The following is a 144,179-nucleotide window of genomic DNA, read 5'->3' as shown; positions in this document are numbered from 1 at the left end:
TCTCTCTTAGAGGGAAGCAATGTTTCCTACTCACCTTTGTCCTCCTTTGGGCTCAGCATAGGGCCTGGTGCATAGTAGGTGCTCAGGAAAAACAGCATATGACACTGGGAAGAGAATGGCCTTTGGAGTCAAACAGACCTGGGTCCAAGTCCTGTGACCTGTGTTAAAGAAAAAAATTATTCACCACCCTTGTTAAAAAACGGGAAAGCAGACTCAGTTCAGGGGGGAAAATTGAGATAAGTGTAGGGACTACTGCAATGGGGTTTTGTGGTAGGGAGAGAGATTTAGCTCAACTCCGAATACAATAAGGAAAACAAGTAATTTATAGCCAAAGAGCATGGTGTGTCGGGTTGACAGATGGAAAATTATCAAGAGGAAACATCAGGAGTAAGGGGCGATTCTGGTTAAACCAACCTAACAGGATTCTTGCTGAAGGCAGGCCAGGGTGATATGTCATCACCTGGGGGATGGTAGAAGATGAGGAACCTGATCAGATATTGACTGTGATCAGATATCAAGGGTGGGGAACTCTAGTGAAACCAACTTAGCAGGATTCCTGCAAAAATTGTACATATTAGCAGAGATGAACACAGAAGCTTCGAAATCAGGCCCTAGCTGGGAAGAGAGTTCAGAGGTTAAAGTTTGGTCAAGGAGAGATTCTTTGTCACCTAAGCTAACATACTTCCCTTCTCTGAGCCTCTTCATCTGTAAAATGGGCGTGATAATCTACCTACTGCATAAGGTTGTTGCAAGTGTGAATGGAGATCATGGGAAAAAGCGTGGATGCTCAAAAAATTTTTCCTAAAAAAGAAGCATAAAGTCTCCACCTTCCATGATTTTTGACTCAATCCCTTAGTCCCCCTGGATTGCGGGTCATTTCTTGTCTTTAGTCTTCACCAATAGCCCTGTCTGGCTGCTCTTGGGCTCTGTGGGTGGGTGGGAGAGGGAACCATGGGAGAGGAGAGGTTGTCTGTAAAGAGGGTGACGGGGAGAGTCATGCTTCCTGTTATGAATTCAGGGCCAGGCTGGCAGTAACAGCAGACAATCAGTTTTTGCCCCAAGGGCTCAGTGTTGGCTATGAAAAATTAATGGCCAGGAAAGGTGTCTGCCAATTATTTTTCCACTCAAGGTGCAGAGATTACAGAAACACAGTGGAGCCCATTTCAGATCCAGGCCTCCCAGCGCTGGCTGGCAAATACCCCCCTACTGACTTCCCTCTCGGGAGAGTGTGGAAGTCAGGGGTCTCTCTTCGGGGGCAGGCTCAGACTTCCAAGTATATGCAGAACATTCCATGATTCCACAGAGAAGAGGGTAAGGGAAGAAAGGACACACGTGGATCTTGAAACAGGCTCTGAGACGAGGATGTGAGTCCATGGAGTTTATTTGGGAGGCGATCCTGGGAAACACCAGGAGGGAAGGGAAGTGAGGTGGGGAAGGGAAGTGAGATGGGGAAGGGGCAGAGCTTAGAGGTGTATTATAAAGCCAGTTACATTGTGGACAATGGAGCTTAATCTCACCTGGGGACTCTGGAAATGGTGTAGCATATACACTTCAAAATTACCCCATTGGAGGGTGAAGGAGTGGGGGTATTTACACTCTTGTGGATCATTATTGGTTGAGGGCTGCTGCAGGGGTGTTAATTACCCAGTGCTTCTGGCCTATTTCACTTGGTGGCCAAGACAGTCCTCAGGCAGGAAATGCAGGTGTTGGCAGCTGGCGTGCCTTGAAATGGTAAGGCCTGGTGAATTCGAGCCAGGCACCCATAGAGACCTACTGTGGTCTGGGTACTTAACATCTGCCATCTCATTTAACCTCTGCATATATCCAAGACTGAATCTTAGTTTACCTCCTCAGTCCTACTCCTTAGGGCTGGGACTAGGGTGTGGAGAGTGAGGCCTTCGTGCCAGGCTCAACATTTAAGGGGGCACCGAAAAACATGGTCATCAAATAATATTTTAACGCAATATTTAAAAAAAAAAAAGGAAAGGGGGGGGTGGGATGAATTGGGAGATTGAGGTTGACATATATACGGTAATATGTATAAAATAGATAGCTAATAAGAGCCTGCCGTATAGCACAGGGAACTCTACCTCACTTCACCATACAGTAGAAACTAACACAACATTGTAAAACAACTATGCCCCAATTAAAAAAGAAAAAGGAATAAATGCAAAAAAAATCCACAATGAAAAAGATATCAGAATTTTAAATCTAGACAGGATCAGTAACAGTGCCAAGCCATATTGAAGCCTGAGGCAAAGGAAAAATCAGTAGTACTGATCTTGTTCATCATGGATTTTTTTTTTGGCATTCATTTTGATTAAAAAAATATTGCACTAGAACATTATTTGTCTTGATTACTGAGTTTTTGGCATGCCCTTGTATCTGGTGCCCGAGGCAGTAGCTCATTCGTCTCACCTTTGTCCTGGTCCTGTTGCAGCCTCTTTGTCATCCCCATGTTGGTAGGTTGCACTCAGTCCACTCAGGGGCTCAAGTCAGAAAGCTGGGCTCCTCTGTGGCCCCTCTCCTTCCCATTACTCATCTTTCAGTCCTACCTTCAAGCATCTCTCAAGTCTATCCTCCTTTCTCCATCTCCTTTGCCACCACTCCTCCACAATGAGGCCCCCCTTTGTGGGCTCCCTTTGGCAGACAGGAACAGCTTCTTGGATTTCCCTGTAGGCTCTGCTGTGCACTACAACTCTCACGTCAGTGTTTCCAGCAGACACAATAGCACCTCTTTCTCTGCCCCTCTCATTTCCTTCCCTTCCCCAAGTCCTCCCACATCTGTGTAAGTCCTTACAATATGAAACATCTTATTCCCATAGCACTTGCAGAGGCTCTAATTTCTGTGACAAAATCCTGATGGCTACCCCACCTTTCTCCACCATCTTAGCTGCTCCAGGTGGGCATGGGGGTATCCTGAGGCACAGTCTCCTCTTAGAGCCTCAACAAAGCAAAAGTCCTTCTGATCTGTCCTTATCCCCTTACCTACTGGGATTGCTAGTTTCTTACCTTCCCATTTTGGGGTGAGAGAGGTAGGGGCACTGGGTCCCTGAGGCCCAGTCAATGTCTTTCTCCTATTTGCATTGTTTCCAAGTCTCCCTCCTTCCTTGGGTCCACCTCCAGCTCTAGAAGAGATCACCTTCTTCTCGTGGGGTGGGCACTTTCCTGACCTCTTTTCCTGAATCCCATCTCCTGATTGCTCATAATAAACTCCAGATTTAGGCTTTGCCCTTGATATGTAAAAGGAAGATTCTGGAATTAAGAAACTCTATTTTTTTTTCCTCCCATGGCCAGATTTTAAGACTACTGTCTCTAGACAGACTCAAAGCCAAACTATGACCTCTTTATTTCAGGTGGTGTCTGCACTCCTTTTAAGGTAATAAATGTCCTTGATTGAATGGGGCGGGGGTGGGGTGGGGTGAAGGGACACACAACATCATGATTCATGGGGATGCAAAATAGGTGGGTCCATTTGATAGTTTCAAAAACATTATCCCCTTTACGCAGTGAAATGAGTCCCCAAGTTCCCAGTATCTTTGCCCCCCCTCTGGGCATTCACTGTTTCAGAAGAGTTCCAGCAAGTTCTCCTGTTTAGCATTACTTCCCCACATCAGAGCCATATTTGTCTTGGGCACATGGATGGCTTCTTTGCTCACTTATTTATGTCCTGAGTGGACAAATAGGCTTCTTGAACCGTTGGTGGTATAATCCAAACTTTGGGTGGGCATTTGCATAAGGAAAAGAGAGACCTGGATTCCAATCCTGGCCCTGTCTGGGTCTAAAGTCCTTGAGTGGAAAATTGGGAAAATAGTACCCCCCCCCCCATATGGGTTGTTCGAAGGACCAAACAAGATAATGGGTGTACAGTGAAGCTTTACATAGCAGCTGGCACAGACTGAGTGTTCTCTTGGTATCTGTTTCCTTTCCTCCTCTACCTCCCTGTCTCCCCAACTTCCTGCCATCCCCTGCCCTCTGAGCTGAGCCTCCCTGTACCAGAACTCTGGGCTTCTGTACACAGAGCTTGGTACTGTATCTGTTAACCTGCTCAGCAAAGCTCATCCAGCTCTCAAGCACCAGCCCATCCCCTGCTGTTCAGTAATGGGGTGATTAGGCATAAGTGGGCTGCAGCTCCCCAAATGACTAATTATTATTATTATGATTTTAATTAATTTATTTTATTTATTTATTTTTGGCTGCATTGGGTCTTTGTTGCTGTGTGTGGGCTTTCTCTAGTTGCGGCGAGTGGGGGCTACTCTTCATTGCGGTGCACGGGCTTCTCATTGCAGTGGCTTCTCTTGTTGCGGAACACGGGCTCTAGGCATGCAGGCTCAGTAGTTGTGGCTCGCAGGCTCTAGAGCGCAGGCTCAGTAGTTGTGGCGCACGGGCTTAGTTGCTCTGTGGCATGTGGGATCTTCCCAGACCAAGGCTCGAACCCGTATCCCCTTCATTGGCAGGTGGATTCTTAACCACTGTGCAACCAGGGAAGCCCCCCAAATGACTAGTTATTAATGCAACTTTCTCAGAAAAGAGGTGTGTTGGTTCCCCAGGTGTGAATGACCTTGGAGCTGAAGATTCCCCCAATGCCATTTGATTATTTGACCATTGTCATTATTGTACACACACACACACACTCACTCATGTGTTTAGGGTCCTGCGTCTTGGCATCTGGGAATCTTGGTTCAGCAGAAGTGTTGGGTTAAGGGACATGGGTGGGGGGAGCAGAAGAGGGACCAGATGTCCATCTAGGTACCTACAGGTCCCCCACAGCCCCAGGTCTACTCACTAGTCCAGCCCTCCTAGCCTGGGGCTTACTTTGTGTTACACCTATTCTGACTGTTGTGCACACAAGGGTGGATGGGACAGAGTCCTGCAAAGCCCAGAGTGGAATGGCCCAGGCTGACCTCTTAGGTCCTGAATTTCTCCTCCCCTCTCTCCTCTGTGCTCCAGTCACAGTGACCTCCTTTTGATGACTAGAATGTATCCACCACTTTTCCTCCTCGGACCCCCATCACCTGCCCTGCTAGTCTCTCCTGTTCTTCCTCCTTCTCCCCTCTCTTCCCGTGGCTGGCTTCTCATCCTCCAGGTCTTAGCTCACATGTCACGTCTTTGGGGGAACTCCCCCTGGACCACCATGTCTAAAGAAAGTCCCCCTAAATTTATTTTTCACAGCACCTCACTTGCTTCCTTCACAGCATCTCTTTAAGTTATTTTAACCCTTTTATTTTTTTTGAACGTGCTGTGCAGCGTGTGGGATCTTAGTTCCTCAGCCAGGGATTGAACCTGCGCCCTCGGCAGTGAAAACGCGGAGTCCTAACCACTGGACTGCTAGGGAATTCCCTATTTTAACCCATTTTTAATTTGCTTTCCTGTCCCCTCCACCAGATTGTACACTCCATGAGAGCCATTTTTGTTTTGTTTCCTACACGATCCCCAGCACCTAGATAGTGCTGGTACTAGTAGGTGCTTAATAAATATTTGTGGAAGAGCAATCCTCACTTCCCCTTTCCATTTTATTGTCTTAAACACATTTTGCAGTCAGCCCAGTGGGCCGCCTGGTTGACACACCTTGGAAATCATTTCTGGGGCCAAGTCTCCTTCTCATTCTTTAGAAGCGGCTGGGTTTGGATCCTCCAGCATGTAATGCCTGAGCCTCCATGAGACACACATTGCCAAGACTAACCCCAGCAGGCTGCTTTCTTTCCAGGAAGCTCCTCTTCCTACATCTGGTGAGGGAAAGTCAGGGAGTAGGAACTAGTCTTTACTGAGAACTTACAATGTGATAGCTCTGTGAGCTTGGGCAAATTCATCTCTATGCAGTTTTCCCATCTCTAAAATGGGATTAACAGTAATACAGGATTTCTCAACCTCAGCACTGTTGACACCTGGGGCTAGATGATTCTACGTTGAGTTTTGTGTGTGTGTCCTGTGCATTGTAGGATGTGTAGCAGCATCTACCCACTAGATGCCAGTAGCAAACCCAGTTATGACAATCAAGAATGTCTCCAGATATGGCCAACTGTATCTAGGGGGTGAAAATCCCCCCTCCCCCCACCCCATTGAGAACCACTCCAATCATATCTGCCTTACAGGATCGTTGGTAGATTAAATGATATAAGTCATGTTATGTGCTAATGAATATACCAGGCACAGAGTAAGGATTTAATGTATATATATATATTTTTAATTTATTTATTTTATTATTTATTTATTTAGGTTGCGTTGGGTCTTTTGTTGCTGCGCACGGGCTTTCTCTAGTTGCGGTGAGTGGGGGCTACTCTTCGTTGCAGTGCACAGGCTTCTCATTGCGATGGCTTCTCCTGTTGCGGAGCACGGGCTCTAGGCACACGGGCTTCAGTAGTTGTGGCACACGGGCTTAGTTGCTCCGCAGCATGTGGGATCTTCCCGGACCAGGGCTCGAACCCATGTTCCCTGTATTGGCAGGTGGATTTTTAACCACTGCGCCACCAGGGAAGCCCTAATGTATATTTTTAAAATCTATTATTGTTATTATTAACATCATCATACCGGAGGCCACAGAGGGTTTTAGGAAAGAGAGGTACATACAGGGAGGGAGGCAGGCAGGCCCAGGAGAATCCACTTCTGTGCCAAGGGTGTGCTGGAACCATCTTGTCCCTGCTTCTAATTGTTAAATTTTCAGGAAATTTGCAAACCAGTCTTTAAACACAGCCATCCTCGAAATTGGCAATGGTAGGAGTATTTACACCGTGGGAATCAGCAAATGCTGCGTAGAGCTTTATTTTCCAGGAGCCACTTGGCTGCCACAGTGCTTCTTTATTAGCATATTAAATGACAAGATCTTGTCATGGGCCTGATAACTTACTGACATTTTGAAATGGTGGTGAACATAAATGACATTTTGAGATACCAGCAACAACTGTAATAGGATATGAAAATATCGATGATTTCTGTTGGTGACAAAGTCACAGGTACTGATTTGTTGCCCACATTTATATTAGAAGGAAGTAGTACAAAAAATTAGCCCCTGATGAAAGGCAAAGCTGTTATTAGAAGAAAATAATATAACAGAAGATCCATTTATTTTTGGATTTCAGGAGGATTTCTTAAGAAAGATGCGACAACCACAAAGTATGATGGGAAAAGTTACATTTGACCACATCAAAAATCAAGGCTCAGTTCACTGGAAGACACCATAGACAGAGAACAATGAGGGACGTGTTAGGGGAAGATCATTTGCAATGTGAACAACACAGATTAATACCTGTAACAGCACATCTCAATCCCATCATATCTGATGTTCCCTTTTTAAAATTTTTCGTAACCACCTTATATTACCCTGAAATAAAAATTTATAGATTATATTACCTACTATACACATAATTATAAATAATTATTGTAATGTCCTAATTGTTATATCAAAAGAAATAAAAGGGAAATAGTTTATAATAATGATAATAAAAAGAAGGAAGTACTAAATTGCAGTTAGAAGTGGGAGAAAATAAAGAGGTAGTTTTTTTTCAGCCACAGACCCCCCACCCCCCCACCCCCAAATTCTATCTGCCCCATTTAAGAACCTCTGCTCTAGTGGACACATTCAGTGGTGCAGTATAAATGAACCTGGGCCATAGAATCAGACAGACCTGAGCTTGAATCCTGAGACGGCCAGGTATTTAGCTGGACTTGTCTTAGTGTCCTGAATCTCTAAATGGGAATTGGAACCTCAGGGGTTGTGGAAATTAAAGGATGTATTAAAGTGCTTTAAGAAGGGCCTGGCACCCAGTGGAGGGTGTGTGTGTGTGTGTGTGTGTGTGTGTGTGTGTGTGTGTGTGGGAGGGGGGCTTTATAACATGCCTCACACACCCCCAGGTGTCCGCGGAGACCTCCTAGTTAGAGCGGCAGAGGTAGTGACACCTCTCATCCCAGATGGCGCTCCTGGTTCATCTTTGTTTTTAGTTTCTGTCTGGATAAAAAAATCTGCGATGTGTACACCGGGCAGAACAAATAGAACTATTACTCGCTTTTAACAAATTGTGTAGTGGATTTCACATACTTTCATGCTTGATTTTCCACCGTGTTTCAAACTGTTACAAAATTTTTTTTCCTTCCTTTGGGACAGTGGGGGCGCGTGTCCCAGTGGGGAGGGGGCGTCGTGCTTCCCCCCCCACCCTCCCTCCTTGCCTTCCCGCGGCACAGGGAGGGAAGAACTACACTGTCTTCCTTCCTCAGCCTGGGAGCTTCATTATTCCTCGGCACAGGACCGTTTTTCCAGCTCATTAGAACCTGGAGCTAAGATAAAGGAGGGCAGAGCCACTAGGTAGCAATTTATATGTAAATGTGGAAGCTTCCAAAAAAAGAATGGGCTAGTGTTCTTTAGGAGCATTCAAGTTGGGACTTTTCTGGAAAGCGGACACGCACAAGCCCTGTAATCTCACCCACCCCTCTGCCAGGCTCAGGGTATGAGGCCAAGATTACACAGTAAGTGACAGATGAGGCCAGCTCTAAAAGCACAGGTGGACCCCAAAGGCAGTGTGTGGCCACTTTATGGGGTACCTCTAAGGGCAGGAGGACCCTCTGACCAGCCTGCAGCCTCATAGTTTCCTCACTTCAGTTTTTTCCAGCCTGTTCAGGCTCATCTTTTGGCTTGGGAGTTTGGAGCTGTCCGCTGAAAAAAAAATGCACAACCTAAAAGTTGAGAATTATGTTTTATTTGGCAGGCAAAACTGAGGACTTAAGCCTGGAAAACAGCCTCTCAGATAGCTCTGAGGGACTGAAGAGGCAAGGGAGGAGCCAGGATATATAGGAGTTTTGCAACAAAAAACAGGTAGTTGGAACATCTAAAGATGACTGTTCATTAAAGAAAACCAGACATCTCAAGTTAATGAATTTAGTGCTTTTTCTGTGTATGGGAAGATGCAAGAGTCTTCGCTCATTGAAATCATTCCTTTGATATGCACCTTAACTATCTAGGGCCAGAATCCTGCTTTTCTCCATCCTGAATCCCCTCAGGGTGCACCATCAGGGGCCACTGCAGTGGCTGCTGGCTTGGTGATCGCAACATCCTTTGTTTAATGATGTGGCAGGTGATATTTTTCATCCACAGAGCTGAGGGGAAAGGTGTATCATACACTCCACGAATGAGATTTAATTAAACAATTATTGTACCCAGCACTGTGCTGTGTATGTGTGGAGGACGGTCACTAGCAAAGGAGCCCTCTGGGCTTGGTCCCAAGCTCCACTATTCAGGTGTCAGGAATTAAAATGGAGCCAACTCAGGAGAAAGCCAGAGCGGAACCTTTTCCTTAAAGCCAGAGAAAAGTGGCTTCATCCCCACTCCAGCGGTTCTTCCCTGTGATCAGTAGCCTCCAACCTGCTCATTGCTCAACCTCTTGACAGTGTCAGAGGGACAAGGGAGAGAGGGCAGGCTGTCGCTCTAGGAGAAGCAGGCTCCGCCCTCTTACATCTTCAGCCACCTGGCAGGTATTTTTCTCAGGCAGGAAACACATGCTCGCCTCTGCGAAGTGTCCAGTTCTTCAGTCTGTGCCATAGACTAGCTGAGCGCCCTAGACCTTCACCCTGGCCCGCAGCAACATTCTCCCTCCTTAGGTGTGGGATGAAGACAGAAGCAAGGGGCTGGAGGCGAGGTGTGCTGGGGGAGGCTGAGCATATCCTTAAACCAACAGGTCATGATTAAGAGTTTGATTCTGGTTTTAAGAGCATTGGGAGAGCCTCAAGGAAGTGATGTGGTCAGATTTGTGGTTTAGAAAGATCTCCCTGGTTTCCGTGGGGAATGAGTGAGAGGCAGTGGACAGAAAGACGAGTTTCAGGCTGCTTCGTTCATTTAATTAATTAATTTATTTTTAAAATTATTATTATTTTTTAAAAATAACATTCTTTTTTAAAAATTTTATTTATTTATTTATTTATTTTTGGCTGCGTTGGGTCTTCGTTGCTGCATGCGGGCTTCCTCTAGTTGTGGTGAGCAGGGGCTACTCTTCATTGTGGTGCGCGGGCTTCTCATTGTGGTGGCTTCTCTTGTTGCGGAGCACGGGCTCCAGTAGTTGCAGCATGCAGGCTCAGTAGTTGTGGCTCGTGGGCTCTAGAGCTCAGGCTCAGTAGTTGTGGTGCACGGGCTTAGTTATTCCACGGCATGTGGGATCTTCCCGGACCAGGGCTGGAACCCTTGTCCCCTGCATTGACAGTTGGATTCTTAACCACTGCACCACCAGGGCAGTCCCTGCTTCAGTCATTTTAGAAGAGAGGTACGGTGCCTGAACCGTAGTGGTAGTGGAGGGGCTGGGCCGACAAGAGGCTGGATTTGATAGAGACCCAGGAGGTAGAATTGATAGCACTGGGTGATTGATTGGCTGCGGGGGTGAGAGCGAGTGAGTGATGATACTCAAGCTGATGGCTTGAGCAACTGGGTGGGCGGTGATGTCTGCAGTTTCCTTAGGCTGGACTTTCAGGAGGAGAAGCAATAGGTTTGGAGGGGAAGATGATGAGGTTTGTTTTGGCCAGGCCGAGTCTGATGAACCGGTGGGACTTCCAGATAGAGATGTCTGGTTGGAGCACAAGAGAGAAGCTTGGGAGATATTAGCAGCTAGATGGTAATTAAACTGAGAAAAGGAAGGGTCTGAGGACAAAATCCAGAGGGAAATAATGGGAAGGATGGGGAGAGGAAGATGATTTCACAAAGCTGACAGGAGAAATGATGGCAGAGAGGCAGGGGTGGGGACCAAGGTGTTGTGGAAGTTGATGGAAAAGAGTATTTCAGGGAGACAGAATCGACAAAGTGAAATACTGGAGAGAGGTCAAATAAGATAAGGACTGAGCCAGAATGGGGTTGGAGCGGGGTTGAGGGGTGAATCGGAGGTGAGGATGTGGAAACACTGTGGACAAAGAGAACTCTTCTGACAAAGAGAAGGAAATAAGAGTCACCTAGGGATCCTACCACCCTGGCGTGACTGACCATTTTCAACATTTTAGTTCTATGCACCTCGTCAGGTACCATTCACGGCATATGTGTAGACACTTTAACTTAATACGTGTAGACACTTTAACTTAAATGGGATGATACACATGCTGTTTTTATCATAGATTTCCCCGCTTAACCCTGCATCAGCACTCAACCCCTTATCTTAGCCTCTCCCTATAAGCTGTGTTAACAATTTAAAATATGTTCTTCCATATTTTTCTCTTTACGTATATAATCACATACAGGGTATGTGTGTGTGTAGGATTTTTTTTTTAAACATCTTTATTGAAGTATAATTGCTTTACAATGGTGTGTTAGTTTCTGCTTTATAACAAAGTGAATCAGGTATACATAAACATATATCCCCATATCTCCTCAATAGGATCATATTCACACTCGCTTTTCTCCCTTAATAATACCTCAGTGAAATTCCTTTAAACTATCTGGAGGAGCTCTGATTCTTCTTTTTTTTTTTTTTAATTTTTATTTATTTATTTATTTATTTATGGCTGTGTTGGGTCTTCGTTTCTGTGCGAGGGCTTTCTTTAGTTGTGGCAAGCGGGGGCCACTCTTCATCGCGGTGCGCGGGCCTCTCACTATCGCGGCCTCTCTTGTTGCGGAGCACAGGCTCCAGATGCGCAGGCTCAGTAATTGTGGCTCACGGGCCTAGTTGCTCCGCGGCATGTGGGATCTTCCCAGACCAGGGCTCGAACCCGTGTCCCCTGCATTGGCAGGCAGATTCTCAACCACTGCGCCACCAGGGAAGCCCTGATTCTTCTTTTTAATGGCCATGTAGTAGACCATGGCATGGTCATGCCACAGTTTATTCAAATGAACTCCTTACTGATGGATATTCATTTTACTTCCAGTTCTTGTTCACTAAGAGCAACATGTCAATAAACATCTTATACATCCCTTCTTATAGACTAGTACTTTTATTGCTATGGGATAGATTCCCAGGAGTGAAATTATTGGGTTGAAGAGGCTATGTTTTTTTTTCACTAAAATTTTATTCTAGAAAATTTTAAATATATAGATAAATTGAAAGAATTATGCAATTAACATCGATACACCCATCAGTGGTATTTACAATGAACCTTTTGCTATATTTGCCCATGTACCAGATACTCCTTCGCCTTTTCCTTTATCAACCCATCTTATTTTTGGTGCATTTAAAGGTTGTAGACTTCAGTACTCTTCACTTCTAGACACTTTAGCATCATATTATTAATTTTAGTTCAATATTTGTTTACACATTTTTTCAGATATAATTTATATGCAATGAATTGTTCGAATCTCAAGTGTACCTTTCAACAAGCCCTGACAAATGCATGCTGTTCTATATCCCAAATGCCAACTAAGTTATAGAACATTACCATCAACCCCAGAAACTACTCTCATGTCCCTTCCCAATCACTCCCACCGCACGCTCCCAGAAACAACCACTGCTCTGATTTTTTCATGACGTATTAATTTTTTCTGTTCTAGAACTTCATGTAAATGAAATATAGTATAAGTACTTTTTAGTAAGCCTTCTTTCACTCTTTTTTTTTTTCAAACATCTTTATTGAAGTATAATTGCCTTACAATAGTGTGTTAGCATCTGCTTTATAACAAAGTGAATCTGTTATACATATACAATATGTTCCCATTTCTCTTCCCTCTTGCATCTCCCTCCCTCCCACCCTCCCCATCCCACCCCTCTAGGTGGTCACAAAGCACCGAGCTGATCTCCCTGTGCTATGCGGCTGCTTCCCACTAGCTATCTATTTTACATTTGGTAGTGTATATATGTCCATGACACTCTCTTACCCTGTCACATCTCACCCCACCCCCTCCCCATATCCTCAAGTCCATTCTCTAGTAGGTCTGTGTCTTTATTCCCGTCTTGCCACTAGGTTCTTCATGGCCTTTTTTTTTTTTTCCCTTAGATTCCATATATATGTGTTAGCATACTGTATTTGTTTTTCTCTTTCTGACTTACTTCACTCTGTATGACAGACTCTAACTCCATCCACCTCATTACAAATACCTCCATTTCATTTCTTTTTATGGCTGAGTAATATTCCATTGTATATATGTGCCACATCTGCTTTATCCATTCATCTGTCGATGGACATTTAGGTTGCTTCCATGTCCTGGCTATTGTAAATAGAGCTGCAATGAACATTTTGGTACATGACTCTTTTTGACCTATGGTTTTCTCAGGGTATATGCCCAGTAGTGGGATTGCTGGGTCGTATGGTAGTTCTATTTGTAGTTTTTTAAGGAACCTCCATACTGTTCTCCATAGTGGCTGTATCAATTTACATTCCCACCAACAGTGCAAGAGTGTTCCCTTTCCTCCACACCCTCTCCAGCATTTATTGTTTCTAGATTTTTTGATGATGGCCATTCTGACCGGTGTGAGATGATATCTCATTGTAGTTTTGATTTGCATTTCTCTAATGATTAATGATGTTGAGCATTCTTTCATGTGTCTGTAGGCCATCTGTATATCTTCTTTGGAGAAATGTCTATTTAGATCTTCTGCCCATTTTTGGATTGGGTTGTTCGTTTTTTTGTTATTGAGCTGCATGAGCTGCTTGTAAATCTTGGAGATTAATCCTTTGTCAGTTGCTTCATTTGCAAATATTTTCTCCCATTCTGAGGGTTGTCTTTTGGTCTTGTTTATGGTTTCCTTTGCTGTGCAAAAGCTTTTCAGTTTCATTAGGTCCCATTTGTTTATTTGTGTTCTTATTTCCATTTCTCTGGGAGCTGGGTCAAAAAGAATCTTGCTGTGATGTATGTCATAGAGTGTTCTGCCTATGTTTTCCTCTAAGAGTTTGATAGTGTCTGCCCTTACACTTAGGTCTTTAATCCATTTTGAGTTTATTTTTGTGCATGGTGTCAGGGAGTGTTCTAATTTCATACTTTTACATGTTCCTGTCCAATTTTCCCAGCACCACTTATTGAAGAGGCTGTCTTTTCTCCACTGTATATGCTTGCCTCCTTTATCAAAGATAAGTTGACCATATGTGTGTGGGTTTATCTCTGGGCTTTCTATCCTGTTCCATTGATCTATATTTCTGTTTTTGTGCCAATACCAAACTGTCTTGATTACTGAAGCTTTGTAATATAGTCTGAAGTCAGGGAGCCTGATTCCCCCAGCTCCATTTTTCGTTCTCAAGATTGCTTTGGCTATTCGGGGTCTTTTGTGTTTCCATACAAATTGTGAAATTTTTTGTTCTAGTTCTGTGAAAAATGCCAGTGGTAGTTTGATAGGGATTGCATTGAATCTGTAGATTGCTTTGGGTAGTAGAGACATTTTCACAATGTTGATTCTTCCAATCCAGGAACATGGTATATCTCTCCATCTATTTGTATCATCTTTAATTTCTTTCATCAGTGTCTTATAATTTTCTGCATACAGGTCTTTTGTCTCCTTAGGTAGGTTTATTCCTAGATATTTTATTCTTTTTGTTGCAATGGTAAATGGGAGTGTTTTCTTAATTTCACTTTCAGATTTTTCGTCATTAGTGTATAGAAATGCAAGAGATTTCTGTGCATTAATTTTGTATCCTGCTACTTTACCAAATTCATTGATTAGCTCTAGGAGTTTTCTGGTAGCATCTTTAGGATTCTCTATGTATAGTATCATGTCATCTGCAAATAGTGACAGCTTTACTTCTTCTTTTCCGATTTGGATTCCTTTTATTTCTTTGTCTTCCCTGATTGCTGTGGCTAGGACTTCCAGAACTATGTTGAATAATAGTGGTGAGAGTGGGCAACCTTGTCTTGTTCCTGATCTTAGTGGAAATGGTTTCAGTTTTTCACCATTGAGGACAATGTTGGCTGTGGGTTTGTCATATATGGCCTTTATTATGTTGAGGAAAGTTCCCTCTGTGCCTACTTTCTGCAGGGCTTTTATCATAAATGGGTGTTGAATTTTGTCAAAAGCTTTCTCTGCATCTATTGAGATGATCATATGGTTTTTCTCCTTCAATTTGTTAATATGGTGTATCACATTGATTGATTTGCGTATATTGAAGAATCCTTGCATTCCTGGGATAAACCCCACTTGATCATGGTGTATGGTCCTTTTAATGTGCTGTTGGATTCTGTTTGCTAGTATTTTGTTGAGGATTTTTGCATCTATGTTCATCAGTGATATTGGCCTGTAGTTTTCTTTCTTTGTGACATCTTTGTCTGGTTTTGGTATCAGGGTGATGGTGGCCTCGTAGAATGAGTTTGGGAGTGTTCCTCCCTCTGCTATATTTTGGAAGAGTTTGAGAAGGATAGGTGTTAGCTCTTCTCTAAATGTTTGATAGAATTCGCCTGTGAAGCCATCTGGTCCTGGGCTTTTGTTTGTTGGAAGGTTTTTAATCACAGTTTCAATTTCAGTGCTTGTGATTGGTCTGTTCATATTTTCTATTTCTTCCTGGTTCAGTCTCGGCAGTTTGTGCATTTCTAAGAATCTGTCCATTTCTTCCAGGTTGTCCATTTTATTGGCATATAGTTGCTTGTAGTAATCTCTCATGATCTTTTGTATTTCTGCAGTGTCAGTGGTTACTTCTCCTTTTTCATTTCTAATTCTATTGATCTGAGTCTTCTCCCTTTTTCTCTTGATGAGTCTGGCTAATGGTTTATCAATTTTGTTTATCTTCTCAAAGAACCAGCTTTTAGTTTCATTGATTTTTGCTATTGTTTCCTTCATTTCTTTTTCATTTATTTCTGACCTGATCTTTATAATTTCTTTCCTTCTGCTGGCTTTGGGGTTTTTTTGTTCTTCTTTCTCTAATTGCTTTAGGTGCAAGGTTAGGTTGTTTATTCGAGATGTTGCCTGTTTCTTGAGGTAGGCTTGTATTGCTATAAACTTCCCTCTTAGCACTGCTTTTGCTGTGTCCCATAGGTTTTGGGTCGTCGTGTCTCCATTGTCATTTGTTTCTAGGTATTTTTTGATTTCCCCTTTGATTTCTTCAGTAATCACTTCGTTATTAAGTAATGTATTGTGTAGTCTCCATGTGTTTGTATTTTTTACAGATCTTTTCCTGTAATTGATATCTAGTCTCATAGCGTTGTGGTCGGAAAAGATACTTGATACGATTTCAATTTTCTTAAATTTACCAAGGCTTGATTTGTGACCCAAGATATGATCTATCCTGGAGAATGTTCCATGAGCACTTGAGAAAAATGTGTATTCTGTTGTTTTTGGGTGGAATGTCCTATAAATATCAATTAAGTCCATATTGTTTAATGTATCATTTAAAGCTTGTGTTTCCTTATTTATTTTCATTTTGGATGATCTGTCCATTGGTGAAAGTGGGGTGTTAAAGTCCCCTACTATGATTGTGTTGCTGTCAATTTCCCCTTTCATGGCTGTTAGTATTTGCCTTATGTATTGAGGTGCTCCTATGTTGGGTGCATAAATATTTACAATTGTTATACCTTCCTCTTGGATCGATCCCTTGATCATTATATAGTGTCCTTCTTTGTCTCTTGTAATAGTCTTTATTTTAAAGTCTATTTTGTCTGATATGAGAATTGCTACTCCAGCTTTCTTTTGATTTCCATTTGCATGGAATATCTTTTTCCATCCCCTCACTTTCAGTCTGTATGTGTCCCTAGGTCTGAAGTGGGTCTCTTGTAGACAGCATATGTATGGGTCTTGTTTTTGTATCCATTCAGCCAGCCTGTGTCTTTTGGTGGGAGCATTTAATCCATTTACATTCAAGGTAATTATCGATATGTATGTTCCTATTCCCATTTTCTTAAATGTATTGGGTTTGTTATTGTAGGTGTTTTCCTTCTCTTGTGTTTCTTGCCTAGAGAATTTCCTTTAGCATTTGTTGTAAAGCTGGTTTGGTGGTGCTGAACTCTCTCAGCTTTTGCTTGTCTGTAAAGGTTTTAATTTCTCCATCGAATCTGAATGAGATCCTTGCTGGGTAGAGTAATCTTGGTTGTAGGTTTTTCTCCTTCATGACTTTAAGTATATCCTGCCACTCCCTTCTGGCTTGCAGAGTTTCTGCTGAGAGATCAGATGTTAACCTTATGGGGATTCCCTTGTGTGTTATTTGTTTTTTTTCCCTTGCTGCCTTTAATATGTTTTCCTTATATTTAATTTTTGACAGTTTGATTAATATGTGTCTTGGCGTGTTCCTCCTTGGGTTTATCCTGTATGGGACTCTCTGTGCTTCCAGGACTTGATTAACTATTTCCTTTCCCATATTAGGGAAGTTTTCAACTATAATCTCTTCAAAAATTTTCTCAGTCCCTTTCTTTTTCTCTTCTTCTTCTGGTACCCCTATAATTCGAATGTTGGCACGTTTAATGTTGTCCCAGAGGTCCCTGAGACTGTCCTCAGTTCTTTTCATTCTTTTTTCTTTATCCTGCTCTGTAGTAGTTATTTCCACCATTTTATCTTCCAGGTCACTTATCCTTTCTTCTGCCTCAGTTATTCTACTATTGATCCCATCTAGAGTATTTTTAATTTCATTTATTGTGTTTTTCATCATTGCTTGGTTCCTCTTTAGTTCTTCTACATCCTTGTTAAATGTTTCTTGCATTTTGTCTATTCTGTTTCCAAGATTTTGGATCATCCTTACTATCATTATTCTGAATTCTTTTTCAGGTAGACTACCTATTTCCTCTTCATTTGTTAAGTCCAGTGTGTTTTGAGCCTGCTCCTTCATCTGCTGTGTGTTTTTCTGTCGTCTCATTTTGCCTATCTTACTGTGTTTGGGGTCTCCTTTTCACAGGCTGCAGGTTCGTAGTTCCCGTTGTTTTTGGTATCTGTCCCCAGCGGCTAAGGTTGGTTCAGTGTGTTGTGTAGGCTTCCTGGTGGAGGGAACTAGTGCCTGAGTTCTGGTGGATGAGGCTAGATCTTGTCTTTCTGGTGGGCACGTCCACGTCTGGTGGTGTATTTTGTGGTGTCTGTGGCCTTATTATGATTTTAGGCAGCCTCTCTGCCAATGGATGGGGTTGTGTTCCTGTCTAGCTAGTTGTTTTGCATAGGATGTCCAGCACTGTAGCTTGCTGGTCGTCGAGTGAAGCTGGGTCTTGATGTTGAGATGGAGATCTCTGGGAGATTTTTGCCGTTTGGTATTACGTGGAGCTGGGAGGTCTCTTGTGGACCAGTGTCCTGAAGTTGGCTCTCCCACCTCAGAGGCACGGCCCTGATACCTGGCCGGAGCACCAAGAGCCTTTCGTCCACACGGCTCAGAGTAAAAGGGAGAAAAAATAGAAAGAAAGAAAGAAAGAGGCTATAATATAGTGAAGTAAAATAAAGCTATTGTAAAGCAAAGCTATACAGACAAAATCTCACCCAGAAGCATATACATATACACTCACAAAAAAAAGGAAAAGGGGAAAAATTAGTATCTCCTGCTCCCAGAGTCCCCCTCCTGACTTTGGGATGATTCGTTGTCTATTCAGGTATTCAGCAGATGCAGGTACATCAAGTTGTTTGTGGAGCTTTAATCCGCTGCTCCTGAGGCTGCTGGGAGAGATTTCCCCTTCTCTTCCCTGTTCGCACAGCTCCTGGGGTTCAGCTTTGGATTTGGACCCGCCTCTGCGTGTAGGTCGCCTGAGGGCGTCTGTTCCCCGCCCAGACAGGACGGGGTTAAAGGAGCAGCTGCTTCGGGGGCTCTGGCTCACTCAGGCCCGGGGGGAGGGAGCGGTACGGAGGAGGCGGGGCGAGCCTGCGGCGGCCGAGGCCGGCGTGACGTTGCACCAGCTCGAGGCGCGCAGTGCGTTCTCCCGGGGATGTTGTCCCCGGATCCCGGGACCCTGGCAGTGGCGGGCTGCACAGGCTCCCGGGAGGGGAGGTGTGGAGAGTGACCTGTGCTCACACACAGGCTTTTTGGAGGCGGCAGCAGCAGCCCCAGCGTCTCACGCCCGTCTCTGGGGTCCGCGCTGATCGCCGTGGCTTGCGCCCTTCCCTGGAGTTCGTTTAGGTGGCGCTCTGAATCCCCTCTCCTTGCGCGCAGCGAAACAAAGAGGCAAGAAAAAGTCTCTTGCCTCTTCGGCAGCTGCAGACCTTTTCCCGGTCTCCCTCCCGGCTAGCTGTGGTGCGCCAACCCCTTCAGGCTGTGTTCACGCTGCCAGCCCCAGTCCTCTCCCTGCGATCCGACCGCAGCCCGAGCCTCAGCTCCCAGCCCTGCCCGCCCCGGCGGGGGAGCAGACAAGCCTCTCGGGCTGGTGAGCGCCGCTCGGCGCCGAGCCTCTGTGCGGGAGTCTCTCCGATTTTCCCTCTGCGCCCCTGTTGCTGTGGGATCCGCGCTGATAGCCGCGGCTCGCGCCCTTCTCTGGAGTTCGTTTAGGCGGCGCTCTGAATCCCCTCTCCTTGCCCGCCGCGAAACAAAGAGGCAAGAAAAAGTCTCTTGCCTCTTCGGCAGCTGCAGACTTTTTCCCGGACTTCTTCCGGGCTAGCTGTGGTGCGCTAACCCCTTCAGGCTGTGTTCACGCCGCCAGCCCCAGTCCTCTCCCTGCGATCCAACCGCAGCCCGAGCCTCAGCTCCCAGCCCCGCCCGCCCCGGCGGGGGAGCAGACAAGCCTCTCGGGCTGGTGAGCGCCGCTCGGCGCCGAGCCTCTGTGCGGGAGTCTCTCCGATTTTCCCTCTGCGCCCCTGTTGCTGTGGGATCCGCGCTGATAGCCGCGGCTCGCGCCCTTCTCTGGAGTTCGTTTAGGCGGCGCTCTGAATCCCCTCTCCTTGCCCGCCGCGAAACAAAGAGGCAAGAAAAAGTCTCTTGCCTCTTCGGCAGCTGCAGACTTTTTCCCCGGACTCCCTCCCGGCTAGCTGTGGCGCACTAGCCCCTTCAGGCTGTGTTCACGCTGCCAGCCCCAGTCCTCTCCCTGCGATCCGACCGAAGCCCGAGCCTCAGCTCCCAGCCCCGCCCGCCCCGGCGGCTAAGCAGACAAGCCTCTCGGGCTGGTGAGTGCTGCTCGGCGCCGAGCCTCTGTGCGGGAACCTCTCCGCTTTGCCCTCCGCACCTCTGTGGCTGCGCTCTCCTCCGAGGCTCTGAAGCTTCCCCCCTCCGCCCCCCGCAGTCTCCGCCCGCGAAGGGGCTCCTAGTGCGTGGAAACCTTTCCTCCTTCACGGCTCCCTCCCACTGGTGCAGGTGCCGTCCCTATTCTTTTGTCTCTGTTATTTCTTTTTTCTTTTGCCCTACCCAAGTACGGGGGGAGTTTCTTGCCTTTTTGGAGGTCGGACGTTTTCTGCCAGCGTTCAGTGGGTGTTCTGTAGGAGCAGTTCCACGTGTAGGAGTATTTCTACTGTATCTGTGGGAAGGAATGTGATCTCCGCGTCTTACTCTTCCGCCATCTTCTCTCAGAGCCCCTTTCACTCTTAATAATATTTTTGAGATATATTGTTTGTACCTTTTCGTTGCTCAGTAGTATCCTATTTTATGACTACATCACAGTATGTTTATCCATTCTTCTGAGCTGTTTTCAACTTTTGATTATTATGAATTAAGCTGCTATGAACATTTGTGTACATCTCTTTTTGTAGATATATGCTTTCTTTCTCTTGGGTAAATAGCTAGGAGTGAGATGACTGGTCATATGGTAGGTATACGTTTAGTTTTATGAGACACTGATGGATCTTTTCCCCAAATGTACGATTTTCCACTCCCCTCAGCAAGATGTGAGTTGTGATCACACCACAGTCTTAACAACAATCAGTGCTGTTAGTCTTTAAATGTATTCATTTTGGTAAATATGTAGAGGTATCTCATTGTGATTTTAATTTGCTTTTCCTGACCACTGAAGATGCTGAATGTGTATTCATGTGCGTATGGGCCACTCATATATTTTCTCTTGTGAAGTGCTTGCTAATGGGCTTTTAAATTTAGTATTATTGGTTGTAGGAGGCTTTTAAAAAAAATTATGCTGAATACTGACCATTTGTCAGATATATATGTTTTGTGCATTTTTTCTAGTCTGAGAATTGTGTATTCTTTTTTTTAAAATATTTAAATATTATTTAAAAAATTTTTTTATACAGCAGGTTCTTATTAGACATCCATTTTATACACATCAGTGTATACATGTCAATCCCAATCTCCCAGTTCATCACACCCCCACCCCCACCCCCCGCCGCTTTACCCCCTTGATGTCCATACGTTTGTTCTCTACATCTGTGTCTCAATTTCTGCCCTGCAAATCGGTTCATCTGTACCATTTTTCTAGGTTCCACATATATGTGTTAATATACGGTATTTGTTTTTCTCTTTCTGACTTACTTCACTCTGTATGACAGTCTCTAGATCCATCCACGTCTCAACAAATGATGCAATTTCGTTCCTTTTTATGGCTGAGTAATATTCCATTGTATATATGTACCACATCTTCTTTATCCATTCGTCTGTCGATGGGCATTTAGGTTGCTTCCATGACCTGGCTATTGTAAATAGTGCTGCAATGAACATTGGGGTGTCTATGTCTTTTTGAATTATGGTTTTCTCTGGGTATATGCCCAGTAGTGGGGTTGCAGGATCATATGGTAATTCTATTTTGAGTTTTTTAAGGAACCTCCATACTGTTCTCCTTAGTGGCTGTATCAATTTACATTCCCACCAAGAGTGCAAGAGGGTTCCCTTTTCTCCACACCCTCTCCAGCATTTGTTGTTTGTAGATTTTCTGATGATGCCCATTCTAACTGGTGTGAGGTGATACCTCATTGTAGTTTTGATTTTCATTTCTCTAATAATTAGTGATGCTGAGCAGCTTTTCATGTGCTTCTTGGCCATCTGTATGTCTTTTCTGGAGGAATGTCTATATAGGTCTTCTGCCCATTTTTGGATTGGGTTGTTTGTTTTTTTTAATATTGAGCTGCATGAGCTGTTTATATATTTTGGAGATTAATCCTTTGTCCGTTGATTCATTTGCAAATATTTTCTCCCATTCTGAGGGTTGTCTTTTCGTCTTGTTTATGGTTTCCTTTGCTGTGCAAAAGCTTTGAAGTTTCATTAGATCCCATTTGTTTATTTTTGTTTTTATTTCCATTACTCTAGGAGGTAGATCAAAAAAGATGTTGATGTGATTAATGTCAAAGAATGTTCTTCCTAGGTTTTCCTCTAAGAGTTTTATTGTGTCTGGTCTTACATTTAGGTCTCTAATCCATTTTGAGTTTATTTTTGTGTATGGTGTTAGGGAGTGTTCTAATTTCATTCTTTTACATGTAGCTGTCCAGTTTTCCCAGCACCACTTATTGAAGAGACTGTCTTTTCTCCATTGTCTATCCTTGCCTCCTTTGTCATAGATTAGTTGACCATAGGTGTGTGGGTTTATCTCTGGGCTTTCTATCTTGTTCCATTGATCTATGTTTCTGTTTGTGTGCCACTACCACATTGTCTTGATTATTGTAGCTTTATAGTATAGTCTGAAGTCAGGGAGTCTGATTCCTCCCGCTCTGTTTTTTTCCCTCAAGACTGCTTTGGCTATTCGGGGTCTTTTGTGTCTCCATACAAATTTTAAGATTTTTTGTTCTAGCTCTGTAAAAAATGCCATTGGTAATTTGATAAGGATTGCATTGAATCTGTAGATTGCTTTGGGTAGTAGAGTCATTTTCACAATATTGATTCTGCCAATCCAAGAACATGGTATATCTCTCCATCTGTTGGTATCATCTTTAATTTCTTTCATCAGTGTCTTATAGTTTTCTGCATGCAGGTCTTTTGTCTCCCTAGGTAGGTTTATTCCTAGGTATTTTATTCTTTTTGTTGCAGTGGTAAATGGGAGTGTTTCCTTAATTTCTCTTTCAGATTTTTCATCATTAGTGTGTAGGAATGCATGAGATTTCTGTGCATTAATTTTGTATCCTGCAACTTTACCAAATTCATTGATTAGCTCTAGTAGTTTTGTGATGGCATCTTTAGGATTCTCTATGTATAGTATCATGTCATCTGCAGTGACAATTTTACTTCTTCTTTTCCTATTTGTATTCCTTTTATTTCTTTTTCTTCTCTGATTGCCGTGGCTAGGACTTCCAAAACTATGTTGAATAATAGTGGTGAGAGTGGACATCCTTGTCTCGTTCCTGATCTTAGAGGAAATGCTTTCAGTGTTTCACCATTGAGAATGATGTTTGCTGTGGGTTTGTCGTATATGGCCTTTATTATGTTGAGGTAGGTTCCCTCTATGCCCACTTTCTGGAGAGTTTTTATCATAAATGGGTGTTGAATTTTGTCAAAAGCTTTTTCTGCATCTATTGAGATGATCATATGGTTTTTATCCTTCAGTTTGTTAATATGGTGTATCACTTTGATTTGCGTATATTGAAGAATCCTTGCATCCCTGGGATAAATCCCACTTGATTGTGGTGTATGATCCTTTTAATATGTTGTTGCATTCTGTTTGCCAGTATTTTGTTGAGGATTTTTGCATCTATATTCATCAGTGATATTGGTCTGTAATTTTCTTTTTTTGTAGTACCTTTGTCTGGTTTTGGTATCAGGGTACTGGTGGCCGCATAGAATGAGTTTGGGAGTGTTCCTTCCTCTGCAATTTTTTGGAAAAGTTTGAGAAGGATGGGTGTTAGCTCTTCTCTAAATGTTTGATAGAATTCACCTGTGAAGCCATCTGGTCCTGGACTTTTGTTTGTTGGAAGATTTTTAATCACAGTTTCAATTTCATTACTTGTGATTGGTCTGTTCATATATTCTATTTTTTCCTGGTTCAGTCTTGGAAGGTTATACGTTTCTAAGAATTTGTCCATTTCTTCCAGGTTGTCCATTTTATTGGCATAGAGTTGCTTGTAGTAGTCTCTTAGGATGCTTTGTATTTCTGCAGTGTCTGTTGTAACTTCTCCTTTTTCATTTCTAATTTTATTGATTTGAGTCCTCTCCCTCTTCTTGATGAGTCTGACTAATGGTTTATCAATTTTGTTTATCTTCTCAAAGAACCAGCTTTTAGTTTTATTGATCTTTGCTATTGTTTTCTTTGTTTCTATTTCATTTATTTCTGCTCTGATCTTTATGAGTTCTTTCCTTCTGCTAACTTTGGGTTTGGTTTGTTCTTCTTAAGTTCCTTTAGGTGTAAGGTTAGATTATTTATTTGAGATTTTTCTTGTTTCTTGAGGTAGGCTTTTATATCTATAAACTTCCCTCTTAGAACTGCTTTTGCTGCATCCCATAGGTTTTGGATCGTCGTGTTTTCACTGTCATTTGTCTCTAGGTATTTTTTGATTTCCTCTTTGATTTCTTCAGTGATCTCTTGGTTAGTTAGTAACGTATTGTTTAGCCTCCATGTGTTTGTATTTTTTTACGTTTTTTCCCCCTGTAATTCATTTCTAATCTCATAGTGTTGTGGTCAGAAAAGATGCTTGATATGATTTCAATTTTCTTATATTTACTGAGGCTTGATTTGTGACCCAAGATGTGATCTGTCCTGGAGAATGTTCCGTGCGCACTTGAGAAGAAAGTGTAATCTGCTGTTTTTGGATGAAATGTCCTATAAATATCAATTAAATCTATCTGGTCTATTGTGTCATTTAAAGCTTCTGTTTCCTTATTTATTTTCATTTTGGATGATCCATCCATTGGTGTAAGTGAGGTGTTAAAGTCCCCCACTGTTACTGTGTTACTGTTGATTTCCTCTTTTATAGCTGTTAGCAGTTGCCTTATGTATCGAGGTGCTCCTATGTTGGGTGCATATATAATTGTTATATCTTCTTCTTGGATTGATTCCTTGATCATTATGTAGTGTCCTTCCTTGTCTCTTGTAACATTCTTTATTTTAAAGTCTATTTTATCTGATACGAGTATTGCTACTCGAGCTTTCTTTTGATTTCCATTTGCATGGAATATCTTTTTCCATCCCCTCACTTTCAGTCTGAATGTGTCCCTAGGTCTGAAGTGGTGGGTCTCTTGTAGACAGCATATATATGGGTCTTGTTTTTGTATCCTTTCAGCAAGCCTCTGTCTTTTGGTTGGAGCATTTAATCCATTCACGTTTAAGGTAATTATGAATATGTATGTTCCTATGACCATTTTCTTAATTGTTTTGAGTTTGTTTTTGTAGGTCCTTTTCTTCTCTTGTGTTTCCCACTTAGAGAAGTTCCTTTAGCATTTGTTGTAGAGCTGATTTGGTGGTGCTGAATTCTCTTAGTTCTTGCTTGTCTGTAAAGCTTTTGATTTCTCCATCGAATCTGAATGAGATCCTTGCCAGGTAGAGTAATCTTGGTTGTAGGGTCTTCCCTTTCATCACTTTAAGTATATCATGCCACTCCCTTCTGGCTTGTAGAGTTTCTGCTGAGAAATCAGCTGTTAACCTTACGGGAGTTCCCTTGTATGTTATTTGTCATTTTTCCCTTGCTGCTTTCAATAATTTTTCTTTGTCTTTAATTTTTGCCAGTTTGATTACTATGTGTCTTGGCATGTTTCTCCTTGGGTTTATCCTGTATGGGACTCGCTGCGTTTCCTGGACTTGGGTGGCTATTTCCTTTCCCATGTTAGGGAAGTTTTCGACTATAATCTCTTCAAATATTTTCTCAGGTCCTTTCTCTCTCTCCCCTCATTCTGGGACCCCTATAATACGAATGTTGTTGCATTTAATGTTTTCTCAGAGGTCTCTTAGGCTGTCTTCATTTCTTTTCATTCTTTTATTTTTTATTCTGTTCCGCAGCAGTGAATGCCACCTTTCTGTCTTCCAGGTCACTTATCCGTTCTTCTGCCTCAGTTATTCTGCTATTGATTCCTTCTAGTGTAGTTTTCATTTCAGTTATTGTATTGTTCATCTCTGTTTGTTTGTTCTTTAATTCTTCTAGATCTTTGTTAAACATTTCTTGCATCCTCTGGATCTTTGCCTCCATTCTTTTTCCAAGGTCCTGGATCATCTTCACTATCATTATTCTGAATTCTTTTTCTGGAAGGTTGCCTATCTCCACTTCATTTAGTTGTTTTTCTGGGGATTTATCTTGTTCCTTCATCTGGTACATAGCCCTCTGCCTTTTCATCTTGTCTCTCTTTCTGTGAATGCGGTTTTTGTTCCACGGGCTGCAGGATTGCAGTTCTTCTTGCTTCTGCTCTCTGCTGTATTTATTTTCTTAAAGGTGTCTTTTGATGAGTGGACGTTTTAAATTTGAATAAGTCTAATTTATAAATGTTTGTTTCATGATTATTCTTTATGATTTTTTAACGATTATTGCTTTCTAAGTCCTCCCTAAGAAACCTGCCAAAGAAGTCTAGTCTCTAGTTGAGAAGAAGGTTTACATTTTCTTCTAGAAGTTTTATAGTTTTAGCTTTTATGTTTAGGTCTCTGAGTCACCTTGATTTAACTTTTGTACAAGGTGTGAGGAGGTGAGGGTTGAGGGTGACTCTTTCTCCATATTGGATATCCAGTTGTCCTAGAACAATATGTTAAAAACATTTCCTTTCTTTATTGGATTGTTTTGTTTTCATCAAAAATCAAATGACCCTATAAATGAGGATATATTCCTGAGCTCTCTACTCTGTTCCTTTGATCTATTTGTCTGTCCTTATGCCATTGCTCCAGTGCCTTGATTACTGTCGCTTCATAGTAAGTCTTTAAGTCAAGTTGGGTTAGTCTTCTCCCAATTTGTCCTTTTTTATGGCTGCGTGGTCCGGCTTGCGGGATTTTATTTCCCTGACCAGGGATTGAACCCAGGCCCATGGCAGTGAAAGTGCTGAGTCCTAACCACTGTACTGCCAGGGAATTCCCATTAATTTGTCCTTTTTCAGGATTGCTTTGGATATTGCTAGGTCCTTTGCATTTCTATATAAATTTTAGAATGAGTTTGTCAAATTCTGTGAAGTAGACTGATCGGATTATTTTTGGGATTGCATGAAATGTGTAGATAACTGACAACTTAAAAACACTGAGTATTCCAATTGATATATTTGGTATATCTCTACATTTGTTTAGGTCTTCTTTAATTTATCTCAGTATATGTACTTTATTTATTTTTTTTTTGGGCCCTACTGCATGGCATGTGGGATCTTAGTTCCCTGACCAGGGATCAAACTTGTGTCCCCTGCAGTGGAAGCACTGAGTCCTAACCACTGGACTGCCAGGGAAGTCCAATATTTGTAGTTTTTAATGTAATTTTAATGTAGCTTTGATGTAGAGGTTTTTACTGTACAGGCAAGGTCTTTTGTTAAATTTATTTCTGAGTATTTAATGTTTTTTGACAATAGAGTAAATGAAATTGTTTTTCTTATTTCACTTTCCTCATTGCTAGAATATAAAAATACAATTGATTTTTGTTTATTGTCCTTGTATCTGTGAGTTTGCTAGTTTATTTATTAGTTTTAGATGTTTTGTAGATTTCTTAAGTTTTTCTATGTAAACAATCACTCATCTGTGAACAAAGACAGTTTTACTTCTTTCTCCAGTTTGTACACCTTTTACTTCTTTTCCTCACCTTACTTCACTGCCTAGGACCTCTGGTACAGTGTGGAATAGAAGTGGTGAAAGTGGATATCCTTGCCTTATCCCAAATCTTAGGGGGAATATTTATTCAATATTTAACTATTAAATATAATGTTAACAGGGTTTTTAAAGATGCCATTAATTAGTTGAAATTTCCTTTTAATTGTGGTTTGCTAGAAGACTTTTTCCAAATGAATGGCTGTTGATTAATTTTTTTCAAATGGTTTTCCTGAATCTATTTAAATAAGTCTTTTGTTTTTCTTTTTAGTCTGTTAATACGGTTAATTACATTGATTGGCATTGCATATGTTGAACCAAGCTGAGATTCCCAGGATACCCCCAATATGGTTGTGATGCATTTAGTTTTTATATTTTATTGGATTCTATTTGCTAATATTTTGTTAAGAATTTTTGCATCTAGGGGCTTCCCTGGTGGCGCAGTGGTTAAGAATCCGCCTGCCAATGCAGGGGAAACGGGTTCGAGCCCTGGTCCGGGAAGATCCCACATGCTGTGGAGCAACTAAGCCCGTGCACCACAACTACTGAGCCCGTGTGCCACAACTACTGAAGCCCGTGCACCTAGAGCCCGTGCTCCGGAACAAGAGAAGCCACCACAATGAGAAGACCACGCACTGCAATGAAGAGTAGCCCCCGCTCGCCGCAAATACAGAAAGCCCGTGCGCAGCAACGAAGACCCAATGCAGCCAAAAATAAATAAAATAAATAAAAAAAACAAAAGAAGAATTTTTGCATCTATGTTCATGAAGGATATGGGTCCGACATTAAAAGGATTTCTTTGTCAGGTTTGTTATCAGCGTTACGTTGGTCTTGTAAAATGAGTTGGGAAGTGTTCTTTTCCATTTTCTGAGTTTTTGTAAGATGGAAGTTAATTCCTTCTTAATAAAATTCACTGGTGAAACCACATGAAGTTTTCTTTATGGGAAGGATTTTCTGTGTGGATGTGTAGGAAGGTTTTTAATTATTGATTCGATTTCTTATTAGATATGTGGCTATTTACATCTTCTATTTTATTTTATATCAATTTTGGTAAGTTGTATTTTTCAAGGCATTTTTCAAGGCATTTGTTTGATCTAGGTTGTCTAAATAAATTTTAGGATAAAGTCATTTGATATTTTATTATTATTCTTTAAATATCTGTAGGATTTGTAAGGCTGTCTCCTCTTTCATTCCTGATATTGGTAATTTGTGTTTTATCTCTTCTTGGTCAGTGAAGCTAGGGGTTTATTAATTTTATTGATCTTTTCAAAGACCCAGCTTCTGGCTTTGTTAATTTTCTTTATTTTCTATTTTGATAATTTCTGTTCTTAAAAAAAATCCTGATTTCTACCTCCTTTGGGTTTGCTTTGCTCTTATTTTTCTAGTTTCTTGAGGTGGAAACTTAGGTAATTTATTTTGCATCTATTTGATTTTCTAGTATAAATATTTAGATTATGAAGTTACCACCAAGCATCACTTTAGCTGCATCCCACAAATTTTGATGTATTGTATTTTTATTATGCATATAAAAATGTTTAAAATGTTCCCTTATGACCTCTTCATTGACTCAATGATTATAAATTTGTTGCTTAATATTCAAATATTTGTTTTTTTTTCTATATGTCTAAATGCTAACGATTTAAAATTTAATTCCATCATGGACAGAAAATGCACTCTGTATTACTTCAATTTAATTTTATTGAGACTTGTTTTGTGGCCCAGGATATGGTCCATCTTGGTGAATTGTACTATGAGCATTTGAAAAGAAAAATGTGTATTCTGCTATTTTGGGGTACAGTGTTCTATAAATTTAAATCAGATCCAGGTGGTTTATGGCACTGTTCAAGTCTTTTAAATTTGTAATGATTTAAAAAGTCTAGTTGTTCTGTCAATTTCTGAGAGGAGTGTTAGATTTTGTCAATTTTTGTTTCATGCATTTTGAAGCTTTATCATTAGATGTAATTATAAATTTTTGTGTCCGGATGAAAATGGACCATTTTACCATCATGAAATGTCCCTTTTAATCTCTTAAAATACTCTTTGTCTTGAAGTCTCCTTTATTTGAAATAACATAGCCCCCATTCCAGCCTTTTTATGCCCTAATTGTATGCTGTATGATACATCTTTTCTCATCCATTTCCTTTCATCTATCTGTATTATTATATTTAAAGTGTGCTTTGTAGTCAGACTATAGCCTGTTCTGTATTTGTTTTTGTTTTTTAATCCATTCTGACATTATCTGTTAATTTTTTCCCCCAATTTTTTTTTATTAATTAGGACCATAAACATTACCATTAAACAATTACTAATGTATTAATCATACATTAATTAATGTATACTAATTTCTAACATATTTCTACTTTCCACTGTTTTAAGCAATTTCAGTGGTTAATTTTTTTTTTTAACATCTTTATTGGAGTATAATTGCTTTACATTGTTGTGTTAGTTTCTGGTGTATAACAAAGTGAATCAGCTATATGTATACATATATCCCCATATCCCCATATCCCCTCCCTCGAGTCTCCCTCCCACCCTCCCTATCCCACCCCTCTAGGTGGTCACAAAGCACCAAGCTGATCTCCCTGTGCGATGCAGCTGCTTCCCACTAGCTATCTATTTTACATTTAGTAGTGTATATACGTCATTGCTACTCTCTCACTTCATCCCAGCTTACCCTTCCCCCTACCCGTGTCCTCAAGTCCATTCTCTACATCTGCCTCTTTATTCCTGTCCTGCCCCTAGGTTCATGAGAAAACTTTTTTTTTTTTAGATTCCATATATATGTGTTAGCATACGGTATTTGTTTTCTCTTTCTGACTTACTTCACTCTGTATGACAGACTCTAGGTCCATCCACCTCACTACAAATAACTCAATTTCATTTCTTTTTTTTTAAATAAATTTATTTATTTTATTTATTTATTTTTGGCTGCGTTGGGTCTTCATTGCTGTGCACGGGCTTTCTCTAGTTGTGGTGAGCAGGCGTACTCTTTGTTGCTGTGCGTCGGCTTCTCATTGCAGTGGCTTAGGCTCTAGACACTTGGGCTTCAGTTGTTGTGGCATGCAGGCTTCAGTAGTTGTGGCACACAGGCTTCAGTAGTTGTGGCTCGCGGGCTCTAGCGCGCAGGCTCAGTAGTTGTGGTGCATGGGCTTAGTTGCTCCACGGCATGTGGGATCTTCCTGGACCAGGGCTCGAACCCGTGTCCCCTGCATTGGCAGGCAGATTCTTAACCACTGCGCCACCAGGGAAATCCCTCATTTCTTTTTACGGCTGAGTAATTTTCCATTGTATATATGTGCCACATCTTCTTTATACATTCATCTGTCAATGGACTCTTAGGTTGCTTCCATGTCCTGGCTATTGAATATAGTGCTGCAATGAACATTGTGGTACATGCCTCTTTTTGAATTATGGTCTTCTCAGGGTATATGCCCAGTAATTGGAGTGTTTAGTCTTTTACAGATACTATAATTATGGATATGATTTGGTATAGGTTTACAATTTTATTATTTGTCTGTCTTATATATATACATATATGTATGTATTGTTTCTCTGTTCCACTTTTTCTGTCTTCTTTTGGGTTAAATAAATAATTTTAAGAACTCCATTTTAATTTATTAATCGACTTTTTAGCTATACATTTTTGCATTTTTTAAAGCAGTTGCTTAGTGATTACACTATTCATTCTGAACTTTGGCCACGTTTTACTTAGATTTAATATTTTTACCATTTCACACAAAATTTAATAATTTACTGCCACCCCAACCTTTATGCTATATTTATCATACATATTACATTATGAACCTACCATACAATGGTGTAATTTTTACTTTAAATGGTCAGATGCATTCTTCTTAGAAATTAAGATGAATCTAATGTTTTATATTTACCTACATATTTAATATCTCCAGGGATTGTCATTCCTTCTTGAAGTTATGAGTTTCCATCTATGTCATTTCACTTCACTTGATGAACTTCATTTAGTATTCCTTGTACTGCAGGTCTGCGGCAATTAATTATCTTAGTTGTTATTCATTTGAAAATGTTTTTTATTTCCCATTCATTGTGGTGGACAGACCCTGAGGTGACTCCCAGTGATCCCCACCTTCTGGTGTTCATGCCTTTATGGACCCCGCCCCTCCCCTTGAGTTTGGGCGGGACCTGTGACTTGCTTCTAACCGATAGAATATGGCAAAGGTGATGGGTTGCCACTCCCATGATTATGTTACACTGTAAAAGACTCTGCCTTGCTAGCAGACTCTAGAGGTTCTCATTCATTTTCTGGCTGTGAGCAAGCAAGCTGCCAGGGCAAGAAATTGTAGGCAGCATCTAGTTGAGGATGGCCTCATCTTACAGACTTTAAGAAATGAATTTTGCCACCAACCTAAGTGAGTTTGGAAAAGGATTCATTGTTGTTAGTCAAGCTTCCAGGTGAGGACTGAGCCCCAGCTGACACCCTGAGGGTAGCCTTATAGAGGACCCCGTTGAGTCATCCTCTCATTTCTGACCCAATGTGAGATAATAAACGTGTTGTTTTAAAGCCACCAAGTTTGCAGTAATTTCTTATGCAGCAATACATTCATTTTTGAAGTATATTTTAGTGGATTTAGAATTCTGGGTTGACAATTTTTCCTTCATCACTCTAGACATTATTCTATTTTCTTTTCTCCTCCATTATGTCTGATGTAAAGTCAGAAGTCATTTAGATCACTGCTCCCTGCCACGTGTAGTTTTTCTCTGGCTGCTTTCATGATATTTTGTCTTTGATTTTCAGTGGTTTGGTGTGATATATCCATATGTGGTTTTCTTTGTATTTTTTCCTGCTTGGGGTTTGTTGAGCTTGACTCTGTAAATTTGTAACTGTCACCTAAATGGGAAAATTTTGGCCATTATTTCTTAAAAAAATTTTTTTTTTGTCCCCTTCTCTCCTTGCCTTCTGGGACTCCATTTATACATACGTTAAACCTTTTAGTATTGCTCCACAGATCCCTGAGTTTCTGTTAAATTTTTTTTTTTTGTCTTTTTCTTTCTGTTCTTCAGATTGGATAACTTCTACCTACCTTCCAGCATATTTACTCTTCTGTGACCTTCAGTCTCTTGTTAAACTCATCCAGTGAACTTTTGAAAATGAATCCAGGTATTGTAATTTTTAGTTCTAGAATGTTCATTAGGTTCTTTTCTGTAGTTTCTATTCATCTGTTGAAATTCCCTATTTGTTCATTTTTTTTTTTCTACAAACTGTTTTTTTTTTTTAATTTATTTTTTTATTTATTTATTGCTGTGTTGGGTCTTCGTTTCTGTGCGAGGGCTTTCTCCAGTTGTGGCAAGTGGTGGCCACTCTTCATCGCAGTGCGCGGGCCTCTCACTATCGCGGCCTCTCTTGTTGTGGAGCACAGGCTTCAGATGCGCAGGCTCAGTAATTGTGACTCACGGGCCCAGCTGCTCCGCGGCATGTGGGATATTCCGGGACCAGGGCTCGAACCCGTGTCCCCTGCATTGGCAGGCGGATTCTTAACCACTGCGCCACCAGGGAAGCCCCCTATTTGTTCATTTTTTTGAAGCGTATTTTCCTTTGAGTCCTTGAGCATAGTTATAATAGCTGCTTTAACATTATTTTATGTGGGTTGGAATTTCTGAGATGCAGATGCTGAGACAGATTTATGGTATAGTGACACCTGTGAAAGGAAATGTCAGGATGCAGGCTTGGGCAGGGGAGCCATCACGTCATGATGTACACCTAGTACTGTCTCTGCCAGGCTGACAAGGGAGCTCTGAGGCAACAGTTGCCCATGAAAGGAGTCCCTCATCGGGCAGAAATAGCTAAGCCCTCATACCACTTGCTCGCTCATTGACCAGAAGCCACTCGGTGAGGATGGGGCTAACGGTATCTGTTAATTTCTTTCAGCCTTAGCTGGTTGTAGTGGCTTTGAAATATGTGAACTTGGCTAGGCTGAGCAACATTTTACAAATTCTCTTATGTATATATTTCTTGTTAGTGTGGGCCTCAAGAGAGATTCTTTTGGGAGATTTTGAAGGCAGAGGTGAAACAGCAGCTATTTTGTGGCTCACACACATTGTCATCTGTCTGCCGGCTCACCACGATGATGGTGAGTTCTTGCATATCCTTGAGTATCTTTCCTCTACCCTATCATGTGAATAATTACTTAGCCAGCAGTCCTTTTGTCTCCATGGACTGTACAGGCTATCCAGACCTTTTCTCAGTTCAGGGAAGTTTTCTTCTGGTCTGAGCTTAATTTTTGCCTCATTTCCTACTCTTGTTTTGTCTCCATCTGGCACTCGTGTCTTTGCATGTTAGGTTTCCTGGATCTTTCCTCTAAATCTTTTATCTTTTATTTCCTTCATGACTTTTATCTTGTTGTCTTTCTTCTCTAAGCTTTAAGATATTTCTTATACTTGATCTTCCAGGTTTCTGATTCAGGGCTCAAAAATGACATCCTTTCCTTTAGTTCATCTGTGGGTTTTTTTTTTAAGCTCAAAGTTCTTGTTTTTAAGTTTCAAATCTTTTTGTGATGGGCTTTTGTCTCTTATAGCCTGCTATCATTTTTAAAATTCAGGTGTTAATTGGTCTCTTCCAGCTGCAGTTCTGTTCAGTGGCCATGTGGTCTGATTGTTCTACCTCATCCTCCTCTGAGGTCCTTCGGTTGGGCTGTTATCTTTTGCTGTCTGCTCCTTAGGGTTTAGCTCTGGCTGAGATGTGTCTTTAAAGATGGGCAGAGGAAAAGGGTCTCTGGCCCTGAAGACCTGTAATCCATGGGAGGCTGTTGGCCCCCTGCCAGTGCATCCAAAGGAGGCTTCTCTGTTCCCTGGTCTCTCTGAACTCTTCCAGACTTGAGGGTGGGTAGCTCAGACCATGCCAGAAACTTCCTGGCACTTTAAAGTTCAGGAAGGCTCAGCAACTCATGCCGAGTCTATAGATCCTGAAAGCCCAGTTTTTCCCTGGTGCAGCTACTTTTGACTCTTACCCCTGCACTGCTCACTAGTTAACAACTGTCCAGGAGGGAAGGAGTCTCATAGCGGTGATTTCCTTAGGAACCAGCTCTTACTCAGGAAAGGCAATAGCCTGGAGTGAGGATGGGAAGAAAAAGAAGTCCTTTCAGACTCCATTATCTTCAGAATCCCCATGTCAAAATATAATTTCCAAAATGTTGAAAACCTAACTTTCCATAAAGTGAGCATGTGTCAAAGATTTAATTAACTCCTTGAAATGAGGGAACCAGCAAGATGGTAAGGAGAGTTCAAAAAAGTATGAGGCAGAAATATTTATAGTCACTTGAAAGAAAGAATGTTGGAATAAGATGATTGCTAAAGTACATGTAAAAGAAATCCGTAAGCTTTGGGTTCTCATCTTTTCATTTACTTCTCTACAGGATAAAAATTCATTGGTCACTTGGTTTTTAGGGTTAGCATCTATGCTTTCAGAGTTGTAAAGAAGCCTGATCAATAGTAACTACAGTAAACACTGCTAAAGCAACGCTGTCCAAAAGAAATATAGTGTGAGCCCCGAAGTAAACCACATATGCAATTACTCATTTTATCTACTTTAACTCAATGTGTTCACCATAGTATCATTTAAATACGTGTTGTGGGTTGAATTATGTCACCCCAGAAGATATGCTGAAGTTTTAAGGCAGCGGTCCCCAACCTTTTTGGCACCAGGGACCGGTTTCATGGAAGACAGTTTTTCCACAGACCAGGGTGGGGGCGATGGTTTCGGGATGATTCAAGCGCATTACATTTATTGTGCACTTTATTTCTATTATTATTACATTGTAATATATAATGAAATAATTATACAACTCACCATAATGCTCACAGGAGGTGGAGATCAGGTGGTAATGTGAGTGATGGGGAGCGGCTGTAAATACAGATGAAGCTTCACTCACTCACCTGCCGCTCACCTCCTGCTGTGTGGCCCGGTTCCTAACAGGCCATGGACCGCTACTGGTCCATGGCCCGGGGGTTGAGGACCCCTGTTCTGAGGTATGCTGAAGTAACCTTATTTGGAAATACATTACTTGCGGATGTAATTAGTTAAGATGAGGTCGTACTGAAGTAAGATGGACCCTTCATTCAGTAATGACTGGTGTCCTTCTAAGACAAGCAGATTCCATGTGATGATACAGGCATACAGGGAGAAGGCCATGTGATGACAGAGGCAGAGATTGAAGTGATGCAGCTCCAGACCAAGGAGCGCTGAAGATCGACAGCCACCACCATGAGCTGGGAAGAGGTGGGGGAGGGTCCACTGTAGGTTTCAGAGGGAGCATTGTTCTGCTGACACCTTGATTTTGGACTTCAAAACCCCAGAACTATGAGACAATAAATGTCTACAGTGGTAAGCCACCCCGTTTGTGGTACTTTGTTGCAGGTGTAGGGAACTAATACAATGTGTAACATAAACATTAATGAGCTATTTGACGTTTTTCTTCTTACTAAATTCTTGAAATCCGGTGTGTATTTAACACTTATAGCTCATCTCAGTTTGGACCAGCCACATTTCAAGTGCTCAATAGCCACATGTGGCTGATGGCTACCGTACTGGACAGTGTACAGTTTTCTAGAGAATCGGATAATGCGGAATGGGGCAACTGCTTGGCAACACCCAGCACTGAAAGAACACAGTAATTTTCTTGCCTCATTTCCAAGTGTTGGCCAATTTTCTTTAATGTTGTCTTCTGCCACGACAGCTGTGAACTGACAGTAGAACCTGGTAGGCAAGGAGAGGCTAATGAAGAGGTAACCGAATGAGAAAGGGCTCTGAAAAAGCAGAAGTGTCTGAAATTTTGAGCTTGGGGCCAGGTTTCCTACTTGCCTATAAGATACTTTTGTTCAAATTTGAAAAATGGTCCACTCTGGGTGGATGAGTTAGAAAGGGCACGCATGTCTGGGCATCTCTTGCCAGGGGGTAGGACTTGGAAAGCAAAGGTGGGTTGGATTTCAGTTCCTGCTGGCACCTTGGCTAAGCACCCTTGTGCAGTGCCCGCCCTGCACAACCACACTGGCAGACCCCACCAAGAATGAGAACCAGCCTCAGGCGGCAGGGTGATGGGACCTTCTCCACTCTGTCAGGAAAGCAAGGTGAGGGAGTGAGGGGATGTGCCTGGAAGCAGGACGGAGTGAGGGGTGTGGAAGGAAGTTGAGGGGCTCTGTTTTATGGCATTATTTTCACTGTGAAGGAGAGATGGGCTGAGAGTGAGTGTCAGAGGTTCGGTGGGAGAGGCAGGTCTAAAACAGTCTCCATGGAGAAGACAAGAGGACATGAGACAGGAAGGGCACAACCTTTAAAAGAAATGACGTAGCCATTGAGGACACAACATAAACTGGTTAGAACCACCTAGGTCCAAGATGGCAGAAGATTCAACTTCCAGCGGACCTTGAGCCTCATTTATATGCTCATTGTAATACTCTGGCCTATGCTAAATGACACACCCACAGGCGCCATAACGGTTCTGAGGCCGACCATAAAAGGCCAAAAAGTGGGCAGTGACCCAATTCCTAGAAATCTCCACCCCTTCCCCAAAATACTTGGAATAATCCTCCCACTCATTAGCCTATGGAATTACCCAGCCTATAAAAACTAACCACCCCGTATTTCAGGGCCTCTCACCTTCTGAGGTGGCCCGCACTCTGTCTGTGGAGTGTGTATCTCCCTGAATAAACCTTTCACTTTACTATGGCTTGCTCTTGAATTCTTCCCTGCGCGAGGCTAAGAACCCACACTTGGTGGCCATCCCAGGGACTCGCCTGCGACGTGGAATGTGACCACCCCCTCACGCCCCACTCTCTTCCCTGCAGCAGACAGACTGGGACAAATCAGAAGGCTGTGGAGCAATGTAAAGGCCTAACAGATGTTTGTCTGCAGCAGAAGGCAGGAGTGACAACGGTTAGAAAGTGAGCAGCGAGTTCACCAGGTAAATAGACCATCCTAAGGTGCAGATGTGCAGGATGGGCAGGAGGGAAGAAGGATCGGCTGTTGGCCAGACACAAGACAAAACCCCAGCAGCTTGCTTTCGTCAGATAATGTATGCCAGCGCCTCTTCCAAGAACTTTACAAATATTATGTCTCAGTTGTTGTTACTTCCACTGGGCAGATGAGAAAAGCAAAGCACAGAAAGATTAAATCATTTGCTCAAGGTTACACAGCTAGTTAAGTGGCAGAGCCAAGATTTGAACCTTGGCCATCTGGCTCTAGCAGCTTTGTAGGAAACTGTGAGAGGACTTCCCTTTTACCAGAGGTTTCTATGAGGTCATGGGGTCAGTCTCAAGGATGGGGTAGGGGATTTTTCAAAAGCCAAAAGATAATTGTTTGTTTTGTTGAGTCAAGTCTAAACATTCTGATGTCACAATGTTTAAATGCCATGTGCCCACAGGGAGGATCTGGGAACCATGGGTAGGTCTGCTTTGTGCTCCAGGCTCAGAGACAGACTTGGGTGGCCCCGGAGACTGGAGGGTGAGGTCAGGGAGTGACACTCTTCTTCTTTCGTTAGTTGGGGAGGGAAGAGGCTAGAGGAGTTTAGACCCTGGAGTCTTATTTCTACTTGTAGAGCCCTTCATCTGAGAGAAACCATTTTTCCATTTTCATTATTTTTTAATTTAGGAAAACATGCCAAAACCAGCTTTATAATAATCTCAGTACTCGTTTTATAAAACGCAACATTTCCACTGAAGCTACCAGCAGAATCATTTCTGTCAGCCACCAGCCTTGTAAAAGGAGTGAATGCATTTTCTGTGCCCATAATCACCCCTCTGTGAGAATGAGGTCGATTTCAATGATTATCTAATAAAGGAATAACTCAGCATTAAAAAAAAAAAATTCAGAGTGCCTAGGAAACCTAGAGGCAAAAAGGCAAAGGAAATTTGATCTAATGAAGACTGAAATCTTTTTTAAAGGAAAGCTTTATTATTTTTTCTCCAAAAACTTCATTTTAAAAACAGTAGGTTGGTTTATCAACAAATCTCTATTTAAGGAATTGAATAAGGAACTGATTATACAGCTGGCAAAACCTCACTATTCCAACACATTCTGAGATGGTCTAATTTAGTGAAAGGTCTGAATCAGTTTGAAGCATGTGGTTTCGTAGACTCAGATTGAGTCGAGAAACTCATTCTTTCAGATTGCGGCCTCCAGAGCCTGGGGGAATTTGCAGCAACAAGCTGATAAAGATGGTTTTAATTAGCATATCAATTGTGCAATATTAATCACCTACTTCCTAGTAGTAGGAAGGTAGTAGGAAGGTACAAATAGGTTTGTACTATTTTTTGTACAGGAGTCAGTCTCCCATCTGGGGTCTGGTCCCTGTTGGTGTTTGCACACCTGAAGAGAGTCTTAACTCCCTCCCCCCCAACTCCAGGGTCACCACTGCACGTATAACATACAGATATGGAGACTGAGGTTTAGGGAGAAGGGGGTGCCTTGCTTAAGGTTTCAGAGCTGAACTGCAGCTGGAACACATCTCCTTAAGACTCCCAGTCAGTGCTCTTTGTAAAGAATGTCAGAGCACTTGGTATATCGCAGTCACATTATTAATACAAGAAGAGAATGTTAGAAAATGGTTCTCCGCTGTGTTTTAGACATTTCCCCTATAATCTTGTCAGTTACTGATTCGGCTTCTCTATGTCGTAGTAACATGTATACAGCAGTTATTATGTACCAGGTATCATCCTGAATATTGCATATATCCTCACTTAATCAATCCTATCAACAACCTTATGTTCTATTATTGTCATCCCCCAGTTTATATTTAGGGAAACTAAGGTCCAGAGAAGTGATGTAAAATGCCTAAAACAGATTCCCATAGTTTCCCACAATCCTTAGTATCTCAGTATTTTTTTCATGGTATCCAAAGGCCAAAAGAAATACCTAGTAGTTCTGTTTATTAAGTAGTTAGGTCCAAACAACTACTTATAAATATTTATGTCCTAACAGCTTAGTACTTATTGGAAAACATAATTCACACAAATTGAAAAAAATTTTATTCCATCTTAAAGAAGCAGAATTACATAGTAATGGGATGTGTGTGCCTGTTGGGCTGTGCACATCTTCTCAAAACTTAGACTCAGGTGCAACATTGCCATCTTCATTTCTTGATCCACTTTGGTTTTCACGTGGTGTTTGTTTTTTATTACTGTAACCACTGAAAACCCAGCTTTGCAAGGATCTGGTGTCATCGGACGGAATGTAGCACAAATTAATGTTGAAACTGTGACTACCGTGAGCTGTAGTTTGTGGATGTACGACAGATATCACTGTGTTCCCCTTGAACATTTAAGATAACCAGTGGTACCCCTCTGTGTTTGCCGCAGTGCGCAGGGGTGTCTTGGCACATAGTTTGGGAACCGTGGGCCTACAAGGGCGGGGCTAGTGAAAACAAGGCCTTGAACCCAAGCAGTCTTCTTCCTGAGCCCATATGTTTGGTACTAGGCTGTTTTGCTTAGTACGTCCCATCCCATAGCCCTTACTCTTTAGGAAACAGGCTTATTCATTCAGTAGATGTTTTATGAGCTGCTGCTCTATCCCAGACCTTGGGTTGGGGTGGTGAAGGGACAAAGATTCATTTGCTCTAGGGCTCGTTTTTCAATCATTTTGTCATGTAGGAAAAGAATTGCAGTTCAGCTATAATAGAAGGATGTACAAAATACCACCTTATCGAGAGAGGGGTCCTGAAGGTGACCTGGGGCGGTACTGATGTAACTGCCATGAAAGCTTATTTAGGCTACACCAACAGACATTTGGTTTTTGGAATGAAGTAAGTGCTGCCCTTTTCATTCTGTGCAGATCACTCCAGAATTACGTTCAGTCTGGAGAAGAGACAAATCGGGGTTTCAGTAGGCCTGTTGTCACCTCTGAAGACTGCTGTGGACAAAAGCAGGAGGCATGGATCAATCATAAGTCTGTGATGAAGAACTTTGGGCAGAGGAAGTGCTGAGCACCCCGTCACTGGACCTATGTCAGAAAGGGTATGTGGTAGAGACCTACTTCAGAGGGGGCTGGGGCAGCTCTTGAGGTCCTTTCCAACTCTGAAAAAGGCTGATTTTCCAAAGCTGTCTTCTCACTGTCCACACTTGTCTCCCTTGTCACTGACTCTGAGAATCCAACATGCCTGTCACTGCCCTTGAGATAACACTGCTGTTGTCTTAGACGTGGAAACTGGGGTTGGAAATTGACTTCTCTTGGTTCATTTGAAGTGCATTTGTTTGGGGATCCCAGCAGCACCTCCTGTCTGAGGTCGAGGTGAGGGGAGGAGGGAGGAAGGGCTGCTGCCTGACATCCCTTAGAGACTGGTGGTGCTGGCCCCTTGCTGGAGGTGGACGGTGGGCACCTGATTCCCCTCACTGCTGCCGAAGTGACCTTGAAATTACACAGCTCACCTTGGCCCCCTCCTGCTCAGATTCCTCCAGTGGCTTCCCACTGCTTTCTGGATAAAGTCCAAACGTCCATATTCAGCACTGAGGTCCCCCGTGGCAAGGCCTCTGCCTAACTCACCAGCCTCATCTTTCCCAGAGGTCCTGTGATCTAGTCGTATTGGATGACTCATAATTCTCTGAAGAGTCCTCTATGCCTTTGCTTATGCTGTTCCCTCTGCCTGGTTTACCCTTCCTGGTTTGTCTACTTGGTAAATCCTACTTATCTTTGTAGGTCTAGCTGAGTCCTCTCCTTTGCTGTGGAGGGCTTAAAAATCATAGCCATTTATTTAGTTCAGAATTCTGTAGTTTGGCAGTTTGGGCTGGGCTCAGTTGGGTGGTTCTTCTGGACCAGCCTGGGCTCACTCATGAGTCTGCGGTGTGCCAGTGGGTTGACTGGGGCTGGCTGGCTTATGATGGCCTCACTGGGATGTCTGAGATGATGGACAGGTGGTCTCTCTCTGCATAGCTCTGTGTGGTCCTCATCCTCCAGGAGGGTAGCCCAGATTTCTTCACATGGTGGATTCCAAGAGCCGACAAAGGGGACAAGCCCCACTTCTCAAGAGCCTTGCAAATCTTTGCTTGCATCCTGTTTGCTAAAGTCCTGTTGGCCAAAACAAGTCACCTGACTGAGCCGAGTCAGAGTGGAAGGGAATTCAAAGTAACAGCAAGAAGGTGCATTTATGGGGTGTGGAGGGGATTGTGTTTTTGTAATCTTCCACAGCTAGACAGCCTTCATGCCAAGAGGATCTGTTTGAGCTCACTGAGCTGTGAGCTCCTGGAGGCCTTGCTTTGAGATGCCTCAGTTTCCCCAGAGCTTTGCACAGAGCAGGTGCTTTGTAATTACTGACTTCTGCTTCAGTACCCACGTGGCCAACTTGAGCCTTTGGTTCAAAGGAATGGCCAGAGAACCCAAGGTGAAGCTAGTTGCATGTCAGGGGAAGGAAGGACAGGCAATCTTTTACACATTTTTGCTCAGCAGCTCAGGGTTGTAATTTGTCCCAAAGAACAATCTCATCTGATTCAGCCACAGTCTGGTCTCCACCTTTAAATGCTGGGAACTGCATAAATCAGCACATTTCCCCCAAAGCAGAGTCTATATACAGCACTAACAGGCTGCTCGCCATAATTAGGCCCCAGCAATGATTGTTTTTGCTCCCTGTGTTTTATCACCAGCCTTCCCAGGGAAGGGGAGGGATATGATCAGTGTTATGATGTTTATGTGCAACCCCAGTGTTTGAGAGGTCTGGGGCAAGCGTACAAATGGAAGCTCTGGTCTGGAGCCCATCCTCTTCTCTTCCATCCCCAGCTTTGTCCTGCACCATGAGGGGTCTCCCTGCATGCATATGGTCACTGTACTCTGCATCTCCCATTCCTTTCCACCTCCCTTATCCCCATGCAGATAACCTCCTTTTGGCCCTTTGAGGTGGGATGCACACAGTGGGCACAGTCCACTCTTGGGAGGAAAGACCCAAAGAGGAGTTTATGCAGGTCCTGGAAGCCGGCTCAGGGCATGTAGGCAGGGAATTCTGGGGACTTGGGGAGCTGCAGCGTGGTCTAGGAATGGGGAGGGGCTACAGGTGGGCACATCCTCTTGGACCTCCAGATTCCTTGCCCTGTGGGCAGTAGCATTGGCCATTGGAAGGCCAGAGAAAGACCCTTCAAAGTAGAGACTCAAGGCAAGGAGGCCCTGGTAGCTGGAGTCAAAGGGTGATACCCTGTGTGTGTGCAAAGCTAGAGAGGCATGGGGATCTCGAAATCTGACCCTGTCCCACTGCTAGCAGGACTGGGCCTCCCAGAGTTCTAGGAATCACCTGAGTGGAGCCAGGCCTGTTTGGAGTTCTGGAAGCAGCAGCCACCACTCCTGTTTGCATAGCCCTCTATTGAAATGAAAAGCTTTCACATCTGTTTCTATGTGGCTGTCACTGCCAACCTGTGGGGTTACTAGGAAAGGGAGTCTTGTCCCCCACTGAACAGATGAGGAAGCTGAGGCTCAGGGAGGTGATGTGGTTTGCTACCTGTCACACACCTATCAGATGTGGAGCTGGGCTTGAGTCCCAGTGGTGGACTCCATGTGCAGTGTTCTCACTACCGCATCTACCATTGAGTTTTGGAATAGACCTTAAATGTCTCAGTCTATATCACTCATACCTATAATTGTATGAACACTCCCTTAATGATGGCAGTTGATGCTGTGTCCAGTTTTTTGCTGTTATGAACAATGTGGCAGTGGGCATCCTTGTACTGTCAATGCAGCACTAGATGTATGGGATAGAATCCCACCACTGTTGTGGACAAAGTTACTAAAGCTCACTTTCTCCTTTCCTATAACAGGGGTAATAATACCATCTGTGTGAGATATTGAATAAATGAATGAATGGATGATGATAATGATGATGATGGTGGCATCTGGTCTACCTGAAAATTACATGCCTTGTTCGGTGTTCTGGTTTACACACCAGGTGGGCTTTTTTGGTTAGAGGCAGCCTCTCTGTACCTAACATATACTGGGACCCCCAACAAGATTTAACCAGTTTAGGTTCAGAACGAGGGCTCTGATGAGTTCACCTAGGTCCTGTACTCTATCTGCACTTGCTCTCTTGACTATTGCTTTAAATACCACCTGTATGCTGATGACTCCCAGGTTTATATCTCTAGGTTATACCCTTTCCACTGAGTTCCAGAAGCATCCATCCATCCTATTGACTCAATCTTCAAAAAAAATTCCCAGTTTTTCTCCATCTCCCCTACTATAGTTCAAGCTGTCATCATCTCTCTTGCTCTCTTCCAACTTCTTTATTGAACATTTAGCTTGTTTGCTTTAACTCTCTCTGGTTTTATGGTAAATACTTTTGAAACTATACATTTTCCTCCACATATTGCCTTAGCCTATTGTCCCAAATTTTGATGGTAGTACTTAGTTGCTTAGTTATTATAATTATTTTATTATTCCATAGATTACTTAGAAGTATATATTTAGTTTTCCTGTTCATCTCTTCCTTCTAGAATGCACACTCCATGAGGGCAGGGGCATTGCCTATTTTGTTCACTACTATATTCTCTCAACAGTGCTTGACACATGGGTAGAGCTCAATAATGGGAGAGTTCATGAATTCACTGAGAGAACTAAATGATAGACCAGTGCTGTCCAACAGAAATAGAATATCAGCTGCAAGTGTGAGCTGCATATATAATTTTAAAATTTCAAGTAGCCACATTCCAAAAGTAAAAAGGAATAAGCATAATTAATTTTAATAATACATTTTATTTAACTCACTATATTAAAATATTATTTCACCATGCAAATGATATAAAATTATTATTGAGATATTTCACATTCCTTTTTCATGCAAAGTCTTTGAAAATGGAAGTGTATTCTACGTTTATAGCACATTTTAAATTCCAATTGGCCAATTTTCAGGTGTTAATAGCTACATCTGGGTATTATTATTAGACGACACAGTTCTGGAAAAGGAAGACTTGTTCCAGGGTCCAGAAGAGGCTTTTCTCCCATGGGCCATTTTTGTTGCGGGAAGGAATTCTGAATCAATAATGAATCTCAGATTTAAAACTAAACAGCTGTGATGGTATTAGAATATCAGCGTTTTGTGATCCCCAGTGAAATACTGGATCTAGGTCATGATGGTCAATGGTTGCTGACATCACAAGAAGGGAGGCCAGTTGGCATCTCCAGCCTCCTGACAGAATACAACGGCCCCTCCAAAGTAGACCTGACAACAGATCAAAATGGAATTTGAACAAACCTCTAGATTCAGCCCCAACTGACAGAATTTACAACTCAGAAAGTCTGAGGAACATGTTAAATGATACCACAGGGATGAAACAAACAAAATACAGACAGTGGGAAATGTCAGGACAAATGACCAATTTCTTTCAACAAATGAATTGCAAGTTAAAAAAACAAAAACAAGGGCTTCCCTGGTGGCGCAGTGGTTGAGAATCCGCCTGCTAATGCAGGGGACACGGGTTCGAGCCCTGGTCTGGGAAGATCCCACATGCCGCGGAGCAACTGGGCCCGTGAGCCACAACTACTGAGCCTGCGCGTCTGGAGCCTGTGCTCCGCAACAAGAGAGGCCGCAATAGTGAGAGGCCCGCGCACCGCGATGAAGAGTGGCCCCCGCTTGCCGCAACTAGAGAAAGCCCTCGCACAGAAACGAAGACCTGACACAGCCAAAAATAATAAATAAATAAATAAATAAATAAATAAATAAACAAAAACAAAACCCAGACAAAAACCCAAAACACAACAATAAATGAAGGGGAAACCTATAGATTTAAAAAGGCTCAAAAGACATTGAACCGGGGGCTTCCCTGGTGGCGCAGTGGTTAAGAATCCACCTGTCAATGCAGAGGACATGGGTTCCATCCCTGGTCTGCGAAGATCCCACATGCCGCGGAGCAACTAAGCCCATGTGCCACAACTACTGAGCCTGCGCTCTAGAGCCCGCGAGCCACAACTACTGACCCTGTGTGCCACAACTACTAAAGCCTGCGCTCATCAACAAGAGAAGCCAGCGCAATAAGCAGCCCACGCACCGCAAGGAAGAGTAGCCCCAGCTCGCCACAGCTAGAGAAAGCCTGCATAGCAGTGAAGAGCAAACGCAGCCAAAAAAAAAAAAAAAAAAAAGACACTGAACCAGTTGTAACGTGTGGACTTTATCAGGATCCTGATAAATAAATTATAGAAAAATATTTATGAATTCATGAAACAATTGATGATTTGACAAATATTTGATGCCATTAAGGAATTCTATTCTTATTTGCAGAGATAATGGTATTGTTACCTTGTAAAAATACTTATTTTAGAGATACAGAAACATTTAGGTTGAAATGATAAGATGCCTGGGATTTGCTTGGAAATAATTTGCAAGGGGTAGGTGAGGGTGGGTAAAGAAGAAGCAAGATCAGCCATGAACTACTAACTGGAGAAGTGGAGTGATGGGTATCTGGGAGTTCATGACTACAGTTCTTGCTACTTTTGTTTATGTATGAAGTTTTCTATGATAACATGTAGAAAAAGTGAAAGTGAACAGCTGATCTGCTCTTCTCCCACGCGCTTCCTAACCTCGCTACCACCTAAGGCTGAGACTGGCTGTACTTGAGCTGTACTCCCTGGAGCCACCAGTAGGTGGCGCCGCCGCTGCTCTGCTGGCTGCTGCTCAGAGGGCCTAGAGGCACAGGGAAGCCTCCAGCCTCCTCCATCCGGAGGCAGCCGGGCTACTACTCTTCCATACAAGGCGGGATGCGGGGAGAGGGGACATGGGTCCAGCGGGGATTTGCCCTTTCTAGTGTGTGTTGCAGGACGCTTCTGACCTCCATCCTTCAGGGCTGTGGTCACTCCTGATCCACTGGCGTAGGCTGGGGGAGGGACCTTGTCCTGGCCTTCCACCCTGACTCATTGAACCCAGTCTAGGCTCCTGAGCTCCACCTTGACCTTGGGGTCCCTGTCCCTTCTCCTCTGGCCTCCCCCCAACACCTGGAGGCTGCACTCCTGCTTCCACTCTGGTCAGGGGTACCACCCGCTGCCCCACACTCCTGCTGCTGCCCATCCCCCATCTCCTCATCCCAGACTTCCCTTTCAGGGCTGGCCAGATGTCCCCTGTTTCTGGACTTCCAGGTGCAAGGCGTCCATTTGGAGGCAGAACCACATCTGTAGGCTTGGCTGTGGTATTTAGCCATGGACGAGCAATGGACCAGGAGTCAGTAAACTTTGGTCCTAGCAGAGCTTCCCTTGAGTAGGTCATGCCCCCTCTAACAAAATGCTGTGGTTGAGACTGTAGAACAGTGGTTTTCTAACTTTTTAGGGGTGGAACTTGATTTCCAGAATCCCAGTACGTAAAATCAGCAGGAGTGGAGCATCCTGGCTCCCTATGGGGTAGGTTTAGTCCTCTGGCCCCCGCACCCACCCCAGGGCAAAAGTCACTGGGTGTCCTCACCTTGGATTCCTTACCTTTCTCACTGGCTATCAGCCCAAGGGTGCCTACAAGTTGGTCTGAGACTCTAAAGTCCCAGCATTCCATTCATTCATCCATCCATCCAACATTTACCAAGCTTGAACTCTAGGTGGAACCCCCAGTGAGGAAAGTTGACCAGGATGAGGACTCTGTCTGATTGATTGATTGATTGATTGATTGCTGTGTTGGGTCTTCATTTCTGTGCGAGGGCTTTCTCTAGTTGCAGCGAGCGGGGGCCACTCTTCATCGCGGTGCGCGGGCCTCTCACTATCGCGGCCTCTCTTGTTGCGGAGCACAGGCTCCAGACGCGCAGGCTCAGTAGTTGTGGCTCACGGGCCTAGTTGCTCCGCGGCATGTGGGATCTTCCCAGACCAGGGCTCGAACCCGTGTCCCCTGCATTGGCAGGCAGATTCTCAACCACTGTGCCACCAGGGAAGCCCAGAGGACTCTGTCTTTATGGACCCACAGCCTGGTGAGCAGACCACACAATCTGGGGAATGCCCTGCAAGCAGGTGGTGCCAAGTTCAGGCACACAGAGGAGAGGGTGACTGCCAGTTGAGGGAGCCAGGGCAGGCTTCTTGGAGGAGGTGACATTTGGGTGATCTTGAGGAAAGCCATGTAGGGAATGAGTTGGAAGGGAGGAGGAGAGTCTGGAAGACAGTGAGACACTTTCTTTATTGATGCAGTCATCTAGAGGGGAGCCCCCAAAATGACAGGGGAGAGCGATTACTGCAGACTGCGGTTTGGGTGGAGACTGTAGATACCCCGCTTGATGCTTTGGATGAGCATTTATCCATCAGACCACCCACACAGATGAAGCAGCGAGTCACCACTCCTTAAGTGCCACTACAGCATGTCTGGAAGGAAATCCACTTCCCTCACAGAGTGAAATTGCCAATAATCAGTGTTGCTGAGAGCATGAATAGCTTCACGGGCCCCTGATGCAAGACTGAATCCTGAGTGTTCCTTCCAAGTGCTGGGGGTGCATTGGCAAGAAGGTGCCAAGATTTTAAAGCCCCCCCTTCTTAGGCAGAATGCCTCTCCATCCACAAATGGAAGCTTGCTGAGATTTTAATTAAGAACAGTGTGCATAAAACTCACTGTTCCTAAGTAAACAAATATTAAGCAAGATGCTTCGCTTTTGCGTTATGGGCTCTTAAGAGATGGGAAAAATTGGGACAGGAGAGGTGGGTGGAAGATATTGAGGGGGAAGAGGAAGAAAGACTCCGACTGAGAAGAAAATAGATTCCAGGTCAGGGAGGGAGAGAAGGCAGAAAGGCAGACATATACACTTCAAAAGAAAGAGAGGAGGAGAGGCAGATGGAAGGTTCTAGCTTCTCTGCCTAGAGCTTGGTTTCTTGCTTACTTTATATTATGTTCTCATACCTGTTAGTTAGAGAAAAACGCTTTTTTTTTAACATCTTTATTGGAGTATAATTGCTTTACAATGTTGTGTTAGTTTCTGCTGTACAACAAAGTGAATCAGATACATGTATACATATATCCCCATATCCCCTCCCTCTTACATCTCCCTTCCATCCTCCCTATCCCACCCCTCTAGATGGTCACAAAGCACAGAGCTGATCTCCCTGTGTGATGCAGCTGCTTCCCACTAGCTATGTATTTTACATTTGGTAAAAAGAAACGAAATTGAGTTATTTGTAGTGAGGTGGATGGACCTAGAGTCTGTCATACAGAGTGAAGTAAGTCAGAAAGAGAAAAACAGATACCGTATGCTAACGCATATATATGGAATCTAGAGAAAACGCCTTTGTCAACTCCATCTTCCCTTGGGCTTTGTAGCAGGCTCATTGATGATTTGCTCACACCCATTGGCAGTCACCACCCCTGACTCTGTTGAGGGTCTCCTGCTGCAGGCACCGCCGGTCTCCACTCGAGGGCTATCTCTCATCCCTGGGTGTGTGGGCAGGCTGGAAATACTGGTGAGTTAATGCCCCTGCAAGCAGGCTTGGCAGATGGGAGTTGGAGAGTGACTGCCCAGCTCCCTTTCCCCATGGGTGGGTCAGTTCAGAAGTGAGTCTACACCGTCTCCCAGAGTCCCCAGCAGGATCGAGCTCTAGTCGCCCACAGTGCTAATTGGACCAATAACATGCTGTTAATTGGCTTCCATCTCTTCTCTGTCTTTCCTACCCCCTCCCCTGCTGGTGCTTCCTGAGGTCACCTCCCAAATAAATTACGTGTACTTGAACCCTTGTCTCAAGATTTGCTTTGGGGGGAACCCGACTCTAAAAAGGCTTTATATAGTAAACATTGATTTTAAGGATCTCATTATCCCTCCAGAATTAGGCCAAGCCTGTCTGAGATGTGGAGTGACTAATATCCTTTTATTGTCAAGGTTTTGAATTGAGGGCTTATTTTCTTATTGCATTTTAAAAAAATATTTATTTATTTATTTGGTTCTACCGTGTCTTAGTTGCGGCTCGAGGGCTCCTTAGTTGCGGCACATGGGCTCTTTGGTTGTGGCATGAGAACTCTTGGTTGTGGCATGCATGTGGGATCTGGTTCCCTGACCACGGATTGAACCCAGGCCCCCTGCATTGGAAGCGCAGTCTTAACCACTGCACCACCAGGGAAGTCCTTCTTATTGCATTTTGAAGGTCTTTTGTTGCAGAAGGACAGTTTATTTTATTTTATTTTTTATTTTTTGGCCACGCTGCGCGGCACATGGGAATGTTAGTTCCCCAACCAGGGATGGAACCCGTGCCCCTTGCCTTGGAAGTGCAGAGTCTTAACCACTGCCCTGCCAGGGAAGTCCCCATGGACAGTTTAAAAAGTTACTCTGAGACTGTTTAGTCAATTTGGGCTGCTATAACAAAGTACCGTAGACTGAGTGGCTTGTAAACAACAAAAATTTATTTCTCATGTTTCCAGGAGGCTGGAATTCTGAGATTAGGGTGCCAGCTCATTGGGTTCTGGTGAGGACCCTCTTCCAGGTGGCAAAGTGCCATCTTCTTGTTGTATCCTCACCTAGTAGAGAAAGAGCTAGCTAGCAATCTGGCCTCTTCTTACAAGGGCACTAATCCTACTCATGAGATCTCCACCCTTATGACCTCCTCACCTCACAAAGGCCCTCCCCTAATACCATCACATTGGGATTAGGGTTTCAACATATGAATTTGGGAGCAGGGACACAAACATTCAGTCCATAACAGCAACCTTAGAGTTAACGATCAGTTTACTAGAAAATACCTGATGTTTCCGTTTCTAATCCCCAGATTACATCTGGAAGCAACCCTCGAGGTCACCTGGGAAGAGGTTTGATAGGGATAAGTGTACAAATATTCAGCTATTTTCATCAGTCACTCATTCTTTCATCTATGAAGTAAGTTTTTGTTGAGCAAGCATGTGTCATGTGCCAGGCATCCCTGCCCCATGAACTTGCTGTTCTGGGTAGCTTGAAATTGGATTTCATTCTTTTTTAAAAAAAATTTCCTGCTCGCTCCTCCCCCCCCCCCCCCCCCCGAAATTGGATTTCTCATGGGGTTTCAGTTCACCTGACTCTTCATTCAATATTTACTGAGCACTTCCCTGTGCCTAACACTGTACTAGGTCCTGGGCAAACAGAAATGGATAAGGCAGGGACGGTATTTCCTGGAATCCTGGAAGCCAGAGGCTGAGATGGATATAAAACCATGGTGGGCATGTTTCTCTGATAGATGTACCTACAGAGTCAATGGGGGCATGAAGGACAGAGGTGTTCATTCTACCTTGGGGCCTGGGAATGGTCAGGAAGTCTTCCTGGAGGAGGAGACCCATGAGCAGAGCCTGGAGCATTTTGGGGAGAGCAAAGGGTGCAGAGCAGTGGCAGCACTGGCCAGACTGGGAACTGCAAATGGTGTAGTGAGGCTGCAGCCCAAGTGGAGAGAGTACGGGGCCAGTTTGTTGAGGGTGGAAGAGTCTTTGGTTTTAAGATCTGGGCTGTGGTGGGAAGCAGCACTGCCCGGCGGTTAGGGCACAAGCTCTGCCTGTGGATAGAGCAACATTCCCATCTCAGCTCTGCTGCTTGCTTACTCGGTGGCCTTGGGCAAGTGGACAGACTCTCTGAGCCTCAGTTTACTCCTCAGTATTGTATTAGGATAGAAGACCTCCTGCATAGAGTCAGCGTGAGGATTAAATGAGACACCTAGCACAGCACCGAGGACTTAGCAAGTGCTAACAAAAGGAAATTATTTGTTAATGATTTGCACCAAGACGTCCTGGCTGGGTTTAAGAGGAATTTGTGTCTAAAGAATTGAGAGCCCCTTACTGGTATACATTTGCATCAACCGATGACCTGGGACTGAGGAACATCTTTGTAAAAGAGACTTGACAGTGCCCCGGGCAGTGAGTAACAGGAAGTGGACTAAACTGAGACAAAGGGGCACCCCCTAAATGTGGCCCTCTATGCCCCCATAGGTGGGAAAGTTGCATCATTTCCATCATCAGCATGACCTCAGTGGTTCCAGGAATTTATCCTTTGACATCTCTGGTAGAGTCCCTGTCATCTCACTGAAGGACCCAGGCCCCCCCACCCCAGCCCCGGCACTGGGGAGTCACCAGCACTTTGCATTTGGGGGATGGTGTCTGTCTGGTGAGTGTGGGGACAGGCAGGACCGAGTGGCAGCACTCCAAACTTCTCACTCGCTGCAAGGCCCACGTCTCACCCTTTTCAGAAGCATGTGCAGAGATGTTCTTGGAGAAGTTGGAGACCTCCCAACTGCCCACCCGTCCTGGTGTCGCTCTGCAAATGGGACTGGCAGATGGTCGGGGAGACCCAGTCTGCAGAGGGCCTGGAACATGCCTCTGCTTTAACAGCCTGGGGACACCCCAACCCCGTGAAGATTCCTTGGATCTGGGAGATGGGAGGGACCGGAGAGAGGGAGAGCTAGGACAGCCATAATTTGTGTAGATGGGGAAACTGAGGCTCAGAGAGGCGAAGGGAGTAGCTCAGAGTCTCACAGCAGGGTCAGTGGAGAGGCAGGCTTTTGTCTCCTTGGTCTATTCTCTCCATGCCCCTCACAGCCACTTGTCCCCCTCACCTAAGAGATCTGCCAGCCAAAAGGTATTGCCAGGGTCAGCCAGAAGCCCTGTCACTCACCTCAGCTGCGTGCTCCTAGTTCTGCCTCCAGAGAACAACTGTGCTCTCCTTCAGCATTTGTCCATCCATCCATCCATCCATCCATCCATCCATCTAGTAAAAAAGCAATGATGCTGTCTCTGCCTCAGACACTTTTTGTTGTTGGCTATACAAAGGTGAATATTGGGGGCGGGGGTGAATCTGGGCTCCCCATTGAAGCAGGGAGGGTCTGGAGTCACAGCTGTTCCGGTAACTATTTCTCCTCTGAGTTCTCCATAACTCCTGCATTTCCTCAGTTATTGAACCACTCGCCACCCTTTAGTAACTTGCAGTCTCTTTGACTCATAATCTTGTCTCTTTATCCTTCCCATGTGAAATTTTGCTCTCTGTCTGAGGTGTTGTTGCTGGGCATGATGGGGAGATCAAGGATAACTTTTGGGGCCAAGAGGTCTGGTACAGGGAAGATCAGAGCCATCTTCAGAAGCCACAGGCCATGGAGAAGATGGGAGGGAACCCGGGATGCTAAACATCCTACAGTGAACAAAACAGTCCCCCGCAACAGAGAATTATCCAACCCCAAATGGCAGTAGTGCCGAGGTTGACAAACCCTGTTCTAAAATAAGGCTCTGGTCCTAGCTTTACTTTGCAGCCGTGCTACCCTGGCAAAGTCACTTCATTTTTCTGAGCCTCATGGTCATGCAGAATTAATTCCAAGAATCTTTGTAGCTCTAACATTCAACCACTTTGGTCAACAGATGTTTATTATGGACCAACTACGTGCAAAACATGGTGGCATTTTCCATGCAAAGCACCTCTCCTATGGGAGATGGCCCACTTGGCAAACACTTTGAAAAGATGGTTGGGTTTTATATCGTAACGGGTAACCATTGCTTTTACAACCCTACATAAATAGTACTGTGTTTCCTTCCCTGCCCTTGGTGGAATTTAGAAAAACGATGCCACAGCACCATAGCTTTTAATATTTGTTTATATGTCATAAATACATGCACTAATGAGGGCTTTTGGGGCACGAGCTTGCTAATTGGTGATGGTAACTATGGGCATATGGGCAAACCACCATAATCAAATTTTTCACACTTGGTTAATTGAAGGCAACCTTTTGTTTGAAAATTAATAAAATATTTATTGCAATTAGTACTGGTCTACAATATATTGTTAATTAACAGTAGCTCTCAGTGACTAGCTGATTTGAGGTCGAAAGTGCAGAGGAACCTGCAGGAATAGAACAGACGAGAGTCTTCCTCGGCCAAAAGTTTGGCTGTTGTCCTTGGTTTCTAAGCAGTTGTTGTATGAAAATTGACATCTCAGCTAGGGTGACCAACTCATCCCAGTTTGCTAGGGATTTTCCTGGTTTTAACGTTGAAAGTTCCATGTGCCTGGAAGCCCCTCGTTCCTGGGCAGCCCGTAACAGTTGTCTAAAGACATAAGTTCCTTGACATGAGGACCTGATTGTAGGGCACCTCTCAACATGGCAACTGGCCTCTCTCAGAGCCAGCGAGGGAGAAAGTGAGAGAGAAAGCCAGCAAGCTGGAAGTCTCAGTTGTTTTGTAACCTAATCTCAGAAGTGATATCCCAGCAGTTTTACGAGAAGTGATATCCCAGCACTTTTACTCAATTTTACTAATTGAGTCCCTAGGTTCAGCCCACCTTCAAGGGGAGGGGATCACACAAAGGCATGAACACCAGGAGGTAGGATCCTCCAGGGCCATCTTGGAAGCTGCCTATCACACTGCCACAGGGCAAGTTTGCTGATTTATCCACAAGATCCCGTTTCTACTGATAAAAGCTTCTTCTGGGGGCTTTCCTGGTTTTAGTCCTGAAAGTTCTGCTTCCTGGGAAAACCTTCAGTCCCAGGCAAACCAGGACGGTTGGTCACCCCAGCATGAACAAAGTCTGCTACCTGGGTGCAGTTGAATCAGGAAACAATGACATGCTAAAACCTCATGAGCTGTTATGAGATTGTATACCTGGGTCCAAAATACTAATAGCCGAGATGCAAGATGGAGGGGCTTAGCATCACTTGAAGAAAATAAATCAGGGGCTTTAGTTTGTTCTGAGCTCAATTAGTGTCACGGTTTGATGTGGCCCTTTATAAAAAGTGAATGCAACAGAAGCATTAACGAAAGCATTGCTAAAGGGACAAAATCACAACAGTAGGCAAAAGCTAGGACCATCAGATGATCCCTTGTCAAAATCTGGAAGGACTTTGCACTGATTTGAAAGGATAAAGCAGGATTAGACAAAAATCTCAGTATGTGGAAAGAAACAGCAAAGAGATGGTACTAGTTGTCCCAGGCAGGCGAAGGGACAAAGGGCACAGGAGTCTAATTTTACATACAAATTCTTCAGTTTATTAAGAAAAGATGTTCTCGGGGTGAATGTCTGAGACCCACCAGGAGCATCTATGTTGCTATGGCGATGCAGTTGGTCTGCCAGAGGGAGGGTGGGCTACTCTCTGCAGTTGTCCACTGAAGGGGTTCCTGGGACAGAGGTGGACACAGGCCTTTTAGTGTTTTGTTTTTTTCCGGTGTGACTTTTCCAGATGTCAGTGCCTTGGGAAGTGAATCTCAAATCTGAGTGTGCATGAGAACCTGCTGGAAGACTTGTTAGAACAGATAGCTGAGCTCCACCCCCAGAGTTCCTGAGTCAGCAGGTCTGGGGTGGGGCCCAAGAATTTGCATTTCTAATAAGGTACTGGCTGATGCTGATGCTTCTGGCCCAGGAACAGCTGCCCTAGGACAGTGACCCCAAAGTGAACGTGCAGTTATATGAAAGGAAATTGCAACTTATCTTGTCAACTCACGTGCATAATTTTCTCCTAATTCTGTCCTCTCCACTGCAGAATCACTGGATGTGTGTGTGTGTGTGGCCCTCTGAGTTTATCTCCATTCTGCCATCTCATAGCGAAAAGGCCCCCTATTAAAGTCGTCTAATTGTCAGGCTTTTCCCACCAACCTCATATTCTGATGCTGACATAATGTTAGACATAATTTTTGCTTCTGTATGATGTCTGGCATCTCTTCATCAGAGCTCCCTAATAGGAGAAATATGCATTATGGGTCTTTCCTCTCCCTAAACCCTGGCTGAACACTACAACTCCTTGGGATTTAAAAATCCCGAAGTTGACCCTCCACCCAAATGAATTAAATCAAGACCTCTGGCGGGGAGGGGGTGGGGAAAGGAAGGGGCATCACCAGTTTAAAAAGAAACTTTCCTAGGTGATTATCATGATACTATAAAACCAGGGCTGTGAATACAGCCTCAGGCTGAGAATACGTTCTCAGAGGTGGTAACAGGTCCCATTCAGAGATAGTTCTAGACCAGAATCTTGGCTACACTTAGAATCACCTGGGGAGCTTTTATTTTATTTTATTTTTTCATATTTTAAAAACTTTATTCTCTTCTGAAAAGTCATTTATACAATCAGTTTTTTAATATTATTATATTTTATATAAAGCTTGTACCTCGTATTTAAATTAGATTGTTTGTTTACTATCGAGTTTTTTTTCTTTCTTTTTATTTATTTATTTATTTTTTGGTTGTGTTGCGTCTCAGTTGCGGCATGTGGGATCTTTGTTGTGGCGCACGGGCTTCTTTCTAGCTGTGACATGCGGGTTCTTTTCTCTCTCTAGTTGTGGCGTGCGGGCTCCAGGGCGCATGGGCTCTGTAGTTGTGGCCCACGGGTGTAGTTGCCCCGCGGCAGGTGGGATCTTAATTCCTGGACCAGGGATCAAACCCGCGTCACCTGCATTGGAAGGTGGATTCTTTACCACTGGACCACCAAGGAAGACCCTACAATCAGTTGTTTTTTTTTTTAAGATTTATTTATTTATTGGTTGATTGATTGCTATGTTGGGTCTTCGTTTCTGTGCTAGGGCTTTCTCTAGTTGCGGCAAGCAGGGGTCACTCTTCATCGCGGTGCGCGGGCCTCTCACTATCGCGGCCTCTCTTGTTGCGGAGCACAGGCTCCAGACACGCAGACTCAGTAGTTGTGGCTCACGGCTCTAGTTGCTCCGCGGCATGTGGGATCTTCCCAGGCCAGGGCTCGAACCCGTGTCCCCTGCATTAGCAGGTAGATTCTCAGCCACTGTGCCACCAGGGAAGACCCTACAATCAGTTTTTAATACAACAAAAGATTTTGACCTCTAATAGACCTTATAAAGTGGTTTCCTGTGGTAACAGAAATTATATATAAGATATTCAAAAGATATGACTTTCCTTAAGGTAAGGAACATATTCAATTTTTTTAATATAGAAGTATATTTCACTTATTTAGTTTACCTCAATCTATTAATAATAATTTGACCCCTACACTTAAAGGATTTCCTAGTGGTTAATTTCCAAAGTGATATGAGTTCTGGACTTTTACAAAACATTTTAAGACATATAGTAAATGTATACTTGTGTTCTGAAGTGTATTAGTATAGTATAAAGATTCAATTCATATTTTTCAGTATTTACCACTTAAGACAAACAATACTACCACAAAAATAGAACTAGACACAACTGGAATAATAAATGGGCAAATGAAATTTAAGTAAAATAGAAAATATAATCAAATGTAGAAGAAAATTGAATAAATGGGGCTTTTAAAATTCACAATTCAGGCACCACTCCAGACCAATTAACTCAGACTCTCAAGGGATGGGATCCACACATCAGTATTTTTTAATATTCCCCAGTGACTCCAGTGTGATGCCAAGGCTGGGAATTGCTGGCCTAGAAGTATCTCTGCATAGGACCTGTCGCTGTTTCAGGCTCTGGAAGGGGATGTTAAATGCTTGGCTTAGAGCACAGGAACTATTAGGTCTTAGCCCAGCATCAAGGGGCCTCACCTCTGAGCTCAGAGACACCAGCACAGCCGAGCAGTGCCTGCTCCTTAGAAGTCTGGAGCTTCTTTCAGCTTTCAGAAACTGAAAAGCTTCTTTTCAGCTTTCTGGAGCCCTTGCTCCAAGCTTCTAAGTTTTAATAGTACCAACTTCGTCCCTTGTTTCTCCAGTTGTCAGGGTGATAGCTGCTCCTTGGAGTTGCTAATTATAGAATATTTTAGTGTTCTCTTTTTGCGTTTTCAGTACCTAGTTAACACATTTTTGCCCAGTTGACAGTTATTTACATTGAATTATTTCTATTAAAATAACTGGTTTTTGTCTCCTGACCAGAGCCTGACTGATACACTGAAATCTGTAGAAGAAGGAAATCTGGAACTGATGTAGGGATAATTTGTGTTCTAGGACAGTAAGAAAGAGAACAAATGTAACAGATACAATATTCAAAAAGGAAATAGAAGAAAACATTGCCAAAGTGAAGGGAGATAGCTCAAAAAAGGTTACCAAGTGAATTTAATGGGGATACAAAAAACTAATAGTGAGACATATGCTCTGATGAATCCATTATATTTCAAGGATAAAGAACAACTCTGATGAAAATTCAGGCAGAAGAAGCCAGTTGTCCTCAAAGAAAATAAAAATCAGATGGCTTCAGCTTTTCAACTCTGACGTTAGATTCTAGAAGAAAATGAAGCAATGAAGACATTTGAGGGGAAAGGATGGGATCCATATATATATATGATATATCAATATTATATATCATTCATATATTCTTCTTGTGAGAAAGGGAGTGCTAAGAAAATACTGGAAGAAGTGCTTCAGTCAACCAAGAGATGAATCAAAACAAAGAACTCATGAGAAAAGCATCTAGCATTGCTGGAAAAGGAAATCTTTTGGATGGTGGTGTGCTTTGTAACTATTTATATATATAATTAAATTTAAAAAACCATGGAAAAATTATAAAACAGAAGGGAGTTATTATAATTCTTAAAAAATATACATAGCAAAATAACCTCATAATTTTACTATAAAAGACTGAGACAAATTCCCAGAGCCCACACCCACAGGGGTGTGGAGAGAGTGAGGAAGTATAAGGGAACTGATTTTCTTGTCTTTCACAAGGGGAGTCAACTGCTACTTTTTAATTTCTGAATTTTATAACTTTAGAGATGTAAATTAAAGCATGTTATTTAAAGATATGAAAATAATCACCAATAGAACTGAAAATATTCTGTTTACCAAATTAGCAGAAGGTAGGAAAAATTAGAAAATAAGTGTTTTAGTCTGTTTGGGCTGCTATAATAAAATACCACAGACTGAGTGGCTTATACACAACAGAAATTTATTTTTCACAGTTCTGGAGGCTGGAAGTTCAAGATCAGGGTGCCAGCAGGGTTCATTTCTGGTGAGGCCCTCTTCTGGGTTGCAGACTGTTTAATTCTTGCTGTGTCTTCACATGGTGGAAGGGGTGAGGGAGATCTCTGGGGTCTCTTTTATAAGGGCGCTGATCCCATCATGAGGACTCCACCCTCATGACCTAAGCACCTCCCAAAGGCCCCACCTCCTAATACTATTACTTTGGGCATTAGAATTTCAACCTATGAATTTTGGGGGACACAAACATTCGTACCATAGCAAACTAAAAACATTCTGTTTACCAAATTAGCCAGGTAGGAAAAATAAGAAAAGAGAACAGAAGCATATAAAATATAAAACAAGAAAATGGAATTGAGACCAAAGATCTCTGTTATGAAAGTATGTATAAATTTAAAAAAAAATCTAGTAAAAGAAAATGACTTTTAGATTAGGACATTCCCTAAAATAAAATTATTAAGGATAGTCACAAATACACCAGCCAGATGCAAACAAAAAGAAGGCAGGGGTCACCACGCTGCTATCAGAGGAAGGGGAATTCAAGGTAGATATTATTAAATGAGACCAAGAAGGTCACTTAACAGACTGATGGAGTTTAATCCACAACCTTGATGTAATAATTGTGAATGTAAAGTAGCTTATAAATATATGTAGAAAAATATTGGACATGCAATGAGAAATCGACAGAAAAGCAGTTAGTGAGAAACTTGAAAGTATTCTTTTGATTCTTGACAGATCGTATTGACACAAATATAAATTAGACTATAGAGAGGATTTAAGTAACAGAATCGCTTGAATGATGTACATGAAGACCAAAGCCCTACCTCCCTCGGGTTCTGGAAGGACGATTCAAGGGTCTTCTTCCCGTCTTCTTCCTAGGTTCCTAATTGCCCGTTATAAACTCGGTCCTGGGGTGAAAGGGAGCAGATCAACAGATGGTGGGAAAGGCAGGGTTTGGAATCCCTCAGACCTGGGCTTCAGACTCAGCACCACGACTAATGGCTGTGCAACCTTGGACTAGACACTTCACCGCTCTAAGCCTCAGTCTCTTCAGCTAAAGAAATCTGTAATAGTTCCTTCTCTTACAGAGTTCTGGTAAAAATTAAACAAAGCCCTCTCTAGGGGACGAGCAGTGCTCGACCATATCGAATAAGCACTACATGTGTTCTTGCAGGATGATCAGCAGCTGGCATAGTGTGAACTTGATTATGTAATTGTCACAGAGCTACACATCCGTATGTGTGTGGCGGGGTTTCTCAGCCTCGGCCTCACTAACACTTGGTGTGGATCGTTCTTTCTGGGTGGGGGCTGTCCTATGTGCCCTGTAGGATATTTAATAGCATCTCTGGCTTCTACCCCCTAAACGCCAGTAGCACCCCATCCCAGTTGTGACAACCAACTATGTCTCCAGACATTGCCAAATGTCCCCTGAAGGACAAAACTGCTCTCAGTTGAGAACCACTGGAATAGAGAGAGATGTGGAATGCCCTCCACCCTTGTCTCTGGGTGGTGAGATTTGGGGGAACTTTTTTCATTAGCCTGTTCTGCATTGTTGAATGCAGAATCTACAAAGTACGTACAATAAGGTAGTGAATAAAGCACAAATGTTCAGTGTTTTATTTTATTATTATTTATTTTGTGAAACCAGAGGCCAAGCAGCAACCCCTTCTGTTCTCTGCCATGGCCCCTGATCGCCAGGAGATAGTCAAACCTCTTATGTGTGTGACTAGTTGGCATGTAGTAAGAGTGCAATCAATGTGGGTTTTCTGTCCCTCCTTCAGCTCTACTCTAGGAGAGAAGAGGTGATTAGTGCAAAGTCTCCTTCCCCAGGGCCAACAGAATTGAGCGGTCTTTGTGCAAAAGGCATTAACAACTTCATGATTTTATTTCAAATGAGCAGACATGCAAGTTGTTGACAAAAATCTACCAAAGACGCATGCATCAGGCAATAATCCACCTGAGCTGCTATGCTTGTGGCAAAAATCTCAAAGACCCCAAAAGCGTAGCATCATCATGTTTACACATCACAGCCTTGAAATGAACATGAAATGTGCTATTGAGACTGATTTCTCCATTATCCTGTCGCGTTCTGATTTTTAAAAGAGATCAAAATTCCATTTTTCCTGAAGAAAGGGAGCGGAGATTCACAGATTTCATTACCAATTTAAAACAAATTGAGCAAAAAATTAGGGGGAACGTTTTTTCATACACAGCAAGGCCTCCTTTTAAAACCAGCAAACATCTGTGCACTTAAGTACCTTCTGTTAGGGTCTAAGGAAGTCAGTTTCTGGAATATGTGTGAGTTCATTGACTTGCCTCACTTTCAAAAACTGAATAAGAGATGAAGAAATCACTTTTTATTTTTTAAAAAAGTAGGGAAAACGATACATCTGCCAAGAAAGTTTGGATGGGGCATTCAAATCTTACAATAAACAGATGCAGAACACAGCCCTGGGCTGGAACTGGGCCAGACACTGGGGCAGCATTTGGGTTTTCTGTTCTGAGTTTTTATTTATTAATTTAAAAATCACATCTCGTGCTCTTTTTCTGAGTATAAAAAATAATTGTTCATGAAAGAGTTCTGCTCTCAAATAACAGTAGCCACTGGGCACGTGAGGCTATTTAGATTTAAATTTCAATTAATAAAATCAAATAAAAAATTCAGGTCCTAAGTCATATCATGCATAACACATTTCAAGTGTCAATAGCTGCTCACTACCATATTGGACAGCGCTACTCTAGAGAATTTGGAAAATAAAGACATAGGAAGAGAAAGGATTTAAAGCACCTTATCCCTGAAATGTGATGGATTTCCTCTTGATCTTTTTTCTGGTACTTTCCATGTGAAATTCAAAAAGTTGTTTTAATTGAGCTATCTATATGTATAGTAAGTAAATTCTTTGTATAGCTCACTTTCCACCTAACATTTTATCATGAGACTTTGCCCATCATAAAATATGTTCTTTGAAAACATGATTTATAAAATTTTCTGCTTGGAAGGATAATTCTTATTGTAGGAAATCGAAGTAAAAGAGAAAGCAAAATTCCTCCCGAAATGTCCCCACTCAGAGATAAAAATCTTCAACCTTTTGGTGAGCATTCTTTCAGATATTTCTTTGGGCATACATACACAGATGGGTATATAAATAGTCAGCTTTATTAGGGATATTTCTATGTCTGTGAATATAGAGATACATTATCCCTTTTATTGGCTACAGATTATCTCAAGGCACAGATGTTATGTTTGACTCTCGTTGCTTCATCTGATAAATACTTCCCCTCTTCTGCAGAGTTCTCCCCTTTCTTCTGAAAACCTTTTTCTTCTTTTTTGTCCTTCTCTCCTTTCTCTCTTTCCTCCCCGCCACTCCTCCTTCCTCCCATCTGTGTTTTCTGGGCCAGGCCCTCTGCTAGTGTAAGGGACAGAACAGTGAAGAAAATAGTTCCTGTTCTCAAGGAGTTTGCATCCTAGCAGAGGAAGCAGAAAAGATAAATGGACCCAGGAAAGAAATGCTAATAAGTGACAGTGCAGTTACAGATTAGGGGAAGTGCCAGGAAGGAGGAGCCTGGGTGACTGAAGCTTGGGACCTAAGTCCATCTGGATGGATTCAGTCCTCTTGCTCCCACCTGCTTCCTGGGTGGCCCTGGGCAGTGGAGAAGGTAGGTGGCTGCCCCGGGAGAGGAAGGAAGCAGAGTGAAGTGACGGTCGATGGGGATGGAGTGGTCGAGGCCACTGGTTCTGGTCCAGATGCTGACAGTGCTCTAGTGGTTCTCACTTGGGGGTGATCTTGTCCCCCTGGAGGACAATGGACAATGTATGGAGACATTTTTGGTTGTCACTACTGGGGCAGGTTGTGGGGGGGGAACGTGCCACTGGCATCTAATGGGTAGAGGCCAGGGATGCTGCTAAACATCCTACGATGTAAAGTCAATCTTCACAATAAGGAATTAATCCAGCTTAAAATGTCAGTAGTGCTGAGGTTGAGAAACCCTGCTCTAGAAGGTGCCAGTGCTACCGGCCCGGCTCCGTGGACTCTTTAATCAATAGAAATCGATAAGAGAGGCCAGACGCGAAATTCAGGCAAGACTTTATTGGGACTCAGGCTGCAACATGGGGGAGTGAAAATAAGAAACAGGTGTCCTTGCTCGTTCTCTGAGGAGGGCGGGCTGGTTCGTTCAATGGGGTGAGGGTAGAGGCAGATCGGTGGGTCAGGCCGGAGGGGTGGCTTAGGTCTGCTTGCCCCCTGGGTGGTGCTGTGTGCAGGGCTCATGTGCAGTACTTTGCTTGTGCTCCCAGCTCCTCAGAAATGGCAGTTGTTTTGTGGCCTTTTTGTATGCTATTATTCATAATTGCCCCGACTGCAATTCAATTTTTGGTCCCTTTAGCAGTATCATTTATGCCGGAGGTTGGGCTGGGCTATACATCCAGGTCTGTCTGTTAAACAACCCTGGGGCTGAGCCTGATGGGATGCAGGTATCAGAGATGCTGCACTGTGGGTGCTTCTGGTGCTGATGTCAGGCTTTGTAGCGAGCCTGTCCTGGGAGGTTCCAGCTGCCTTGCCTGGGGAGGGGGACCTGGGGGAAGTGCTCTGGGCTCCTGGCCCCATAGGCTGGACTGCATGTCTGTGGGAGGTGAGTGGGTGCTAGAGATTCCAGGTCCTTGTCCAGTGTCTGGTCCAGCTCTTACCTGGTGCTGAGGGCCAGTCTGAAGGCCAAGAGGAACGGTGGTGGCCTTACTTCTTTTCTGTTTGCATTAATATGAATTTGTGTAAAGGCGAGGCTTGTGAACCAGGCAGTCGTGGGTTCAAATCCTGAGTCTGCCACAGCCCACTGGGTAACCTCGGGCAGTTGATTTGACTTTTTGAGCACTTGTTTCCTCCTTGGCAGGGGAGCTGGGAGGCTTGAATAAGATTAGGCGTGTGACAGTGCTATCTATAAACTGTAAAGTACTATCCCCATGTGAAGTCGAATAAATAAGGACCCTTGAAAAGGAGACAGAAATTCCCCAGGAAGTTTTTGAGCCATGGAGGCTGACCAGAAACAGCCTGGGAGGGGGAAGCAAAAGATGCTCTGGATTTGAAATGTCACCAGAGCAGGCTCTGCCTGTGATATTTCCGCGCTGACTGCCCGAGGTTGAGTCACAAAGAGAACAGCTGGGAGGACTCGGGGACTTCACACTTCTACTCCCAGCACTCCGCAGAAGGGCAGCGGAAGTTGGAGGTGGAATTTGAAGGAAGAGTCCTGCAGAGCAGTGTTCTGTCTCACACGCAGCTCCTTCCACGCCACCAGATCCCCACGGCTGGAGGGGCTGGAGGCGGTGACCGCGGGCTGTCCACCTGGGAGCCGGGATCTTTACTCATATGATCTCCTTTAATCTTCCCCACACTCTTGAGAGTGGGTATGTTTATCCCTATTTCACAGATGAGGATGCGGAGACCCAGTGGGTAAATTACTGGCTGCAGGTCACATGGCTCATAAATGGTCTTGCTAGGATTTAAACTCAGGCCGGTTTACCCTATTCCAGGAAAGATTCTCTTTCCCTTACATCTCCCTGGCTTTCTCAGGAACTGGGTGCTGGAGGAGGGGTTAGGAGTTTTTCTAGGTAGGAATAACATAAGAGCTGTGCAGGACCCCGACCTCAAGAGCCAGTGATTGTGGCCCAGTGGCCCAGGGGTGGCCTGAATGGGACAGTTGGTAGCCAGACAGTAGCTGAGCTAGAATCAAAGCACTGATGTCAATGGGGGAACCTCTTCCCTTTCACTTTGTTTTAACTGGAGAATTTGCAGTTTGCAGATAGGAAATGATTGCCTGCCTTTCCGTCTAGACAAACATCAGTTTGTTTAGATGTTAGTAGTTTCATTAGATGTTAGTAGTTTAGATGTTAGTAGTTTCATTAGCGCAGGGCAGTCTATTGAATGTTCTTTTTTGGTTTCTCAGGCCATGGGTCAGACAAGGCATTGCTCCCGGAAGGCAGTGCAGGAGCTGGGCCTCTTACTCCAATGACGGCACATTTTTGAGCACTAGCTGTGTGCACAGATCTGTGCTCTGAGGGTCAGGACAAGCCCCCAGAGCTGAGCCGCTTCCAGCCCACTCAGGGAAGTGGGAGATGGACAGCAAGGTGCTGGGTTTTGCACTGTGCTCTGTCCCTGCATTGACCACATGCATGTCAAATGCATCTTTCCACATCTGTCTCCCCGCCAGCCTGGGAACAACCACCTCCCCCATCTCTGTAGCCCTAGGCTGTTGCACAAGGTCTGAACACAGAAATGTTTAAGGGAGTGCATATACCCTCCCATATAAGGCAATTTGCTTTAAGTGTCCCATGAGTTAACCACTCCTCAATGGCTGCAGGAGTCCAGAGCAAATGAAAGCCAAACTTATGCTGCATCCCGGCCCCTTCCTCTGCTTCCCACAACCCAGGGCCTCTAAGAAGGGGTGCTCTGGTCCCCCAGCAGCCATCTCCCTTGGGACTGACAGGCAGGAGTTAGGTGTTCCCGGTTCTCCTGACCCTAATACTATCAGACACCATCAACGCTCGGCTTTTATTTGTAAGGCGGTTGCTGAAGCAGAAGTTGAAGGAGGCAGTTGACAGTGGAGAGTGTAGCAACTCACTACTCAAAGTGTGGTCCATGGACCAGCCACACCAAAAACATCTGGGATCTTGACAGAAATGCAACCTCCCAGCACTGCCCCCAGTCCTACGGAATCAGGATCTGCATTGTAACAGGATCCCCATGTGATCTGTGTGCACGTTAGGGATTCCTCTCTCCCATGATCTATGGGATCTCTCCCATGATCTATGGGGATCATGTACCCCTTACCATCCTTGAGCTTGGATGAGCCCATCACTTCACATCGACCAGCGAGTGGTCATGGAGAGGTGTTGCTAAATTCACAGCCCATGCCTATGGAATGTTCTTCATCTCGTCATGCTAAGCTTCTGATAAATTATTGAGCCAGGTGAGAGTTCCCTTCCATCTCTCTAAAGTAGATTGGGAGAAGCATCCAGTGCATTAAACCCTCTTCCTCTTCATTCAAGCCCAAGGTCATCTCTAGTCAGGATGGAGGGAGGGAGATTTTAGCTTGGACCGGATCCATTCCTCTGTATTCCCTTAAGGATGGAGACTTTCCTGCACTCACGCCCCTGCTCAGGTGATGAATTATTGAAACCTGAGAAAAGTGTATTTGGTCAGTCACATAGGCTTGGGGGGCCCCAGAGAGCAGCGCCTCAGAATAGCCGCTTTGTTTTTCTTTGAGAAGTTAGAACAAAAGAAAAACACAAAAGTAATGAATTGGCATGCCCACTGCTGGGATGATAACGTTGAACATCTTGTTATATTTACTTCAAGTGTATTTTGAACAAAAGATATTTTATTTTAACATTTTAAACTTTACGCCTTTCCCAGAATCAACAACTATTGTCACTTTCATGAAGAACTGTGTTTCATTCTGGGCAAGCCTTTTAAAATAGTCTTGAAACATTTGTATTTTTATATACATTTATGATATATTATAAATAATAGATACATGGCATTGTTTTGTGGGAATGCATTTTGATATTTACATAAATTTGCCCTGGGTCCCTTTACACCTTGTTTTTCTTTTTTTTTAAAAGTCTTTATTGAATTTGTTACAATATTGCTTCTGTTTTATGTTTTGGTTTTTTGGCCCTGAGGCATGTTGGATCTTAGCCCCTGACCAGGGATCGAACCTGCACCCCTGCATTGGGAGGCAAAGTCTTAACCACTGGACCACCAGGGAAGTCCCCTACACCTTGTTTTTCACACAAGGCCACTTTTGACCTCTATTCTTGTTGGCAAATTCAGCTCTAATCCATTCATTCTAACTGCTGCAAGGTATTCTGTCATGTGGATAAGGCATGTTTTGTTTCTCATTTCCTTCTCATTGCATATTTAGATCGTTTCCAGTTTTTCACCGTAACAAACAATGCTGCAATAAGCATCCTTGCCCCAGATCTCACTGGGCACAGGTGTTTCCTGGGAGGCAGGCCATGAGGAGTGGGGATCATTTTGCTGTATAGTATGTGCACTCTCAATTTTACTTGAAAACTGGTGTTGCCAGTTTTCTCCAAAGTCACTCTAGCAATTTACATTCCCAACAGCAGCACAGAAGAGTACGATTTTCTCCACATCCACTCCAATGCTTGGCATTGTCAGAATTTTCTACTGTTGTTAGTTCCATGGGAGAAAATGGTATACCTCTGCGGTTTTCATTTGCCAGTAGAAGTTCCCTTTTGGTTGGAAGAGGCCCTGGCAGCGGGGGGGACGATGTCTGAGCTGAGGTCAGTAGACATAGATTCTTATCCAGCTCTACTGTCAGCTTGAATCAGAGCTTGGGCAAGTGCCTTCTCCTCTCTGGTTGGGCGGGGTGGCCTCTAAGGGGGACATCAGAAAGTGGGTAGGGCTCTTCTGATCCATGGCATTTGGCATCTTGAAATGACAAGACTTGCACAAGAGGGTTTCTCCACCATTTAGCACCTCTCCTAGATCCTGGGGTCACCTCTTTTTTTTCTTCCAGTTTTATTGAGTTATAATTGACGCACAGCACTGTATAAGTTTAAGGGGTACAGCCTAATGATTTGACTTAACATACATCATGAGACGATGACTGCAGGACTTCCTGGTGGTCCAGTGCTTAAGACTCGCGCTTCCAATGCAAGGGGCAGGGGATCGATCGCTGGTGGGGGAAGTTCCGCATGCTGCACGGCTCGGCATCTCCCCCCCCCCAAAAAAAAGATGACCACAGTAAGTTTAGTGAAGACCCGTCATCTCGTACAGATGCAAAATTAAAGAAATAGAAAAAAATCATTTTCCTTGTGATGAGAACTCTTAGGATTTGCTCTCTTAACAGCTTTCATGTGTAACATCCAGCAGTGTTCATTATATTTGTCATGTTGTACATGACATCCCTAGTACTTATTTATCTTATAACTGGAAGTTTGTACCTTTTGACCACCTTCCTCCAACTCCCCCTCCCCGCAATCTCCACCTCTCGTAACCACAAAAATGATCTCTTTTTCTATGAGTTTGTTTCTGAAGTATAACTGACCTACAACACTATGGTAGCTCCTGGTACACAACACAGTGATTCGATACTTCTACACAATTCAAAATGATCACCACAATAAGTCTAGCTACTATCTGGGGTCACCTCTTAGTAAATGATTCTTGAATTAGTGAAAAGGCTGCAACATGGGAGTCAGAAGAAGCAGCTTTTAGTCTAGGCGCCAGCATTTACCTCTGGGGCAGGTGCGGGTGGATGACCAGGTATTGACAGTCTAGTAAGGCTCCAGCACAGAGAAGTCTGTCTGCTTCAAGGCAAGGAGGCACACACCGGAGGAGCCCAGGTGGTAGGTCATTTTCCTGACAGTGGCCAAGCCCTGGACTAGCTGTAAGACCCAGGCTCCAAGTACAGCTCTGGTCAAGTGTATTTCCTGAGGCTGACGCTGTTTGCTCTTGGCTCTGACTCAAATGGTTTTTGGGAAGCGGAGGAAGTAACTTCACCTGAGATTGAGTTCACCTGGCTGCTTCAGGATTGGCAGAAATATGGCTCAAGCACCTGGAGACCTAATGGGTAGGAGTGTAGAGTTGCCAGATTTATCAAATAAAAATAACGATGAATGGGACATGCTTACCAAAACGTTATCCATCATTTATCAGGAATTCAAATTTAATTAAGCATCCTGTATTTTAAAAAAATATTTATTTGGCTGCACTGGGTCTTAGTTGTGGCACGTGGGATCTTTGTTGTGGCATGTGGGATCTTTAGTTGTGGCATGCAGGATCTGCAGTTGCGGCATGCGAACTCTTAGTTGCGGCATGCGGTATCTAGTTCCCTGACCTCGGATGGAACCCGGGCCCCCTGCATTGGGAGTGTGGAGCCTTAGCCACTGGACCACCAGGGAAGTCCTGGCATCCTGTATTTTATTTGAAAACCATAGGTAGGAGGTGACAAGTCACTCAATATAAGGAATAACTGAAGATGGGGTAGTCTAACTTTCCAAGTAGTGGGCATCGTTTTGCTGGAGGTATGTTAGATAAAGCATCAGTGGAGATTCTGTGTGTGTGATACAGTCTTTTTTTTTTTTTAAATAAATTTATTTATTTATTTATTTTGGCTGTGTTGGGTCTTCGTTGCTGTGCGCAGGCTTTCTCTAGTTGCGGTGAGTGGGGGCTACTCTTCGTTGCGGTGCGTGGGCTTCTCATTGCGGTGGCTTCTCTTGTTATGGAGCACGGGCTCTAGGTGCGCGGGCTTCAGTAGTTGTGGCTCGCAGGCTCTAGAGCGCAGGCTCAGTAGTTGTGGCGCACGGGCTTAGTTGCTCCGCGGCATGTGGGATCTTCCCGGAGCAGGGCTCGAACCCCTGTCCCCTTAATTGGCAGGCGGATTCTGTACCACTGCGCCACCAGGGAAGCCCCTGTGATACAGTCTTGTACCCTCTGCTTCCATGCCTTCAAGGTGCTCAGTGCTGCTTGAAACAGCTTGTGGACGTCTTGGGTGGTGAGAAAAGGCAGGATATTGCCCAAGTTCTCCATGCCTCTCCTGTCCCCACATGCCAGCCATGCGGTGGCTGGGAACACCCCTCAAGCACTGTGCCACCACGGTCCTCAAAGTATGGCCCCTGGACGGGCAGCGTCAGCATCACCTGGGAACGTGTTAGAAGCGCAGACTCTTGAGCCCCACCTGAGGACGCCTGAATTAGAAACTGTGTCTTAACAAGCCCTCCAGAGGATGCTGATGCCTGATCAAGGCTGAGAACCATGGGAACAGAGACTGGAGTAGAAAGTTGATCTGAGATCTCAAAACCGTTGCTTTGAACTTTGCTTTTTTGGCGGTGGAGTAAAGCTGGGAATTGCATTTAGGGTGAGGGTGTGGGAGGGGAGGGGTGGCTGATGGTTTGTGGGGTGTGTTCAGCACGGAAGGGAGGGTCCTCTTTGTGATTTCCTCACATGGGAGAGGGAAGGAAGGAGGGAGGGAGAGAGAGAGAGAGAGAGAGAGAGAGAGAGAGAGTGGGAGGGGGGAGGGAGAGAGAGAGAGAGAGAGACAGCCGAGGGAGCTTGGTGATTGTTGTTCAAGAATTGCATTTATTTTTAAACAACACCTACTTAATTTATTTGTTTGTTTGTTTGTTTTTGGCTCCGCGGCTTGCGGGATCTTACTTGCCCTACCAGGGATTGAACCCGGGGCCCCTGCAGTGGAAGCGCAGAGTCCTAACCGCTGGACCGCCAGGGAATTCCCGAACTGCATTTTTTAACAAAAGGATTTGAAAGCATTTGGGGGATCAGGTATGAAGGAGAAAACTCAGCTTATGCCTTCAAGAGCTCACAGTCAAACGGGGGAGACAGGTAGTTATAAAACAGGCTGAAACACAGGCAGCTGCGCGTGCTGTACAAACAAGGGCTGGGCGACGTGGAGGTGTGGATTAATTTTGATTAGGGCAGCATGGCGCTTCACTGAAGGTCTTTGAAAGACCGGCCCAGCCACAAGTGTGGCTTGCGTGTAGAGACAGGGGCAGCGTGGCGTGCTTGGGCAATAGGCTGCTTTTTCTCCCCATCTGAGAGGTCCACAGCTGTTCCAGGCTGCAGGGCATGCCCTATCCTTGGAGGCGCGCAAGACCGTTCCAGCGCTGGATGCAGGGGTGGCCTGCATGACCTTCCAGGGTGGATCCCTTCTGGGGTTGTCAAGCTGCTCCCAGGGTCTGCGATGGGTCATCTGGGGTTTCTAGCTCTGGTCCCATTTGTGACCAATCCAGCTCTGTCTGCACCCCGTTCCAGCTAAGTAACTGTCCAACTATACATTATTCATGGGCAGAAAAGAGTAGCTTTATGAAGCATGCGTTAAATAAATGAAAGACAGCAAGGGAAAAGATGGACGCATCCAGCCCAAGCCCTAGGTGTTCACTAAACGTGCTTTTGTAAAGAGCAGCTTGATTCTGCTTATCTGCCTCTATTGAGGGGTTCACAGATTGTCCGGGTCACCTTGCCTCAGCCTGCGGGTCGCGGTGGGCATCCCCCGGGCAACTGTGTGGTCCCTTGCTTCTCCCAGTTCTCCCCTCTGAATATGCTGCAGAGCCAAGAGTCCTTGCGTGACCTGGCTCTTGGGGGGCGGGGGGCTGGCGGTTGCTGGGTTCCATGGGACTGTGAGCGCTGAAGCCATTTCTTTGCAACCACAGACTTGCTGCAGTTGTGAGCTGGGCCACGTCTCTGGCAGCTGGCTGCTTGGCACTGGGGAACGTGGTCACACCGTCTGGCCGTCTTCACAGGCTCCATTTTGGGAATAGAACGTTGGCACCGTTGAATTTGGCTTTGGTATTTTGTCCAGGTTGTTAACAGCCTCATAAACATCTACCCTTCTTTTTCTCCCTGGTATTTCTGGTCCATTGTCATCACCAAATACGTGAAAACTTCACTATTAGACTGCCAACTTAGTAATATCTGTCTGGCACTTACAGTGTACAAAGCACTTCCAAATACAATATCCAGGCCTCTGAATACATCAGTGTTCTTACCTGTAAGATGGCAGTAAGGACAGTTAGCCACCAGCGTAGACGTGTACTGAGAAGTAAACTAGTTAATACATGTGAAGCTCTTAGAGCAATGGCAGACAATCAGTATGAACTATTTTCACTTTTTGAAGCAGGAATGATTTCCCCCAAACAATGGAAGGGGTTCCAGTCACCTGTAGTGTATGAGGATAGAACACTGCCTGGGTGCAGGCAACAATGGGGAGCGTTATCTACAGAGAATTTAAAAACAATGATAAAACCAACAAAGCCAGTCTATTTTTTTTTAACATCTTTATTGGAATATAATTGCTTTACAATGTTGTGTTAGTTTCTGCTGTATAACAAAGTGAATCAGCTATGTATATACACATATCCCCATATCCCCTCCCTCTTGCGTCTCCCTCCCATCCTCCCTATCCCACCCCTCTAGGTGGTCACAAAGCACCGAGCTGATCTCCCAGTGCTATGCCGCTGCTTCCCACTTGCTATTTTACATTTGGTAGTGTGTATATGTCAATGCCACTCTCTCACTTCGTCCCAGCTTACACTTCCCCCTCCCCATGTCCTCAAGTCCATTCTCTACGTCTGCATCTTTATTCCTGTCCTGCCCCTAGGTTCATCAGAACCATTTTTTTCTAGATTCCATATATATGTGTTTTTAAAAAATTTTTTTAATTGAAGTATAGTTGATTTACAATGTTGTGTTAATTACTGCTGTACAGTGAAGTGATTCAGTTATACACATATATACATTCTTTTTTTTTATATTCTTTTCCATTATGGTTTATCATAGGATATTGAATATAGTTCTGTGCTATACAGTAGGACCTTGTTGTTTATCCAGTCTGTTTTTCATCATCATGATACACTGGCAATTCTAAACTGTATCAAACATGCCCTCACCCTGAAATATTCAGTTGAACTACAATCTAAATTGCTGTGTTTACCATCCAGTTTTAATATACATGCATGCTTCAAACTGACATATTTTAATCACTATCCTTTCATAAACATTGTATTTTACATGGCATTTAATTCAAAGAATTGCCTGTTATATAGTCGTCCCTCTAGATTTATGGGCTCAGCGATACATGTTCATTGTAAAAGTAAGTTCCTAATGATTCAGAATCATTCAGGTTCTCTTTGGGCCCAATTCAGGTCTCTAACGCCTGTGGTATACATATTCCTGCGTTTAAACAGTTGACTCAATAATAACAGTGATAGGCCAGCAATTAAATGGTGAAAAACGCTAATGTATTACTTTAATTCTATCATTCTATGTGACCAGTTGGAGTTTTTATTTATGCTTAGAATTTAGAACAGTGAAATGGGGTATACATTGTGAGCTGGAAAAATTTGTGTTTTGTTAAGTGCTAATTTCAGTTCCTATAGTAAATATTTGATGGAATCTGAATGATATATGTAACATTGAATTTTTCCTTTATAATTGATAACTAACTGTCAGTGATTTTAAAACTAAAGAATGAATCAAAAAAGTAATTACTATTGATTATTCCATGATTATTCCTGGGAATAATTTTGCCCTAGAGTGTGTGTGGAGGGTGTTAAAAATGATCCTCTGGTTATGTAGTTAGACTGACTGTATAACTGGCTCTGGTGGGTCCTTTGTACACAATAGATCTCATTGAATACACAGGGTGACCCAGAGAGAGACGGCTTATTACTCCCGGTTTATGTTTTGAATGGATCTAATTCTGCTAATGATACAGAACTCTAAACCATTGCTTGTTCTTACACTCAGATTTGCTCCCATTTTGTTTCTTCCCCGTAAAATGTTTTATTACAATTGTAAGCTGGAAGCCTCCCCGGGCTGTGAAACGAGATCACCCATCCCGCCTACAATTAAATGGTTTTGGCATCAGCCCCTCCTGGCCCTCTTGCTGGTGGTAAAGCCCCTCTGAAGTCCCCTCCGTTATTTCAGAGGACTTCTCTGCTGCCGTCTTGTGGGTGTGGGGAGGGCTTTGGCAGGACCCTCTGTAGCTGTGGCTGCACTACTGCTGGGGACACTGGTGAGAAGTCTGCCCTGGGGACAGGGATGTCTTTGTCCCTGATGATCACGAATCCCCCTCACTGGTCTCCTGGGGTCCACACACCCCTTCACTCCCTCGGCTGAGGGTGTGGGGCCGGGGAGTTGCTCTTGCAGCCCGCAGACCCAAGCACCACTGCAGAGACCCCAGGAGCTTCTGGCTGGCCTCCACAGGGCAGGGCCAGCTCAGCCCCCAGAAGCTGGTACACCCAGGCATTCACAAGGTTTGGAGTCCCTGCCAAATTTCCTCTTTGGCCTGAGAGGGAGGGGACATCCTTTGGTTGCCCAGTCTGAGATACCCTAATATCCTGCCCTGGGATCATGGCAGAGACACCTGTGCCCTTCAGGGGAAATCCTTCCCCCATCCACAGGGGTTCGCCTGACCCCCAGCTCTGACCACAGTCACCAGGGTACTCAGCGTGTTCCCCCAAGTCAGGCTTGTTCCATCTTAAATACCGTACCACTTACGAGGTGCAAGCCCTGTGGATTCTCAGCCAACCCCAGCCCCGCCCACCTGGGCTCACCGCCCCCAGCCTTCCCTTTCTAGCCTCCTATAGCCTCCCTGGGGTGCAGGTGCAGGACCCTTCCCCCACAGGATCTCTGTGTTTCTCCTTCTTAATCCCAGGGGAAGATTATCTTCATGGCTGGTGGGGTGGAGGACATTTGGCCATGCTCCTCTCACACTTCTGTTTATGTCCCCCAAGGACACAGGCTCGTGGAGACCCGAACAAGGCAGGTGTCTTGTTTCTACTTCCCCGACCTGGGTCACATCCTGCCCCTTCTCGCAGGCAGTGAACTCAGAGGCTTGGTGGTTTGAATTGGGGTGAGAGGAGGGAAGGGGAGAAAGCAAAAGAGTGAACTACAAGGAGGAAAAATAAAACTTCAGCTAATATCTCAGAAATGCTCTCCCAGTCATCCCATTGCTCACAGCCCCCGGGCTAATCCCAATTTTTTTTTTTTTTTTAAGTCTATAGAATGTGTTAATGTCCAATGTTGTGTAAATTACCACAAACTCAGTGGCTTAAAACAATGCAAATTTATTCTTTTATCTGGAGGTCAGAAGTCTGAAATGGGTTTCCCTGGGCTAAAATCAAGGTGTCAGCAGGGCTGTGTTCCCTTCTGGAGGTGCTAGGGGAGAATCCCTTCCAACTTCTAGAGGCTGCCTGCATTCTTTGGCTTGAGGCTCCTTCCTCCAGCTTCAAAGCCAGCAGGGTAGAATCTTCATCTGCCTGTGATTCTGACCTCGTGGCCCTCCTGCCTCCCTCTTCCACTAATAAGGACCCTTGGGGTTACATTGGGCCCACCTGGACAATCCAGGCTCATCTTCCCAGCTCATAATTCTTAACTTAATCACATCTGCAAAGTCCCTTTTGCCACGTAAGGTCGTATATTCATAGGTTCTGGGGATTAGGACGTGAACATCTTTGGGGAGCATTATTCTTCCCACCACATGCTCCATATCTCATAGGGGCATTGGAAGGGTGTGTTTGGGGGGATGTGCACGTGGGCACACAGCCTGCACATCCTAATGTGGGTTTCTTTTCCTACCTGAGGGTTGATTCTGAGGAGGAGGCTGCTTCCTGATAGGGGTCCCCTTGGAAAACACAGGTAGACCAGAAGGTGGCCCTGATCCAACTCGAGCCATCCTGTAGCAGGTGCTGTCAGTGCCCACCTCCCTCCTCAAACCCCCTCCCCAACAGAGGTCAGGTCAACTGCAGTTTCAGTGGGCAATTCTTATCCTCAATGACGGCGTCCTACCACAAGCACAGGTGTCTCTCTGCCCGAGGTCTTTCTTGGGCTCAGCCTTTGGTGGTGCAGCCTGGCAATGCTGGGAGGTTGACCCCAGGAGTAACCCTTAACCAAGGAGGGATGGGAGTTGGTGGATGTATCCGTGTTCTGTGGCTGCTATAACAAATTTCTGTAAACTGGGTGGCATAAAACAACAGAAATTTCTTCTCTCCCAGCTCTTAAGGCCAGAAGTCTGAAATCAAATCAAGGTGTTGGCAGGGACTGGCTCCCTCCAAAGGCTCTAGGGGAGAATCCTTTCTGACTCTTTGAATTCCTGGTAGTTCCTGGTATTCCTTGGCCTGTGGCTGCATCACTCTAATCTCTGTCTTCGACTTCACATGGCCTTTTCCTTTTCTCCCTGTGCATCTAAGGATGCTTGTCATTGGATTTAGGTCCCACCTGGGTAATCCGGGGTGCTCTCATCTCAAGATCCTTAATTATGGTGACAGACACCCTTTTTCCAATTAAGGTCACATTCATAGGCTCTGGGGATTAAGATGTGGACATCTTTTTGAGGACTATCATTCAACCACTCCAGTGAATGAACACCTGGCTTCCTTGCCCCTTGGGGACACTTCTCAGGTGTGTGCTACCTAGCCTCGTAGAGAGTTCCGAGTGGGGTTGAGCTCCACCTGCCCAGTGACCGACCTGCTCAGTAATGCGGACTTTACTGTCTTCACTCCCCTGTCTCACTCCCCCGCTCCTTCACTGTGTTTCCTTGGATCACCTCCCGAATTGACTGCCTGCACCCAAATCCTTGTCTCTGGGTCTGCTTTTGGGGAAACCCAAATTAAGACATAGCCCCTCACTTCTAAGGCCCTTGCAAGCAGCTGGAAATCACATCTCCACTGGTTCCCAGGTATGGTTTGTTCAGGGCCATCTTGTGCTTCCCATTCCTGATTGATCTTTCTCTCAGATACTCCCTGGTTGGTCCTCCGGTCTTCCTGGTCTGTCCTCTCCCCCATCCCATTGCCTTTGTGATTCTACAGCCTCATCTCTGTCGCCTGGAGACCCCCTGCTGACGCGCAGCCTCAGCATAGGGGAAGTAATTGCAAAGGAACCTGCTGCCTTAGATAGTGGAGAAAGAATCACAGTCAGCATGCGGCTTAATTGAATTAAAGGAAAAAAGTCCTGCCCCACCTCCGCAGTAACTCATCGCCCTTGACAGGGTGCAGGTAGAGCTCATCGCAGAAGCAAGAGTCAAGGCTGCAGTCTTGGCTCTAGGAAGCTTCTGACTCTGACAGGGGAGGAGCTGAGTGCTTGGGCCCCTGCCCAGAGTTCAGAGGCATAAGCAGTCTCCTGACCTAGGGGTGAAGAAAGGAGGGTGTTTTGTGGATGAAGAGACAAGGGCTTTGGCTCTGAGATGTAGAGCATGACCCAGGAGGAAGGTCTGACCGAGACAATCCTGTGCTTGGGGCCAGCAGGTCAAGAGAGCTGGGAAAGACTGGGCAGAGGTGGTGAGGAGGTGCTCTCACTCCTCCCAGGGAGAAGCTGACCATCCGATAGGTCATAGTCAAGGACAGTAATTGGGTCTTGGGAGCTGTGGGCAAGGCTGCAGTGGGCTGTGCCTGTCAGCCACTCCTTCTTTCCTGAGGAGGCGCTCTCAGGCCAGCACACCCTTCCTGCCAGCTGCTGCAACGAGCCTTAGGGGAGGTACGGGCTCCACTGGTCATGAGTCCAAGCTCTGTGCTCCAGCCTCGGGTCCTTGGATTTCTTGCTGCGTGGACTGGGCGTGGGCCCAGCTCATCACAGGAGAACATGGCATTTCCTGTTCAACTCTATTTCAACTCTGTGTATTTCAACTCTGTGAATTGACTCTCAATCCTGTGAGTGCTGTGCATTCATACTTCCTAGGCTGTCTTCCAGTTGCTTCTGTAGGAAGCTCCCTCCTCTGTCACACCCTAGAAGGCTTGTGATTCACTGGGACACTTTCTCTCCATACGGTTTGAGAGGTAAAAGGAACCAGATTAGACACAATCTTGACCCAAGGCTGAGGAAGTTAAGAGCTATGGACTCCATTCAGGGGGTGCCTGGGATTCATGGAAGGTTATTGAGCTGAGGGAGCAGATAGTCAGAGTTGAGCTTTGATAAGTGAAAGAAGAGGCACATGTGCACAGGACTTGATGGGGGGACAGGGTCTTAATATACTGGAAGCTGACTGTTTGATCTGAAGGCCTTTATGTGTACTATCCCTCTGCCTAGAACAGAGAGATATTTGTCCCAGTTTAAATATCACTCCTCATGAGTTCTTCCTTCTCATTTAAATGTGTTTTCCTCATTACACTCTCTTATAGCTTCCTCTGGTTTTCTTTCACAGCGTTTACTACAGTTTTGAAAGTTTTGTCTTCCTAATCAGACCTTAAACTCTTTGGGGGCAGGATCCATGTTTTATTCATTTCTGTATGATGCCAAAGAAAAATTGCACTGGACAGAGTTCAATAGGCAAGGAGGACTTTATTTTTTTATTTATTTTTTTAAAATGTGCTTTTAATGCATACTTCAAACTAAGAAAGTCACAGTTGTTTGTTTGTTTTTTTTAATTAATTAATTTATTTATTTATGGCTGTGTTGGGTCTTCGTTTCTGTGCGGGGCTTTCTCCAGTTGTGGCAAGCGGGGGCCACTCTTCATCGCGGTGCGCGGGCCTCTCACTATCGCGGCCTCTCTTGTTGCAGAGCACAGGCTCCAGACGCGCAGGCTCAGTAATTGTGGCTCACGGGCCCAGTTGCTCCGCGGCATGTGGGATCTTCCCAGACCGGGTCTCGAACTCGTGTCCCCTGCATTGGCAGGCAGATTCTCAACCACTGCACCACCAGGGAAGCCCCAAGGAGGACTTTATTGAAGACTATTGCAACAGGAGAGAGATTGAACTCAACTACACTGAAACAAAATGCAGGAGAGTTTTTAAGCCCTGGGGTAGGGTAACAGAAAAATAGTGGAGGCCATCGGTCTATGTGATTAGGCCACCTGTGTCTGCTAATTGGTGCTTATCAAAGAGAAGCTCTTACCTTCCTGCAGACACTGGGAAACAGGGGCACTGTTTTCCTTGATGACTACATTTCTGAGAGGACATTTCTGGGTTGTAAAACTGGTAAGAGGCTGGGAGAAGATTTACATCTCAAGGAGGGCAGAGAAAGAATTTACAAGGACAAGTTTTCTAAAGTAACTGCTCTAAGGAAAGAGAGTTCAGTGACATAGAGTCAGGAAGAAACTGTCTAAAGTTTGGTCAAGCTGAGAGGAATACCAAGGCCGCCTTGGGAAATGACCTCCCCCTCTATGCTACATTCCTTCCCTACAGGGACAGGCAAAGAACACAGCAAATAATAGGTGCGTTTAATTAAAAAAAATTTTTTTTGGCCACGCTGTGTGGCTTGCGGGATCTTAGTTTTATTTATTTGTTTTTTATTTTTATCTGTTTGGCTGCACCGTGAGGCCTGTAGGATCTTAGTTAGTTCCCCGACCAGGGATCAAACCTGGGCCCTGGCAGTGAAAGTGCCAAGTCCTAACCACTGGACCGCCAGGGAATTCTTGGTGTGTTTCATTTAAAATGAACATTTGTATGTCTATTTGGTTAATCTCCATTTCCCTTGCTAGATGGTAAGCTGCATGAGGGCAGGGATCATGCCTGTCTTGTTTGTTAGTATAAACCCAGCACCATCCACTTGCTTCTCATAGGTGCTCACTAAGTGCTTGCAGAGAGAATGAATGAATGGATGGATGGAGGAAGAGACAGAAGCACCAAGGATAACTTCCAGGTTTTCAGCGTGGGAGCAAGAAGGTAATGGGGCCAGTAGTGGCTGACGTGTGGAAGTGACAATGATGGGCTGAGGGCAGAGCAAACAGTCATGTGATCCCAGGCTGTCCTGCTGACTTTGCCTGGAGTAGGGGACTAACAGTGTTTGGTGTCTGAGATGGAGACGATTAAGGCAGCGCAGCTGAGCCTGGGGAGGCGGTAACGTGTGCAGATTACCCCTCTCACTTGCCCTCGGTTTGATTCCTAACAAGCGACAACGATCCTGGGGGAAGAGACAATGTTTGCTCTTTTGAATTTATTTAGAAGATAGAGCTGCGTCAAGGTGAGGACCCCCTTCCGGGCCACCCCGCGGGCAGATGGATGCTGGTGCATGTAATTACTTTCAGGGTCAAAGCAGCGCAATCAGCTCCTTTGTCAGCAGCATTCACTGAATAGTTTTATCGAGCGCCTGAAGGTGATTTGTTCCAGCTCTGGAGTAATTGTCCAATCAACCGCAGGTCCCGGCGGTGGGGGGGGGGAGGTAGTTTGAAGGAAACTTCCTGAACATTTGAACATTTGTGATTAAGACTAGATGGCTTGGGCTTCCCTGGTGGCGCAGTGGTTGAGAATCTGCCTGCTAATGCAGGGGACACGGGTTCGAGCCCTGGTCTGGGAAGATCCCACATGCCGCGGAGCAACTGGGCCCGTGAGCCACAACTACTGAGCCTGCGCGTCTGGAGCCTGTGCCCCGCAACGGGAGGGGCCGCGATAGTGAAAGGCCCGCGCACTGCGATGAAGAGCGGTCCCCGCACCGCGATGAAGAGTGGCCCCCGCTTGCCCCAACTAGAGAAAGCCCTCGCACGAACCGAAGACCCAACACAGCCAAAAATGAATAAATAAATAAAGTAGCTATAAAATTAAAAAAAAAAAAGACTAGATGGCTTCATTAATGAACAAACATTCTTTGAGCACCTACTGTGTGTTGGGTCCTGTGTCAGGCCTGTGGGAGGTGGAGGAGAGTTCTTGCTGTAAAGAACCTGTGGATGGTTAAAGGGGATAAATAGAACCATCCTTAATCTCATGCTCATCTCAAGTGTTCCAATGAGAGCCCCAAGGAGGAAAGGCTTCTTCCTAATGGAAGAGGCTTTGGAGTAGGGTCTGGGAAGATGATGGGTAGGACTGGGGTGGAGATGAGGAGTTGGCACTGACAGTCATTCAAAGTCAGTGACAAAGATTCTTTCCTTGACCAAACTCTAGCCAGCCTCCTCTGAGCCCTCTTCTTGGTAGGGCTCAACTTTGGCCTATAAAGACTTTAGCAAACACTAACATGGCGTCTAACAGCTCAAGCCTGCATCCCTAGTAATGACCCTCGCCCCCTCACAGTTCCTACCTGAGAAAACTCAAGGCTGCCAAATGAATTAATTCACTGTTCCAGCCAACACCTGAAGGTAGGGCCCATCTCTCAGTCTCTGTGGGAGGGTAGGAGCTTAACTTCGATAGGTACCAGTTAGCAAACCCAGATGGGTTTCACGTGGACCAAACACCCCTTCCCACTTTTTGTAATTTTTCACTTTCCTGACTCTGTTCAAGCCCCTGCCTTTCCTCCTCCCTCCTCCCTCATTCTTCCTTTAAAATGCCCAGTCACCTCTGCACACAACAGAATGGAGCTCAGCACTTTCCCTTACTGTCAGTGGTCACTAAATCTGTTTTCACTGCTTTAGCTAATGTCTGGTTGTGTCCGTCTTTGACAAAAGTTCTCCACGAAGAAATAAAAGCAGCAAACCGGTGCACACAGTTTTCAAAAAGAGACCCTTTTGTTTTCAATCCAGCAGGGGAAATAGTGAGAGAAAGAGCTATGGAGAAAAGGGGGAGCCGGATCATGCAGGGCCTTGGAGGCTCAAGCAAAGAGCTGGGGGTTTTGGCCTGAGTGCCACAAGAAGTGGAAGATTTTAAGTGCGGAAGTCAGAGGGTCAGAGCAGTGCCCATTACAAAGTAAGCATTCACTAAGTGTTCAATGTTGCTGTTATCACTTGGAGTTCCAAAAAATGATTTGTGTGGTGGTGGTATTGAGAGAGGGTTGTGGGGAGCCCAGGTGGACATGGGACAGTAGTTTGGAGGCCACAGCAATGGCTGAGGCCAGAGATGGTGGTGGTCTTGTTTGGCTCAGTGGTTATGGGGATGGAGAGAAGCGATTGAATCGAGGAGAGATTTAGGAGATCAAACTGGCAGGACTTGGTGAATGGCTGGAAGTGGTGGGGGCAGGGGAGGGAAAGGGATAAACTGAGGACGATGTCCAGGTTTCTGGCTTGTGAGAGTGCGTGGGTGATGGAGCTGTTCCCAGGTGTATGTGGCGCAGAGGGGGAGATCACTTTTTCAGGTTGAATTAAAGAGCACATGGGATGGCAGTGTGCTGTTGGGTATATGGGGCTGGAGCTCTGGAGGGCCAGCCTTCAGGGAACGGGGGCTGTTTTTATTCCCACATTATACTTGATTTGATCCTGAGCTTCAGGCACAGCCCTGAGAACCTGGCATGTGTGTGACTTAGTTCAGGTTGTAGAGGAGGAAAAATTCTCCTCTATCCTCTTAGGTTCTCCAGCTGGACCTAAGAATTAAACTGACATAAGATGGATTAATAGGAGAAAAGCAAACAAGTTTAATTACATTTTTACACGTATACGGGACAAGAGAATGAAGACCTGAGGAAGTGACCAGAGCAGAAACTTTTATACCTTTTAGACAAAGAAATGATAAGTTTGGATTTCCCTGGTGGTCCAGTGGTTACGACTCTGTGCTTCCACTGCAGGGGGGCACAGGTTCGATCCCTGGTCAGGGAACTAAGATCCCACATGCTGTGTGGCGAAGCTAAAAAAAAAAAAAAAAAAAAAAGACAAGTTTGTGAAGAAATGACAAGACAAAGGGCAGTAAATTTGGGGGAAATAACTAGAGATATAGTTGGAGGGGGACTAGCGGAAGATAGGATTATTTTAGCAAGCTTGTCTGTACAGACCCCTTTCAGTGTCTGCTCCAAATCTGTGGTGATAAAGATATTCTTGTCTTCCTGGTACAGAGAGGCACCTTTCTCATGGCCTGTTTTTAGGTAGAAACGGGGAGGTCAGAGAACCCTTCCCGCATCTGCAGTTTCTCCAGTGCCTTCAGCTCAAAAGAATCATCATGCCCAAGTGGCATATTTTAGGGTGACATGTCCTGAACTCCTTCAGAGTTCTCCTGGACTCCAAAACAAGATTCAAGTGAAGGGACTTTATTTGGGAAGTGGAGGTCACACCAGTGGGGAAGTGAAACCGGGACGGAAAGGAGGCAGCAAAGTGTGTGTGGGGAAACACAGGCCTCAGAATGACCCCACACAAGAGGCGAGGGAGCTGGGGTATTTATACACTACAGTTCCTGGAGCAAGAGCCCTTACACACAGAGATACAGATACGACAGATGAAAGCTGCTCGGGCACAGTGAAATGTCCGAGGGGTATAACAGGACATGGGCAGCATTGGCTACAGAGCCTAATGATGCAGTTTGTATAAACATGGAGACTTTTATCTCACACTAGATGAAACTGGTCCTCTGATTAGTTTTGTGTCATATTGGCAAGTTAACTGCAACCTTCAAATAAAACCTAGTTGAGATTGGAGTAAATTATGTTTGTAGCACAGGGGGGTGGGATACAATTGAAACCAACCTGTGAACTAATATTTCCACATCTCATCACTTGGGGTTCATTAGTTTGTTAGAAATGAACATTTATTGAGCATGTACTACGTGCCAGGCTTCATGCTGAATAGGTTAGATATTGATATATTATCTCATTTAATCTTTATAATGAAAAACCCTGTGAGATAGGTATGGTTAGACCCATTCTATAGATGCGGAGGGACTCTGTTGTTGTCTTTTGTTTTTTTTGGGCTTCGCCGCACGGCACACGGGATCTTAGTTCACTGACCAGGGATCGAACCCGTGCCCCCTGCAGTGGAAGTGTGGAGTCTTAACAACTGGACCACCAGGGAAGTCCTGGGACTCAGTGGTTTGCTCTTGTTGTGACAGTGTGCAGTTGGCAGAACCAAGTTTCCACCCATTTTCTTTCCTCAACCTTTTGCTGCCGCTTGGCAGTTAGAAATTACAAGAGCAATCTTAGCTCAAGCATTTGGCTTATATTTGCGTTCAGTATTTATTGAAGTTCCCAGGCTCATCCAGTACTAACCGTCGGGGCTTAATAAGTTCTAAATAATAATGATTTCCCGCTGGATGAGTATAGATGTTTCTGTCAGCTGAGGCTGATTTCCACCTAATTTTCAGGGAATTTGTGTGGCACAATGATGAGCTAAATATTTATGCAGGGAGGATGTATGTACAAATCACATTTCCATAAGAAACACAAGGCAAATGAGAGTTTCCCACAAAAAAAAAGTTTATTGCTGGGAAAAGATGCTTTAGAGGATCCAACATTAGCCAGGATTAACCAGCATTATCCAAGAGTTAGCCATATTTAGGCAATTTTAACATTTATGCCAGAGAAGTGTCTTTATTAAGAATTGCCAAGGATTACTAGAGGAGAAATCATGTTTGCTCCTCATGGTTGAGGGAAAACACCTGGGAATATAAAATAGCTTTTTCTCCAAATGATCTAACCATCTTCGTGGATGGGACCCTGGGCAAGTTACTGCCTGTCTCTCTGAGCCTCAGTTTCTCAAGCTGTCATCTACTGGATAGGATTGGCTGTTCCTTAAGGCCCTGCGCATTCCGTCTTGTAATTCTGTGTGCTACAACTGTGCCTCTGTCTTTTTATCTCCACTGAGGACAGGCTGTTAACCTTGGACTACCAGCCTTCCTACTGAGGGAAAGGAGTCAACATTTCGGCTACTTATTGTGTGTCAGGCACCCGCTAGGTACTTTATGTCAGTCAACTCATTACTCCTCATAGCAGCTCAATGGCATAGGTTTTATTTCCATTGTATAGCTAAAAACGAATAAGTTGCAAGTTTAGGAGCAGCTGCTACTTTTGGGGCTGTGCGCCAGTCCTCCCCACCCACATCTGAGTAAGTTCAACAGAAAGGTTTTGAAAGGTAAGCGTTTTTACTTGGGGCTGTCTACCAAACGGGTACTAAGGAGCAAAGAGCATAGGACTTGGGGTTGTACAGACCTGAGTTCAAGTTCTGCCTCCTCCAGGCACTAGCTGAATGCCCGGGTGAGTCATATCACCTCTCCAAGTCCTGTTTCCTCATCGGCACACTTACCTTATGAGCTCTATAGAGCAGGGCTGTTGTGTGGATTCCACGAGAAACCGTCCAGCTCTTTGAGACCAAGCTGAATTGGTTGGTCATTCTAGGTTTCCCCCTAAGGGTCATCTCAGATGGCCCTGCTCACTGCCACTCCGATGTAAGAAGCAGCTCTGGATGTGGCCGTGGCTTCCTCCCCATCCTTGCTCTCTTGAACGCCTTCGCCTGACCCACCCAAGCCCTGGCCCTGCCTGACTTCTGCCTATGTGCATGCACCGTATGGCTGGAGATACGGGTCCAAGCCCCAGCAACACCAGGTTCTTTTTATGTGACCTGAAGTCACTCATCTGATTTCTCTGAGACTCTGTTTCTCTTCTGTAAAATGGGGATCATTTTACAGACTTCGTTCAAGACTTTTGTAGTTGGTTAAACGTCATGATGTTGAAATTAACTGCATGCATGTGTTCTGTCCTCACCCCAGGGAATGACCTCAGTCCTCCTGAATGAATTCTTTTTTTTTTAATTGAAATATAGTTGATTTACAATATTGTGTTAGTTTCAGGTGTACAGCAAAGTGATTCAGATATATATATATATATTTTTTCAGATTCTTTTCCATTATAGGTTATTACAAGATGTTGAATATAGTTCCCTGTGCTATATAGTAGGTCCTTGTTGTTTATTTTATGCATAGTAGTGTGTATCTGTTAATCCCATACTCTTAATGTATCTCCCCCTTTCCCCTTTGGGAACCCTAAGTTTTCTATGTCTGTGAGTCTGCTTCTGTTTTGTAAATAAATCCCTTTGTGTTACTGAATGAATTCTTTTGCAGCCTTAAGAGTTCCTGGATTAAAGAGTCCCTCCTGCTTTGTTACAGAGGGACATATGACCCAGCTTGTCCTTTGCTGTCAAGATTTAGGTGCCTTGAATGAGCAAATGAGTGAGCAACCTCCCTCCCTCAGATGTTGCTTTAAGAGTGATTTCTGCCTGGCTGAGACAGATTTCTATATAGATGTAATCTCATTTAATGTTTTCAAACCCCTGTGTCCAGGCACAACGTGCTGAAGCCACAGAACCAGCAGGTGGCCGCACTGGGATCTGGCGCTAGATCCGCCTGCATCCTTTCCGCTGTGCCCACTGAAGCTCACAGTCCTAGCCTCTGCTTGGAATTCAGCTTTGCCCTCACCAAGACTCACAGCCTCACTTTTAGCTTCACTTGCTTCTGAGGCTGTAACATGGCTTTGAAAAGATATTTCAGGAAAATCAGAAAGTTGTAAAAAAATTTTTGAGGTCCAGGTTCATAGGGACTTCAGAAACTCTCTCTCTTAAATAACAGCTTTACTGAGATATAATTTAGATACAATAAAATTCACCTTGAAAAAGAATAGTTTAGTTGTTTTTAGCATATTTACAGAGTTGTTTTATAGCCATCACCACTATCTAATTTTAGAACATTTTCATTACCTCCCAAAGAAACCCCATACCTATTAGCAGTCACTCCTCATACGTCCCTGGCAACCACTAATTTACTTTGTCTCTGTGAATCTGTCTATTCTGGGCATTTCATATAAATGGAATCGTATGCTATGTGGCCCTCTGTGACTGGCTTCTTTCACTCGGCATAATGTTTTCCAGGTTCATCCAAGTTGTTGCGTGTATTAGTATTTCATTCCTTTTATGGATCCTTGTTTATTTTATGGGAATAAAATTATAAAAATAATATTCCGTTGTATGGATATGCCACATGTTGTCTATTCATCAATTGAGTTGATGGATGTTTGGGTTGCTTCCCCCTTTTTTGACTTTTATGAATATTGCTGCAATGAACATTCAGGTACAGGTTTTTGTATGGACATATATTTTCAGTTCTCGGTATAGACTAAGGGTGGAACTGCTGGATCATATGGTAACTGTTTAACATTTTTTGTGGAACTGCCACACTATTTCCCAAAGTGGCTGCAACATTTAACAATCCCACCTCCAGAAACTCTGTTTTGGTGTTTGTTGATTGAAATAGGTTTTCAGATGCTGGCAGTTTATTTGAGCTTCAAGCCCAGTTTGGTCCAAAGTCTCAGAGGAACACTCATTGCATTGCAGATCTGAGCATGGCCAGAAAAGACCTTCTATAGTCTACAATGTTGCACCCTAAATATCCTGTAATAAAATTCAAAATATAGTACAGGCTTGGGTTTGAGTTCTTGAGTAAGAGTTATGATCTAGCACAGGAAGAACAGTTTAGAACAGTGCCTATCTTGCTTTGAGTTCCTTTTGATGTGACACTGAGACAAGGATTTGAGTACAAGTTATTTCCTTGGGAGGTGATCCCAGGAAACACCTGTGAAGTAACAGAGGAAGTGAAAGAGAGAAGGGAAGGAAGCCAATAAGGGGGGATTATATCAAGCAGATCACTACTGTGGGCAACCAGAGCTCAACTCGGCTGGGGAACTCCGGGATCCAGTGTAGATCATGTCTTGAAGTTATCCCAATGTGGAAACAAAGAAGCTGGAGCGTTTATCCACCAATTCCTGGTCTGTCAATTGGTTGAGGGCTGCTTCTGGAGTATTAACTCCTTAGGGCTTCTGTTTTGACCTGCACACTGGCCTAACCTGCCCCCATACTCACAGGCGATGAGTTGCAAGGTTTGCCCTAAGCCGGCTTCAGTGTGTGGAGGTCCACGGGCAGAGAACCAACAGGATCAGCCATGGGGCCAGTCCAAATTGGGTATTTGAGTAACCCCATCTGGGGTCACCTCTATCTACGATAAAAAGGCTTGATCAAAATGTCATGTAAGTCTGTCTTTGTTGACTTAAAGGAATCAAAATAGGAGAAATAAAATCTTTTCCTAAACACGTCCCAGAGGTAGGAAGCACAAAGCTTCCAGAACACAGGAAATAGCTGATAAATGTATATTTTAAAAAATTGAAGTTGGAGGCTGTTCTTTAAGAAAGAAAAGAGTGGGGCAATTGAAAGGCACTTGCTGAAGTAATCAGAGTAGAGAGGCAGGAATAGAGATGGAAATCAGAATCCGCTTTGAGACAAGTTAGTAGGATAATCAAGGGCGAGGAATTGTGTCAGTCCCCCCCAGATCAGAACCGCTGGGTTCCCCAGGACCCGAACACGTGTTTATATTTAGGCCCATCAGAAGAAGGGACCTCTGTAGAAGCAGCTTCCAAATGCCACTGGAGACCAGAGTCACCTGGGGCACATGAGAAAACAGGGGTCTGGAGTCTTGCTGCAGAATCTCCAAGGGTGGGGCCTGGGAATCTGTATTTTAACAAGTACCCCAGGGTGACTGTGAGTCAGATTTGGGGTTCTCCGAGAAGAATGCTGTAGATAAAGTTCCAGACTTTTTGGATATTGACAGGAAAATGTCAGAAATTGACAGATAACCTACCGTGCTCCCTTCTCAGCCTTCCCCATGGCCCTACTTAGATTCCACTGGCTCGTGTTTGTAACTAGCCTGGCCTTTTGTTCCCCACCCTCCCACCCCCATTAAAGTATCCGGCAGGAAGGTTTGTTGGGGTTGGATTTTCATCCCTGGAAACTGGGAGTCTTAGACACGCGTGGTTCTCTCTCTAAAGCATGGCCTCAAACAAACAAACAATCCAAGAGACAGAGTCTAGGCAGCTGAAAAGGATACAAGAGGAGTTGCTTTAACTGGAGTCTCTCTAAACACATGAAAGGCTTTACATTTTCTCCTCACTCCCCATTGAACTTTTCTTAGTCAGCGTTATAGCTAATGATGTCTTCCCCAATTCATGTTGAAGTCCTATCCCCCCGTACCTCAGAAAGTGACCTTACTTGGGACGGACAGGTCCTGACAGAGGTAATCCAGTTAAAGTAAGGTCATTAAGGTGGGCTGTAATCCAGTATAACTGGTGTCCTTTTTAAAAGGGGAAATTTGGAGACACATGCATTACAGGGAACAAGCCATGTGAACATGAAGACAGTTGTTTACAAGCCAAGGAGAGGGGCCCCAGAAGAAACCAACCCCACCTCGATTTTGGACTTCCAGCCTCCAGAACTCTGAGATGATAACATTTTGTTGTTTGAAGCACCTGATCTGTGCTACTTTATTCCCTAGCAAACTCACATAGTCAGCTTCCTTGCCAGTGGAGCCTACCTCCCAAATTTCTTTCAGTCTATCTTTTCCCTCTATCTTCATGGCCTTCACTGTAACATAAAGCTCTGCCATCTCCCTGGACTCCTGCTTTACTGAACCAGGTTTGTTTGCCTGACGCCCAGCAAGCCTCAGCATTTGCTGAGATGCTGAGGTTTGCAGCAGAGAAAGGGTTTATTCATGAGACAGCCTAGCGAGGAGATGGGCGAACAAGTCTCAGATCCACTTCCCTGAAGGCGAGGGGCTCAGGATAATTATGGGATAGAGGAGCAGGGTGATCTTAGGCATGGGGAAAGGGGATGGGAGACAGGAAAAAGGTGAAGTAGTCAGTGTTCTGCATAGGTGTAGCTGAGTTACGTGCTTCTTCGTGGGACGCATGTTTAGAAAACGGCGGCATTAGCATGATCTGAGGGTGGAGTTTTTGACCGGCAAACGGTCATTCATCAGACACTCACACAGGCCCAGTTGAATGGTCAGTTGTCTCGACTGATTTGAACTGGGCAAGACTAGCTCCATGTTCCTGAAAAACAACTTAAGCAACAGCTACTATAACGACTCATACGTCAGAGGTGTTATCTATAAGGGGCAGTTAAAGGAGTCTTGTGATGTATTGTCTAAGCATGGAGGTATGCAATTTGCAAGAACAATTAAAACGACCTTAGTCAGTGAAGGCAGGTTATAGAGTATTATTTATTAAGCAAGTTATAGTTTAAGGGATTTAATTGATAACAGCCCTTGGTTTCACGAACCTGCCTTTCTGCTTTCACTCTGACACCCCTGCCATTTTTTTCTCAGCCCAGCCACCAGCAGCGTGTTTTATAAACACACATCTGACCGTGTCTCTCCCCTGCTTGAAACTCTTCTGTGGCTCCCTATGACTTTCAGGGTGAAGACCCAGATCCTCAGTCACAAGGCCCTACCTAGATGAGCCTTGCATGTCCTTCAGTGTTAACTGCCACTTCCCTTCCCTTGTTCCCTCACGTTGGTCTCTTTTTTGGGTCTGAATTAGCCTTTCTTCCAGCTCTGCAACCTCTGCCAGGAATGTTCCTCCATACCCCGCCCTTCTCCCTGCTGATTCCCCTCCTTCCATGAGGCCTCAGTTAATGCAGTTGCTCTGGGGGGGTGACCAGGTTAGATTTCTTCTGCCTTGTGCTTTCCTAATGTCCTGAACTCTCCCATTGCAGCAGCTACGCACTTGTAATTAACAGTCTGTGTAATGACTTATTTAGTGTCCTATCTAGAATGTAGACTCCACGGGGGCAGGATTTTTGTTCTGTTTGCTCACTTCTGTATCCCCAACACCTGGAGCAGTGCCCGGCACATAGTAGGTACTCAGTCTGTGTTTGTTGCATGAACAAATGAATGGATGGAATTGCCAGAAGGGCCTGGCCCGGGTCTGTCATGGTCATTCCTGTTTCTCCATCACCCAGAGCGATGCCTGCCACAGAATAAACTCCCTGTGAATGTTGGGGGAGGGTATGGGTGAGGAGGAAGGGGAAGGGGGGGGGTCACTGGTGGAGGGGACTGAATCTCATCAGGCAGAGCTTCCCTGGGTTGGACTCCTTCTCAGGGAACTCTCGATTTCCTGGGGGACACCCTTTTGCTAGGAGACGGTCTGACATCTCTGTGATGGGGACACACCCAGACGGCTGCTTGAGTCAGGTCAAAGAAAGGGGGATCTTGGGTGGAAGGAATGGAAGAAAAGGGGTAGTTGAAAAGGATGGTGGGGAGAAGAGAGGAGAAGTCTGCTGAGGAGACTTTGTTTTCAGGTTTCCCTGGTCTTGCTGGCCTAAGGGCCATGAGAGGACTTAGTGGGGAGACAGCAGAAAGCGCACCAAAGCTCACTCCCAGCATGTGTGCTCACCCACGGCAGAACCCTCGGCTTGTGGGGCTGCCTGCCTGGTCTTCACCACCGCACGTGTGGTGCTGGGGTTCCCCCTGCTTCCCCAAACTGTGTGCGGACTTTTCTCGGGGGCTAAAGGTTGGTAGGTCTGTATGAGGTTTCCACTCTAGAAAACAAATTCCTTCTATCGCGAGACATCCAGCTCTTCTAATGTCTGGGAAGCTCGAATTTATTCCAGAGGTTCTCCAGCGGACAGGCCCCATGACTCAGAGAGCCCCCGGGGGCTCCTCCCGGCAGGCTGGCCTTGCTAAAGGAATCCTGCCTCTGAAGCTCTCCTGCCTCAGCTCCCTGCGTTTCAATGCACTTCAGCACGTTGTCGGGCTGTTTGGGTTTGGATGGCAAAGCAGTCAAATGTTTCCAAGGAGAAGAGGGGAAAAGAAATCCCACCCCCACCCCACCAGAGCCTTCTTGGGAAACATCCACAGGCCTGGCTTGGTCTCCAGAGTGGATCTGGAGCTGAGAACCCGTCCGGATGAAAGTGTTGGTGAGAGACCATGGGTTCTCAGGGCTCCGCCTGATGTGGTTCCTCAAGGAAAGATTCCCTGGGTGTTGAGGACCACCTCCCCGCTTCCAAGGATGTCTTCAGCTCCTTCTCTCTCCCTCTCCCCCAGCCACAGGGCTTGATTCAGGTACCTTTGATTGAATTAGTAACTCCTCAGGCAAAACATAAATCAGGCAAAGTTGGAGGCAAAGTGTAAATGGGAAGATGGAAAGATTTACTCTGTTAAAATGCTCTCTGAGGTATCACAGAAATGTGATGGGATAATTCATTGAGGTTACTTTGTGCTTTGTTGATGCCACTATAGTAGAATCAGAGATTGCATGCAGTCTGTTTGGGCTTTGGGCGTTTTTCCTCCTGTCCAGGCTTCTTCCAAGTAAGCATCTTCTTGTCTCAGGTGGAGTGAACTGGACTCCGTATCTCAGGTAAGCCTGCAAGGAAGGATCGCATGCCTTCCTCACCTTTGCTCCCAGGCCCCATCAGCTCTTTGCAGCAGGCTCACAGCATTCCAAAGACCTCTCTATGCCCCAGTTTTCTCATCTGTAGAGTGGGGTTCACCCTCATGGAGCTGTTGTGAGGATTAAGTGAGTTAACATAGGCAGAGTGCTTGAAATGGTGCCTGGTATGTACTAAGCACTCAATAACTGTTAGGTATTAGTTATTACCATCACTCATGCATAGAGTCGGGGGACGAGAACTATTCGGCATGTATATCAGTCAGGGTTCTCCAGAGAAACAGGACTGGGAGGATCCATGTCTATATCATCATATAAATATCTGTAGATGTATCTAGACCTGTATCTGTATCTATACCTATACCTCTCTTTCCCTCTCTCCATATACATACACACACACACACACACACACATTTATTTCAAGGAATGTGCTCATGTGACTGTGGAGGCTGGCAAGTCTAAAGTTTGCAGGGCAGGCCTGCAGGCTATAACCTGTTAGGTGGGAGCTGATGCTGCAGTCTTGAGGCAGAATTTCTTTGTCCTCAGGGAAACCTCAGTTTTGCCCTTAAGGCCTTTTGATTGATTGGATGAGACCCACTCACATCATGGAGGGTAATCTCCTTTACTTAAAGTCACCTGATTGCAGGTGTTCACCACATCCACAGAATACCTGCCCGGTAACACCGAGGTTAGCATGTGATTGAGTAAACTAGGTGCTACAGCCAGGTCAGGGTGACGTACAGAGCTGATCATCAGAGCGTGACATCCCGAATCTAGCTAGCTCGTCCGCACGCACGTAGGCTGCACTGACCCGCTGCATCCGACCTCCAGGGAAGCTCCCTTTCCCCTCTCACACCTCTGCCTTCCCTGTTAAGGTTGCCCCCTCCCCTCCATTCCTGACCTCTGACGTGGCTATTCTCTTTCTTGCTTATTTTGCCTGTGGATAGGGAACTTGGGGGGTGACTTTTGGGTTCTTGGGGTGGCAGAGGGGAGGAAGACCACAGAGGGGTCTGGACGCTTCTCCTTTCTTCCCGTTGACACTGACCGTTAAGGAAAGGAGAATCAGACCTCGTCCACTGCCAGCGTGAATGCCAGAACTCATGCAGACTTTAGAAACTCATTCAACTGAAAGTGTGTCTGTCTCCTTCCCAGTCTTGAATTACGTTCACAAGCCCCCTTTCCTTGATGACGATTGATGGGGGAGGGAAGGGCTGCCCTATCCCGTTGGCTGGTGACTGTCAGCCAGCTGGGAGTTTTGCTTGGAAGACGAGGTCCTGGCATGCATTTCTCAACCAGTTATAAAGTGTGTCTCCCGCTTCCACCCCCCACAGCCTTATGATTCTTTAGCTGCAAACTCCTTATGACCAACAGCTTGTCACACTCTCCTCCGGTTGTAAAATTTCATTTTAAGACATTATATGCTCCAAAATATTTACAGATGAAATTTGTACGGTTTGGGATTTGCTTCAAAATAGTGCAGGAGCAGGGAGTGGGTGGGATCAGCCGCAGATAGAGAACCGTTGAAGCTGGATGATGGTACATGGGGGCTTAGTTGTACCGTTCTGTGTCCTATTGAATATGTTTACAATTTTCCGTAACGAAAAATTTAAAGAGAAAAAACCCCACATTATGAAGTCCTTAAGTATGTTTTCAAATAGTGTTTCTCAAGAATATATTCAAGGTTCCACAGATGTTTGCTTAAAATTTCAGTTTTTAATATATTCTTAACTCTTTAAGGCTTGGGATGACAGGATGTGGGAGTGTAGAGCTGGGGTCGACAAACTCTGGAAAGGGCCAGACAGTGAACATTTTTGGCTTTGTGGGCTGTACAGCTATACAGTGTGAAAGGAGCCATAGGCAGTATGAAAATGAATGTGCATGGCTGTGCTCCAATAAAACTTTATTTATGAACATTGACATTTGAACTTCATATAATTTTCACATGTCACTCAATAGTCTTTTGATTTTAAAAAAATCACTAAAAGATGTAAAGAGCATTCTAAGCTTGCAGACCCTATAAAAACAAATGGCCGGCTGGATTTGGCTTGCATGCCATAGTTTGAAGACCACGCTATAAATGATAGTTTAATACACTGGGGATGACCGACCAGGTAATTTGGCCTTCCAGGGCTGTTTTTTTTTTTTTTTTTCTTGAACAACTTGAGGAATAAAACTTCTCCTGTCATCTCCGTGGATGTTAGCAAAACAAAACAAAACAGAACAAAACAAAACACCCAAGCAAACTTCAGAGTATGCTAATTGAAAAAGAATCAAACAATTAACATGACAAACATACAGAAGTGAAAGTTCCTTTTCTCATTGCTCATTCCCTGGCCCGTTACCCAGAGGTGAAAGCTGGGGTCCCAGTCCTCAGGGATACTAAGACACACTTCTCTGTCCTTCTTCTTCTTCCTCGGAAGGCCAGACTTACATCAATGCTGCCCTAAGGACCAAGCAAAAGACAAAGATTAGCTGACCACTCCCCCCAATATAAAGAATTATACACTTTACATTTTGAGGATCAGTCCACTCATTGGCAGGTGAACTCTTTGAACTGATAAACCGGATGAGAAGGGAATGATTGATTATACATCTGACCTGAACTGACGTGTGTCAGTGTTGCTCTAAAACTTCATGGTTCATGATACCTGTGAGCGGGACCCCATAGGGAACCTTGGGCAAAGCTTTCTTCCTTCCTCAGCTTCCCCAGTCTCTCTGGCCCCATCGGGATCCCCAGCTGCAGGGAGCTAGGTTGTCTGGTCATTCTGTGGGTCTGACATCTTTTACGGGTTTTTTTGTTGTTGTTGTTATTCCACTCTCTTTGCTTTTTCTTTTGATTTTCTGAGAGTGGACACTAATTTGACTCTCAGCTTCCTTTCTATTTTTTTCCTCAGGGAATCAAACTAGGCTATTTTTGTTCATGAGATGGTGAAATACATTGAGGGTAGAGAGAAAAAAAGCATGAGAGAGAATATGTCCGCTGCTTCTGCTGGGATCCTTGCTGGCTGTTTCTGAGTTTTCCATGGAAAGCACTTAGATACTCAGAAAAAAGTCTAAGTGGTTTGTGTGCTGCATTTTTCTTTTAGAATCTGGAGACAAGAACCTCAGGGATTAGCTGATCCAAACCCATCTCTTTTATAGATAGAGAAACCGAGGCTCATAGAGGTGGAAGGCAGGAGATAGGGGAGGGGTGCGTGAATGGGAGGGAGGTATATTTGGGGGAGGGTGAGCAGGCCTGGAGCCTGGGATAGGTGGGAGGAGGTGCTGCAGGTGTGTCATGGACGAGAGATGAGCAGGGAGGTGGCCAGGCCACGACGGTCCTTGCATGATCAGCTTAAGACTTGGCTTCCTCTTGGGGGTTAAAAGGCTACCAGAAGGTTAGGCAGGGGATCTTGGGTTCTGTTTTGCTTCAGAAAGATCTTTCTGTGAGGGAGGGACATGTGATGTGAGGCTGGAGGCTGGGAGATTGGGGGGAGGGGGAGGAAGGACAGATAGCTGGTGTGGATGTTTGGTGGCAGGTGGAAGGAGAGAGGGGAGATAACGGTTTGGGACAGAGGCAGAGCCAAGGCCGGGGCTTTTGTCCAGGTGGGGAGAGGAGCACGTTTGAAGGCTGGCCGGAAGGAATCTGTGGTGGGGGAGAGACTGAGGATAGGAGAGGATCGCCCTGATGCGAGACCTTGGACGTGGTGACCCAGGCCCAGGTGGGGGAGAAGGGGAGGACTGCGGTGGCAGGGGCTGGCTTTGACAGGTGGGGGACCCAGCCTGTAGTTTGGGCCCAGCCACAAAGGCTGACCTGTGACATCCCTGTTCGTGGTCGAGGCCTCTGACCGTAGGGCCACTGGCCACTGAGAGGACAAGCCAGATGGGTGAGTTCCAGACCCCAGGCTTTCCAGTGTCCCTCACAACCTCCAGCCACCAACTCACCCTCCTTACTCTTGGAAGTGGAATCAAGGTGGTGTTGGCTACTGTTTAAGGATGGTTGATGCGAAAAAGTGGAAAACGTAATGACCCAAATGAAAACCACCCATTGGACATCTGGAAGCATCCTCTCGGCTTCCCTGCATTATTCTGACTTCTTTGGCCAGGTTCCTTACATGATACCAAGTGCCACTCCAGCCATATTTATAATATTTCAGACCCTTTCCAATCTCTGACAGTCAGTTTTTTGGCCATTAAGCTGGGCTGAAGCAGGAATACTTTAATGTGCTTATTTATATCTCATTGGTTACAGAAGTTCCCTCATAAGTAAGCTCTACGATCCCCCGAAGTGTCTGTGTAAGAGCTTAAGTGGACTCATCAATTTCTCAGCCAGTCTTCCTGTAAGGTCAGCCTTGAAGTAGATTGTATATTTCTCACCACTGATCTCACAGCCGTTTCACCACTTTCGCCTTATTTTTGAGCATGGGGACCTTAGAATCATAGAGTTACGGTGTTCGGACCAATTTGAGAGAGGAGGTGGGGGAAGCAGAGGGAGGGCCTTCCCAGCTGAGGGTGGAGGGTCACCAGAGTCGGGCCCCTTCAGAGAGCTGGAGTCTGTGGCTGAGGGCCTGAGACCCGGACGGGGTGGAAGCTGATGCATGCTAGTCATGGGAGGATTTTAAGCCGGGAGGTGGTACCATCCGACTTCACCTGAGTAAGATCATTCGGCTGCATGGTGGAGGGTACGTGGAGGGAGGAGAGGCAGGCAGGGGTCCCGCTGAGTGGGACCAGCTCCCACAGCCCATCAGAGCCAGCTCAGACCAGCTTCATGCTTTCAGAGCCCAGTGCAAAGTGAAAATGAGAAGCATCTTATTCAAAATTTAAGCACAGTCGGGTATTATTCAGCCATACAAAGGAATGAAGTACTGATCCCTGCTACAACAAGGATGGATCTCAAAAACATGATGCTAAGTGAAAGAAGTCAGACACAAAAGGTCGCGTATTGTATGATTCCATTTATATGGAATATCCAGAATAGGTAAATTCATAGAGACAGAAAGAAAGTAGAGTAGTGGTTGCCAGGGCCTGGGGACAGGGAAGAAGAAGGAGTGACTGCTTAATGGATATGGGGTGTCCTCTTGGGATGATGAAATGGTTTTGAAACTAGATGGAGGTGGTGGTTACATGAGATCATGAATGCACTAAATGCCACTGAATGGTATGCTTTAAAATGGTTAATTTTATGCTATGTGAATTTTTACCTCAATTAAAAAAAAAACATATTCTCAGGTGCTGGGGATTAGGATGCGGAATTCATTCATTCGGGGGTGGCAGAGAATCATTATATTGCCTACCACCCCCTTCTAGAGTGATGTTTAATTCCTGACCCAATAGATCACAGAGCTAAATTTTTCTAAAAACCTTAGTTTCTAGACAGAGTTCAGAGGTTCTTTTACACTTTTTAGATAAACTACCCTTCTGCTACTACGTGTGTGCGTTTTTGAAGATCTGTTCATTTATAGTGGTAGTTACTATAAATATATGGTAACTTGGACATTTTGGATGGACATCCTGAATTCCATGCTGGAATTATGTGTCATTAGCTACTCTCTTTATAATTCATCTAGTCTGAAAGACAGAGGCTGGTAAGGGTTACAGAAGACTAAAAGACCGCAAGAGCAGGCTTTGAGCTAAATTATTTACTCCAACCCTTTCATTTGATCCATCACAAAAATTGAGAATTTCAGGAAAACTTCTTCTCCAAGCACCGTGATGATCTCCCAGCTTCACTGAAATGCTCTGAGTAAAGGGAACCCACTACTTGTCATAGTAGATTACTCCAAGGTTGAATATTTCAATGCCTAGAATGCTCTTATTTTCCTGCAGTTGAAACATGCCTTTCTTTGGTGTATACCCACAGGACCTGGTTCTGTCCTCCGAGGCACACTGGTTACCCTTCTGCAAGGATGTAAAGGCAGAGACCTGGTCCCTTATTCTTTTTTTTTTTTTTTTTTTTTTTTTTTTTTTTTTTTTAATGAGGATCTTGAATCAGATGCGTATGTTTGATTGATTGATTGATTGATTGATTTTGGCTGTGTTGGGTCTTCGTTTCTGTGCGAGGGCTTTCTCCAGTTGTGGCAAGCGGGGGCCACTCTTCATCGCGATGCGCGGGCCTCTCTCGTTGCGGAGCACAGGCTCCAGACGCGCAGGCTCAGCAGTTGTGGCTCACGGGCCCAGCCGCTCCGCGGCACGTGGGATCCTCCCAGGCCAGGGCTCGAACCCGTGTCCCCTGCATTAGCAGGCAGACTCTCAACCACTGCGCCACCAGGGAAGCCCCTGGTCCCTTATTCTTAAAGCTAAATGTCCCCTATTATCTTGCAAGCTTCTTCGCAGCCCGGCCATCCTCCCTAGGCACAATGAAGTTATTCACATCCCTGTCAAACCTGGTGACCAGATCTCCTTCCCCCCATCCCAATGCCCCCTCCCCAAGACTCTTTCTCAGGGTGCTGCCCCCTCCTTTTTTAGGCCATCTCACATAGAAGCCCTTCTTCTGATTCTTTACTCCCAAGGTGGGTCTTGTTGATCTCCTAAGAAAATAAAGCATCGCCCTAGAAGCACGCTGAGCTTGCTGACCCTCACTGAGAGGGAATGGGTCTGTTAGGGGCTGAATTGTGTCTCGCCCCCCCCCAAACCCCTACATTTATATGTTGAAGTCCTAACCCCTAGTACCTCAGAGTGTGACTGTATTTGGAGACGGGGCCTTTAAAGAGGTGATTAAGGTAAAATTAGGTCATATAGGTGGACCCTAATGCAGTAGGACTAGTGTCCTCATAAGAAATTAGGACACAGATATGCACATGCACAGAGGGAAGACCACATGAGGGCACAGGGAGAAGACGACCACCTACAAGCCAAAGATAGAGGCCTCAGGAGAAATCAACACTGCTGACACCTTGATCTTGGACTTTTAGCCTCCAGAATTGGGAGAAAATACATTTCATTACATTGTGTAAGCCACCCAGGCTGTGGCAGCCCTGGCAAACTAATATAGGGTCCTGGTCATCAGAACCTCCCAGGCCTCTCCTTCTTTTCTTCCTTTCAGAGGGTCACTCCCTACACAACCTGCACCCCCTGCTAGCCAAGGATAGAGAAAGTGACTTCTGCCTGAAGCAGAAAAAAACCAAAACCAAAAACATGATTTAAGTTCCCAGTAGGACTCCCCGCCAGATAACTCATGGTAAAGCTTTGACAGCATTCTGCGCTTCTCCAGGAAGTTGAATCCTAATTTGAGTGTCTTGCTGAGGGATTCTCTCAGCCCCCATCTGGACTGAGGGGTTATTGCCCCTGGTGCCCAAAGTGGCAGCTCTGACTCACCTCTTAGCTTCTAAGGGAGGGAAAATAGATTTAATAAGGCTACCAGCAGGGACATTCTGGTAAACATCACGGATTTGGCTTTACCCTAGGAATACTTTTAGATGCTTGGGGTCCAGGGGGTGAGGTGATGGTGCCCAGACATCACTCCTCATCACATTGGACAGGGACTGAGGGTCTGGGTGGGGCCTGATCTCCAGAATAAAGCTGGAAGCAGGTAGCTGAGGTGGGTTTTCAAGCTCTGACAGCTGGAAGTCTCCGTCATAGCAGAGTAGCCACACAGGGTCTTACGTGCCTTCATGGGAATCATTTCTGCGGGGTACAGGGTTTTAAGCTCATTATTAGCCGAATGCCTGAACCACATTCAAAGCAGAACAAAGTTCACCTCTTTCTGTGGGTTCAGCCAAGATGGTGTCTCAAAGCAGGAATTGATTAGAGAAGTTGAGAAAGGCCAGAGCAGAAAGCAAACACGGCCCTCTGACTAGCACAGAAGGACAGGAGGTAGGGGTCTAGATGTGAGGGTCCCAGGATGGACCCTTATCTCTGACAGCCTGCTGCCTTCCGTGTTCAGTGCTATAGGTCAAAACTAGTTGTCTTGGTTACAGAGCCCATTTTCTTACAGGAGCAGAGGGTAGATATATTAATGTCTGTTTGTGTCAAATGCAGGAGATATGAAGGAAGGTGAGGGATTTAAACAGCTGGGGGTGGGGATTTTTGACCTAGCTGAGGCAGGGTGATTTACAGGGAGGAGGGGGGGTCAGGAAGGTGCAAATAACAGGGTGTCTCTATCACTTGCCCCTCTCCGGCTGATGCTCAGCTCTGAGCCCACTTTGGGCAGCACTGAACACTAATGAGTTAGGTTCTGAGATTCTGGGATCTCTGGGTTGAGATCCTGTAGACGTTGAGGCTCCCTGAGCTGATGTCGCCCACCTGATAAGTTTTGTGTTTGCTGCGGTTTTGATCCCCGGGGAGCCTTCTGTGGTGTAAGGCCTAAAATTGAGGCACAGTTTGATGGGCTGCCTTGATTATCTGCTGAAACTGAGGGACCTTGAATGGCCCAGTTGCAAGTTTCTTTCCCCACTCTGCTCCTGCAGTTAAGGTCCTCTTATCAAACAGCCCTCCCTATCAAGGTCACCAGGTACAGCTCCTGCTTATCCCCCACGTGGCAGGTTTCTTTTCTCTGTCAGATCACGGAATTATTCGAACAAGCAAATCACCTCCTCTCTTGGGAACCAGGGGTCATCCCACCCTCTTGACACTACAAAGCCTGCCTCTCACAGACCCTGGTTGTTCTCTGTGTTCTGGAGTACAATGCCTGTGTGGCCTTGTGTGACAGGCAGTGTTCTCCTCACCCCGGTTCTGAGTATATGCGATCAATCTGTCCATCATAACTGTTCAGTGCCGAGTGTTATTTGGCTATTGTTGTAACCCTGGAGCAGGAATCTCTCCCTCACCAGCGAGGTGAATAGGGGATGGTTAAAACAGACTCTCTCCTCAGCCATGCCTGGCAGCTGTCATGTTAGGCTCTCTGGAGAATGGAAATGCTGTCTCAGTTTCATTCAATTAAACCTTTGAGTTGCTCAGACCAAGTTCCCCTTGGGCGAGGTAGGAGGTCACCATTCAGGGTCAAGCCTGGGTACCTGCATCCTCTCACCTCCGAGGTCCTTCTCTGCTTCTTCCTTTGATCCAGGGTACCGGACCCAGTACCTTAGGAGCTCTGCTAACAATCCACAAGCCCTTCTTCTCCTCTTTTCTCCTTTGAGGCACTGATAAAATACGATCTCCAATGGCTGTCTTGGTGTGCCAACATTCCCATAGTTCAGATGCTTTCCTTCTAGATGAATGAACGAATTAATGAACAAGAGGGAGAATTGACTCTGTATAGTAAGGGAATTTGGCGTGTTGTTTCCTAGGGGTGTGCATTAGTTAAGTTAAAAGGCACAGCTGTTTTAACAAAAGACCCCAAATCATGTGGCTTAAAGATCGTCGAAGTTTGTCTCCCATACAATAGTCAGAGGTGACGTTCTAGGTCAGGAGGTAGCTCTGCACCACCACACAGTTATTCAGGAGCTCAGGCTGATGGTGCCTCTGCCATCTTCATCTTCAAGGTCACTTTGGTTATCACCACCCAGCCAGTAGGAGGGAAAAAAGTGTGCAAATCCGGGGCCATCAAGGCCATAAATTCTTTGTTAGCAAGTGAGACAGAAACAGCACATGTGTTCACTCATATTCCATCACTGCAATGGGTACATTGCCCTCCTTAACCTCCAGGGAAGCTGGGAAATGCGTTCCCTAGCCGGAGGGCCATGTCGCAATCACAACACCTAGGGAACAAAGGGAGAATGGATTTGGGTGGGCAGCTAGCAGTCTCCCCCACAAAGAGCAACTTGATGTAGATGAAGGGACACAGGATTGGGAGTCAGAAGATACTGGTTCAAGTCCCAGCTTCCCCCGTTGTTAGCTATGCTCTCTTGGGCAAGTGCCTTTCCACTGAGCCTCACCTTCTGGATCTGCAGAATCAAAACCACAGCCCTGTTTCCCCCACTGAGTTGTCCTGTGGGTCAGTGAGATGACATGTAAACTCTCAATTGATGGCATGCATAAGGTATGCTGATGTCCTGGGCCCTTTCTGGCCTTAACATTCTGTGCCCTGAGGGCAGGGGGCTCTTACCTTGGCATCCCAGTCACCTGTGATGCTCATCTTCACCATATTGGCTGTTTACCAGGAACCAGAGAATCACTGGGGATTGAGGTGGGGGGTTAACCTCAAGGGCTCTGGGCTCTACAGCCAGCAGATACCTCTGAGAGTGCCTGCCTCCACCTACAGCTTTAGGAGTTCCTCTCCTCTGCTGGTGAGAAACTTGGAAGAACCCAGAGAGGAAGATTTGAATCTAGGTAGTGGAGGAGAATAGGAGTTGGACAGGCAAGAATTAGAACTGGGGTTTTCAACCTTGGGTCTGCAGGCCTATGTCTGGACATTGGGGTTGTGAACTCGACATTGGGGTTGTGAACTCTTTGGAAAGGCAATGCAAGAGTTTGTGAGTGTGGTGCATGTTTTTTTTGTTTTGTTCTGTTTTTTTTAATTCCAGGAAAGAAATTCCATAAAGTTACCAGAATCTCAAAGGGGTCCCAGATGTAGGAAGGCTAAGAGGCTTGTGTGAATGATAGACAATTTCAATCAACACCCTATGAAAAGGACAATGGCCAATTGGTATATATTTAGAGAAGGCAACTCAGAAGCTGGGGGGACAGGGAGCATGTTTTCTGAGAAGGACACATAGAAATTGTGTTGTTCAGTTTGGCGGGGAGAGGTTGGGGCACTGGGACAGGACACATGTGTTTTCAGATGACTGCAGGGCAGAGTATCAGGTGCTGTTGGCCCTGTGCTCACACCCTCTACACGCGAGGCTCTTGAACTTGCTGATGGCTTCCAGTGGCAAGTTCCCGCAACTCTGAGAGTTTTCTTTGGCTGCTGCAGCTCGCTGGGGTATATGGGGCAGGTTGAAATGCTGTCCTGGGAGCATCACTCAACCGATGATGCACGGACACGGGTGGATAGACGCCAGCCTCCTCACCCCTTGGGTGGGATAGTTCTAATTTGTATTCTATAACAGCATCGAACAACAGAAATATAATGGGAACCATAAATGGGAACCATACAGATACTTTTAAATTAAGATAAAAAGAAACAGGTGAAATCAACTTTAATACTATATTTTAACCCAATATATCAAAATACTGTCATTTCAGTACATAATCAATATAAAAAAATCATTAATGAGATATTCTCCTTTGTTTAAAAAATACAAAGTCTTTAAAATCCAACGTGCACTTCACACTTACTCCACATCTCAATTTGGACTAGCTACACTGAAAGTATTCCATAGCCCCACGTGGCTAGTAGCTGCTGTGCTGGCCAGAACACTTGTATATTATCTCCCAGAGGTTTCCCAGAGGGATTAAGCTGTAATTGTCCACAGTGGTAACATGCTCATTAATACCCCCCATATTAGTTTCCTTCCTTTCCCTGTCTCGGTTTCGCGTTCACCAACTGGGGGTTCCTAAAAGCCCCTCCAAAATCAGGGCCTGCTTTGGGGGTTCCCTTCCTAAGACAGGCAGTCATAAGACCAAGGGTGCCCCAGATGGTAACAGTAAGACCCGTGGGTGAAAGTGTCACGAGTGTTCTTGGAGCAGCACCAGAGCTATTCATTCATTCATTCATTCAAAAATATGTGATGAGCTCTTGCTATGTGCTACGCACTGCTGGGGAATGGGTATGAAGGTCCCCATCGTAAGAGGGGACCAGGAAGGCGCAGACTGACTTCTTGGTGGGGCAGCTCCACAAGCACTTCATGAATCAGACTAGGATTTTAATCACGTGCTGTCTGGCATCCTTTGCAGCCTACAGATGCTGCCTTTCGTGATTCATCTGTGCCTCCGTGAAGCGTCTCACGTTGTTAATTGCCTGGCTCCCGTGGCACGTCGCTCCCTAAAGCTGCAAATCAAGGTTTTTGTGACATTTCTTCTCCAGCAGTGACTTGTGATTAGGCTGTTGTTCCTAAAAAAGGTCCATCTCTCATCATCTTTGCAATTTCCCTTTGATTTTCTTGTTTGGCAAATTGCGGTTCTCCAGATAAAGACTGGTTTGGAGTCTACTCACTTTCCCCCTTCAATTACTCAGCCAGAAAACACACCTAGGACTCCTGTGACTGGAAGGGACCTCAGAGACCATCTGATTCAATGCCTTCATTTCAGAGATGGGGAAACATCGCTGGAAAGGGGGAAATTGCCCACTCAAATTCGCATGGTAACACTGGCTCAGCTGAGATGGAAAGGAAGTGCCTGGGTCTGCATAATCTCCTTCCCCAGCTCTTTGCCTCAACCTGGCCCAGCTCACACCAAAGCTTCACCATCTGCATACATCACTGGCTGCGTGGAGGAGCGTGCCCCGCGAAGGAAATGGTTCTTCTCACGGTGGGGGAGAATGTTTTCAGTCTTGAATTGTCCTGAGGCTGTTGCAGGTGGTCACACAGTAGTTAGGGCCTGAATCAGGCTTCTGGCTCCTCCTTGGATAGCTGCGAAACGCCAAATGGGTCTCCTGGCCTCTCTGAGCATCAATTTCCACTTCTGCAAAGTGGAACACTAGAACTGTGACATCACTTTGCCTTGGTGATAAAGGACAAATAAATCCCTGTTGCAGCCTACAAGGTTTGGTCCCTGCTGAACTCGATGACCCCTTTTACCCCAAGCTAGCCCTTCATCTCAGTACTTGAGCCTTTTGGACTTTTTCTGGGTCCCTCAGATACGCTGGGGTTTCCTGCCACGGGGCCTTTGTCTATACTCTTTCCTTTGCCAACACTGCTCTTCATACCACCTTCTCTTCAATGCTCATTTACTTAATGCCTACTCATCTTTCAGATCTTCACCCAAGAATGACCTTCTAAGGGAAGTCTTCCTGGGCCCCCAGATGAGTCCAGGATCCCCGTTTCATCACCGTGCATCTCTCGGACAGTGCATCTGTCTCAGTGTTTCATTACACTCACATTGGTGTGATTATCTGATTTTTGTCTGCCTCATGCACTAGACTATAAGCTCCATGAGGATAGGCTTACCATGGTATTCTCAGCACTAATCACAGGGCCTAGCAGACAGAAGCTACGCAATCAAATTTACCTGAGGTTTAAATGTTGAAAGTCTTTTTGAAATATAATTGTCCATCTAATTCGTCTAGTCACCTAGCAAGGGAGGTATTATTATCATGTCTTGTGGCAGTGACACTGTTTACCAAAGATTCCACTTATTTTCTGATATTTCCTGGCTCCCTTGAGTTATGCAGGGCCAATAACATATGAGTGGGAGTCATGTGTGTCACTTCTGTGATGGTTAAAAGCCTGCTCTAATTTAGTTCTTCCCTGGCCATGTGAATACGGAGGCCTTGTGTTCCAGATGGATCAGCTACAAGATGGTAGAGACCGTCAGTCTGTGAGACTGTACAGCAGAGCCTCTCACAGGTTCACCTTGGATATTTATCATGAGCAAGAAATAGACTTTTGTGGTGTAAAGGCATCGAGTTTGAGTTTGTTATGTAGCATAGCTTAGTTTATCCTGAGTATTTTTTGCAGGTAAGAAAACTGAGATCCAGAGAGGGGAAGTGACATGCTCAAAGTCACATGAAACTATTGTCAGAGCTGGAATTCTGCTCCTGTTTGTCTCATGGGGTTGTGAGGACATAGGTAAAAGTCCATTGAAAACTGTAAACTGCTGTGTAAAAGATAAGATTTCTAGGATGTTTTTCCAAAGGTCTGGTCTAGGGGTTCTTTGCCCCATGTTAGGGGGTGGAAGTTAGTATTCAGAGATGCCACCATGGACCTACTGGTCTGGAGAACCTTGAACTATCTTCCAAGTCTGAGGTTTTTGCCTCATAGGGACCAGTGGGTGGCAGTTGATGGCTATAGCAATTTAGGGTGAACGTTGGCTTGCTTTTTCCCCATAAGGGGCTCTTTTGCTCTAAATGCCACGTAATCTGAGTTTTTGGGGTCAGCTAGTCCAACTCTTTACTAGCCATTATGTCCTCTGGACCACATGTGAGGCCAGTGGTCACCCAGACTATGAGGGAACACATTATGCATTTCCAAAGCAGACTGGAGGTGAGTCAGACTGCCTAAACTAGACCTCACATTTCCATCCCTGTACCCCTCCATACCAACCCAGCCTCACTCTCAGCTCTCAGAACAGAGATGCCAGTCCAACCAAAAGCTACTCAAGAAAAGTAGAGTGCATTCTACACAGAGGAAATAGCTTGAGCAAAGCCATGGAGATATTGGAGAACTTGGTGTCGCAGGGACAATTATGAATGAGCATTTTTAGCTTTCTCCTTGATTCCATAGGGAAGAATTCTGTCCTACTTTGTCAGCTCCTGGGCTCACCTTAGTTGTACAGAATTTAGGTGAAGTATGAAACGGGAAGAAAGCACTAAAGCTGTCAGAAGTTGAAGTTGATCTACCCAATAAAGAAAGAACTAACGTGCGAACATATGGAGAGGGTTAGAAATAGAAAAGCCTCAAGATCTGGAGGTTAAAAGTGAGTGAAAGGGAGAGAGAGGGTTTTAGGAAAATAATATGCATGGGATATTGAAAGCCACAGTGATGGGGGAGGTTTTAAAGATGTTGTGTGTTAAGAATGTATAATACTTCTCCCTTTGAAATTCTCTGGGAGATTGAGTAAATGTTTGAAATGCTTTAAATGACTTTTTTAAAAAAAATAAATTTATTTATTTTATTTATTTATTTTTGGCTGCGTTGGGTCTTTGTTGCTGTGTGCAGGCTTTCTCTAGTTGTGGTGAGCGGGGACTACTCTTCATGGAGGTGTGCCAGCTTCTTGCCATGACTTCTCTTGTTGTGGAGCATGGGCTCTAGGCACATGGGCTTCAGTAGTTGTGGCACGAGGGCTCAGTAGTTGTGGCTCGTGGGCTCTAGAGCACGGGCTCAATGGTTGTGGCGCATGGGCTTAGTTGCTTCACGGCATGTGGGATCTTCCCGGACCAGGGGTCAACCCCATGCCCCCTGTATTGGCAGCCGGATTCTTAACCACTGCGCCACCAGGAGAGTCCCTTAAATTACTTTTTTTGGTTGCTGGACTGTTTCTTTCAGTATAACACTGGGTTGGGCTGGACCGTATGGTCCACATCCATACTTGGGTTACATGATGTTTGTGATCGAACTTGCGAGCAGTTAGTGTCAGGATCGTTATGGGTAAGCAGGGTGGAGAATATCAATATGTGAAGCTGTAAAGGACAATGAGGGTCTTCAGAGTAGTCACTGCAGTCCTAAATCTATTCATATTCCCTAGGTTACACAGGTCCTGCAGCTGTGTTCTTCACCTAGTGAGTGTGTGCGGGAGTAATAGTAGTAATATTTGCTCGCGTTTACCATGCATTTACCATGTGCCTGGATGATTTCTAAGAGCTTTACCTATATTATCTCAGTAATCCTCACAACTACCCAATGAAGTAGGTATTATTATTATCCTCATTTTGTAGATGAAGGAATTGAAGCATGGAGAGGTTAAGTGATTTGCCCAAGGTTACTCCACTTGTAAGTGGCAGAGCCTGTATTTGAATCCAGGTAGTCTGACTCTTAATAACTATCATAAGGATCAAAGCAATTGTTTTTATTGGGAAAATATGACTTTGGAAATCTCTGCAAGGTTTTTCTGATCCTTTTTTCTCTTTCTTCCTCTCCTCTCCCCTCTCTCTTTTGTGAGGGACTTAGCATTATGTGAATTTATTGGATGTTTAATATGGTTTACAGAGGCAACAGTTTTAGTTAAAGAAAATTGGTTTCCTTTTCAAAATGTCATGTTTCTCATTTTCTCTCAGCATCTTGGGCTTTTTTCAAGCTTCCCTCAGCTCCTAAGTCATTCAGAAGCATGTTTCACAATTAGAATGCTAGAAACCCTCACCAGCCAATTTGAGATTTGTGATTTGTTCAAAAGGACACTTAAAATAACCCTGGAGTTGATTTTGAAGGAGAGGAATGAGTGGGAGCTAGATGGGAGAGGAAAAGAAGAAAATGTGAGGCAGTTGGGTATCCCCAGGGATGAGGGGCTCCATTTGTCCATCCATGAACCATCCACCCATCTGTTTATCTGCCCTTCCAAAGGTACGACATCCTCATCCACCCATCCATCCATCCAGCCAGCTTAGGGTTTTTTTCTTTCTCTAACATCTCAATGGAGTGAGGAATTTCTTAGGAATCAGTCTGGAATTGTTGATTTATTACCATTTATTGAACATCTTCCAGATGCCTTAGAATTGTCCTAGAAAGTGTGTTAACATCTACAACCAAAATTCCCAACAAGCCTAAAGAAGTGAGGCTCAGAGAAGTTAAATATTTTTTTCCCCAAGATCACACAGTTAATGAGAAGCAAAATGGGAACAGAGAAGGTGGAGGGGGAGGGTTGGGAACTGGCACAGGGTTTGCCCCTGACTTGAGCTAGATTCTGGGGGAACTGACCTAGAGAAGATGGGGACACAGGAAGTTCAGTCAGATAGGGGTAACCACTAGTGTCCAAAGGTATATCAGTCAGCTGTCACTGCATAACAAACCATCCCCAAAGTCTTACTCCTATCACTCAGGAAATTTCAAGGTTTTAGAGGTTACCTTCCAGGCGCTGGGAACAAAGGCTAGACTTTTCTTTGGGCAAGGCTAAATTCTTTACTACACAAAATTAAAGTTTGAGAAGTGTTGATTTAGGAAGGATGTGGAAGAGAGGTGGAATCTTGTTGTTTTGATCTTCAGATGCCTTTCCCCCAGTGGTAAGTTCAGAATAGATGGTACATTAATAGGTTCTCCATCCATCATTATTAAATTTCTTCCTTCATTTTCTTCCTCTTTCTCCTCACTCCCCAACCCAAAGCAGGGTTCCTAGCCTTTTTAATCTACACAGACCCTCTCATTAGTTTAGTGGGGCCTATGGACCTCTGTTCAAGTATAAAATTTTTAAATGCATAACAAATACATAGGCTTCCAAAGGAAACCAATTATATTGAAATATAGTTATCCAAATGTTAAGAAAAAATTTTGTGATATTGTGATAAATGTGCTTCTTTATTAACACTTTAACTATCAACCTAGTGGAGGGTTTAATAAATACTGTGATTGCAAAGTAGTGTTGAATGCAAATGTTTCAAAATATCTGAAATATGTAGCAATTGTTAGGTGGTATGAAAATATTCATGAGTTTAATTGGTGAAAGCCCACGTCCTTCTAATACCACTGTGGTTTGTTTTCTTTATTCATAATGGAAGAAAATTCCAAGTTTTAATCAGAGATTGGTGAATAAAAGATGTAACTTTTTCCTGCCCACGTTCCTAGATCACTGAATTCTATCCACAGACCTGTAGAACCCGGGTTAAGAAGCTCTGCTTCAAAATCTTGCATGATGTATACTTATTTTTAATTGGATACTGAATGAAAATTCGATTTGTTTTGAGAAAATTTTGAGAGGTTTGCAGGAGTCATTGAAATCATTGGAGACACCTAGAGTTGCACAGAACTTGGCCTGGGACTTGGTGCACTGATGGATAGGTGGCAGTGGAGCTATTGAGGGCCTATAATCCTCCCATCTGGAAAGGTTACATCGTGCAACATGGCTCAAAGGTGGGCTTGGCTTTTCGCATTATCAATAATGACATTTAAATTTATTCAACCCAAAAGCACTGGCCCTAGGCCAGGGTGAGGATGGGAGAAAAATAAATGAAAAATTTTAAGAAAAGCTGAAAGAAAAGCAACTGCGTGCAGCCTTTGGGAAGTCCATTTGCAGCCACCCAGCCTCAGCCAGTCCACTTGGATAAAGCCAAGGTTTCTGCACTCTTCAGGACCGAAAAAAATGAACGAGACCCAAGAGCAAGACTGATGTTTAAAACAAGAGGCCTTTCCAGCATGGCCCACAAAGATTTTGATTATGTTCATCATTCTGTGCATAATTTTCACTGGCACTGGAAACCCTCCACTCACAGAAGGGTTTTCCCCTACGTTCTCTTTTCAGGGCTATGAAGGCAGACGTTGACTGTTGGCTATATGCCAACACCGTCAGAGCAGAGCATTTCCCTGGGAATTCGGGGACCAGACCCTTTTTATATTTCTATGTACCTGGCACCGGCCCCTGTTCCCCAGGAGACAGACAGGCTCTCGGCACAGATCCCTTTTGGGATCCAGTCGGGATGAAAGCCTAGTGGTGGTGTTGGGGGCACACTCTTACCCGGATCTTTTTAATTGTTTTAAGTTTGACAACGCAGACGTTGACAATGCAGCCTTGCTGGGCTTAGGCTGACCTGCTGCTTCAAAGCCCGTCTGACAGGCCTGCTAACTAATATCTGAGTCCCTGCAACCTTCCTGAAAACCCAGGGAATGGAAGCTGGGAGCCCTCTGGGGCATCCCGCCGTCATGGAGGGCTGAGCCCACACACAGAGCCCCAGGAAAGAGATATTATTGGCCTTGGAAGCAGAAGTGAAAGGTGTGTGTTCCTCTTTGAAGGTTGGGTTGCTCCTTAAATTTATTGCATCCAAGATGGAACTCAAGGTCTCTCCCTCTAACCTGGTCCTCTCCCAGGGAGTAGTGAAGCCAGGGTCTTAGATGAGATTGATCTTCCTCCTCAATCCCCACATCTATTCCATCAGCACATCCTACTAATTTCATTTCCTAATTATCTTTGAAATCTGTCCATCTTTCTCCATTTCCACTACCATCTCCCTAGTCCCAGCCACCAGCATCCTTCTCCAAGAGTCTAGGACCCAGACAAAGGCAATGGGCTTGTCATCAATCTGCATGTCTCACTTTGCCCCGTTTCATTGATTTTCCTGTGAACGTTTATAAGCAAAGGAGAGAAAATGCATTACTTGCGTATCCACTATATTTTAATTAATTAATCAATTCATTTAATAAATATTTATTGAGTACCCATGAATGTCCCATAGCCCGGGTTTAGGCCTGGCAGACTGGGATGTGTGGTCACCTTACCTCTGGTGCTGTTGAGTGTTAACCTGGAACCATCTCAAAGTTAAGTGTCTCTGTTCTCAGTAAACGATGATCATTGAGTTTTTTTTAGACAGAAAAACCTGTATCAAAGCTTAACTGTTGTACTTTTTTGTTGTAACGTTGGAATATTTCAAACAGAACAAGGAATTTGGGAAGAAAGCCAAGTACCTACCATCCAAAGCTAGCACATGTGAACATTTAATCATATTTGCTTTAAATATTTCTTTAAAAAGATAAGTAACATGCCACACTTACTGCTGTAAGTTCCCTTTGTACCCCTCCTCAATCCTGTTCACCATTCTTCCAGGTAGCCACTGCCTCTAGTTTATATATTCTTCCTGCTCATGTTCTAATACCTAAATTACATATGGATCAACTTATAGTCTCTCTTTTTGCTTTTGTAAATTTAAAAAATTAACATAAGTGATATCATGCTGAAAATATTCTGCAACTTGCTTTTTAAAATTCAAACATTATATGTTAGAAATTTATCCATACTGATAATATAGATCAAGTACATTCATTTTAACTGCTGTATAGTATTCTATCCTGTGAATCCATCACCATTTGCCTCTGTGTTTCTCTACTGAGGGATATTTAAGTTGCTGATACTTTTTTTTTTTCTGCTGACAAATGATGCTGCAGTAAATATCAATATACCTCCCTCTTGGAGCACATACATGGGATATTTGTATATCTTCAGTCTTTACCAGATTCTGACATATGACTTTCTAAAGATGCTATCTTGTGATGTAGCAGGAAAGTTCTACAGTTAGGAGTCAGGTGACCCAGTTCTAGTTTAATTCTGACACCAGCTGACAGTGTGACCTCTGGCATCCCCTTGTTTGGTCTCAGTTTCCCCGTCTTTAAGATGAAGGTCTGGACTAGCAGATTTCTACACTTCCTTTTTCCTGAAATGATTAAAAAGATGTTTTACAGAAAGATCTTTTGGAAGTAAATCTCCCAGAGGCAGGCTTGTTGTAAGTCCTAGAGAAGGGTTTATTGCGGAAGGCAGTTGATACTTTTTGAGCTCCTACCAAGGATTGGGCACTTCAGTTTTTCATTTACTTGGCTTAGGGAGATTAAATGGCTTGCCCAAGACCACAGTGCTAGAAAGTATCAGAACTGGGACTTGAACCCCGCTCTGAGGGATTCCAGAGCCTGAATTCTGTCTACCAAACAAGCTGCTCTTTCTTTGCCACAGGGCAAGTTCTTTCCCAACACCCCAGTCTGGATTATTGAAATGGCATTCTTGCTGGGCATCTCAACCAGCATGAGGAGCCTCTATCCTGGGCCCTGCCCCAGGAATGCAGAGCTGAGCCTTTTAGATGTGAGAAGGTACTAAGAAAGAGCCCTCCTTTGGAGGGAAGATAGTGAACAAGTGGCACTGAACCAGAGGCTGAGGACAGCACAAAAGCATAAACACTGAAGGCATTTATCCTCTGACCACAGCTAACGAACCAGTGAGGAATCGGCATCAATAAGAAGCAAATTAAACACCAGCTCCAGTTAATTAGTAAGCACAGCTGCCTGCCATCCTACAGTCAATTTCAGACTCACATTATGAATTGCCTCCCTGGAGAAACCAGCCCCCTCCTCCCCAAAAAAGCTTGGATCCAATAACTAACTTTTAATGGAGTAGCATCTTTCAATTGAAGGACGGCAACTTATCTCTGGGTCCTAGCTCTGTGGTGACACAAATTCTCTGAGCTGCCCAATCTCACTCAAGGATAGTAATTAAGGCATAATTGAAATGAAATTAATTGCAATAAATGTGTAATTAGCACAGCCATTGATTAAGGGCATTTGAAACGCGGTCTGTGCATGAGACATTGATTGCCATGCTTTTTTTGATAAATGTAATTGCAATGATACCTTTTGTTACTCCAGAAGGTCTTTTTGTGTAATGAATTTCCACAGGAAGGACTGGACTTGAAGTCATCTGACTTCATGAAACTCAGAGGTAGAAAGAGAATATTTCAGGCCCCAGTTGTGTTGGGTATAGGCTCTTTTGCCCAGATTTCATGTAGTGTCAGTTTTAGGGTAGACCCTTAGTCCATAAGCATCTTTGTTCCAATTAGAAAAAGGCACTCCTTCCTTTGGGCAGTCCCAGCTCATGCCAGGTGCACAGTTTGGCCAGTGGAGCGTGGGTTGGATTTCAACCTACACGGTTCCATCCAGCTGGGCACCTTTGTGTGATGAACTCTTACAACCATACACAGCAGACTTGGTATCCTTCTCCATGTAGAGGGAGGTGACAGGAAGGCAGAGCTAGACCTTACTGGCTTGAAACTTGACTCAGGAGCAAAGCCTACAGATCCTAGATGCCCCCTGCCCCCAGCCACCTTGATTGGTTGGATGTTACTTAGAAATTCCCATCTGGAATGCTGGGACTTAGTAGTAGCCAAGAGGGAAGACAGTGAGACTGGGCTAGGTGTGGCCTGGTAGAGTAGGGTGTAAAATGGCTGTAGGACCAAATGGTGGGCAGATGGTAGAGGTGGGGGACAGTGCATGGTCCTACCACACTGTGGAGGAAGTATGGTGACCTCAGGACAATCAGGCAGGTGTCCATATGTAGGGGTCAGTTATGGCAGTGGGGAGCTGGTGGCAGAACCTGGGTTGCAGGGCTAGGCTTCTCTAGGGAGTTTGTGGGTAGCAGGGATAGGGTTCCCTGGGGTCCCACACTGAGTCTGGGGCAGTGGGGTCCAGCTCTGAGTCAGTGGGGAGGACTTAGTATGTCAGGGCAGCACCATCTACTCCAGGTCCTGCACCCAGGACAGGGCTGAGGCCCAGACTGGATGACAAGGTTCTGAAGGTCATGTCTGATGCTCAGTGACAATGTTCCTCAGCTTTCTGGCTCTGAGGAGGAATGGCTGGTCCTCACTGATCCCGAGGCCTTCCCTCTGTGAGTGTCTGTTCTTCATACCGAGGAGTCTGTTCATTCATCCGATCATTTATATTTTCATTCATTCACTCAGTGAATATTTAGTGGGTGCCTTGTGTGCAGGTGCTCTGCTAACTGCAAGGGATAAAATGGTGACCCAGCCCCTGCCCTCATGGGGTTCAAGGTTGAATGGGACAGGCAGGCTTTGAATAATCACACAGACTTACATATTCCCTTAATTACAAGGTGAGACAAGTGCTCTGTGCCTTTCGTTTGCCTCTCTGGGTCCACCTCCACCTTCCTCCACGCTTCCCTGGGGGCTGACCGCTGTGATCTGCATCGAATGGCTCTTCTATTCTCAGCTGTCAGGTTGGACTGGGCCAACGGGGGCCTGGCCGGAGACCAGAGAGAGGGAGGAAAATGCAGTCGAGGTATCTATTCCCCCAGACCACTGGTTGTTGACTGTGTCCTTACTGAAGGCCACAGCTCTCCACCCAGCTCTCAGGTTCAGTACCGCTTCCCCCTGCTGGGCCTCCGGCTGGGCTGTTCATGGTGCCCCCCCTGTTTCTAGTCTGGAGCACTGCATGAGCCTTCGTGTTTCCCTTCACCCTGCTCGTCTTTTAAATGATTCCTCTCTACATCTCCGCTCAGCTACTCAGCTCAGCTGTGCTGTTTGTTCCATCTGGGAGACGGAATGAGTTGATAGGAGTATAGGGAACTATGAGAAGGGATGACAGGGGGCACTGGCTTGATCTGGCGTATGTGTGTGCAGGTGTGTGTGTGTGAAGAAATGCTTCTTTGTGGTTAAAGCTGAGATCTGAAGGATGAGTAAGGGTTAAACAGGTGTGGGAAAGTGAGAGAAAAGAGGAATTTCCCTGTAGAGGAAAAGCCAGTGCAAGGGCCCTGAGGTGGCCTTGAGTGAAATATCCTTGGGGCCTGGGAGGAGGCTGAATCCCTGCTGGCGTTTGCTACCTCCTCTGGCCCAAAGCAGGGGCAGCTCTGGTCCCTGAAGCTAACAACAGCCTTCAACATGGTCATACTCCCTGCGTGGGGCTTGGTCCAAGGCCTCGTGTTGTGGCCTGGAGGCCATCCAGCCATTTCCTCCAGCAAGAGAGTCTTCCTTTCCTGAAGTCTACATGTATCTTTCAGCATGTTTCTTGGACAGGGGATGAGCGCTGGACTTAAGGGGCAGTGAACTGTGTGTGGTTGACCTTCTGGAACCAGACTTACCTAGGTGTGACTCCTACCTGCTCTGGGCCTGCTGCAAGATAGTTACCACTTTGAGCCTCATTTTCTTACCTGTAAAATGGGGCTCATGAAACCTGATTAGGTGAAGCATCTCTCAGCTTTCCCTCCCCACTCTCAACCCCTTTAGAGCCCCAGTTCCTCTTGGCTGACTGTTGCAACAGTCTCCCAGCTGGTCGCTTCGTTTCTCACCTTCAGTTTTTTTTTTTTTTTGGCTGCGCCTTGTGGCTTGCGAGATATTAGTTCCCTGACCAGGGAATGAATCCGGGCCAAGGCAGTGAAAACGCCAGGTCCTAACCACTGGACCGCCAGGGAATTCTCTCTCACCTTCGGTTTTGACCCCATCTGATCCAGTCTTCCATTTTTCAGCTAGGTTGTTCTTCCTGAAATGTTAATTTGACCTTATAATGCCCCTAATAGTGAGTCATCCATAGCTCTATCAGTGGCTCCCCAGGGCTCCCAGCAGTGGGACCTCAGATACACCTGGAAAGTATTTTTAATTGTGGTAAAAACACATAGCATAAAATTTATCATCTTAACCATTGTTCATGTTAATGTTAATTATATTCACATTGTCGTGCAACACATGTCCAGAACTTTTTCATCTTGCAAAACTGAAACTCTATTTCTATTAAATAACAATTCCCCACTACCCCTCCTCGTACTCCTTGTAACCATCATTCTTTCTACCTCTATGATTTTGACTATTCTAGGTACCTCATATAACTGGAATCATATAGTATTTGTCTTTTTTGTGACTGGCTTATTTCACTTGACGTAATGTCCTCAAGGTTCATCCATGTTGTACCATGTGTCAGAATTTCCTTCCTTATTAAGGCTGAATAATATTCCACTGTATGTATGGACCACATTTTGTTTATCTGTTCATCCGTCAATGGACATTTGGGCTACTTCCATCCATTAGCTGTTGTGAGTAATGTTGCTATGAACATGTGTCTACAAATACCTCTTTGAGACCCTGTTTTCAATAATTTTGGATATATACCCAGAAGTGGGATTGCTGGATCATATGATAGTTCTGTTTTTAATTTTTTGAGGGACCGCCATACTGTTGGAAAGGTTTTGAAAAGTATAAATGTCTAGGTCCTACCCTGGGAGATGCTGACTATGTAGGTCTGGAGGCGAGGGGGTGGGTGGAGCTACCCTCCCACCCTCCTGGCATCTCTACAGAATTAAGTCTAAATTCCTGAGCCTGGCACACAAACGCCTTGATGACTTACCTCCACTCTACCTTTCCAGCTTCCTCCTCTCCACTGTCCCCTTCACCACACTTGTGCCTGAAAAATAACCATCTGCTTGTTTCCTAGACATAACAAGGTCCTTCACACTTCCAGGCTTTTGTACATGCTCTATCTCCCATCCACAGCTCCCCCCATCTCTTTTGTGCCTAGAAAGCCTCAGTTAATCTGGCAAAATTCAGCTCAGATATTGGTCAGCTCCATAAGGAAAGCCCTTCTCTTCCTGGTCTTGGCTCCCCACAGCCAGAAGTCAAGCCAAGTCCCACAGAGGAAAGAGAGGAACCATGTTGGTCCCTCTAAGGTCCACATAAGGAACCATTTCTTTATCCTCATCAGCAGATTTTGAACAAAGTTTGAACTACACACATGTCATGGTTTCCATGGTTACTGTAAAGGCATTCTAAATGTAGATGATTATATAACAAGCTGGGATGAATCTTTTGGGAAAAAGAAAAGTTTTGACCCTCCTTTTGCAATGAATGACTTGATGACCCAAGAACTGTGGGTGGTGACTGTGCGTGGGGTCACTGTAGAATAATGCATTTGGGCTGCAGGCAGCAGTAATACTTGCCTTCAAAGAGCAAGTGCCCCATGCCACCATCCAGGTCAAAGCTCCAGTCATTCTGCAGACAGGGAAAACTGAGGTCCAGAGAGGAGAAGTGACTTTCCCTGAGTTCCATAGAGAGCTAGAGCCTGAACCCGGACAAGTTTCAGGTCACCAGGGGCAGTGTGCCATGGGGAAAGGAGCCCTGAGTTTGACATGAATCTACTCAAATATGAACCTTGGCTTTTGCAGCCTGTTTTTAAACTTGTGATATTACTTGTATTAATCAACGTAATCAATGCTGGTTGCTGTAACGAAGAAGTCCAAAATCTCAGTGAACTTTTCAACAATAAATTTTTTGTTTTTTTGCATATGACACAGTGCAATTGAGCATTCGATGGACAACCTTCCATATGGTGACTTGGCAACCCAGGCTCCTTTCACCTCTTGGCTCTGCCATCTCGAAGGACCATGAAGAGCAGATAGGAAAGGTCTCCTTATGCTAGGTGGACACATATGATGACAAGTATGGTGGATCCATAGGAGGGAACATGGAAAAAGCTGTCCTCCAGCCAGGAATTTCTGCTTGTATTGCTTTAGCCAAACTTAACCTAGTCTAATATAAAGGTTGAAAGTTCCTGGAACAGAGCAAGGAGTTTATCTCCAACTTGGGGACCTATTAGAGCCTTCCACTTCCGCATGGCTCCGTCCCCAGCTGCCATGTTGGAATTCACCTTTCAGGGAGGCCACAGGATATAGGGAAAGATCAGAAACTTTGAAATCATGCAGACTTGAATTTTATCTTTGTCCCCATGTCTTATTAGCCATGGGATCTTGGTCAAGTCATTTACTTTCTCAGAGTTTCTTTGTTGAAAAACGGGATAATTAATAGAGATGGGAAGATTAAATAGGCTAGATATAGAACAGTGTTTGCCCATAGTGGGTGCTCAATAAATATGCCCTTTATTACCTTCCTGGTCTGATTTTTAGAACCTGGAACCTACTGGCCCCTCAAAACTGTGACAACTTCTTCCTCCATACTGTGTTCTCACCTCCTGTGTCTTCACCTCTTTCTATCCTTGTCCTGATAGCTGTGCCTGGGGCATATTTCATAAGAGATAACGTTTTTCCAGTCTGATTTTTAGAACCTGGAACTTACTGGCCCCTCAAAACTGTGACGACTTCTTCCTCCACACTGTGTTCTCACCTCCTGTGTCTTCACTTCTTTTTATCCTTGTCCTGATAGCTGTGCCTGGGGCATATTTCATAAGAGATAGCATTTTCCTACCACTCCAAACTCTGCACCCATCCTAGAATGCTGTCAACCCCAATAGACCATTGTGGGATAGGTTGGTGGACGGCTCTTAGGAACCACAGGGCCAAACCATGCAGTTTGTTGGAGGCCTTGAGGTGACTGTATTTAATTCTATTTTATTTATTTATTATTGGCTGTGCTGGGTCTTTGTTGCTATGCACGGTCTTTCTCTAGTTGTGGCGAGCGGGGGCTACTCTTTGTTGTGGTGCGCGGGCTTCTCATTGCAGTGGCTTCTCTTGTTGTGGAGCACGGGCTCTAGGTGCGTGGACTTTGGTAGTTGTGGTGCATGGGCTTCAGCAGCTGTGGCACGTAGGCTCAGTAGTTGCGGCTCGCGGGCTCTAGAGCGCGGGCTCAGTAGTTGTGGTGCACGGGCTTAGTTGCCCTGTGGCATGTGGGATCTTCCCAGACCAGGGCTTGAACCCGTGTCCCCTGCATTGGCAGGCGGATTCTTAACCACTGTGCCACCAGGGGGGCCCTGATTGTGTTTAATTCTAAATGCAACTGTAAACCAATGAAGGATTTTACAAGATGAGAGAAGAATGACTTAATTTACATCTTAAAAGAGATGCTTTTTTTTTTTTTCCTGCTCAGTGGGGTATGAATTGTAGAGGTGCAGGACTAAGCAGGAAGACCTGTTAGAATGGGAGTAGTTGGGATGGAGAGAGGTAGAGAGACTTAAGAAGTATTCAGGAGAGGAAATCATTGAGACTCCATGACTAGGAGGTTCTCCCAGAACACAAGGGCTTAAAGTGATCAGAGTGTGGATGAAGAATATGGAGGAGATTTGAAGCATAGAGCATTGTTCTCAGCAAGAGAAAACAATAGCAGCCATACTCGTTGTAGAAGGAACAGTACCTAAAGGTGTGGTTATAGAAAACTTGATTGAGCTAAAGAAAGACTTGAATCTACAGATGGAAAGTCTTCCCATATAATAAATAAGAAAAAGAAACCATCCCATAGTCACTGCCAGGGAAGATTATAAATTTCAAGGATAAAGAAACAATCGTTATCAGTACACTTGAAGGTAAACATTTTTAAAAGAAACAAAGGGAGAAAAATCAGACCAGCATGATAGCAAATTTCTCCTCAACATTCTATACAGAAGAAGAAAAGAATTAGAGTGGAAGCTTTGAAGGAAAATTTACCCCCCAATTCTATGCCTAGACAAGAGGTCATTCATATTGGAAGACAATGTAAAAACATTCATAGGTATGCAGAGACAGTGATTATACCACTTGTATATATTTTTTTCTGGAAAATAAAAGACTGGAAAATGCATTTCAACATGTCAAGGTATGAAACAAACACTTTAAGAATGGAAAATGCAGGTTATCAATGGTGGGCAGTAAGAATTGAAATAGTTTATACCTAGAATAAATCTAAACATTTTTTTGAACAGAAAGCGAATGTCATAAACAATCCTAGAAAGAATAAAAATAATAGTGAATGGTTAGTGAGCACTTCCTATATGGTTGGCACTAAATGTTTTACCTGTATTAACTCAATTCTCATATCTTCATAAGGTGGGCACTGTTAGAACGCCTTTTTTTTTCTTTAATGAGGAAGTGGAATATAGAGAGGTTAAGAAATTTCCCCAAGGTTACACACACACACAAATCTAGGAAATCTGACTCCAGAGCTTGCATGACTAATTATACTTCTTCCTATCCATATGGGAGGGAGAAGGTAATAAAAATAAACATAAACATGAAATGAATCTTATAAACCTATACAAATAAAAATTTGTATAGGAGAACATTCAGTTGGAATTTCAAGCAGGATACCTTCCTACACCAAACACATGATAATCATGAAAGAAAAAAATATTTTAAAATTTGTGTTATTTGACCTAGGAGTTCTGCTTCTATAAATGTACCTAAAAAATAATCAGTAATATACCCACAGGTTTATGTACAAGGATTCTTATTGCAGTGGTGTTTATTATAAAGAAAAGTTTGAAAGAAATACAAATGGCCAAGAATTTATAATTAGTTCTATTCAGTAACTTTTTTCTGGATTCAATAAATTTTGATGCTGAACATTCATATGATAGAAAAACATGCAGTCATTCAAACTATATTGTAGAGAAAGATACAGAAACATGTATTAGGATATAGATTCAACTGCTATAAAGAAGACCTAAATTAACAATGAATTTAAAAAGTTGGAAGTTTCTTTCTCCTTCATGCAGCAGTCTGGAAATAGTCCAGGACTTGCAGCAGCTCTGCTCCATGAGGTCACTCAGGGACCCAGCCTCCTTCTATCTTGTTGCTCTGCCATCTATAGAGCATGGTCCAAGACAGTCCATACTTCATCCTCACTTCCTGAGGAGTAGCTGAAAGTAACAAAAGAAGGCAATGGAAGGCATGTCCCTTTCTTTCAATGCAACATCTGGAAGTAGTATATGCATCACTTGTACCGGCTAGAACTTGGTCTCATGGCTACACTTAGCTGCAAGGGAGGCTGGGAAGTGTAGGTTTTTAAAAATTGAAGTATATGGGCTTCCTTGGTGGCGCAGTGGTTAAGAATCCGCCTGCCAATGCAGGGGACACGGGTTCAAGCCCTGGTCTGGGAAGATCCCACATGCTGTGGAGCAACTAAGCCTGTGCACCACAACTACTGAGCCTGCGCTCTAGAGCCCGCGAGCCGCAACTACTGAGCCCGTGTGCCACAACTACTGAAGCTCACGTGCCTAGAGCCCGTGCTCCACAACAAGAGAAGCCACCGCAATGAGAAGTGCACCGCAACCAAGAGTAGCCCCCGCTCGCCACAACTAGAGAAAGCCTGCGCACAGCAACAAAGACACAATGCAGCCAAAAATAAAAATAAATAAAATAAAATAAAAATTGAAGTATAGTTGATTTACAATGTTGTATTAGTTTCAGGTGTACAGCGAAGTGATTCAGTTATATGTATGTATATATAAATATATTCTTTTTCAGATTCTTTTCCATTATAGGTTATTGCAAGATATTGAATACAGTTCCCTGTGCTATACAGTAGGTCCTTGTTGTTTTTCTATTTTATATATAGTAGTGTGTATCTGTTAAACTCAAACTCCTAATTTATCCCTCCCCCACCTTTCCCCTTTGGTAACCTTAAGTTTGTTCTCTATATCTGTGAATCTATTTCTGTTTTGAAGATAAGTTCATTTGTATCATTTTTTAAAATTCCATGTATAATTGATATCATATGCTATTTGTCTTTGTCTGACTTACTTCACTTAGTGTGATAATCTCAAGGTCCATCCATGTTGCTGCAAATAGCATTATTTCATTCTTTTTTATGGAGGAGTAACATTCTATTGTATATATGTATCACATCTTCTTTATCCATTCATCTGTCGATGGACGTTTAAGTTGCTGGGAAGTGTAGTTTTAAAAATATCATGAACAATTACAAAAAATTTTGGTGGATTCTGTTACTAAAGGGAGAATGGGAGAGTGGATATTGGAGAACAAACAGCACTCTGACTCGGCACAGAAAAAACCTTACAACATATTAAGTGGAAAAAGTAGGGAAAAAACATGATCAATTTCACACATCTATGTGTACCTATATGTAGAATTCTTTTTTTTTTTTTCCTGTATAAACAGTGGTATTATTTAAGAGTTGGGACTGTAGATGATTTAAATTTTCTTCTTTATGCTTTTTTTTGTGTTTTCCCAATTTTCTACAAATTAACATTTATTTCCCCCTGTAATCAGAAAAACTCACCATATATACATTAAAAGAAGTAATTTAAGAGAGAGGGCCATGTGTGTAGTGTGACTGCAGCCACCTCTCCTTTCTTCTCTGACTTCTCTCTGCCAGGCTTCTTTTGTTGGTGGATCTCTCGTCTCACACACAAAGGGATGACATTGTCTATTCTACGTCTCAGATATGAAACCCCAGGAGGAGTTGTCAGTGAGTTTATTTTGGTGTGAGGCAGAACGTTTTCTAACAGGAATACAAAGCCTGCCTCAAACATGGGCTTTCCTCCAGGGTGATCATTAAGAGCAGTTCTCTTGTTCTCCCAGGAATGAGGGGCTCTTGCACTGAGATGGGGGGAGAGGAACTGTTCAGCAAAGAGTGATGCTGGAGGAGGGGGCAGGAACCAGGAAACAGAAAGTGCCTAAAGAGACTTCTATTCCTGTTCCTTCTGCTTCTTGGAGCCCGAGACAGGGAGGGGTTCAGGGAAGATCTGCTTCTCCTTGGGGTCTGGCTTCTTAACTGATCTTCCCCAGGGACAGTCTTTTTTTTCCTTTCAGTTTTATTGAGATATAATTGCCATACAGCACTGGATACGTTTAAGAAGGTACAGCATAATGACTTGACTCTTGACTTATATATATTGCAAAATGATAACCACAATAAATTAACATCCATCATCTCGTATCAATACAAAAAAAGAAAAAAGAAAAAAATTTTTTTCCTCGTGATGAGACCTTTTAGGATTTACTCTCTTAGCAATTTTCAAATATACCAGACAGCAGTGTTAACTACAGTCATCATGTTGTATGCTATTCACATTCCCAGTGCTCATGTATCTTATAAGTGGAAGTGTGTACCTTTTGACCACCTTCATCCAATTCCCTTCTCCCCACCCGCTGCCTCTGGTGACCACAAATCTGATCTCTTTTTCTACGAGTTTGGATTTTTCCCCCCTTTTTCAGATTCCACATATAAGTGAGATCTTATAGTATTTGTCTTTCTCTGCCTGACTCATTTCACTTAGCATAATGCCCTCAAGGTCCATCTGTGTTGTCACAAATGGCAGGATTTACTTGGCTAACCAGGAAACAGGAAGTGATTTACATGGCTAAATAATATTTCACTGTACATATGTTCCACATTTTCTTTATCCATTCATCTATCAATGGGCACTTACGTTGTTTCCATGTCTCGGCTGTTGTGAATAACGCTGCAGTGAACATCGGGGTGCAGATATCTCTTTGACATAGTGCTTTCATTTTCTTCAGATATATACCCAAAAGTGGGATTGCTGGATCATAGGATAGTTCTATTTTTAATTTTTTGAGGAAAGTGCATACTGTTTTCCATAGGGGCTGCACCCGTTTGCAATCAGGGGGACAGTTCTGACTCCTCCTCAAAGCTTTGTTGGATTTGTTGTCTGCTTTGCCTTTGGTCTAATGATGGTGTCTCAAGACTCCCCAACAACTAGACGAGTGCCTCCTGTGTGCCCGGCATTGTTCAGGCTGACGGGAGTTCAAGGTCCAGCTCTGCCTTTCACTAGCTGCATGATTGAAGACAGAGCACTCACCTCCTCTGAGCTTCAGTTTCCTATGTGTAAAGTGAGACTGTACAACCTCTACCCCACAGGATGGGTATGAAAATTAATTGAACTAGAGCCCGTGAAGTGTCTAGCACGGTGCCTGGTGCAGACTGAAAGACACTGGCTTAGTTTGCTGGGGCTGCTGTAACCCACACACTAGGTGGCTTAAACAACAGAAATATATTGTCTTGAAGTTCTGGCGGCTGGAAGTCTGAGATCAAGGTGTTGGCAGGGTCAGTGCCTTCTGAGGGCTGGTAGGGAAGGATCTGTCCCAGGCCTTTCTCCTTGGCTGTCTTTTCCCTGTGTCTCTTCACATCGTCTTCCCTTTAGGAAGACTGTGTGTCTGTGTCTAAATTTCTCCTTATAAGGACACCAGTCATATTGGGATTGGACCCCCCCCCCCAAAGACCTCATCATTAACTAGATTACCTCTGTAAAGACTCTATCTCCAAATAAGGTCACATTCTGAAGTAGTGGGGGTTAGGACTTCAACATATGAATTTGTATGTGTGTATGTGGGAGGGGGAGGGTGGGGGGAAGCACAGTTCAATCCATAACAAGCACCTGTGGCATCCATAGCAGAATACTAGAAATATTGGTCATTATTATCACCACGATCCTTGCAAGCTTTGATATGTCATGTTGCCCTGGGCCATCTCGAGTTGCCATGGCACTGATTTCCTGGAAAGGGGTCAGAAATGTCTTTCTTGCCTGAGCCACAATGGTGACATTCCTGTCTGTCTCCCAGGGCTCCATCCCAGACAGCTCAACATGCCAACAGTCTCTGGGGTGCTGGCCAGCTTCTACCCTGCGGGGTCAGGCCTGTTTAGCTCTTTCTCTCTCCTGCTGAGAGTTTGAGAAATTCATTTATTTGGCAACCACTTCTATTATGCTTACTATGTGTTAGGCATTATTCTAAGCACCTTGCACATATTAACTCATTTAATTCTCATTAACAGCCTAGGAGGTGTTGTCACCTCCTAGATGAGGAAACGGAGGCACAGGGAAGTTAATTTGCCTGGGATTTCATAAATAGCAAGTGGTTGAGCTGGGGTTTTAACCCAGGCAGTTTTGTTCTGAACAACCACATTATGAAGGAGAAGCAATGTCACAGGAATATAAACTTTGGAGTCAGAGAAATGTGAATTTGGATTCCAGCTAATGAGCAGAACTAGACATTTCCATCACTGCCTGCTCCACCCATAGTTTTTCTGAGAAGAACAGGCCCCTCCCCCAGTTCTCCTGGTCATGTTCCATTATGTCATTCCAGGCCTCAGCTGATTGGACTGAGGTGGACATGTGACTCAAGGGTGCTCCATCTGTTGGCTGGGACCCATGATACAGATGGCCAATCAGATTTCACTCTCAGGCATTTGGCTAAGAGGCTTGAGCAGTGAGGATGGGAGCTGAAACCTTCTGGTCCAGAGGCATTGTTGGACTGGAATGGTCATTGGGGGTCAGGTGCAAGCCCGGGTTAGAAGGCTTAGTGGAGGACACGTGTGGGCAACTGGGGGACTGCTTTCAGAGGTGGAGAGAATGGAGCAGGGCACAGAGAGAGACAGAGATGCCTCGTGCTAGAGCAGAGGTTGTCCCCAAGAAGGAAAGACACACACACACACACACACACACACACACACACTGTTGGTGACCCTGCTCTTCGTTGGTGCCCTTATACCTTAAGCTTCTGTGCATGTTGGCTGCTAACACCTTATAGTTGTTCCTTCCCCAGAGAAACCCTTGACCTCATGGCTTCCCAGCCAGGCTGGTCCGCTGCTCTGCCCCCAGAAACCAGCTGCCAAAGACTGACTCACATGGTACAAAAGACCAGCCTCCTGACTCAAGACGAGGCCAACTCTGTGGTACCATTCATACCCCTGAGCTCCCTGGGGATCGGGCTGAAGCTGGTCTCCACCTGAGATGGCATTCTTGCCTAGATTTCCTCTCTCCCCTTCCTTGTCCTGCGTCCCTCTCTCCCTTTCTCCTGAGAGCCTCCCTCAGTAATCACTTGCACAAGAATTCCCATCTCAAGGGCAAGTTGGATTCCCAAGAAACAAAAGACAGATACCTTGGCTCTTGACTGCTATCTACTTTCAGGCTCCATAACATTTGGTCGTGTTGGATTTCCTGTGCTAGGATTCTGAGTCACCTGTTTTCTTTATAAGAACCTCTTTGATTGAGTTAGACCAGGATGGTCTCTGTTTCTTGCAGATGAACAAGTCCAAATTGAGTGAACTTGGTAAAGTTTCTTAACCATTCTCAATTTCACTCCATCTGGAAAATGGTGCCCATTATTCTCCTAACTTCAGTGCTTGCTTTAGTGACTTAATCAGAGAATGCATGTGACAATTTTCAGCATTGTGATTGGCTTAGAGTGGGCATGCTGTTAGTGAGTTCTAGTTTTTCTTGTTTCTTTGGTTTTGGTTTTTGTTTTGTTTTACAATATTCTCTTCCTCCCTTGCTCAAGTCAATTCAGGCTGGGGAAGCATAAAGAGAAAATATATCAGAGTGCTGTATGACTTTCAAAGCACCACGGAAATGGTTCAAAGAGGTATGAGTTTAGAGTCCCAAAGATCGTTCAACTCTCTAGCCCATTGCTTCTCAAATTATAATGATCATGTGAGTCACCTGGGGATCTTGTGAACATGCAGACTCCGATTCAGGAGGTTTGGGTGGAGCCTAAGACGCGGCCTTTGTAACAGAGGTCCAGGTGGTGCCGAAGCTGCCGGTCCTCAGAATAGCAAAACTTTGAGTGGCAAAGCTCTAGTCTGTCTTTTGGTTCCAGAGGGATTTTTTTCCTCCCCAAATAGTCAGCTCGAATGGCAGGCTCTTCCCTTTTCATACCATTTTGCACCTCCTGTGAGATGTGGTTCCCGCCAACAAGGAGATCTCAGTGGTTCAGGCAGCCAGGAAAGCTGTCGATTGTAAAGTGCGGTGTGTTGTAAGTAGAGCTCACTGTGGGGGGTGTGGGAGGCTGGGGAGGGGCACTTGCTCCTGGAGAGGAAGTCAGGGAAGTCTCCTTGGCAGAGAAGAGCTGCCGGTCTATCACTGCACCGTATCTCCTGATTCCTACCCCCTCCCTGCTCCTTTAAGCAAGAATCCCAGGGCTGCTGTGACATCTTACCTCCTGTTGCCTGGACCCATGTCTGGGTGCCCTGCCTTCTGGACAAGACTATCCACACCTGAGCCCACCATGTTCCTTTGGCCATGGCCTTGAGCCTCCCAGCCCCCTACATATTAGAGATCCTAGCCTGCCTCTTTCTGATCCAGGGTCTGTTTTGACACCATGACTAAAACGAGAGGTTCAGGCAGTTCCAGATATGAGGGGAAAAATGTGTGTTATTTCCACAACATTTAGTGCATTTCTTCTTTTAACTATAATCCTGGCCAAGTCCTTACAAATATTATCCTTTCCAAACCGAGATTGGTTTTCCTTGTTCATGGATGCCAGCAGCTGGGATAGGTTTCCTCCGTCTGCTCCCTTTCTCCTTTGCCATTCTTCTTTCTTTGCCCCCTTTTTCCCTCGGGGTTCACAGCATGGAGGCTTTGTCTCAGAAAGGCCACTGTTGGCCTGAGTAGGGGAAGGAGGTCCTCTGCTTATTGCTAAGCCATCTTCTGTTGGCATATCTGGGAGTTTCCACTTACAGCCTAGAAGTAGCTGAACAGAGAACAGGCCCTTGATTGATTAATCCTTTCTTTAACATATGCTAAGAATCCTGTAATGTCAGACACTGCTCTGGGTTCCATGGATACAGCAGTAAACAGACATGGTTCCTGCCCTGACAGTCTAGCTAGATGTATTACACTAATCTTATCAATGGGGGCACTTACACACACACACACACATGCGCGTGCATGCACACACATACATTCTGGTCTTCAACCTCCTGAGAAACCCAATCTCACCATCTTCAGAGAAATGGCCTCTGTCCCAGGCCCACGGAAAACAAAAGAAATTCCTAGAAACATACCTCACACGTGTTTGGATGGCTATTAACAAAAAGACAAGAAATAGCAAGTGTTGGCAAGGATGTAGAAAAAAGGGAACCCTTGTGCACTGTTGGTGGGAATGTAAATTAGTGCAGCCGCTATGGCAAACAGTATGGAGGTTCTTCAAAAAAAGATTTTTTTTAAATTAAAAATAGAACTACCATATGATCCAGCAATCCCACTTCTGAGTATATTTCCAAATGAACTGAAATCAGGATCTTGAAGAGATTATCTGCACTCCCAGATTCATTGTATTATTATTCACAACAGCCAAGATATGGAAGCAACCTAAATGTGGAAAGATGAATGGATAAAGATGGGGCATGGAATATTATTCAGCCTTTAAAAAGAAGGAAATCCTGGGACTTCCCTGGTGGCACAGTGGTTAAGAATCCACCTGCCAATGCAGAGGACGTGGGTTCGAGCCCTGGTCCAGGGAGATCCCACATGCTGCAGAGCAACTAAGCCCATGTGCCACAACTACTGAAGCCTGTGCGCCTAGAGCCCGTGCTCTGCAACAAGAGAAGCCACCACAGTGAGAAGCCGGCGCACCGCAATGAAGAGCAGCCCCCGCTCGCCGCAACTAGAGAAAGCCCGCGCACAGCAACGAAGACCCAATGCAACCAAAAAAAAAGCAATTGGCCATTAAAGGAAAAATATCCTTAAAATAAAAAAGAAGGAAATCCTGCCATTTATGACACATAATTGAACTTGGAGGACATTATGATAAGTGACATAAGCCGGACAGAAAAAGACAAATACTGTATGGTTTCACTTATATGTGGCATCTAAAATAGCCAAAGTCAGAAATAGGGAGTAGAATGCTGGTCGCCAGGGCAGGAGAGGGGGAAATGGGGAGATGTTGATCAAAAGGTATAAAGTTTCACTTATGCAAGATGAATAAATTCTGGAGATCAAATGTACAACAGTATGACTGTAGTTAACAGCACTGTATTGTATATACCTGAATGTTGTCAAGAGGGTAGATGTTAAGTGTTCTCACCACACACACACAGAAGAAGAAAATGGTAACTCTGTGAGGTGATGGATATGTTAATTAGCTTGATTGTGGTGACCCTTTCACAGTGTATACATTTATCAAGATATCAAGTCAGTACACCTTACATATACACAATTTTAATTGTCAGTTATTCCTCAATGAGCTGTTGTTTTTTTAAAAAGAGCTAATGTCCTTTAGTAATTTTTTTCTCTGGGGGCATTTTGAGGGCAAATGGAGTGGGAGCCACAGGAAAGGTTTAAAAGTACCATCGATCAAAGAAACCTAATGGCTGGGAACTTGTTTGATGCAGAAGAGGGAACAAGAGTCCTCTGGAGGGTCTGGCCCCTCCGTGGGGGAGGGATGCTCTTGACAGAGGGCGGTGAGTCATAGCTGGGCCCCGTGTGCTTATGTACAGAATTTCACATCCAGCAAGGAGAGGTTCTTGCTTGAAAACTGATGGTGAATACAGACAATGCTCCGATCCCTGTGGAAGATGACTGCACTCAGCTCCCTAAATTCTGTGTTTCTCCATATTTGTATATGCTGTTACCCAGTGAATACCTGATTAAGGAGTGCAGCTGCTAAATGAATACATTTGTTGCTCATCAAATGGAACCATAAAGCCAGCGATGATGGGGCTTATTAAAAAGCTTCTTTCACTCAGTGAAAAAAATCCCCCACATGTCCCAGCCGGTCTCAATATCGCCGCTAATGAAATGGGTAACCAATACACAAAGAAATGTATTCAAGAGCAAATTAACTGCCTCAGGAATATGCATCATAAAGATTGCAGCCTGGAAAATAAATAGACAGTGTATTGGGCAAATTGGCCTCATGTTTAAGTGTTGATGAGTTGGAAATATTGGTTTAGCTTCTTGATGGAAGCAGGCAGTATGGGATCCTGTAAGGCAGACATTAGCATTCAAAAATCAAGCCGGGGACCCTCTCATTTGCTAGAACTGGGAAAGGGGTGAGAAGGAGTGAGCAATGAGCCATTCCTGAGCCATTCCTAAGTGCCAGGCCCTGTGCTGTTACCACCTACTCCTTGCATTGCCCAAGAAGGGGGGGGGGGCACTATGTTTTTAGCCTTACCTACCTGTGACCATGTAATGAGATGACAGAAAGAGATTTTGTTTTCTCTGTCTGTCCAAACCATTAGTGCATGAGCCTTTATCAGATTATTTAAAAAGAATTAACCCCTCTTAAATAAGCCCTCAGACATTTCTGGGCTCCCTTGAGCCCTGGCTGATGAGAAAGAAAGTGAGAAAGAGAGAAAGAGAGAGAGAGAGGGAGAGGGAGAAGGAGAGGGAGAGGGAGAGAGAGAGAGAGAGAGAGAAAGAGAGAGAGAAAGAAAGAGAGGGAGGGAGGGAGAGAGAGAGAGAAGGAAGGAAGGAAGGAAGGATGGGAGGAAAGAAGGGAGGGGAGAGGGAGGGGGGATGGAAAGAAGGAAGGAAGAGAGAGAGGAAGGAAGGAAGAGGAAGAGAGGAAGGAAGGAAGGAAGAGAGGAAGGAAGGAAGGAAGAGGGAGAGAGGAAGGAAGAGGGAGAGAGGAAGGAAGGAAGGAAAGAAGAAAGAAAAAGAGAGAGACACAGAGAGAGGGAGGGAGGAAGGAAGGAGGATTTCCCTTTGTGTCTTCTGCTCAAGATTCTGGTCCTTCTATCTCACACCTACTCTCTGCCTTTATTCTCCTTTGGACACTTTCCAGACCAGAGGGAAGCAGCAACCTGCAGGTTGAATGGCCATTCCCAGCACAGCGGCTCCTCTAAGACCCAAGGTTAGGTCTTATTGCTCTTCCCTCCCTCCTCGTCCTAGTCAACACACACACACACACACACACACACACAGCCTGAGGAGAAGGCCATAGGGTGGGTTTTGAGTCACATGGATTTGGGTCATGTGATCCCGGGCAGGTCACCTGATGCCCCGGAGTCCCTGTTGCACCAGGAGAGTGAAGATGATCTTGTCTCCCTCATGGGCAGTTGGGAGGAACTGATGAAGTAACACACAGAAAGTTTCTGGAATTATTCCCAAACATCAGTCCCTCCTGAGTCCTGATCTCCTCCATGATTTTCACAGGCCTTCCTTCTTTTGAAAAGAACCAGTGAAGTGGGTAACTGAAAGGAAGTTCACAGCAGCTACAGGCCCCTCTACAGAGAAACTGAATGAGCTGATTTAATGTGTAGCAAGATCACAAAGAGATAAAAACCAGCAGACCCAAGTGCACCTGCTCAAGCAGCCTTTTTATTATTCTGTTTATTATTTATTTATTCTTTTATATTAGTATGTTTAATGTAATTATTACATTTCATTATTTGTTAGCGTGATTACTGCAATGATTATTTTTAAAGGAAAGCTAATGAATTGTTTGGGTTTATCCCATTCCAGACTAATTGACAGTCAATTTCCATTTGAGGTCAGTGGATTCTGGAAGGCTGTAAGGGCTGTGCACCCCATTTGTTTATGGGCACACGGCTCAGAGTGGGCTCCCCCAGAAGCAGATAAGGGTGTGAATGCATGTGATTTCCCTGGGAAGTGATCTGAGGGAGTGACTGTAGGGGACCAGGGTAGTGGCACAGGGAAGGGAAAGTATAGGGTGCCTTAATGAGCAAGTTAATGCATTGGCTGTTGGGGAACTTCTGGTAGGTAGCGTAGAACCCACATCACGGTCATCCCACCTGAGGGGGAGGGGGCTGGGGTGTTTATCCATCAACTCAGGTCAGTCATTTGAGGGCTGTTCCTGGGGACTTTTATTCTTCAGTATTTCCAGCCTGCATGCAAAGGACACTAAGCGGGGAGTTGCAGGTGCTTGTAGTAGGAAGCCATCCCCTTGCCCGGGACTGGTGAGTCCCCAAGGGGATATGGGTCACGCACCGAGGGTATCTGCACAAGCTTAAACATCTGGGATCCATAGAACATCCCGTTTGCAATGTTGTGTGTGTGTGTGTGTGTGTTTTTTCTGGCCGCGCCGCGCGGCTTGCAGGATCTTAGTTCCCAGACCGGGGATTGAACCCTGGCCCCAGCAGTGAAAGCACAGAGTCCTAGCCACTGGACCACCAAGGAATTCCCTGCAATGTTGTGTCTCTGTATTTGTCTTTCTCTCCAGACTATGAGCTCTCTGAGGGCAGGGCCATGTCTTGTTTTCATGCCCACTGCCTAGCACAAACCTGGCCCAGAACAACCACTCAGCAAACACCTGCTGACAGACTGAATGGATGATGTAGGGAATAAGTGATTGAAGGCTTGAAAATGCACAGGACCAAGATTATAAACTCAAATGCCTACAAGAGCCAGGGGGAGGGTGAAATGAGTAACACAGTTCAGAAAAAAGAAAAATCAAAAGGTGGGAGTTGTGGGGACATGAAAGACACACGTCCTGTCAATGGCACAGCTGTTACTCAGCTTTGAGTGATTGTCACCTTGTGGGAATTTGACCCATCGTGGCTGGACCTCTTGACTTTTTAAAAAAGAAAAGCCAGGACTCCCCATTAGGTAAAATTTCTTGATTTTAAAATGTAGTCAATGACGTAAAATATTTTGAAAACGAGAGACAGATCCCTCAAACACATCCGGGTGATGTAACTCATTGCCAGGCATATGTGGTCACCCAGTTACACGAAGCAGGACACAGCACAGAGCACTTCCAGAGAGAGAGACAGGGGCTTCCCAGCTCCCCAGAAGTCCCCACAGCAATGTGCCCTGGAATGTTCATGGATTAGTAACATAAAGAATAGTCTGGCAGGTTCATGTAGTCCCTTAGGCAGGAGACTTGGGGGGAAAATCCCTCTATTCCCATATCTGTAAAGTAGGTACATTAGGGCCCGGCCTCTTTGTGGTGAAGGTTAATATATTGATGAGTGAGACAGTTCTTTATAAACCCTAAATCCAAGCTTGGTTGGTGCCCTTCCCAGAACTCTCCCTGCTGCCATTGAAGGCTGTTTCCTTGGCTTAGGGTTCTTCTAGCTCAGGCTCTCTTCCTGTCTCTGCCCTAAGCCCTCAGGGTCTGCTGTGGTTGTCAGGCTCCCAACTGGTGGCCTGGGTCATGATCTGCCCGTCTTTGCCAGGTGCCTGGCAGCTTAGTGCTGGTGTGCTCAGCTGTGATGTCCACCTCTGGGATGCCACCTTCTGGACCACCCAGCCTGGAGCTCATGACTCAGAGAAGCAAATATGAATGCAGTTCCTTCTTTGGAGGAGCTCACAGCCCAGGGGAGGCAGACCCTAATCCGTGACAACACAAAGGTTAAGGATCAGTGGCATTTCTTTGTTTACCAAGCCCCATTCCTTTTCTTCCTGGGCATGAAGCTAGACTACATTTCCCAGACTCCCTTGCAGTTAGGTGAGACCATGTGACTGAGTTCTGACCAATGGAATGTGGGCAGAAGCAATGTAGCCCGATTCCCAGCATGGCCCATAAAAATCTCCTCTGCAATTCTCAGTACACTCTCTACTTCGCCATCCACTGGATAAATGGAGAGAACTCCAAGCACTGAGACAAGCGTGGAGCCACAGGATGGAAAGGACTTGGGTCCCTGAATGACTGCAGAAAGTAGAAATTTCCACATCTCCAAATGACCTAGGTTGTACTGTGATGCGAAGGACAAACCTTATTGTGTTATGCCGCTGAGATTTGGGGGTTGTCTCTTACATCAGTTATCCCACCCTGACTGATACAGTCCCCTAAGTGGAAGTGTGCAGAATGCTTCGGGAACCCCTGGGCCTCCTGGGGAACCCCTGGGCTCTCTGCTGGGGGAAGGAATGGACTCCAACTCAGAGCTCATTAAGGAAGCCATAGGCTCGGGTACGAGAAGTGTGGAGCTGGAGAGTTCAGATCTGCTTCCACATACATTAAAGTAAACACAGTTAAAGGGACTTTGTGATGCCCCTTGAGGTGGTAGAAGGAACTTCGGGCAAGAATAATTGTTCCAAGTTGTGGGTGAGAGTTGCATTTTTCCATCCTCCAGGAATTCACACCTCAGTGGTGCAGGGTAGACTTTATTCCTTCAGGAATAGCTAAAGACCATGAATTTCTCTTGGCAAATGGTTCTACCTCTGAGAGTCACTTTTCTTGCTCACTATGCGAACAGGTGACAGTAGGACTGAAGATCCTCTTGGCAGGCAAAGGTCCGTGAGCTCGAAGCTCTACCAGCAACTTCCGTCCTGCCGCTAGGGATCTGGGATAGAGAGCGTGTATTCTCCACCCAGGGCATATCTGCTGCAGAGGGAGAGGGGAAGCAGTCCAGTCCCACATCATTTGGGGCAAATATGTTCAAGGAGTCATCCTCTTTTCTGGATGTTTATACCATCTACACGTTCCCCAAGGACTGGATTATGAGGTTCAGAAAACAACTCTGGCTACTTCTCACAGAAGGGAGGCTGTTGGAGCCCTCCAGATGTTTGGAGGCTGGAGAGCAAGGTGTAAGAATCAAGGCAGCTCCTGAGGGTAGGAAGCAGAACAGGGTCAGATGGGATGGACTCCCATATTTTTGCAGTTTCTTTATCCCTCTATTCAAGATTTAAATTTCAGGGAGAGAAGCCAGTTATACAAAGCATGAGATATGACAAGACATTCCCAAAGAGATGCACAGGCTTCTAGGACCCCCAAAGTTTCCCATGGGGATGTTCCACTTTTGCTGATGCCGCTGCTGGATGAGAGAAGGTGGCCTTTGCCATTCTCATGAGCTTTGTTATACTCTCTAAGTGTGTCCCCTCACCCCCCCCCCAAACTGTTCTGACCACCATGGCAACAAACCAGTACAATACAGCTGTAGTGCCCTCCTAAGTGATGACTGTGAAGGCTGAGCGATGACTCCTGGAGGCCCAGAGGTGAATTTTCTAGACCTAGCATCACTCAGCAGGTCCAAGCCTCAAAGCTGCGTGAGATCTATTCCTGGGGTGGGGATCAGCTTAGTTCTATTTGCTTCTTCCTCCCCACAAAATAGCAAACAACCCATCCTTTAGGGCCCTTTGTTACAGATTGTGACAGCTTCCTTGGCCAGGTGCCTCAGTGTCTTTTAAAATTAACAAGTAATCCTGAGGCAATATTTGAGCCTAGACGTGTGAGTGATTGCTTCTGCCTATGCTGGGAAAAGGGGGTTGCTTCAGGGACATGGGATACCAGATGGCTCTGAGAGGAAGCCTGGTTTCAAAAGTAATTAAGGACAACAATCTCAGAAGAGCAGCATAAACCAAACTGTCTGAACAAAGAGGCACTGGATTAGCCTGTTGAATGCATCAAAAAGAAGTTCTCAAGATCCTGATGTTTCGCCAGGGCCTTCTAACACTTCACTGTTTGGTCATCTGGGCTGTGGCATCAGGAGGCCGGTGCCTCTCTGTAAATAGACTAATTTCTGCATGTGGGTCAGGGTGGATCTCTCAGAACAGAGAAAATCAAACCAGAGCAAAGATCATCATGGAGGGAGAAAGAAGGTTTAAAAGGGCAGTCTTGGTAATGTTTTACTGCCTCTTTAAATGATCACTAGTGTGATAGGCAATAGCTTTTTTAAAAATCTCTTAAGGCATTTATAGACTGCTTCCAGTGTGTGAGGCATTGGGATGGATGGATGAAAACACAGAGAAAGTATGACCCCTATTCTCAAAGGAGTTATAAACTAGGGATAATGATAATAAGTAATATTTATAGGGTATTAAATAGTTTGCAAAGTTTTTTTTTGGGTGAATGTTATAATGCTATTGATCACAGGTATTATCCATTCAGTATTTTTCCTGAGTGTGCAGGAAATTGAAGCTCAGAGAGGTTAAGCAACTTGACCAAATTCACACAGCTTATCAGTGAAGAGACTAAATTTTTTTTTCAGATTTTATTTTATTTTTTATTTTTTTATTTTATTTATGGCTGCGTTGGGTCTTCGTTTCTGTACGAGGGCTTTCTCTAGTTGTGGCAAGTGGGGGCCACTCTTCATCGCAGTGCGCGGGCCTCTCACTGTCGCAGCCTCTCCTGTCGCGGAGCACAGGCTCCAGACGCATAGGCTCAGTAATTGTGGCTCACGGGCCCAGCTGCTCTGCGGCATGTGGGATCTTCCCAGACCAGGGCTCGAACCTGTGTCCCCTGCATTGGCAGGCAGATTCTCAACCACTGCGCCACCAGGGGTGCCCTCAGATTTTATTTTATTTTACATACACATGTATCTATTCTTCTTCAAATTCTTTTCCCATTTGGGTTATTACAGAATATTGAGCAGCGTTCCCTGTGCTATACAGTAGGTCCTTGTTGGTTATCTGTTTTAAATATAGCAGTGTGTACATGTCGATCCCAAACTCCCAATCTATCCCCGCCCCCCACCTTTCCCCCCAGTAACCATAAGTTTGTTCTCTAAGTCTGTAAATCTGTTTCTGTTTTGTAAATAAGTTAATTTTATCCTTTTTTTTTTAGATTCCGCATATACGTGGTATCATATTATATTTGTCTTTCTCTGTCTGACTTACTTCACTTAGTATGATAATCTCCAGTGAAGAGATTAAATTTGAACTTGAATCCTCTGCCTAAACTTCTTGCCTATGTAGCCAAGGAGACAGACATGTATACAAATGACATGAGGGATTGTATGAATGTTAGAGATAAGGAAGGAGTAGAATGCTGATTGTGAACTAACCATGAAATATTGAGAATAAGCAGTGGTGTTGTGGTGAAAAGGGTGCATCCTTCATCTCTCTACTTCCTTCCTCCACAATGCTGCAGAAATGATCTTTCTATTGATAACAATATAAATCTGATTTGTTCACTTCTAAGCTTAAATCCCTCCATTGGCTTCTTATTGCCTTCATGGTGAAGTTGGTGTTGGACACTGAAGATTTACATGTTCCTGTTGTGTGGTTTTGCCCAGCCAGGGTTCCCCAGTGACAGCATGGAGGAGGAAGATGGTTAATTCATTCAGGATTGCATTATTGCCAATCGATGTGACAGAGAGATGAGGAGTCAGGCAACAGAGTAATGATAGATCATAGGATCCAGCTGATGAAGTGAGGAAAGGGAAGGCAGGAGGGGCTCATGGATGGGAGAAGAGGAGAGGTGGATGGACTGGGAGTCCTGATGAGGTTGAAGAATGGTTGCAGTGGGATGCTCGGGCGGGCAAGCTGGGTGGAGAGGATTCAGGGGGAATGGGGTGCGTGGATGAGTGAGTTTGGAGAAAGCAGTCTCAGATGATGATAAAGTTCAGGAAGTGACCCTCCCAATGTGTGACTGGTAGAATAATGCCCCCTCCCAGAAATATCCATGTCTTAACCAAAAGGGTCCATGAGCCAAGGAATGCAGGTGGCATCCCCAAGTTGGAAAAGGCAAGAAAAGAGATTCTCCCCTAGAGCCTCCAGTCAGCCTTGCTGACTCACTTTGGACTTCTCATGTCCAGAACTATAAGAATAATACATTTGTGTTGTTTTAAGCCACTAAATTTGTAATTTGTAATTTGTTACACCAGCAATTTGGAAACTAACAAAGTTGATTAAGAGATTAGAGAAGAAAATACTTGAATGACTCTTCACATCTTGGATTCTCTATTTCTTGACATATCTATCATCAACTCAACTGGAGTTTCCAGAGCTGGACATGTGTTTCTCTAGCCAACTCATTCCTCCACGACTTGCATCAATTATTTAATTTTAAAGCTTTCCCCACTCTCACCACACTTCTTACCTCCTCCTCCCATGTGGCTATCAGCAGTTGACCTGAAATCGTTCAGGATGAAGTCAATAAGTTGGGATTGAAGACTTCATTGAATGAAGGAGAATTTCCAGGAGGTTACAACAAAGGTGGAGAGAGGCAGGTATAACTTGTCTGAGTCTCAAAGATGCAGGAATTTTTAAATACAGAGAAGGTGTACTGGTCTTCTTGGGATCCTCAAACAATGCAAAAAATCATGGTTAAGCTGTTCCGTATGGGAAAATGAGAAAGATTATTTTTCAGATCTTTGATAAGGAGGAAAAGAGAAGCCAGGAGGAAGAGAAGGAAGAGGAGGAAAAAGTATAGGAGAGAGCCGACTTCAAGATGGCAGAAGGCTAGGGACCACTTGGGGTGATGGGGTAGCCAAAATGGCTTTTAAGAGCATCTGTGCTTATGTGCAGTTTTAAGTCAGTTACCATTTTGTAACATGTGTCTCTTGGCCATGGCTTTACAACACCCTTGGCAAAATGTTCTATATTCTTGCTTTCATCTGTGGGATTTTGGAAATTGAAGATTGGATTTGCTTTTACCTGTGGATAAACTTGGTGTGGAAAAAAGATGGCATGTACAGAGGTAGGAATCCAGAGGCTGAGGTGAGCATCCATCCATCTATCCTTCCATCCACCTACCCATCACCTATGTATCCATCATTTACCTGTCATCCATCTATCCATCATCCATCACCCATCACCCATCCACCCATTCACCATCTATCATCCATCCATCCATCTACCCAGTCACAAATTCATTTATTCAACAAATACTCATTGAGCATCTATCATGTATACTTGATTCTGTTCTGGGTCCTGGGGATACTGCAGTGAACAAGATAGACAGATACCGTGCTCTCAGGAGTGTCCAGTCTGTATGAAAGGCAGATCATAGTAAAGTAACTGATAGATTACCAAGATTCTTTCAGACTATGATAAACACTGTGAAGACAATAAAAGAACAGGGTGATGTTAAATAGAGCAGTAGCTCCCAATGTGTTGTTTCTGGACTAATAACACTAGCACACCTGGAAACCTGTGAGAATGTAAATTCTCAGGATCCACCCCAGGCCCGCTGAATCACAAACTCTGGCAGTGGGTTCCAGAAATCTGTAGTTTGAGCCTTCCAGGTGAATCTGATGCATGCTTAAGTTTGAGATCCACTGTTAATGGGGAGTGACGGTATAGTTACTTGAGGAAGGGTAGTCTGGGAAGGCCTCTCAGAGGAGGTGACATATGAGTTGAGATCTCATTGACAGGAGAAATCTAGCTGTGAAAGCCTAGAGACGTGTGTTCTGGGCAGAGGGAATAGTGAGGGACAAAGCCCTGAGGCAGGAACCAGGTTGGGGGCTTCAAGGGCCTGTGTGGCTGGAATGTGGTGTACAGTTGTACAAATTAATGATAAAAGACAGTACTAGAAACATTCTGGTTGTTCTTTGGCTATTGTTCTCTTTATATAGAAATATATAGACATCTCTCTGTATATAGAGATGTGGTCTTTGCCCATTTGTATTGGAAGATATATATCAGAACTCTTTTTTAAAGGAAAATATAAGTTAATTTAAATCATACAAGTAATACATATATAAATTTTCCTTATAGATGGATTTCTTGGCCTCTTATGAACTTGCGTGTCATCTTGGGAAGGGCACTGTGGGCTAGGAGGCAAGGGACTTGAGATCTAATCTGGTCACAGTCTGGTCACTTATCTTCTCTGGGCCCCGTTTCCCCATCTCTTAGGTCAGGATGAGGAGGGAGTAGGAGGAACCAGCTGCTGTGTCCCCTGAGCCAGAAGACTGCTGACATCTCCTTGAGGGGCAGTCCGGTTCCTCTACAACCTCCCTCACCTCCTTTCCCTCTTCCCGATTCCACCTTGGACAGACACACGTGGAACAGGGCAGGAGGAAACATGCACATGGATTCCCTTGGAATTATCATCTCTGTCAATCTGTTCTGAATACACCACAATTCTGAGAGCTCAAGTCCATGCTCTCAATAGCAGTTTCCTTTGTAGTTGTTGCCCTGCTGCTGAGCCCAACAGGTTTCTTTCTTACAAACGGATGTCTCATGAAAAAAACACTCAGCAGAGCTGCAAAATCACGACCACAGCATTTGGACTTCAGTCTGCAAGACTGGGGAAACAGAGAGGAAACAAACCTGGACCTTGTCCAGGGAGGCAGTGAAGTGCAGTGGGAAGACCCTGGTGTGCATCCTTTAACTTGGCCTCCCTGAGCCTCTGTTTCCTCATTTGCAAAAAGGGGATGATACCCTTACACTGTATTAAGTGCCAACTGTCTGGCACACAGTAGGAGCTCAACATATGTCCATGCTTGTCTTCCATCCCTCCCCAGGGAGCGGGGAAATGACTCTCCTCTCCAGACAGCCAACAAGTCCCTCTTTGCCTACAGCTCTCTGGGTTTGTTTTGCTTGTGTAGTAATTAGGCACCAGCAGCTGCGAGTATCCAAACCCACAGTCTTATCTTTTCCCCAAGCTGCTTCAGTTGATAGAGGGTTGGGTGGTAGATGACAGCTTGTTTATCCAGGGAGGCTGTAAAATATTCTGTTGAGCGAACACACAGAAAAGCTCATTTGTCTTGTCTTTTGTCCTTATAGCCGCACAGTTCAGAAGGGATGTTCTCCGACCTTACTGACTCCTTGCTCCTCTGAGCGTTGCTCACAGACCCTCTCTGCCCACACCTGGGCATGCTGGGGCTGCCCCAGCCCCTCCTTCTCACCTTGCCGCCCTCGGCAAGAGCATCCACCACGAGGGCTCCATTGACCACTCCCAGCATCGGCCACTCCCCTGAGCTTCACACTGGACACCACCACCTGGATGTCCACAGGCCCCGCCCACTCGGCCCATCCAAGACGGACGCCACCTCCCTTCCCACACTTGCTCCTTCTCTTCTCTGGGTATCAGCCATCGGCAGCAGTGGACACCGCTCCTTGAGACTGAAACCTGGGAGTCCAGCCTGGACACCCCGCTCTTTCTCTGCTCCACATCTCAATACCCTTCAGGCCCTGTCCATGCTCTGTCTCAGATCTCTCTCCTGATTGTCCTCAACTCAGCCCCGGCCACCACCAGCCTGGGGAAGGCACTGGTCCTTCTGCGTGCCTGCAGCCGGGGGATGGTTCTGGAACACACACCAGACTCTGTCAGCCGCTCCTTCCGGACCTGCAGTCCTGAGGACGGGTGCGGAGAAGAATCTGTGATCATCCCCAGAGGCCACGGGAGGCAGGAAATAAACCCAGATTTTTGAGAAAAACAAACCAATCAACAACAACAACAAATAACAAAGTAAAAACATCCTGGCCTTCAATTCTGATGCCACCACATATTAGCGGTGTTATTTCTGACACTATTTCAGATCTCTTTGGAGCTCATTTTCTTCATTTCTGAAAAGGGGCCAATACTTCCTGCCTCCCAAAGTTGCCGTGAAGTTTAGGTGAAGCTGTCTATGCGGTATATGGTGCAAGTTTGACCAATGTTAGGCTCTTCTCCCTGTCCTTCACTTTGAATAGTACTTCGTAGTTCTCAGAACCCTTTCTTAGATCGTTCATTCATTCCATTCGTTCACTCCACACCTATTTGTTGTGTGCCTGCTATGAGCTGGGGATAATGCTGGGCGCTGGGGTGGAGCGGAGAACAAGTCAGACTTAGTCCCATATCCCCTGGGGTTTCCATTTTTGGTGGGTGGAGACAGGCAGAAAGCAAGTAACAAACAAATAATATGATATCAGGTAGTGTTAAGTGCCACGATAAAAAATCAAGCAAGATAAGATAGACGTGATGGAGACCGGGAACTCCCTGGAGAGAGCCATGGGAAAGAGAGTCAATAAACAAGCCACAGAATAATTAAAATAATTTACTGACTCTGGTAGGTGCTTGTGAAGGAAGTAAGTGTGGTTATGTGAAACCACAGGCAGGTTGAGAGGATGAAATATTAAAAGTGTATGGGATGTGCCTTGTATGATGGCCAATAGCCTGTCCTGCCGCCAACCCAGTGACCCATTCTTTCCCCCAATTCTCCTCTTCCCTGTGTCTTTAATTCCTCCCCTCAGGGATCCGTCCCACCAGCATTTACACATGTCCAAGTCTCTTTCTACTTAGAGCACACCTCTCTGCCCCAACCTTACGCCTTCCTCCATCTCTGATCCTACCTTACCCTCCTCAGAGAAAATGGTTCTAAAGAGTTGTCTCCACTTCCACAATTCATTCTTCGACTCCTTTCAGTCTGGCTCCTGCCCCCAGGAGGGTCCCAGAGACTGCTCCTTCTGAAGTCACCAATGACTTCCACTGTCACTGAATCCTCTGAGCTCTCACACCCTGTCTCTTGGTCACATTCAATATCATTCTCTCTCCAATTCTCAATGCATCACCACCTCTTCAAGTTTGTTTTTTCCCCACCTGTCTGCTTACTCCTTCTCAGGCTTCTTCACTAACTTTTCTTCCTCTGTTGGTTCCTTAAATTGTTGGGGTGTCCCAAGACTCCATCCTGGGTCTCCTTTACTTCTCTCCCTGTACATTATCCCTCGGTAATGTCTCACGTCTCCCAAATTTACATCCTCAGCCCAGTTTGCTCACCTGAGCTCCTGGCCCATGTTCTCAGTTCATTCTTGGACACCTTCACTTGGAAGTCCCATGGGCATCTTAGACTCCACAGGTCCAGATTGGAATTCACCGTTATCTTCCCCTCCAATCCTGCTTTTCTGCTCTTCCCATCTCAGTGAGTTTCACTACCTTCCAGCTATTGTACAAGCCAGAGCCTTAGACTTCACCAGTTCCCCTTGACCCCATCCTCTCCCCCATATTTGCTGGTCATCAAGTCCTGTAGGTTCAACCCACTACATTGCTCTCAGATTTGTCCCTCTCCCACCACTTCCTCTGCCCCCTTCCCTAATCCAGCATCTCTCATCTAGATAACTGCATAGTCTTTTCTCTGTCTCCACCTTTATACCCTCTGATCTGTCCTGCATATAGAAAGCAGACAGATCATCCTCAAATTCAAACCCAATGGTGTTCACTCTCCTGTTAAAAACCCTTTACGGTTCTTCATTGCCTGCAGGATAAAAACCAGACTCCTTTCCTTTGCACCTGGGCCCTGCGGGCTTAGTTGCTACCTGTCTTTCTGCCCTCCTCCCCCATCTGTCCTCTCTCACTCTGTGTCACACCAGGCTTAGTCCAGGGGCTCAGACCTATGAAGCTCTCTCTCTTGCCTGGGACATCGTCAATGCTCTTCCTTTAACTGGTGCTCTGTTCTCATCCTTTTCCCAGTTGGCTGATCTGAAGAAGCCTGGCAGATGAGCCATTCCAGCTTCTCCTTTTGTAGATGAGTCTCCTGAAGCCCAGAGAGGAAGAGTGCTTTGTTGAAGGTCACCCAGCATATATCTGGCCTGCTTCATACTAAGCAGAATGACCTCACTTCTCCCCCTGCCTCAGCCATGATGGGAGGGAAACTTGGCATCGCCCTGGATCCTCCTCCAAAGACTCTGGCTCTTTTGCTGCTGAAATCAGAAAGCTGAGCAAGTGGTAAGTTTTGCTGGGAAAGGGTTGGAATCATGCGGGATCCCTTTGCCTTGGATTTCTGAGGCTGAGGTCCCGGTGACACTGGCTTCTCCTACCGCCAAGTCCAGACCTCTCACGGTTCTGCCCCAGCTTTTCCTCACCCCATTGCTAATCCAGACCCTCACCTGCAGACACTCCTGCCCGCTTCCTCTCACCTGAAGTAGCTTGAGTCTCTCAGTGGCTGCTGGCACAACTTGGCTGGGAACAAGTCTGGCTGATGTTTGAGACCAGGAGTGCTCAAGCAAGGTGGCAAATGCTAGATCCCTGAGCTGAGGTGGGGTTGATGCCAGGACAGGGTCCATCAGTGAACCCTTGGCCATAGACTGGGCTGGTAACCAGCTCGCAGACAAGGCCCTGACCCTGGCCACAGACTGAGCCCTGATTCTGGTTATAGACCAGATCTTGATTCTATCCCCAGACACAACTCTGACGCTGCTTCCAGACTTTGCCTTGATTCTGATAATAGACTTGAGTCTTGATCCTCATCCCAGACTGGGCCCTGACCTTCGCTACAGACTGAACCGTGATACTGGCCCCAGGCTGTGCCCTGACCCTGCTTCCAGACTGAGCCCTGATCCTGCCATAGCTGTGCCCTGAGCATGGACTGACACCCCTACCCAGCTCATAGACGGGATCTGCAGCTGTGGGCTCCTGGTGAGAGTGTAGTGGGCGCAGGGCTAATCCATCCCCTTAGGGGAGGGGTAGGAAATGTCTTCTCCTGGGAAAAACAGGACAGGATCAGCCTCTGGGGTTGTTAACACTCATGGATTTTGGGGGTCACCAGCTGCAGAAGGGGCAGGCTCAAAGGACTGCGGCAAAATCACATCCAGTAGAGCTTCCCAGCCAGTTTAGCTCCCAAATAATGGAGAGATTATTCCTGCCAATATCCATCAAGCTGAGATGGAGAGCATTTCAGTGAGAAGGTGCTTTAATGACTCTTTAAGGATTTGGGGCCTAATGAAGCACACATCAGAGGACGATTTAATCTTTCCCTCATAAAACCCTCACAATAAGGAGATCAACTTCAGAATCCAAATTCATCTTGACATAAAAATGTGAGCTCAAGACAGGCCCAGATCGCTGATAATTGTCTGGGGCTAATTGCTGTGGTCTTGGGGTGTTGAAGAGCAGCCGAGGGTGGGTGGCTATGGCAGAGGGTGTCCAGGGACATGCTGAGCTGTCCCCTGCGAGGTCCCTGGAAGGAACTGATGGCAGTGACATAGGAGGATAAGATAGAATATGGTGAACGTGGGGCAGTAGAAGGTCTTGCTTGGCTGTGGCTGGTTATCCCCTGCAAGGTGGATGGACCCTGCTCCCCAAATCCCTCTCCAAATGGACTAGGGGTCAGCAGATATCCACAGCCACTTGCCTAATAGGGAGCCCTAAATGGGCCAAGAAACTCCTGTTTCCAAGCGATAAATGAGACAATGAGAGCTTATGAGAGCTACTATGGAGAAAGCCAAAAGGAGGCGGCAGAGATGATCCGGGCATGTGTGGGGTGGATCACAAGTCCTTAAGAGGGTCTCTCCAGCTCTCTGGGGGGTAGAAGCAGGTTCCTCTGATCATGGGCCCCTCATGGGCTTCTCTTCCTTCCGTCCACAGCTTTCTGTTAGCTGGGGGCTCACCCACCAGCTGAAGCTTGCACATGTCTTTTATTGCAAAGATTTTCTTCCTGCTGCACAAAATTCATTGATGACATTGTGTGTGGGGGGATCCTGAACAAATAGAGCCCAGCCACTAATTTCAAAAGGAAACATACTTTGTAATAATTAGATGGCAAAAAGCTGGAAATGATGAGAAACAAACTCAATCGAGCCCTGGCTGGTGCATAATAATCGTTTATACTAAATTTATGTCCATAATGTACTGTGCAGCCAGGGAAGGTATGAGATAAAGAAATGGGACCCTCCTCCCACTTTTTTCTATCAAAAGAAGACAACATTAAAAAAAAATTTTTTTTAATTGAAGTACAGTTGATTTACAATGTGTTAATTTCTGCTGTACACAAAGTGACTCAGTTATACACATATATGCATTCTTTTCCATTATGGTTTATCCCAGGATATTGGATATAGTTCCCTGTGCTACACAGTAGGACCTTGTTGTTTATCCATTCTAAATGTAATAGTTTGCATCTACCTACCCCAAATTCCCAGTCCATCTCTCTCCCCACTGTTTGGCAACCACAGGTCTGATCTCTACGTCTGTGAGTCTGTTTCTGTCTTGTAGATTGGTTCATTTGTGCCATATTTTAGATTCCACATATAAGTGACATCATACGGTATTTGTCTTTCTCTTTCTGACTTACTTCACATAGTATGATAATTTCTATTTGCATCCATGTTGCTGCAAATGGCATTATTTTGTTATTTTTTATGGCCGAATAGTATTCCATTGTATATATGTACCACATCTTCTTTATCCATTCATCTGTTAATGGACATTTAGGTTGTTTCCATGTCTTGGCTATTGTGAATAGTGCTACTGTGAACATAGGGGTGCATGTATCTTTTTGAATTATAGTTTTGTCTGGATATATGCCCAGGAGTGGGATTGCTGGATCATATGATAATTCTATTTTTAGTTTTCTGAGGAACCTCCACACTATTTTCCATAGTGGCTGTACCAACTTACATTCCCACCAACAGTGTGTGAGGGTTCCCTTTTTTCCACATCCTCTCCAGCATTTGTTATTTGTGAACTTTTTAATGATGGCCTTTCTGACCGGTGTGAGGTGGTACCTCATCGTAGTTTTGATTTGCATTTGTCTAATAAGGAAGGCAACATTTTTGAGTAAGACCCAGAAGCATTAAAGAAAAAAAATGAACATATTTTTTTTTTTTAAAGGATTTTCTTATTTATTTATTTATTTATTTTTATTTTTGGCTGTGTTGGGTCTTCGGTTCGTGCGAGGGCTTTCTCCAGTTGCGGCAAGCGGGGGCCACTCTTCATCGCGGTGCGGGGACCGCTCTTCATCGCGGTGCGCGGGCCTTTCTCTATCGCGGCCCCTCCCGTCGCGGGGCACAGGCTCCAGACGCGCAGGCTCAGCAATTGTGGCTCACGGGCCCAGCTGCTCCGCGGCATGTGGGATCTTCCCAGACCAGGGCTCGAACCCGTGTCCCCTGCATTAGCAGGCAGATTCTCAACCACTGCGCCACCAGGGAAGCCCAACATATTTTTACTGTAGAAAAAATTTTAAAACTTAGAAAAAAAATCTATACAGTGAAACACAGAGCCAAAGTTAAAAGAAAGCAAAGACTGGGAGAATACACTTGCAGCATATACAACAAAGAACTGCTACACTAGATATAA

Source organism: Balaenoptera acutorostrata, chromosome 15 (assembly GCF_949987535.1).
Source record: "Balaenoptera acutorostrata chromosome 15, mBalAcu1.1, whole genome shotgun sequence".
Taxonomy (NCBI): Eukaryota; Metazoa; Chordata; class Mammalia; order Artiodactyla; family Balaenopteridae; genus Balaenoptera; species Balaenoptera acutorostrata.
This window is presented reverse-complemented; position numbering follows the sequence as displayed.